The sequence below is a fragment of the Staurois parvus genome, unplaced genomic scaffold (genome assembly GCF_062004578.1).
Source record: "Staurois parvus isolate SC_StPar_1 unplaced genomic scaffold, SC_StPar_1.0 ptg000633l, whole genome shotgun sequence".
Lineage (NCBI taxonomy): Eukaryota > Metazoa > Chordata > Amphibia > Anura > Ranidae > Staurois > Staurois parvus.
In genome coordinates this window covers 1,421-145,599 of record NW_028318429.1, presented here as the reverse complement: position 1 = coordinate 145,599, position 144,179 = coordinate 1,421, and the positions used below count along the sequence as shown (strand labels likewise).

At 48.0% G+C, this 144,179-nt stretch overlaps 2 protein-coding genes across 5 annotated transcripts in view; both read right to left on the bottom strand.

Moving 5' to 3' along the window:
* The window catches only part of LOC149449293 (actin-like protein 6B), a 56,152-nt gene extending 2,429 nt beyond the window's left edge, over positions 1–53,723 (bottom strand). The window contains exons 1-13 of one of the 2 annotated variants that reach the window (XM_089693428.1): positions 53,591–53,723; positions 39,692–39,751; positions 30,212–30,374; positions 15,150–15,250; positions 14,955–15,052; positions 14,764–14,858; positions 11,709–11,815; positions 10,513–10,602; positions 6,844–6,905; positions 6,181–6,295; positions 5,076–5,156; positions 4,299–4,394; positions 1,779–1,865 (exon numbers count right to left, since the gene is read on the bottom strand). In XM_089693428.1, coding sequence (XP_089549554.1) covers positions 1,779–1,865; positions 4,299–4,394; positions 5,076–5,156; positions 6,181–6,295; positions 6,844–6,905; positions 10,513–10,602; positions 11,709–11,815; positions 14,764–14,858; positions 14,955–15,052; positions 15,150–15,250; positions 30,212–30,374; positions 39,692–39,751 — 1,155 coding nt within the window. In that variant the 5' untranslated portion in view covers positions 53,591–53,723. Of the gene's footprint in view, positions 1–1,778; positions 1,866–4,298; positions 4,395–5,075; positions 5,157–6,180; positions 6,296–6,843; positions 6,906–10,512; positions 10,603–11,708; positions 11,816–14,763; positions 14,859–14,954; positions 15,053–15,149; positions 15,251–30,211; positions 30,375–39,674; positions 39,752–53,590 lie in introns of both variants that reach the window. The other variant, XM_089693427.1, reaches the window with a different exon arrangement.
* Positions 53,724–80,025: 26,302 nt separating this feature from the next.
* GIGYF1 (GRB10 interacting GYF protein 1) lies at positions 80,026–143,362 on the bottom strand. 3 transcript variants are annotated; one of them, XM_089693423.1, is made up of 25 exons: positions 143,297–143,362; positions 133,642–133,771; positions 128,263–128,358; positions 126,088–126,199; positions 125,890–125,998; positions 119,789–119,829; positions 112,924–112,986; positions 112,652–112,828; positions 112,354–112,571; positions 110,785–110,890; positions 108,119–108,310; positions 107,906–108,039; positions 107,213–107,363; positions 106,936–107,102; positions 103,588–103,679; positions 101,225–101,320; positions 99,229–99,329; positions 98,649–98,731; positions 97,760–97,891; positions 94,604–94,777; positions 92,114–92,277; positions 90,021–90,169; positions 89,783–89,937; positions 84,905–85,037; positions 80,026–84,352 (listed from the first exon to the last, which is right to left on the bottom strand). In XM_089693423.1, the coding sequence occupies exons 2-25, from the start codon at positions 133,714–133,716 to the stop codon at positions 84,300–84,302; spliced, it is 2,973 nt and encodes a 990-aa protein (XP_089549549.1). In that variant the 5' UTR covers positions 133,717–133,771; positions 143,297–143,362; the 3' UTR covers positions 80,026–84,299. The 3 variants fall into 3 exon arrangements, with proteins under 3 accessions (XP_089549549.1, XP_089549550.1, XP_089549552.1); XM_089693424.1 differs by having other exon boundaries at positions 84,905–85,034; XM_089693426.1 differs by lacking the exon at positions 112,924–112,986.
* Positions 143,363–144,179: the final 817 nt, after the last annotated feature.

Below are 144,179 nucleotides of genomic sequence, written 5' to 3'. Positions count from 1 at the left end.
TTGATTCTGACTGCTCTTGCCTGCCACCTGCCGTCTGCTACCTTGATTCTGACTGCTCTTGCCTACCACCCGCTTGGACACTGAGTACTCTTGCCTGCTCCCTGTTTCAATCTCTGCCTTGAACCTGAGTACTCTTGCCTGCTGCCTGCCTCCACCTTTGCCTGGACACTGACTACTCTTGCCTGCTACCTGACTCAACCTGTGCCTGGACATGGACTACTCTTGCCTGCCGCCCACCCCAACTTCTGTCTGGACACTGACTACGCTTGCCTGCCACTTTCCTCCACCTCTGCATGGATGCTGACTATTCTTCCTGCTGCCTGCCTCAACTTTGCCTGGACACTGACTACTCCCACCTGCTACTTGACTAAGAATGTGCCTGGACATTGACTGCTGTTGCTTACCGTCTGCTTTGACCTCTGCCCGGGCCTGACTTCTTTTGCCTGACACCTGCCTCAACCTCTGCCTGGAAACTGACTGTTCTTGTTTGCAATCCACCCCAACCTCTGCCTGGACACTGATTACTCTTGCCTGCTGCCTGCTTCAACCTTTGCTGAGACACTGACCACTCTTACTGATGGCTGTCTAGACCTTTGCCTGGACACTGACTCCTCTTACCTACCACCTGCCTTGACCTCTGTCTGGACACTGCATACTCTTGTCTGCCACCTGCTTTGACCTAAACCTGAACCTCAGCCAGGTACTCACCGGCCACTTTATTAAGTCCACCTTGCTAGTGCCAAGAAAATCTCCCCCACACCATGACACCACCACCACCAGCCTGAACCATTGATACAAGGCAGGATGGATCCCCCACACCATGACACCACCACCACCAGCCTGAACCATTGATACAAGGCAGGATGGATCCCCCACACCATAACACCACCACCACCAGACTGAACCATTGATACAAAGCAGGATGGATCCACCACACCATAACACCACCACCACCAGACTGAACCATTGATACAAAGCAGGATGGATCCACCACACCATAACACCACCACCACCAGCCTGAACCGTTGATACAAGGCAGGATGGATCCATGCTTTCATGTTGTTTATGACAAATTCTGACCCTACCATCTGCCCATTCTCCTCTGACATCAACAAGGCATTTTCCTCCACACAACTGCCACTCACTGGATATTTTCTTTTTTTTGGACCATTCTCGGTAAACCCTAGAGATGGTTGTGCGTGAAAACCCCAACAGATCAGCAATTTTTTGAATACTCACACTAGCCCGTCTGGCACCAGCAACCATGCCACGTTCGAAGTCACTTAAATCCCCTTTTTCCCCGTTCTTATCTTCACCACGTTTAGATGCCTAAATGCATTGAGTTGCTGCCATGTGATTGACTGATTAGCAATTTGTGCTACCAAGCAATTGAACAGGTGGACCTAATAAAGTGGTTGATGGGAAGTGTAGTTTCCTGAGAGGAGAGGATATAATCTAATCTTGGCTCTTACACCTCCTCTTTGGCAGAGCAGATGCTGAATTACAGAGATGACTTCCTGAAAATTCAGTTGGACCTTTCTCTTCAATGGTAAGGAATTCCACAAATGTATTAAGTGTTCAGTGTTTGGTGTCGGGGAGTGTACTAATGGGCAATTATTTTTGTCTATCCTGGAGTTCTTGAAAGCTGAACTCCAGGCAGATATAAAAGACAAAAATTAATTCAGTTCTATAATCACTAATAGATCATTAAAATGTCTGACTTCTGAATGGGATGCCCCCACCATGACCAAGAAGGGTTTATAAATAGATTTGCATACCAGAGAGGCGAGTATGGAGCCTCCGATCCAAGAGCTGAAGCGGCGTTCAATGGAGCTGTTGCTGGCGATGAGCTTGAGGCGCATGCTCTGCGGGACAGACAACAATTGGAGGAGATATCCCACTAACGTATGAACTATATACACAACACATTCATTTAATCCTCTTCACTTCTCGATTGATCACTTCTTGGATTAATCCTTACACGCCTGAACTATATGTCAATTCAGTTCTCCTGCTAAGGTTTCATGAAGCTACTACTGCCAAAGGCAAAGCAAGCTGACCTGTATATACAATCATTTCATCCTGACCTATACACATGTCCATTATTACCTCTTGTATTTCCCAATTAATCCCAGCATTGAGGTGAGAGCTCTCCCCTTCACCCCACCACACCTAATCTGTCCGAATAAGAAGACTTCATCCATAAATTCATTAGAACAATATTGTTACAATGTATTTCCCTGCAGTGCTGGTGGGAGGTCAGTTCCTAATTAATCCAAACTTTTTTACTCTAGCTGTTCAGAAATCTCTTTCTTTCTTTCTTTCTTTCTTTCTTTCTTTCTTTCTTTCTTGCTTTCTCTCTCTCTCTCTCTCTCTCTCTCTCTCTCTCTCTCTCTCTCTCTCTCTCTCTCTCTTTCTCTCTCTCTCTTTTTTCTTTCTTCTCTCTCTCTCTCTCTCTCTCTCTCTTCTCTCTCTCTCTCTCTCTCTCTCTTTTTTTCTTTCTTTCTTTCTTTCTTTCTCTCTTTTTTTTCTTTCTTTCTTTCTTTCTTTCTTTCTCTCTCTCTCTCTCTTTTTTCTTTCTTTCTTTCTCTCTCTCTCTTTTTCTTTCTTTCTTTCTGTCTCCTGGTCCGATTGACAGAGCAAAGTGAGCCCCAGGACAGAGGAAGGTCCATACACTGAGGTAATTCACCTGGATCAGGGCTGTTCTGAGGGCGCAGTAGGGAGAGATGGACTACAGAGGGAGGAGGACTGACATAGTAGGGAGATGAGACTGTAGAAGTACAACATGGGATGGAAGAGGAGGAGGACATGGGATGCGGGAGATAAGACTAGAAAAGAAGGACATGGGATGGAGGAGATGAGACTGGAGGAGGAGGAGATGGGATGGGGGAGATGAGAGTGAAAGAAGAGGACATTGAATGGAAGAGATGGGACTGAAGGAGAAGGACATGGGATGGGGCAGATGAGACTGAAGGAGAAGGACATGGGATGGGGCAGATGAGACTGGAGGAGGATGACATGAGATGGAGGAGGACATAGGATGGGGGAGATGACACTGGAAGAGGAGGACATGGGATTGAAGAGATTAAACTGGAGGAGGATGACATGGGATGGAGGAGAACCTGGGATGGGGGAGGTAAGACTGGAAGAAGAGGACTTGGGATGGAGGAGATGGGACTGGAGGAGGAGGAGGACATGGGATGAGGGAGATGAGACTGGAAGAGGAGGACATTGGATGGAGGAGATGGGACTGAAGGAGGAGGACATGGAATGGGGGAGATGAGACTGAAGGAGGAGGACATGGGATGGAGGAGATGAGACTGGAGGAGGAGGAGGACATGGGAAGGAGGAGATGGGACTGGAGGAGGAGGAGGACATCGGATGGAGGAGATGAGACTGGAAGACGAGGATATTGGATGGAGGAGATGGGACTGAAGGAGGAGGACATGCGATGGGGAGACGAGACTGGAGGAGATGGAGGAAATGGGATGGGGGAGATAAGACTGGAAGTGGAGGACTTGGGATGCAGGAGATGGGACTGGAGGAGGACATGGGATGGAGGAGATGGGACTGGAAGAGGAGGACATGGGATGAAGGAGATGGGAATGGCAGAGGAGGACATGGGATAAAAGAGATGGGACTGGAGGAGGAGGACATGAGCTGGGGGAGATGAGACTGGAGGAGGAGGAGGAAATGGGATGGGGAAGGTGAGACTGGAAGAGGAGGACATGCGATGGAGGAGGTGGGACTGGAGGAAGGGGACAGGGACATGGGATGGGGGAGATGAGACTAGAGGAGGACGTGGAATGGGGGAGATGAGACTGGAGGCGGAGGATGTGGGATGGGGGAGATGAGACTGGAAGAGGAAGACATGGTATGGAAGAGATGGGACTGGAGGAGGAGGACAAGGGTTGGAGGAGATGAGACTGGAAGAGGAGGGCAAGGGAAGGGGGAGAAGAAGGACATGGGATGGAGAAGGACATGGTGTGGGACTTGGTGGGATGGCCAGCGGGTGGGTTCTGGGGAATGTTGATGGTCACGCTCGGAGGGGCCCAGGCCTAAAGCTGTGTAAGGGGCCCCAAAATTTCTGATGGCTGCCCTGGCTGGGGTCCACAGTCCTGCTGCCTGGTCCATTCTTCTGCAGAGTAGAGCAGAATGAACCTGGGGGAGTTGCATCCTGGAGTCTTTTAATATTTAGTATAACCCAATAAACTGTCATATCTATCCACCATCATCAAACTGTGCGTGAAGATATTGGATTTTCTGGAAAAAAGGAATGGCGGTCTCCAGCCTCTTACCGGTGGCGTTTTCTGTGACAGTTCGCGGTTCAGCCTGTCGTTAAAGCCTTGGAGGAGTGTGTTACCTCCGGTGACAATGACACTGCCGTACAGACCCTGCCAACACAGACATTCACATTACATATAATACATTGATCATGTGTCTGGGGTTTTATCAATGTCTATGTCCCTATTGGGGAGATTTACCTTCACTTCTTGCCCCGGTGACCCAAGTTTAGAGTTCTTGGTTCATGGGGGGTGAGTTAATAGTACTGATTGAAAATGAGATCTGGATAACCAACTTTTACTTCTTAGGGGAAACTAACATTGCGAGACAATTGATCAATTGATGGGTATAAATACTCCCACCCTGCTCCAACTCTTCACCTCTATGATTAAGCCCCAAGCTGGGGTGAAACGCGTCAGTGGTGACAGAGTATGGGTCTGATGGAGGGAAATGTGCTTGGACTTGTTGTGAACTCATTCATGGTACAATAAAGTTTTTTTTAATGGAATAGAAAAATACTGGCGGAGACATGGACATTTGGCATTTGCCTCAGGCCCACCAGGAGCTTCATAAGTGGTGACCCTTGGATTATGAAGCTGTGGAAGACTCCATATCTCAGTTCCCTGGCCAACCCAGTGACCCCCTTCCTGAGAACAGTCCTGGGGTGGGGGAGCAGAGGACCCAGATGTGGGGTTTCCAAAAAATCCTGTAAACCTGCCACAAGAGGGCACCCCATGCATCCAGGCAGATGGCACATGACTAAGGTCAAGCCCCCCATTATATGTTCTCACCGGTCTTATATCGATGTCACACATCCCGATACTGCTGGTCACTACGTGTCCCACCCCCAGCATGGTGTTACCAGAGAGACCCTAAAAAGAGAAGAAAATTTACAAAAGTGCCCCCTACAGGATATCATTTCTATTTAGTATACTGCCTGCTGTGATGTGCTGGATTTTGGACCCGTTTTAGGTGCGTTTGGTATGCAGGGAACTCATTAGATATCATCATTTTATCAGTGTATACATTTAACAGGACAGAAAAGCCAGTACTCCCAATACTGGGGGGGGTATTGGTACTCCCATTACTGGGAGGGGTATTGGTACTCCCATTACTGGGAGGGGTAATAGTACTCCCATTCCTGGGAGGAGTATTAGTAGTTCCATTACTGGGTGGGGTATTAGTACTCCAAATTCAGGGAAGGGTATTGGTACTCCCATGCCTGTGAAGGGTATTAGTACTCCCATTACTGGGAGGTTTATTAGTACCCCCATTACTGGGAGGGATATTAGTATTTCCATTAATGGGAAGGGTATTAGTACTCTCATTGCTGGGAGAAGTATTAGTGCTCCCATTGCCAGTGGGATATTAATACTCCCATTGCTAGTATTACCAGTCCCATAGCTGGCTGAGGTACTGCTAGTCCCATAACTGGGAGGGGTATTAGTGTTCCCATTGCTGGGAGGCGTATTAGTAGTGCTGGGAGGAATAGTAGTGCTCCAATTACTGGGAGGAATATTAGTACCCCCATTACTGGTAGGGGTATTAGTGCTTCCATTAATGGGAGGGGAGCTGGTACGCTCATTGCTGGGAGTGGTATTAGTACCTCCATTAGTGGGAGGGGTATTAGTAATTAATTTACTGGAAGGGTTATTAGTACCCCCATTACTGGTAGGGGTATTAGTACTCCCATTAATGGGAGGGGTATTAGTACTTCCATTCCATGGAGGATCAGTACTCCCATTGCTTGGAGGGGTATTACTATTTTCCTAGCTAGGAGGGGTATTGCTAGTCCCATAGCTGGGAGGGGTATTAGTACTCCTATTGCTGCTATAGCCTTCCATCCTGGGGAGGTGGGTGTGGTCCTACAGGTACAGATGGATTGCTATGTGTCACCTTCACATTGGACGGGTCGAAGAGCCCCTCGGGTATACGCAGCCTCTCCGCACCATAGTCTGTGTTGTAGCCATTGGGCATCTCATAATGGACGGTGGGCATCTGAGCGGCCACCCTGCACAGAGGGGAAAATATCAGTCCATGCTCTGCGACATTAAATCACACTTTTATATCTTTGTTATTATTGTTATATATTTATACACACAGTGCTTGTTCATCAGCCAATAGAGTTCAGGGGCGGACTGACAACTAACTCATGGGGCCCCCAGGTAATAGGGGATCATGGGGCCCCTGTGTCCTCACCCTCACTCAAACCACACTCAAAAACCCTATGAAAGGTACCAGGGGCATCTCATGGGGGCCCCCTACTGACCCTGATGATTTCCAAATGGTCAGTCCGCCCCTGATGGGGTTTCATCTAAATATAACTATATACTGTATATATATATATATATAAATATATGTATTTTTTTATGAAAACATATTATTATTATTATTATACAGGATTTATATGGCGCCAACAGTTTACACAGCACTTTACAAAATAAAGGGTTCCAGTTCAGTTACAATGCCATTCAATACAAGAGGATGAGGAGAGCCCTGACCATGAGAGCTTACAATCTATACTGTCTGTCATGGAGGCCGTTTCATGCTGGCACTTACTGTTCATCATACGGAGAGTCTGACACTTGTAGGACGGAGGCCTGGAAATCCTGGATGACCTCCTGGTGGAGATGGAGGGACAGTTACATATGATATACAGTATACGATATATTCATTCCTAGACCAGAAACTGGCTTCATGTGTGACAAATGGTACATCTACAGGGGTTGGACAAAAAAAATAGAAACACTCCCATGATTTGCAGGCGTGAAAGTGACGATGTGTTTGGCGTTGGAAGTGCTGTAACATTCTTTTGCTTCCGCTGTGTGATGAGACACCTAGCTAACAGGTGGGAAGCCCCACTTTCCTCATTCGCTGCGTGCGCTGCTAGTCATACCAAGTCATGTCCGAGCGTACAGAAGGTCAAATTGTTGGTGTCACTTAGCTGGTTCCTCTGCTACTGAAAGTTTCGATACATTGCCGCATCGCGAGGTACAGTATCAAAGGTTATGACGGCATCAACAGTTTCCAGGAAAATGGCGTATGATAATCATAAGCGCGGTCCACATGGTCAACTGACCGAAAAAAGACAAACGGACATTGCACAGGATTGTGACCCGTAAGTAGACAACTGCTGAAAAAGTGACTGCAGAGCTCAATCTCAGTCTTCATAAGCCCATGCCCACAAAACATGGGCTCAGCAGAGAAGATTCCAAGGGTGAGCATCATTTGCCAAACCGTCAGTGATTGATATTAATGCTGAGAAGAGGAGAGAGTGGTGCAACACCCATAAATCGATCGATGGAAGACTGTAATGTGGTCCGATTAATCGAGTTTCACACTGTTCCCAACCACCGGACGTGTTTACGTGAGCCAAACACCGCCCCAAGCTAATGACCAGGACCGGCCAACGGTAAAGCATGGTGGCGGCACAATCATGGTCTGGGCAGCTATATCTTGGTATTTTGCAGGCCCCATCATCACCTTGAAAGGTAGAGTCACTGCCAGTGACTATGTATAAATTTTGGCCGACAATGTGCTCCCAATGGTACAGACATTGTTTCCTGGAGACAGCGCCATTTACTAAGGTGATAATGCTCCAATGCACACAGCTGGTGTTGTCATATTGTAGTTTGACGAGCATGCAGGCGAAGTCTTACACCTTCCCTGAGCGTCACAGTCACCGGACCTCAATATCATAGAGCCACTATGGTCAATTTTGTAGGACAAGGTTCAATGGTGGAGAAAGATCCGGGGGGGGTCAATGGTGGAGAAGGATCTGAGGGAAACACCACCAGGAGCATCGGTCAACTTTACTATGAAGAGCCTCATGCTTTGACTTCTTGTAAGTGGATTTGTAGCTTTGTATGTGAATAAAATTGCCAATACAATACTAAACGCCTATAATGCATTTGAGTGGTGTTACCGCTCCGCAAACGCGGCGCAACCGCGTCGCAAACGCCGGCCGGGCGTTTGCGGAGCGGCACCATAGATGAGAATAGGAGGCTTCAAAGCCTCCTGACTCGACCAGAGGCGTCCGTTTTGCCGCGACGCAACGCGACGCGACGCAAACGCTCCTGTTAGAACAGCACCATGTGCTGTAATGTGCAGAATTGGCAGAGGCGTTTGGGAAGCGGTAAAAACGCTTCCCAAACGCCTCTCTGCCGCCTGCACACAAGGCTAGTGTGAACGTAGCCTTAGAGGCGCCTTCTTTCCATGATTTTCCATCATTTTGTCCAACCCCTATATGACGCTATAAATTAGGCACAGTACTTTTCTTCACAGAAAGTTTCACTAGCCATGGAATTTACAAATTATAAGACGCCCTAAAAGTTAAATTACCCACCAAAACAAATAATGTTTATCTTATAAAATGTACGTATCTCTATTCCTGACTCCGCCTCCTGAATCAAAGTGATCCAATTTCTTGCTCAAACAAACCAAAGAGTCAGGTTCACATGAATTCCACCCCCTTTACTATCTCACCCCTCTAGATTGAATAAAAGAAGACCTGATGAAGCTCAAAGCCAACACTTTAGAGCTTACACAGGGCTAAGAGCTCTCCCTCTACCCCCAAGTGATGGCGTTGAGCCAATCATCGAGCACCAGCATTGACACCTTGGAGAAAGGGAATCAAGTCTCATATTCCTCCATATCCAGGTAATTTCTTCATGATTGGTGACTGAATGGAACAGCAGAGAAGCAACGCAAAAGTGAGTATTTGCTGCTGCAGAGGGGTACATTGTATTAACCTGAAGCTTTACCCTGCTTGGGAGGAGTACAAGGTCACTTTAAGCTAACCAAACTAAGGATGTAGCACAATCTCTTAGGCCCAGGGGTGTTAAACTGGCGGCCCTCCAGCTGTTGTGAAACTACAAGTCCCATCATTCCTCTGCCTTTGGGAGTCATACTTGTAACTGTCAATCTTGCAATACTTCATGGGACTTGTAGTTTGGCAACAGCTGGAGGGCCACCAGTTTGACACCCGCCTAACTCTAAAACCTGACCCCTACCCTAAACTTGACCCAGCTCTTAAACCTGACGCTAAACCATGATGCCAAAGCCTGACCCTTGGAACCCCTTTACACCCATGTATTCCATAGGACCATGTGGCATTTTGTACAATGTCTTGGGGTCACAATCACTGAGAATAACACGCAAGTGCATTGGGTGGCAATGGACCATGCCTTAAAAAAATTGCTGCCGGCCCGTTTTTTTTTTTTTCACCCGTTGCTGTGTGTAGCAAGCTCCTTGTAAATGAATGGGCCATCTTACCCAATGGAGGCACATAATACATCATGTTAATATGACCGCTGATATGTAATGCAGTGGGCCAGAAAAGCGTGAAGATGACCCACTGCATTACATAACTTGACCCAGCTCTTAAACCTGACCCTAAACCATGACGCCAAGACCTGATCCTTGATACCCCTTTACACCCATGTATTCCATGGGAGCATGTGGCCTTTTGTGCAGTGTCTTGGGGTCGCAATTATTGAGAATAACACGCAAGTGCATTGGGTGCCAATGGACCATGCCTTAAAAAAATTGCTGCCTGCCTGGTTTTTTTTTTGCCCATTGCTGTGTGTAGCAAGCTCCTTGAAAATGAATGGGCCATCTTACCCAATGGAGGCACATAATACGTCAAGTTAACATGACCCCGAATATGTAATGCAGTGGGCCACAAAAGCGTGAAGGTGACCCACTGCATTACATAACTTGACCCAGCTCTTAAACCTGACCCTAAACCATGATGCCAAAACCTGACCCTTGGAACCCCTCTACACCCATGTATTCCATGGGAGCATGTGGCATTTTGTGCGGTGTCTTGGGGTCGCAATCACTGAGATCAACACACAAGTGGATTGGGTGCCAAGGGACCATGCCTTAAAAAAATTGCCACCTGCCTGTTTTTTTTTTTTTCCCATTGCTGTAGGTAGTCAGCTCCTTGCCAATGAATGGGCCATCTTACCCAATGGAGCCGCATAATACCTCATGTTAACGTGGGCCATGTAATGCAGTGGGCCACAAAAATGTGACGGTGATTCTTAAATTTCAATCCTCCACTTTGCTCTGTGGCACTTTCACTTTACTAACATCTTATGGAAAGGGAGAGGGGTGCACTTTGTCATCTTTCCCATTGGTCCAGGAGGACTTTGTCCCCCATAGGTTGGGTCCACCATGTATCTCCTGCACACGCTAACAAAGCCGGTGCTAACAAGCACTCACATTGCTCATGTAGTTCTGCCAGGATTTGGCGACGGTGGGCAGCTTGTCCTTCTTCCTCCAGTTGGGGGATGACCCTTCCCGTACTGGCTCCTGGAGAAGACATAAAACCAGAGGGAGCAATGCCGCTTATCAGGACCTCAAAACTAAGAGGCTTATAGGCAAGGTTTAGTTTCTTTTGTTTTTTTTGTATTTTGTTTTTTTATTACATTAAAGAGTTCAGCTTTTTGAAAAAGCAAATCTAATCCATGTATGTTCATTAAAAAAAAATCAATGTATAGTGTGACTACTCACTGGCTTCACTTTTCTGCTGCTTTTCACAATACAAGTCTATAAGTTGGCCAACCCACTGAAAACAATGCACTCCCCGTGTGGCTGAAGTTTTATCGCAGCAGCTGTTAAAAAAGGGGGCTGAGTGATGTTCAGTCGAATACAGAGCCCTCTACTGGCCAGTCTACAAATCTCTCTATTTATTACTTTACTGCTACGCTTTAGCTCTCATGCACACTGGGGGGGCGTTTTGATAACGCTGATAACGTTAGCTGTGCAAAGTCACGTTAAAAATTTGACTTTTTTAGCGTTTTTGCATTAGCGTTTAGTGGCGTTTTGCTGCGTTTAGCAGCGTTTTCCCACGTTTCTCTACGTTTGCATTTTTTAGCGTCTTTTTACCCCAAAAAAAATTTTTTTCATCAAAAAAAGTCCAAAAACACTGTTTTGCAGAGTTTTACCACATTTTACTGCATTTTGCTGCATTTTTTAGTGTTAGAGCGTTTTTACAGGTAAAAAACTCATCTAGAACCCCACTAGTCCTGAGTTTTTTTTCCAGCCAAAAAACGTCCCAGCCAAAAAACATTGATTACAGTCTCTGTGTGTATGGACACCGAGGATAACATGCTGGGGGGGTTTACTGGCTGTAGAAAAAAAACGTCAAAAGCCAAAAACAGCCGCCGTAAAAACATCCCGTGTGCATCAGGGCTTATTCCTACATCTTCCTTTTATATCTTTGTGTGCGTTCAACAAGCTATTCTCATTTTTTTAATTATTTCATTAAAAACATCAGAGAAAATAAACCAGCCAACATTGTGTGTATAAAGACGAGCGAACGTTGCAACATTTTTTTTTTGCCTGTGCCAGATGAGCAAAGATGGAAATCCGAATACACCAATCCACAATTGTCCGGTTTTATTGGAATTATTCACCTTGGATGCGATCATGTATGGCGGGATAATCTCCACCCCCATCTCCTGGAATAATTCACGGCATTGCATGGTAATAAAATCACCGGCCAGGGGCGACTTAACGATCCCTGAAAGACAGACGTAGAGTCACCAGTGACCCAATGGACCACCTAAATTTGTTATGGCAGGACTTCCCAGCACTTTTTTTTGTTGTAGAATCGTTACTTTTCCATTATAGTGATCTAACATATAGGTGACATCATTGGATAAAAATTAATTATTATAAAACAGGATTTATATATTATTATTATTATACAGGATTTATATATTATTATTATTATACAGGATTTATATATTATTATTATACAGGATTTATATATTATTATTATTATACAGGATTTATATATTATTATTATTATTATTATTATACAGGATTTATATATTATTATTATTATACAGGATTTATATATTATTATTATACAGGATTTATATATTATTATTATTATTATTATACAGGATTTATATATTATTATACAGGATTTATATATTATTATTATTATTATTATACAGGATTTATATATTATTATTATTATACAGGATTTATATATTATTATACAGGATTTATATATTATTATTATTATTATTATACAGGATTTATATATAATTATTATTATACAGGATTTATATATTATTATACAGGATTTATATATTATTATTATTATTATTATTATTATACAGGATTTATATATTATTATTATACAGGATTTATATATTATTATTATACAGGATTTATATATTATTATTATTATTATACAGGATTTATATATTATTATTATACAGGCTTTATATATTAATATTTTTATTATTATACAGGCTTTATATATTATTATTTTTATTATTATACAGGATTTATATATTATTATTATACAGGATTTATATATTATTATTATTATAATACAGGATTTATGTATTATTATTATTATACAGGATTTATATATTATTATTATACAGGATTTATGTATTATTATTATTATTATAATACAGGATTTATGTATTATTATACAGGATTTATGTATTATTATACAGGATTTATGTATTATTATTATTATACAGGATTTATATATTATTATACAGGATTTATATATTATTATTATTATTATTATTATTATACAGGATTTATATATTATTATTATACAGGATTTATATATTATTATTATACAGGATTTATATATTATTATTATTATTATACAGGATTTATATATTATTATTATACAGGCTTTATATATTAATATTTTTATTATTATACAGGCTTTATATATTATTATTTTTATTATTATACAGGATTTATATATTATTATTATACAGGATTTATATATTATTATTATACAGGATTTATATATTATTATTATACAGGATTTATGTATTATTATTATTATTATAATACAGGATTTATGTATTATTATACAGGATTTATGTATTATTATTATTATACAGGATTTATATATTATTATTATTATTATACAGGATTTATGTATTATTATTATTATACAGGATTTATATATTATTATTATTATTATACAGGATTTATATATTATTATAATACAGGATTTATGTATTATTATTATTATACAGGATTTATATATTATTATTATACAGGATTTATGTATTATTATTATTATTATACAGGATTTATGTATTATTATTATTATACAGGATTTATATATTATTATTATTATTATACAGGATTTATATATTATTATTATACAGGATTTATGTATTATTATTATTATACAGGATTTATATATTATTATTATACAGGATTTATGTATTATTATTATTATACAGGATTTATATATTATTATTATTATTATACAGGATTTATATAGCACCAAAAGGTTTGTTCAGCGCTGTACATTATAGTGGGGGACAGAAGATGAGACAATACAGTAACAAAACAAAACACGAGGGGTTTGAGGGCCCTGCTCTATTATTATTATTATTATACAGGATTTATATGACACCAACAGTTTGCGCAGCACTTTACAATATAAGGGAGGCAGTACAATTACAATACATTTCAGTACAGAAGGAATATGAAGGCCCGGCTCGTGGAGAATGAATGGCATGTAATTGGCTTTTGCAACATTCAACACCCCCCCCCCCCCATAGAGTACAGGGGGAAGCGACACTTAGGTTGCGTTCGCATCTATGCGCCGAGAGCTTGCTGTGCCATTAATTCACACCTAGCGTCTTTGAACTGTGCGTTTTTCATGCAATGCACATTCTCCCCTTGCAATCAAAGGGCTGCTCTACACACGACAAGTGATGCAAGGAAGCTCATGGAGCTTTTTGCCACGCTCCAGTTCGCATATTTTTATGCTGTACGTTCTTGCGTGGAGGGCAAAAGCGCACATCTGCTCGCTGAGTTTGGGGTGCCATTAAAGACTAACTTATTATTCAATTCTATGAATTAACTAAAATTAAATTGTCTTATTATTATTTTTATATTTTATTTTAATATTTAATTTATTTTATTATTTTTGTTTAATTTTTTAAAAAATGTTATTATTTATTTATTTATTTATATTAAAGTTTAAATTATATAACTTGTATTTAATGTTTTTCACACGTTTTGGAAACGCCCTTTGACTTCAATGGACTGCCCTAGGCATGGCAAAGTAACCTATGGAGCACATTTGGTTGGCACATTTCTGAGTGTTGCAAAGCATGCATCTTCTTGTCGCGTTTGGGCGCCATTAACGTTTAATAGCACGAACATTTTTAACATATTGCGGGGAGCGCGCACAGAAAGACACGTTTCCATGCCTGGTCCTGGAACTCGCAGATGTGAATGGAGCCAAGGCTGTTCCCACCGAGTGTATTTGAAACGCATTTATTTTGTGTTTTTATTTGTGCGCAACATTCATAGGGTATCCCAATGATTTCAATGGCAAAGTGCTCCTGCAGCTTTTTCCCGTGTTCCAGTTGGTATGTTTTACTGCATTGGTTTCAAATTTTTGTACATAGCTGCTTTCCACATTTTGGGTGCCATTAACAATTCGCCAGTGTCACTCACCCTGCTGTAGGACGTAGCCATCATGGACGGGAAGGGCGGTGGTGTGGGTGGATCCGCTGTCCAGGACCAGGCCTGTGGAACGGCCATTTGCAAATCTGCAGAGAGCAAGGGGTTAAGGGAAAATGTCTGGTCAGAGGATACACTGAGAATGAACACTGCATGACGTCATCCCGTATTACGGGGAAACATACGCGGTGAGGACAGCCGTCTTGCACAAAAAGAAGGCGGGGATGTTATAATGTTCAAACATCAACTCGGTGAGCTTCTCTCTCTTGGCTCTGGCATTCCACTGAAAGATACAAAGATGGAGAAATAAGACCCGCCCCTTGCAGGGTAACAACATGTGTCCCTCCTCCTACAGGGTGACACACAGAGGTAATACTCACAGGTGCCTCTGACATGAGAACGGGGTGTAGGGCCGGGTCAGACTTCAGGTGCTTGTTGAACGTGTGGTCCAGAATGGCTTGGAAGGCCTCCCAATCTTCAACTATTAAAAGACAAGATCCATTGATGATTAAAGAGTGAAAGGTGTAGGGATGGAATATATGATGAAGGGGTCAGTGGGGTCCACGGTGACTGTGGTTAATGGTGAGTGGGGTATACTGGGAGTAGGTACATGGCGAGTGGGATATACTGGGAGTAGGTACATGGGGAGTGGGGTATACTGGGAGTAGGTACACGGGGAGTGGGGTATACTGGGAGTAGGTACATGGTGAGTGGGATATACTGGGAGTAGGTACATGGGGAGTGGGGTATACTGGGAGTAGGTACACGGGGAGTGGGGTATACTGGGAGTAGGTACACGGTGAGTGGGGTATACTGGGAGTAGGTACACGATGAGTGGGGTATACTGGGAGTAGGTACACGATGAGTGGGATATACTGGGAGTAGGTACATGGTGAGTGGGGTATACTGGGAGTAGGTACACGGTGAGTGGGGTATACTGGGAGTAGGTACACGATGAGTGGGTTATACTGGGAGTAGGTACACGGTGAGTGGGGTATACTGGGAGTAGGTACACGATGAGTGGGTTATACTGGGAGTAGGTACACGGTGAGTGGGGTATACTGGGAGTAGGTACACGGTGAGTGGGGTATACTGGGAGTAGGTACACGGTGAGTGGGGTATACTGGGAGTAGGTACACGGTGAGTGGGGTATACTGGGAGTAGGTACACGGTGAGTGGGTTATACTGGGAGTAGGTACACGGTGAGTGGGGTATACTGGGAGTAGGTACACGGTGAGTGGGGTATACTGGGAGTAGGTACACGGTGAGTGGGGTATACTGGGAGTAGGTACACGGTGAGTGGGGTATACTGGGAGTAGGTACACGGTGAGTGGGATATACTGGGAGTAGGTGCATGGTGAGTGGGGTATACTGGGAGTAGGTACACGGTGAGTGGGATATACTGGGAGTAGGTGCATGGTGAGTGGGGTATACTGGGAGTAGGTACACGGTGAGTGGGGTATACTGGGAGTAGGTACACGGTGAGTGGGGTATACTGGGAGTAGGTACATGGTGAGTGGGGTATACTGGGAGTAGGTACACGGTGAGTGGGGTATACTGGGAGTAGGTACACGGTGAGTGGGATATACTGGGAGTAGGTGCATGGGGAGTGGGATATACCGGGAGTAGGTACACGGTGAGTGGGGTATACCGGGAGTAGGTACACGGTGAGTGGGGTATACTGGGAGTAGGTACACGGTGAGTGGGGTATACCGGGAGTAGGTACACGGTGAGTGGGGTATACTGGGAGTAGGTATATGGTGAGTGGGGTATACTGGGAGTAGGTATATGGTGAGTGGGGTATACTGGGAGTAGGTACACGGTGAGTGGGATATACTGGGAGTAGGTACACGGTGAGTGGGATATACTGGGAGTAGGTACACGGTGAGTGGGGTATACCGGGAGTAGGTACACGGTGAGTGGGGTATACCGGGAGTAGGTACATGGAAGTGGCGTATAAGAATTGAGCTCTGTCATTTCACAGCCATTGTTTCTCATTTCTAGGGACTCTTTAATGACTGGCATAGTACCACTGGATTGGCGTAAGGCCAATGTGGGGCCAATATTTAAAAAGGGGTCAAAATTTTTCCCAAGTAATTATAGACCTGTTAGTGTAACTTCTATAGTTGGGAAGATAATGGAGAGTTTAATAAAAGACACAGAGAGGAGTTCTTGCTGGAAACAAATATTTTAAGCCACAGACAGCATGGATTCATGAAAGACAGAAGTTGTCACACAAATCTGATTTCTTTTTATGAGGAGGGGAGCAAAACATTGGACAGAGGGGTGGCTGTGGACGTGGTATAATTGGACAGAGGGGTGGTGGTGGACGTGGTATACTTGGATTTTGCTAAAGTGTTTGACACAGTTCCCCACACACAGCTAATGTGTAAGGTAGTGTACAGGCTGGAAAAATCTGTATATACAGTGGGGCAAAAAAGTATTTAGTCCCCACCAATTGTACAAGTTCTCCCACTTACAAAGATCAGAGAGGCCTGTAATTGGCATCATAGGGAGACCTCAACTATGAGAGACAAAATGAGAAAACAAATCCAGACAATCACATTGGCTGATCTGGAAAGAATTTATTTGCAAATTATGGTGGAAAATAAGTATTTGGTCAATATGAAAAGTTCATGTCAATACTTTGTTATATATCCTTTGTTGGCAATGACAGAGGTCAGACGTTTCCTGGAAGTCTTCACAAGGTTGGCACACACTGTTGCTGGTATGTTGGCCCATCCTCCATGCAGATCTCCTCTAGAGCAGTGATATTTTGGGGCTGTCGCTGGGCAACACGGACTTTCAACTCCCTCTAAAGGTTTTCTATGGGGCTGAGATCTGGAGACTGGCTAGGCCACTCCAGGACCTTGAAATGCTTCTTACGAAGCCACTCCTTCGTTGCCCGGGCGGTATGTTTGGGATCATTGTCATGTTGGAAGACCCAGCCACGTTTCATCTTCAATGCCCTTGCTGATGGAAGGAGGTTTGCACTCACAATCTCACGATATATGGCCCCATTCATTCTGTCCTGTACATGGATCAGTCGTCCTGGTCCCTTTGCGGAGAAACAGCCCCAAAGCATGATGTTGCCACCCCCATGCTTCACAGTAGGTACAGTTGTGGCCAAAATTATTCAACCCCCACTGAAATTGAGTGTTTTGGCCAGTTTGACATTGCTTTTGATCATTCAGTCATCTTGCTTACATTTACATTAAAGAGGCACTTGTAGGTCAGACAAATATAACATAACAGTTATAATGAAATAACCACAAATGTCTTTTCTGTGCTCACAGCATTATCAGTTTTATTCAACCCCCAAGTGACATTCAATCTTAGTACTTAGTACAGCATCCTTTTACAGTTATAACAGCTTTTAAACGTGAAGCATAGCTTGACACAAGTGTCTTGCAGCGATCTACGGGTATCTTCGCCCATTCTTCATGGGCAAAGGCCTCCAGTTCAGTCACATTCTTAGGCTTGCGCACTGCAACTGCTTTCTTTAAGTCCCACCAGAGGTTCTCAATCGGATTTAAGTCTGGTGACTGCGATGGCCACTCCAAAATGTTCCAGCCTTTCCTCTGCAACCATGCTCTAGTGGACTTGGAGGTATGCTTGGGATCATTGTCCTGTTGAAAGGTCCAACGTCTCCCAAGCCTCAGGTGTGTGACGGACTGCATCACGTTTCCATCCAATATCTCCTGGTACTGAAGAGAATTCATGGTACCTTGCACACGCTGAAGCTTCCCTGTACCTGCAGAAGCAAAACAGCCCCAAAGCATGATTGACCCTCCACCATGCTTCACAGTAGGCAAGGTGTTCTTTTCATCATAGGCCTTGTTCTTCCTCCTCCAAACATAGCGTTGATCCATGGGCCCAAACAGTTCTAATTTTGTTTCATCAGTCCACAGAACACTATCCCACAACTTTTGTGGTTTGTCCACATGGCTTTTGGCATACTGCAGTCGACTCTTCTTATTCTTTGGAGACAGCAAGGGGGTACGCCTGGGAGTTCTGGCACGGAGGCCTTCATTACGCAGTGTGCGTCTTATTGTCTGGGCTGAAACTTCTGTACCCACATCTGACAAATCTTTTCTCAGTTCCTCAGCAGTCACACGGGGACTTCTCTCCACTCTACGCTTCAGGTAGCGCACAGCAGTCGAAGTCAGCATCTTCTTTCTGCCACGACCAGGTAGCGTTTCAACAGTGCCCTTTGCCTTGAATTTGCGAATGATGCTTCCTAAGGTGTCTCTTGGTATGTTTAACATCTTTGCAATCTTCTTATAGCCATTGCCCTTCCTGTGAAGAGAAATCACCTCTTCTCTTGTCTTCCTGGACCATTCTCTTGCCTTCACCATGTTTGTAACCACACCAGTAAATGTCTAGAAGGAGCTGAGTATCACAGTCATTTTAAAGCTGCCTAATTGGTGCTTATTATGCTTGATTGCTGCTCGGTGACATCCACAGGTGTTTTCAATACCTGATGGAAAGCACCTGTATGAACCTCTGTTCTTCAGAGTGGTAGTCTTTAAGGGGTTGAATAATTGTGGCAATGAAGAAACCACATAAGAACCATTTACTACTGTATTACATAAACAATTGATGTCATTTTAGTTGCATTTGGGTAGTTACAACGTCCTTGTAGGATTTGATTCTGAATACAATTCCAAATGTACACTATAGTCCCTAAACCCCTTTACAGCATTGGGGGTTGAATAATTTTGGCCACAACTGTATGGTGTTCTTTGGATGCAACTCAGCATTCTCTCTCCTCCAAACACGACGAGTTGTGTTTCTACCAAACAGTTCTATTTGGGTTTCATCTGACCATATGACATTCTCCCAATCCTCTTCTGGATCATCCAAATGCTCTCTAGCAAACTTCAGACGGGCCCCGGACATGTACTGGCTTAAGCAGGGGGACACGTCTGGCACTGCAGGATCTGAGTCCCTGGCGGCGTAGTGTGTTACTGATGGTAGCCTTTGTTACGTTGGTCCCAGCTCTCTGCAGGTCATTCACTAGGTCCCCCCGTGTGGTCCTGGGATTTTTGCTCACCGTTCTTGTGATCATTTTGACCCCACGGGGTGAGATCTTGCGTGGAGCCCCAGATCGAGGGAGATTATCAATGGTCTTGTATGTCTTCCATTTTCTAATTATTGCTCCCACAGTTGATTTGTTCACACCAAGCTGCTTGCCTATTGCAGATTCAGTCTTCCCAGCCTGGTGCAGGTCTACAATTTTGTTTCTGGTGTCCTTCGACAGCTCTTTGGTCTTCACCATAGTGGAGTTTGGAGTGTGACTGTTTGAGGTTGTGGACAGGTGTCTTTTATACTGATAACAAGTTCAAACAGGTGCCATTGATACAGGTAATGAGTGCAGGACAGAGGAGCCTCTTAAAGAAGAAGGTCCAGGTCTGTGAGAGCCAGAAATCTTGCTTGTTTGTAGGTGACCAAATACTTATTTTCCACCATAATTTGCAAATAAATTCTTTCCAGATCAGCCAATGTGATTGTCTGGATTTGTTTTCTCATTTTGTCTCTCATAGTTGAGGTCTCCCTATGATGCCAATTACAGGCCTCTCTCATCTTTGTAAGTGGGAGAACTTGCACAATTGGTGGCGACTAAATACGTTTTTGCCCCACTGTAAATGGATAGAAAACTGGCTACAAGATGGTATGCAGAGAGTAGTGGTTAATGATTCATACTCTGAATGGTCTGGGGGTGTCAGTGGGGTACCCCAGGGTTCAGTGTTAGGACCCTTACTTTTTAACCTCTTCATGCACAGTACACAAATATGCAGCCTCTCTGTGGCTGGGCCCTGGTGCCGAGCGGTCACATATTTGCGTCCCATTTGTAAACAAACGTGCTGAGAGCGCACGCCCTGCGCACTCCCAGCACATGTGTCAGCGTCCCATGGAAAGGTCCTGATCTCTCCATGCAATTGGGACCTTTCCAATCGTGACTGCTGTGACAGCCAAAAACCACATGGAGTCCCCCCCCCCATCCATACCAAGGCCTTCGGGTCTGGTATGGATTTTGAGGGGAACCCCCACGCCAAAACTGATGAGGCCACATGCCCTCAATATGGAGGCAGGGGGGTGATTTGGGGACTAGGGGGCTCCCCCCTCCAAAAGCACCTTGTCCCCATGCTGTTGGGTACAAAGGCTTCTTCCCCATAAACCTGGACTGTGGTTGTGGGGGTCTGCGGGTGGGGGCTTATCGGAATCTGGAAGCCCCCTTTAACAACGGGGTCACCATATCCCAGCCCCCTCCCCCATGTGAGTGAGTAGGGGGTACATGGTACTGCTATCCATTCACTAAAAAAGGTGCAGTGTAGAAACGACAGGAGACGGTCTCCGACAAGTCCTTTAGTAAACATAAAAATTGAAAAAAGTCCCCCAAAGTAGATCCAACGTCAATCACGATGCCCGCTCCTCTCGCAACGCTGGATCCCGCCCCCTGACAGCTGTGCAGCGATGACAGTTCTTAAATACTGTCATGACGTCACAAGAGGGCGGAGTTCACTCCGTCACCCTTGTGACGTCACCCTGTGCTGTAATGGGCCAAAGCATTGCACCTGACCTGTGGTCACCTGTGGTCAGGTGCATTGCTTTGACCAATTAGAATGCACTGTCAGGGTGCAGTGCATTGTGGGGCGCAGCTGGCGAGCAGCCTGCCGAACGCACGTATCGTTGACGTGTTCAGAAAACATACGAACGACCAATGTTCGAGTCAAACTTTACGTCTGGAGGAAAAGAAATGTAATCTCCAAACACAGAAAGGTTTCTTCACAGTAAGAGCTGTGAGAATGTGGAATAGACTCCCTCAGGAGTTGGTTGTGGCCAGCTCAGTGGATTGCTGTAGGAAAGTCCTGGATTCTTTCTTGGATACACAGAATATAACTGGATATAACATTTATAGGTAAGGTAGATCCAGGGAATATCCGATTGCCTCTCGGGGGGTAAGGAAGGAATTTTTTCCCTGCAGGAGTAGATTGGATCATGCTTTATAGGAGTTTTTTGCATTCCTCTGGATCAACTGTGGATGTAGGATTGTGTATATATTTTTTTTCCTTTTTATTAGCTGAACTAGATGGAATTGTGTCTTTTCTCAACCAGACAAACTATGGAACTATGTATATTGGGAGTAGGTATATGGTGAGTGGTGTATACTGGGAGTAGGTATATGGTGAGTGGTGTATACTGGGAGTAGGTATATGGTAAGTGGTGTATACTGGGAGTAGGTATATGGTGAGTGGTGTATACTGGGAGTAGGTATATGGTGAGTGGGGTATACTGGGAGTAGGTATATCGTGAGTGGTGTATACTGGGAGTAGGTACACGGTAAGTGGGGTATACTGGGAGTAGGTACACGGTAAGTGGGGTATACTGGGAGTAGGTATATGGTGAGTGGGGTATACTGGGAGTAGGTACACGGTAAGTGGGGTATACTGGGAGTAGGTATATGGTGAGTGGGGTATACTGGGAGTAGGTATATGGTGAGTGGGGTATACTGGGAGTAGGTATATCGTGAGTGGTGTATACTGGGAGTAGGTACACGGTAAGTGGGGTATACTGGGAGTAGGTACACGGTAAGTGGGGTATACTGGGAGTAGGTATATGGTGAGTGGGGTATACTGGGAGTAGGTACACGGTGAGTGGGGTATACTGGGAGTAGGTACATGGTGAATGGTGTATACTGGGAGTAGGTATATGGTGAGTGGTGTATACTGGGAGTAGGTATATGGTGAGTGGTGTATACTGGGAGTAGGTATATGGTGAGTGGTGTATACTGGGAGTAATTATATGGTGAGTGGGGTATACTGGGAGTAGGTACACGGTAAGTGGGGTATACTGGGAGTAGGTATATGGTGAGTGGGGTATACTGGGAGTAGGTACACGGTGAGTGGGGTATACTGGGAGTAGGTACATGGTGAATGGTGTATACTGGGAGTAGGAATATGGTGAGTGGTGTATACTGGGAGTAGGTATATGGTGAGTGGTGTATACTGGGAGTAGGTATATGGTGAGTGGTGTATACTGGGAGTAATTATATGGTGAGTGGGGTATACTGGGAGTAGGTACACGGTGAGTGGGGTATACTGGGAGTAGGTATATGGTGAGTGGTGTATACTGGGAGTAGGTATATGGTGAGTGGGGTATACTGGGAGTAGGTACACGGTGACTGGGGTATACTGGGAGTAGGTATATGGTGAGTGGGGTATACTGGGAGTAGGTACATGGTGAGTGGGATATACTGGGAGTAGGTATATGGTGAGTGGTGTATACTGGGAGTAATTATATGGTGAGTGGGGTATACTGGGAGTAGGTACACGGTGAGTGGGTTATACTGGGAGTAATTATATGGTGAGTGGTGTATACTGGGAGTAGGTATATGGTGAGTGGTGTATACTGGGAGTAGGTATATGGTGAGTGGGGTATACTGGGAGTAGGTATATCGTGAGTGGTGTATACTGGGAGTAGGTACACGGTAAGTGGGGTATACTGGGAGTAGGTATATGGTGAGTGGGGTATACTGGGAGTAGGTATATCGTGAGTGGTGTATACTGGGAGTAGGTACACGGTAAGTGGGGTATACTGGGAGTAGGTACACGGTAAGTGGGGTATACTGGGAGTAGGTATATGGTGAGTGGTGTATACTGGGAGTAGGTATATGGTGAGTGGGGTATACTGGGAGTAGGTATATGGTGAGTGGTGTATACTGGGAGTAGGTATATGGTGAGTGGTGTATACTGGGAGTAGGTATATGGTGAGTGGGGTATACTGGGAGTAGGTATATGGTGAGTGGGGTATACTGGGAGTAGGTATATGGTGAGTGGTGTATACTGGGAGTAGGTATATGGTGAGTGGGGTATACTGGGAGTAGGTATATCGTGAGTGGTGTATACTGGGAGTAGGTACACGGTAAGTGGGGTATACTGGGAGTAGGTATATGGTGAGTGGGGTATACTGGGAGTAGGTATATCGTGAGTGGTGTATACTGGGAGTAGGTACACGGTAAGTGGGGTATACTGGGAGTAGGTACACGGTAAGTGGGGTATACTGGGAGTAGGTATATGGTGAGTGGGGTATACTGGGAGTAGGTATATGGTGAGTGGTGTATACTGGGAGTAGGTATATGGTGAGTGGTGTATACTGGGAGTAGGTATATGGTGAGTGGTGTATACTGGGAGTAGGTATATGGTGAGTGGTGTATACTGGGAGTAGGTATATGGTGAGTGGTGTATACTGGGAGTAGGTATATGGTGAGTGGGGTATACTGGGAGTAGGTACACGGTGAGTGGGATATACTGGGAGTAGGTATATGGTGAGTGGGGTATACTGGGAGTAGGTATATGGTGAGTGGGGTATACTGGGAGTAGGTACACGGTGACTGGGGTATACTGGGAGTAGGTACATGGTGAGTGGGATATACTGGGAGTAGGTATATGGTGAGTGGTGTATACTGGGAGTAGGTATATGGTGAGTGGGGTATACTGGGAGTAGGTACACGGTGAGTGGGGTATACTGGGAGTAGGTATATGGTGAGTGGGGTATACTGGGAGTAGGTACACGGTGACTGGGGTATACTGGGAGTAGGTACACGGTGAGTGGGATATACTGGGAGTAGGTATATGGTAAGTGGGGTATACTGGGAGTAGGTATATGGTGAGTGGGGTATACTGGGAGTAGGTATATGGTGAGTGGGGTATACTGGGAGTAGGTACACGGTGACTGGGGTATACTGGGAGTAGGTATATGGTGAGTGGGGTATACTGGGAGTAGGTATATGGTGAGTGGTGTATACTGGGAGTAATTATATGGTGAGTGGGGTATACTGGGAGTAGGTATATGGTGAGTGGTGTATACTGGGAGTAGGTACACGGTGAGTGGGGTATACTGGGAGTAGGTACACGGTGACTGGGGTATACTGGGAGTAGGTACACGGTGAGTGGGATATACTGGGAGTAGGTACACGGTGAGTGGGATATACTGGGAGTAGGTACATGGTGAGTGGGGTATACCGGGAGTAGGTACACGGTGAGTGGGGTATACCGGGAGTAGGTACACGGTGAGTGGGGTATACTGGGAGTAGGTATATGGTGAGTGGGGTATACTGGGAGTAGGTACACGGTGAGTGGGGTATACTGGGAGTAGGTACATGGTGAATGGTGTATACTGGGAGTAGGTATATGGTGAGTGGTGTATACTGGGAGTAGGTATATGGTGAGTGGTGTATACTGGGAGTAGGTATATGGTGAGTGGTGTATACTGGGAGTAATTATATGGTGAGTGGGGTATACTGGGAGTAGGTACACGGTGAGTGGGGTATACTGGGAGTAGGTATATGGTGAGTGGTGTATACTGGGAGTAGGTATATGGTGAGTGGGGTATACTGGGAGTAGGTACACGGTGACTGGGGTATACTGGGAGTAGGTATATGGTGAGTGGGGTATACTGGGAGTAGGTACACGGTGAGTGGGGTATACTGGGAGTAGGTATATGGTGAGTGGTGTATACTGGGAGTAATTATATGGTGAGTGGGGTATACTGGGAGTAGGTACACGGTGAGTGGGTTATACTGGGAGTAATTATATGGTGAGTGGTGTATACTGGGAGTAGGTATATGGTGAGTGGTGTATACTGGGAGTAGGTACACGGTGAGTGGGGTATACTGGGAGTAGGTATATGGTGAGTGGTGTATACTGGGAGTAGGTATATGGTGAGTGGGGTATACTGGGAGTAGGTATATCGTGAGTGGTGTATACTGGGAGTAGGTACACGGTAAGTGGGGTATACTGGGAGTAGGTATATGGTGAGTGGGGTATACTGGGAGTAGGTATATCGTGAGTGGTGTATACTGGGAGTAGGTACACGGTAAGTGGGGTATACTGGGAGTAGGTACACGGTAAGTGGGGTATACTGGGAGTAGGTATATGGTGAGTGGGGTATACTGGGAGTAGGTATATGGTGAGTGGTGTATACTGGGAGTAGGTATATGGTGAGTGGTGTATACTGGGAGTAGGTATATGGTGAGTGGTGTATACTGGGAGTAGGTATATGGTGAGTGGTGTATACTGGGAGTAGGTATATGGTGAGTGGGGTATACTGGGAGTAGGTATATGGTGAGTGGTGTATACTGGGAGTAGGTATATGGTGAGTGGGGTATACTGGGAGTAGGTATATGGTGAGTGGGGTATACTGGGAGTAGGTACACGGTGACTGGGGTATACTGGGAGTAGGTACATGGTGAGTGGGATATACTGGGAGTAGGTATATGGTGAGTGGTGTATACTGGGAGTAGGTATATGGTGAGTGGGGTATACTGGGAGTAGGTACACGGTGAGTGGGGTATACTGGGAGTAGGTATATGGTGAGTGGGGTATACTGGGAGTAGGTACACGGTGACTGGGGTATACTGGGAGTAGGTATATGGTGAGTGGGGTATACTGGGAGTAGGTATATGGTGAGTGGTGTATACTGGGAGTAATTATATGGTGAGTGGGGTATACTGGGAGTAGGTATATGGTGAGTGGTGTATACTGGGAGTAGGTACACGGTGAGTGGGGTATACTGGGAGTAGGTACACGGTGACTGGGGTATACTGGGAGTAGGTACACGGTGACTGGGGTATACTGCGAGTAGGTACACGGTGAGTGGGATATACTGGGAGTAGGTACACGGTGAGTGGGATATACTGGGAGTAGGTACACGGTGAGTGGGGTATACCGGGAGTAGGTACACGGTGAGTGGGGTATACCGGGAGTAGGTACACGGTGAGTGGGGTATACCGGGAGTAGGTACACGGTGAGTGGGGTATACCGGGAGTAGGTACACGGTGAGTGGGGTATACCGGGAGTAGGTACACGGTGAGTGGGGTATACCGGGAGTAGGTACATGGTGAGTAGAGTATACTGTGAGTTGGTTATATAATCTGTCAGATACATGAGGAGTTAAATAGTTAGTGGGGAACAAGGTAAATAAGTACAGTGGGTTATACAGTGAAGGAAATGTGTATTTGCTCCCCGGCTGATGTTGAATGTTCGCCCCTCACACAGAAATGATCGGTCTAACAATGGAATGTTCGCCCCTCACACAGAAATGATCGGTCTAACAATGGAATGTTCGCCCCTCACACAGAAATGATCGGTCTAACAATGGAATGTTCGGTGGAACACTGAGAGACAGAATACAACAACAAATTCAGCAGAAATGCGTCTAACAAATGATGACGGATCTGCAGGTTCATGAGGGAAAGAAGGATTTGATCCCCTATCATTCAGCAGGATTTCTGGCTCCCAGGTGTCTTTCATACAGGTAACAAGCTGAGATTAGAACCAGTCTCTTAAAGGGAGTGCTGCTAATCTCATTGTGTTACCTGTATAAAAGACACCTGTCCACAGGAGCCATCAAACCATCAGATTCCAAACTCTCTACCATGGCAAAGACCAAAGAGCTGTCCAAGGATGTCAGGGACAAGATGGTAGACCTACACAAGGCTGGACTGGGCTACCAAACTATGGCCAAGCAGCTTGGTGAGAAGGTGACAACAGTTGGTGCAATCATTCACAAATGGAAGAAACACAAAACAAGTGTCAGTCTCCCTAGGTCTGGTGCACCATGCAAGATCTCCCCTCGTGGAGTGTCAATGATCATGAGAACAGTGAGGAATCATCCCAGAACTACACGTGAGGATCTTGTCAATGATCTCCAGGCAGCTGGGACCACAGTCACCAAGAAAACAATTGGTAACACACTACGCCGACAAGGACTGAAATCCTGCAGTGCCTGCAAGGTCCCTCTGCTCAAGAAAGCACATGTCCAGACCCGTCTGAAGTCTGCCACTGAACATCTGAATGATGCCGAGGAGGACTGGTGGGAAGTGTTGTGGTCAGATGAGACCAAAATCCAGCTCTTTGGCATCAACTCGCCGTGTTTGGAGGAGGAGGAATGCTGCCTATGACCCCAAGAACACCATCCCAACTGTCAAACATAGTGGTGGAAACATTCTGCTTTGGGGATGTTTGTCTGCTAAGGGGACAGGACAACTGCACCGCATCAAAGGGACGATGGACGGGGCAATGTACCCTCAAATCTTGGGTGAGAACCTTTTTCCCTCAGCCAGGGCATTGAAAATGGGTCGTGGATGGGTGTTCCAGCATGACAATGACCCAAAACACACAGCTAAGGCAACAAAGGAGCGGCTCAAGAAGAAGCACATTAAGGTCCTGGAGTGGCCTAGCCAGTCTCCAGACCTTCATCCGATTGAAAGTCTGTGGAGGGAGCTGAAAGTTCGAGTTGCCAAACGTCAGCCACCAAACCTTAATGACTTGGAGAGGATCTGCCAAGAGGAGTGGGCCAAAATCCCTCCTGAGATGTGTGCAAACCTGGAGGCCAACTCCAGGAAACGTCTGATCTCTGTGATTGCCAACAAGGGATTTGCCACCAAGTACTAAGTCATGTTTTGTGAAGGGGATCAAATCCTTCTTTCCCTCATGAACATGCAGATCAGTCATCATTGGTTAGACGCATTTCTGCTGAATTTGTTGTTGTATTCTGTCTCTCAGTGTTACACCGAACATTCGATTTTTAGACCGATCATTTCTTTGTGAGGGGCGAACATTCAACATCAGGCGGGGAGCAAATACGCATTTCCTTCACTGTATGTTGAGTGGAGTACATGAAGTATGGGATGCGTGGTGAGTGAGTACACATGGTGAGTGGGGAGTATGGTTATTGCGGTACATGGAAAGTGAGGACACAGCAAAGGGGGTACATGGTGAGTTAATGGATAAGAGAGGCAGCCAAGGATGATCTTTATCATGTGCAGAAATTTAATTTTCATTGTCCCCCCCCCCCCACAGTCACACACTATTATTATTATTATACATTTATATAGGTCTGACATATACCGCAGTGCTGTACAGAGAACACTGAGCCAGTCAATATCAGTCTCTGTACCAGAGGAGCTTACACTCTAATGTCCCTAATGAAGATCTACAGTTGTTTCTTCCAGCTGTTATGGCGGAACAGTCTGAACCTCACTAAGAGGTCTATAACTTACCTTCCCAGGCGGATGGGTGGCCTAGGTATGGTCAACCCAGAGGCTTTCTTTTCTCTGATGTTTTTTAAACATAATTTTGGTAACATGCTGGCAGAGGAACTGCCTGGGTGGGTTGGTATTTTTCAGTCCTGGATTAGGCCTTTTCTGAGGAGCTGGGAGAATGGTGGGCCAGTGAAAAGCCTGAGGGTCCAACATGGTAAGCTCCCAACTTATGTCTCTTCCTAGGAAGGCCCTGGAGAAGAGGGTTGCTGAATCTCTCTTTAGCGAACCATTGGCCTCGAGGGATTGCCCAGGCCCCGTTATGCGGGAGGGTCTGCGTTTAATTTATCTGGATAGAATCCCTTTAAAGTTTTGGGATTTGGCCTGGCTCTCCTTCCATGGCAGACTCTATGTGAAGGGCAACCTGAAGCATCGCTCGGCAGAGAACCGTGGTTGTCTAAGAGTGGAGTGCGGTGGGGTGGAGGAGACAATAGAACATTTCTTGCTTCAGTGCCCCTTCAATATAGAAATGTACAAGCGGGTGGGTGGGGCTCTGGGTATCCCTTTCCTTTCTCACTTGAGTTACAAGGAGTGGTCTTATGGAGCCTTTCAAACTCACGGGGACTTTGATTTCGAGACACTTTTTCTAGTTAGCTTAGAAGTCCATTACTACACGTGGAATGCACGGTGTCAGGTTTCCATTCGCAAAAAAAGTCCTTCCTGTCGAGGTGGTGGTACACAACATTCTGGGTGAGGTTGGGAAGATTCAGGGTCTTGAGAAGGACGGGTGGTGGCCGGGAGCCTGGACAAAGGCGTGGAGGAATGTCAGGTCCCCGTAGCTGTTGTCTGTCTCTGGGGGCGTGGCTTCTCTTTCTGTCCTCTCACATGCTCCATGCATAGGATCAATGTTTCATCGTTTCCTAGCCTGAGGGGGGGGTTTAGGTGACAGTTAGGGTTTGAGGTGTATTATAATGATAATAATAATATTAAATATGTTTTGTTTTGTGTATTTAGTTCTGTTTATGATGTTACTAGGGAAAAAAGCTGTTTCCTGTTTTCTATTCTGAAGTAAGCTATTTTTGTTTTTATATATATATATATATTTGTATTTATTTTGTATATATGTAAATATGTTTTTATTATGCTGTTTGTAAGAAATTTAATAAACAAAAATTTACGCCCTAATGCCCCCCCACAGTCACACAACCACAGATCATTTTGGCCAGAATCCAGAATTTTGGCCCCGTCTAGCACACAGCAGATGGTCTCACCCATGACAATGGAGGATTATGGGTAATGACGGCAGCCGAGGCTGGTAAGCACAGGATGGCACAGAGCGGGCAGACAGCCGGTACAGAACAGACATGGTTTGGTGGAGAGTTGACACGTCAGGCTCACTCATTCCGTTCTTCAGCGGAGAGGTGACCTCGGTGTGAGGCCGCGGCACGTGTAGACAGGTGGTGTCTATGTAGTACACCCGGCTCAGCTTGCGGTCTTTCTCCGGGTCAGATGAGACGGACTCATCCGGTGAAAAGACACCCAGGGTGGTCGGGAAGTCAGCCTGATGGGAGAGAAAAGACAGAAGAGGGAGCTTACATTTACAGTGCAAATCCAATCACTAATATCTCATAGAAGCTTTAAAGGATAAGTTCACTTTTTGACCAAAAATAATAAATGCTAATTTTTTTGCAGGTATAAAAATTAGCATTTATTATTTTTGGTTGCAGGAACCTGTAAAGCTTTGCACCAGCGATCATTAGATCTTTGGTGCCAGGCAGCTTTCCTACAGACCTATCAGTATTTCTGCTTGCCCGTACAAGATGCACGGGATGTATGAGATGTATGGAATGTATGAGACGTTCGGGATGCATGGGATGTACGAGATGTATGGGGTGCACAGGATGCATGAGATGTATGAGATGTATGGGGTGCATGGGATGTATGAGATGTACAGGATGTATGGGGTGTATAGGGTGTTCGGGATGTACAGGATGTTTGGGATGTACAGGATGTATGAGATGTACGGGATGCATGGGATGTACGAGATGTATGGGATGCACAGGATGCACGGGATGCACGAGATGTATGGGGTGCACGGGATGTATGAGATATATGGGGTGCATGGGATGTATGAGATGTATGGGATGCACAGGATGTATGAGATGTACAGGATGTATGGGGTGTTCGGGATGTACAGGATATTTGGGATGTACAGGATGTATGAGATGTACGGGATGCATGGGATGTATGAGATGTATGGGGTGCACGGGATGTATGAGATATACAGGATGTATGGGGTGCACGGGATGTATGAGATATACAGGATGTATGGGGTGTACAGGATGTACAAAATGCATGGGATGTATGGAATGCATGGGATGTACGAGATGTACGGGGTGCACTGGATGCATGGGATGTATGGGATGTATGGGGTGTACGGAATGTACGGGGTGCACGGGATGTATGAGATGTACAGGATGTATGGGGTGTACGGAATGTACGGGGTGCACGGGATGTATGAGATGTACAGGATGTATGGGGTGTACAAGGTGCATGGGATGTATGAAATGTACAGGATGTATGGGGTGTAGGGGGTGTTCCGGATATACAGGATGTATGAGATGCATGAGATGTATGGGGTGTACGGGATGTACACAAATGAATGTGAAGTGCAGACTTTTAGCTTTAATTCAAGGGGTTGAACATAAATATCAAGTACAAATTTCAGGAACTGCAACCATTTCTATACTCCGTCCCTCCATTTTCAGGGGCTGTAATGTAAATAGACAATTGAATATAATCATAAATAAAATGTTGATTTGTAATATTTTGTTGAGAATCCTTTACTGGCAATGACTGCCTAAAGTCTGGAACCCATGGACATTACCAAAGACTGGGTTTCCTCCTTTCTGATGCTTTGCCTGAAGTCTGAAACCCATGGACATGACCAAATACTGGGTTTCCTCCTTTCTGATGCTTTGCCTGAAGTCTGGGACCCATGGACATGACCAAAGACTGGGTTTCCTCCTTTCTGATGCTTTGCCTAAAGTCTGGAACCCATGGACATGATCGAAGACTGGGTTTCCTCCTTTCTGATGCTTTGCCTGAAGTCTGAAACCCATGGACATTACCAAAGACAGGGTTTCCTCCTTTCTGATGCTTTGCCTGAAGTCTGAAACCCATGGACATGACCAAAGACTGGGTTTCCTCCTTTCTGATGCTTTGCCTGAAGTCTGGGACCCATGGACATGACCAAAGACTGGGTTTCCTCCTTTCTGATGCTTTGCCTAAAGTCTGGAACCCATGGACATTACCAAAGACTGGGTTTCCTCCTTTCTGATGCTTTGCCTGAAGTCTGGGACCCATGGACATGATCGAAGACTGGGTTTCCTCCTTTCTGATGCTTTGCCTGAAGTCTGAAACCCATGGACATTACCAAAGACAGGGTTTCCTCCTTTCTGATGCTTTGCCTGAAGTTTGGAACCCATGGACATGACCAAAGACTGGGTTTCCTCCTTTCTGATGCTTTGCCTGAAGTCTGGGACCCATGGACATTACCAAAGACTGGGTTTCCTCCTTTCTGATGCTTTGCCTGAAGTCTGAAACCCATGGACATGACCAAAGACTGGGTTTCCTCCTTTCTGATGCTTTGCCTGAAGTCTGAAACCCATGGACATGACCAAAGACAGGGTTTCCTCCTTTCTGATGCTTGGCCAGGCTCTAACTGCAGCCATCTTCAGCTGTTCTTTGTGGGTCTTTCTACCTTTAGTTTTGCCTTAAGCAAGTGAAATGAATGCTCAATGGGGTTGAGATCAGGTGATTGACTCGGCCATTGCAGAATATTCCACTTCTTTTCCTTCACAAGCTCCTGGGTTGCTTTTGCAGTGTGTTTTGGATCATTGTCCATCTGTACTGTGAAGATCCTTCCAATCACCTTTGCTGCATTTGGCTGAATCTGGGCTGACAGTATATCTGTAAACACGGCAGAATTCATCTGGCTGCTTCTGTCACATCATCAATAACCACCAATGACCCAGTGCCACTGGAAGCCATGCATGCCCATGTCATCACCCTGCCTCCGCCCATGCCATCACACTGCCTCCGCCCATGCCATCACACTGCCTCCGCCCATGTTTTACAGATGATGTTGTGTGCGTTGGATCATGAGCTGTTCCAAGCCTTCTCCACACTTTGTTCTTCCCATCATTCTGGTACAGATTCATCTTAGTTTCATCCATCCAAAGAATGCTTTTCCAGAACTGGTCCATCTTTTTTAGATGTTTTTTGGCAAAGTCTAATCTGGCTTTTCTATTCTTCAGGCTTATGAATGGTTTGCACCTTGTGGTGACCCCTCTGTATTTGCACCTTGTGGTGACCCCTCTGTATTTGCACCTTGTGGGGAACCCTCTGTATTTGCACCTTGTGGTGACCCCTCTGTATTTGCTCTCGTGAAGTCTTCTCTTGATTGTAGACTTTGACAATGATACGCCCACCTCCTGGAGAGTGTCCTTCACTTGTCTGGATGTTGTGAATGGGTTCTTCTTTACCATAGAGAGGATCCTGCAATCATCCACCACTGTTGCCTTCCGTGGACGTCCATGCCTTTTTATGTTGCTGAGCTCACTAGTGAGTTCTTCTTTCCTCAGAATGGACCAAACTGTTGATTTGGCCACTCCTAATGTTGCTGTGATCTCTCTGATGGATTTGTTTTGTTTTTGAAGCCTTACAATGGCCGGTTTCACTTGCATGGACAGCTCCTTTGAACGCATGATGGAGGTTCACAGCAATAGATTCCAAATGCAAATACCACACTTAGAATCAACTCCAGACCTTTTACCTGCTTAATTGATGAAGAAATAATGGAGTAGCCCACACCTGGCCATGAAACAGCTTTTGATTCAATTGTCCAATTACTTTTGGTCTCTTGAAAAAGGGGGGGGTGGCTACTCTTTTGAGCAGTAATTCCTAAACCCTTCCTCCAATTTAGATGTACATACCCTCAAATTACACCTGAGAGTGCGCACTGTCCGCCCAGATCCATTATAGAACTATAGCTTTAATATTTTGGTAAATACCTGAGAAAAACTAAAATTGTGCCTGTGTCCAAATATATATGGACCCAACTGTATATTGACAGGAAGAATCGGTGACCTACCATGGGGCTCCACAGTGCCGAGGTAGTTCATTGAGAACTACAAGTCGATAGCCGCTAAGTCCGTTGGGACTTGTAGTTCATGCATTTCCAGAACACTGTGACTGAATGCAAGGCCAGGACTAGGGGTGGGCACAAGGGGCGGTTGCCCTAGGCGGGGTAGTACCATGTGAAGGGGGAGGGGCACCCCATAAAGAGTTGCTGCTACAATCTGGGCGCTGGGCTCTCTCTGCCCTCCAGGTTCCTCCTCCTATCACTGCCACGCTCCTCGATCCAGACTGTGACATGGGACTGAGCAGGATTTGCTTACCCTCCCCCCTACATTTTGGGCTGGCTAATAGGCTGGTAAAAGCAGCTTCCCCCAGGCTCCTCCTCCTCTTGACACCTCACAGTTCTGGGGGAAGCTGCTTTTACCATCCCACAGACATCTGTGGCAGCATTGTAGGTGAGCTCTGTGTGTGGGGGGGGGGGATTAAACTGGGTACACAACTGGAGGGGGGGGGGAGTAGCATATATTTGTCCTGGAGAGGAAAGTATTTGTGCTAGGAGGGGGAGGGAGGAGTGGATTAGTGGTAGGAGCAGGGGTTCGGTTGGGGGCAATATGTGGTAGGAGGGGGGACTGGGGGGGATTTGTGCAAGAAGAGAGGTAGAGGGGGAAATTTGTGGTAGGAGAGGGGGAGTGGTGAAAAGGATTTATGCAGGGAGGAGGAATTTGGAAGGGGGGGTAAGATTTGTGCTAGAAGAAAAAATGTAAAACATTTTTGGGGGGCATTTGTGCTGTGAGGATTGTGGGGGAGGGGATTTTTGCTGGGAGGTGGGCTTTTTTTTTGGGGGGGGGGGGTATTGAGAGGGGAACATTTGTGCTAGGAGTGGAATGTTTTTGGGGGGGGAAAGCCATACAAAGCAGTGTGCAGAAGCTGTCAGGGCAGAGATCTGTGTTGTTTATACACAGGTCTCTCCCCCGTCAGTGATACTCGGTGATCACCGGGTTGTGGCAGGGAATCACCAGCCAGGACCCAGTGATTGACAGCCAATGGCAGCGCAGGTAGGGCACACGTGCGCCCCCTGCCTGGGGATGCAAAATCACACACACACATATATATATATATATATATGTGTGATTTTGCGCACCCGTGCCACCCTGTAGCAGTATTTGTGCTATAGGGCGGCAAGAAAGCGATTAATCCGCTTCTATTTTTCATCTCCTGGTCCCACCTTCCGCCCCTCATCAACATTCTAATGAAGTGAGAAGAGTGAAGAGGATAAGGGTAAGCAGGAGTAAACAAAGGGTTTAATTAGGAGTCAATAAGGAATTCAAACCTTTTTATACCACATTCAGGTTCTCTGGAATTGCTTGTTATGTGCACGGGAAAGACCTCATCTTTCTCATAGGCACTCAACAAAATACTCAACAAAACACATTGTAACAATCAGAACAATGTAGCAATGGATTGTATTTCTGGATGAAGCCTGTTGGCCGGAGCCATTGTAGGATCTCCTGAAGCACACAATGGAACCCGGCTGTCAAACTGGCGTCCAGACCCCGCAATTACAGCATACGGGACTGGCGGGGCTTGGGGTTTTGCCCGGTGACAACCTTACATAGTCTTCACCCCTAAAAGCTTAACTCTAGCCTAACTTAATTCCAACATTAATTCACCCATCTCAGTATGTGAGCCTCTGACCATCCCCACAGTTAAGGTCTCCGTTTTTTTTTAATAAGCCCCTACAGTGTTAAATGTACACTATATGGTAAACATATGTGGACTCCCCCACCAAATGAATGAGTTGAAGTGTTTCTAGTGAAGGGCACTGTTACTACTACAAGCATACAAAGACAGTTTAGACAATTGCGCTCTTCCAACCTATTGGTAACAGATTGGTGAAGACCCTTTTCTGTTCCAGTATAACTGTCCCCCTGTGTACAAAGCCAACTCCATAAAGACATGGTTTGACCAGTTTGGTGTGGAGGAACTCAAGTGCCCTGCACAGAGCTCTGACCTCAACCCTACTAAACACCTTTGGGATGAACTGTAGTATCAATGGTGAGCCAGGTCTTCTAACCCAACATTAGTACCTGACCTCACAAATACTCTTTTGGTTTTTAATTGCACAAATCTCCACAGACACACTCTAATATTTCCCAAAAGTGTGGAACAAGCTTCATAATGACAAGGCTTGGCCAGTTTGGTGTGGAGGAACTCGAGCGTGCTGTACAGAGTCCTAACTTCAAGTCTACTGAGCACCTGTAACGGACCGCCTGACAGCACCTCTATCAGTCCCCTGATAGAGCCTCCCCAGAGTGCGGAGTCTAAGTACCGGAGCACTTGTTCACCAGGGCCCCTGATGGTGGGGATGGACTTGGAGCGCTCCGGGACCAGGTCGCAGCTGCTAGGTATCTCTACCAGAGGTAGAGGAGTCTGCCAAGGGCTCCAGCGGGTTAAGAGTCTGATGTGAGGGAGCCCAGGGATTCCTGAGGGATGGATGGACGGATGAGCAAAGTCAGAGTAAAACAAGCCGGGTCGGTAACTAGCGGGTCGGTGAGGTACAAGACGATAGGCAAAGGATAGTCGGGTCACACGCAGGGTCAATACCAAAAGATCAGATCTATAAGGGAACATCCAGGAGCAGAGTCAGGCAAGCCAAGGGGTCAGGACAGGAGAAGGCAACAAGGTCAGACAATCCAGATCAGAGTACTCACAACACAGGCAACAGGATACAAAAGACCATTTGGCAACAAGCGTCTGTGCAGGGCTGGTTTAAGTAGCCCGCCCTGCACCTGACAGGTGCCGCCTAGGTCCCAGTGCCTGCCTAGTACTGTCAAGACGACGGGTGCGCCTGGGTCCTAGTGCCCTGCTGCCTGCATGTCTTGACAGACGCCTACGCATGTGTAGACCCATGAGTTGCGATGGTCCCTGACAGCACCTTTGGGATGAAATGGGTTGCAGGCCAAGTCTTCATATCCAGTATCAATATCGGACCTCACAAATACTCTTGATTTTTATTTGCACAAATCCCCACAGACACACTCTAATATTTCTTAGGAAAAAAACTCCCAGAAATGTGGAACAAGCTTCATAATTACATGGTTTGACCAGTTATGTGTGGAGCGTGCTGCACAGAGCTCTGACCTCAATCCTACTGAACACCTTTGGGATGAATTGGAACTCTGATGGTGAGCCAGGTTATTTCATCCAACATTAGACCCTGACCTCACAAATAATCTTTTGGCTGACTGGTTTCAAATTCCCAAAGACACACTCCAACATTTTTTGGAAAGCATTCCAGGATAAGTGAAGACAGCTCCAAAAAGACATGGTCTGGTGTGGTGTGGAGGAACTCAAGAGTCCTGCACAGAGCTCTGACCTCAAGTCTACTGAACACCTTTGGGAGGAATTGGTGCACTGATGGTGAGCCAGGTCCTCTCATCTCACACTCCAAAATATTGTAAGAAGCCTTCCCAGAAGTGTGGAGTCAGTTTAAAAAGGGCATGATTTGATTAGTATGGGGTGGAGGAATTGGGGTGTTCTGCAGAGCCCTGAATTAAATCCCACTCAACACCCTTGGCATGAATTGGAAAACCAACTGCAAGCAATTGGTACTGTGGGAACTCGCATCAAATGTAGAGTTTTGTAAAGCACACAGCCACTCTCTTCTTCTTTTTAATGGCTTTTTTGCCCAATTTTATTTGAAAGAAAGTTCCACAACATGCTTCCCATGCAGGGGTGTTCACCATCAAAACAAATGAAAATATTCAGCCTCCTGGCTCTCTTTATCAGCCCTGCTGGTTAGCAGTACCTCTCTTTATATGGGTCTCCCAGACCACTGGCTAGTCCCAGCACACAGCAGTTGGACTCCTTGTATGGACACAGCCTCCTTCCAAAATATGGCTTTTTTGTACACAGCTCGCAGCCCCCTTGGGTGGAGCCCTCCAACACACACAGCCTTGGAGTCCTTGGACCACACACAGCCTTAAAGTCCTTGGACGCACCCAGCATCAGTCTCACACAGGGACACTCATTTAGAGCCCTGCACACACCTGTACCATTAGTGTGCTGGCTGCTTTCAAACTCTGGACACTGGATTGGAGATTTGTTCCCTCCCAAGGCACTTTGAAATCTCCAAACTACGGAGCCCCATCCAGAAATACCAAAATCTGGAGAAACCTGCAACAGACGTTTTCTCCACTCAAAATCTTTGCTCCGCAGTTCTGCACTCCTCACATGTCCAGACCTTGTGTCCATTACCTGACCACTTCTACCTGCATTTGTCCTGTGTCAGGGCCCTGCACTGTTACAGTAGAAACTCTCACAGACACATTCCAAAATCTTGTGGAAAGCTTTCCTAGAAGAATAGAGTCAGCTCGATAGAGAAATCATTTTAAGAGTATGGCGTGGAGGAACTTGAGTGACCTACACAGACCTCTGCCCTTAACCCTACTGAAAGCCTTTGTGATGATTTTGAACATTGATGGTGAGCCAGATCTTCTACTTGGCTCTTGAAATGTTCTTGAAAAGTTATTTTTGTTGACTGGACACAAATTCCCACAGACACACTCCAAAATACTATGGGAAGTTATCTCAGAAAGTGGAGCCACCTCCATAAAGACATAGTTTGACCAGTTTGGTGTGGGGAAACCTGAGTGGCCTGACCTCAACCCTACTAAACACCTTTGAGTTGAATTTGAATGCTGATTGTGAGCCAGGCCTTCTTCTCCAACATCACTACCTGACCTCACAAATGGGCACAAATTTCCACAGACACCCTCCAATATTTTGTGGAAAGCCTTCCCAGAAGGTTGGAGCATGCTATAGCCACAAAGGGAGCAACTCCATGGTTTTGGACTGGGATGGCCAACAAGCCGTGATGTTCAAATGTCCACAGCCGGGCCGGGGGGGGGGGTTAGGTAGAAGAGGAGACCACCTTGGAAACTTCAGCAGGAGCAGGGGCAAAAAGGGCCAGACCTACAACCTCTGGACCACTGAAGTAGTTCACGGCATATGGGGGGCATACCTTGGCTTTTCCACCTTGGGTACTGTAGGACCTCACCCTGGCAGGTGTCAACAGACTTTTAGCTATATGGTTCAGGCAGACCCTACTTTTACACGACTTGTTAAGTTTTCGGAGGAGTCTGGAAGGGTTAGAACCCTTGTCAGGTTTGTTCTGCAGCTGATGTCCCAATTTGGGAGATTCCTTCTCACTTCCTGCTTATTGGACAGATTACAGACAGAAGAGGAAATCAGGAGAAATTCCCCCAACATGTTACAAAAAATGCATCTTATTTTAAAGCGTGAGTATGGGTCAGAGCCTAGGGTGGAGTTCAGCTTTAACTAAAGGAGAGTTGCCATGTGACCAGTAGCAACACGGGATATCTTTAGCTGTCAGGTTTGTCTTGGTGCGCTGTGATTCTGGGTCAGTCCTCACCATGGAGTTTGCAGACTCGAAACGACTGTCCCGCCTACTCTGCTGATGACATCATCACAGTATAGACACCCACCCTGAGCTCTCTGTTATCCCACATCATCTTACAAGGTTGCAACAAGTCTGATTTCAGCATTCAGCTGGTGTGTAACAACTCGAAATAAAAAGAAGATTTCTGGTCAAGACCGTGGCTGAATTTATATCTGTGTATCAGGATGTCAGAGGATGGACATGGTGGGAGGGGGGAAGGCGTGGGGTAATTGAGGTAGTTAAAAGAAGGGTAGGTACCTTGGGGCAATCTTCACCTGCATAGCCGGCCCGGACCGAGTATGACCCGATATCAAACACCAGAGCACCGACCTCATCTGGAAGACAGAACAGACACTGTGATAAGCCCCGCTACAAAATATTGTACAGAGGGTGTGTCGTATATTATATAGAGGGGGGGGGGTGGTGTGTGTCGTATATTATATAGAGGGTGGGGGGTGGTGTGTCGTATATTATATAGAGGGTGGGGGGTGGTGTGTCGTATATTATATAGAGGGTGGGGGGCATGTTGTATATTATATAGAGGGTGGTGTGTCGTATATTATATAGAGGGTGGGGGGCATGTCGTATATTATATAGAGGGTGGGGGGGCATGTCGTATATTATATAGAGGGTGGGGGGCATGTTGTATATTATATAGAGGGTGGTGTGTCGTATATTATATAGAGGGTGGGGGGCATGTCGTATATTATATAGAGGGTGGGGGGCATGTTGTCTATTATATAGAGGGTGGTGTGTCGTATATTATATAGAGGGTGGGGGGTGGTGTGTCGTATATTATATAGAGGGTGGGGGGCATGTCGTATATTATATAGAGGGTGCGGGGTGGTGTGTCGTATATTATATAGAGGGTGGGGGGTGGTGTGTCGTATATTATATAGAGGGTGCGGGGTGGTGTGTCGTATATTATATAGAGGGTGCGGGGTGGTGTGTCGTATATTATATAGAGGGTGCGGGGTGGTGTGTCGTATATTATATAGAGGGTGCGGGGTGGTGTGTCGTATATTATATAGAGGGTGCGGGGTGGTGTGTCGTATATTATATAGAGGGTGGGGGGTGGTGTGTCGTATATTATATAGAGGGTGCGGGGTGGTGTGTCGTATATTATATAGAGGGTGCGGGGTGGTGTGTCGTATATTATATAGAGGGTGCGGGGTGGTGTGTCGTATATTATATAGAGGGTGCGGGGTGGTGTGTTGTATATTATATAGAGGGTGGGGGGTGGTGTGTCGTATATTATATAGAGGGTGGGGGGTGGTGTGTCGTATATTATATAGAGGGTGGTGTGTCGTATATTATATAGAGGGTGCGGGGTGGTGTGTCGTATATTATATAGAGGGTGGGGGGTGGTGTGTCGTATATTATATAGAGGGTGGGGGGTGGTGTGTCGTATATTATATAGAGGGTGGGGGGTGGTGTGTCGTATATTATATAGAGGGTGGGGGGTGGTGTGTCGTATATTATATAGAGGGTGGGGGGTGGTGTGTCGTATATTATATAGAGGGTGCGGGGTGGTGTGTCGTATATTATATAGAGGGTGCGGGGTGGTGTGTCGTATATTATATAGAGGGTGGGGGGCATGTCGTATATTATATAGAGGGTGGGGGGTGGTGTGTCGTATATTATATAGAGGGTGGGGGGTGGTGTGTCGTATATTATATAGAGGGTGGGGGGTGGTGTGTCGTATATTATATAGAGGGTGGGGGGTGGTGTGTCGTATATTATATAGAGGGTGGGGGGTGGTGTGTCGTATATTATATAGAGGGTGGGGGGTGGTGTGTTGTATATTATATAGAGGGTGGTGTGTCGTATATTATATAGAGGGTGGGGGGCGGTGTGTCGTATATTATATAGAGGGTGGGGGGTGGTGTGTCGTATATTATATAGAGGGTGCGGGGTGGCATGTAACAACAGGAGCACTAGATGGGCAACAATGAGATGACCCCCAAAACAGGAATGGTTTTACAGATCTTTTCTGACTGTTTTTCACTAGTTCTGCATTTGGCTCGGGTCAGTGTCACTACTGGTAGCATGAGGCCATACCTGGACCCTACAGAGGTTGCACAGGCAGTCCAACTCCTCCAGGATGGCACATCAATACCTGCCATTGCCAGAAGGTTTGCTGTGTCTCCCAGCACAGTCTGAAGAGCATGGAGGAGATTCCAGGAGACAAGAGCATGGAGGAGATTCCAGGAGACAAGAGCATGGAGGAGTTTCCAGGAGATCGGCAGTTCTTCTAGGAGAGCTGGACAGGGCCGTAGAAGGTCCTTAACCCATCAGCAGGACCGGTATCTGCTCCTTTGTACAAGGAGGAACAGGATGAGCCCTGCCAGAACCCTACAAAATGACCTCCAGCAGGCCACTGGTGTGAATGTCTTTGACCAAACAATCAGAAACCGACTTCATGAGGGCAGCCTGAGGGCCCGACGCCCTCTAGTGGGCCCTGTGCTCACTGCCCGGCACCAGAGAACTGGATTGGCATTTGCTATTGAACCCCAGAATTGGCAGGTCCACCACTGGCGCCCTGTGCTTTTCACAGATGAGAGCAGGTTCACCCTGAGCACATGTGACAGACGTGAAAGGGTCTGGAGAAGCTGTGGAGAACGTTCTGCTGCCCATAACATGGTTCAACATGACCGTTCTGGTGGTGGGTCAGTGATGGTCTGGGGAAGCATATCCATGGAGGGACGCACAGACCTCTACAGGCTAGACAATGGTACCCTGACTGCCATTAGGTATGGGGATGAAATCCTTGGACCCATTGTCAGACCCTATGCTAGTGCAGTGGGTCCTGGGTTCCTCCTGATGCAGTGGGTCCTGGGTTGCTCCTGGTGCAGTGGGTCCTGGGTTCCTCCTGGTGCGGTGGGTCCTGGGTTCCTCCTGGTGCAGTGGGTCCTGGATTCCTCCTGGTGCAGACAATGCCCGGCCTCATGTGGGCAGAGCATGCAGGCAGGCAGGAAGATGAAAGAATTGATACTATTGAATGGCCCCCACGCTCGCCTGACCTAAATCCAATAGAACCCCTCTGGGATGTCATGTTGCGGTCCATCCGACGCCGCCAGGTTGCATCTCAGACTGTCCAGGAGCTCAGTGATGTCCTGGTCCAGATCTGGGAGGAAATCCCCCAGGACACCATCCATCGTCTCATTAGGACCCTCCCCCGACGTTGTCAGGCATGCATACAAGCACGTGGGGGCCATAGAAACTACTGGGGACCATTCTGAGTTGCTGCAATGAAATTTCAGCAAAATGAACTCGCCTGCAGCATCATTTCTTCACTTTGATTTTCGGGGTGTCTTTGAATTCAGTCCTCTGTAGGTCGATCATTTTCATTTCCATCCAATGATGGGGCGTCCTTACGTTCCTCACACATCCCCCGTCCATGTCAGTATAGAGATCCAGCAGGAGATTCCTCCCCATTGAGATCTGATGGGTTCTCAGTCTTCCTTTCATTTTTTTTAGCAATGTATACATTATATAGAGGGTGAAAGGTGGCATTTCTTTCATATATTATTATTATTATCATTATTATTATTATACAGGATTTATGTAGCGCCATTAGTTTGCTCAGCGCTTTACAATATAATATATATGGGGTGCAGGGTGTAATGTATATTATATATGGGGTGCAGGGTGTCATGTGTATCATATATGGGGTGCAGGGTGTAATGTATATTATATATGGGGTGCAGGGTGTAGAGTATATTATATATGGGGTGCAGGGTGTCATGTATATCATATATGGGGTGCAGGGTGTAGAGTATATTATATATGGGGTGCAGGGTGTAATGTGTATTATATATTTGGTGTATTTATATTTGTGTATATGTTGACCAGTCCTCACCTTCAGCTGCACCCAGTTTACAACTGTGGCCTGGTTCCTAAGAAACATCCCCCCCTTATTCATGTGATCCTTATCAGCTTCTAATTGGGGTGGAGTTGAATGCTCATTTGAGCATCTCCCTATAAATTTAGATTAGCTCATGGGGGGAGATCTCTGATGGGGGGCACAGTCTCTGATGGGGGTGCTGCTTCAGATTGAGTGCAGCTTCAAAAGAGTGCGATGCAGTTAAACACAGCAGTTGAACTAAAGCAGGAGAACTTCAGCAGCAGGAAGACACAACAACAGCAAGAAACTCTACTGCACGCTGGAAGACTGCAAGCAAACACCCCGGGAAACCTCTTACATATCTGAGTCCCACTCCGTGTACCTTTATATAATACACCCCTCTTCTCCTCTTCATATTACTATCCTCTATTCCCAAATCTCATTTCTTTACCCCTCTGCTCCACCCCAAAACTTGTACATCTCCCCCTCATTGCTATCATCTCCCTACTACTGCTCTCATCACCCCCCAAAAATGCCTCTTCCACTCCTCCTTCTCATTTTCCTCTCCTCCATTCCCAAAATCCATTCACTATATCCCTCTGCTCCTCCTAAACAATTGTATATTGTGTCCTCACTGCTTCCTTCACCCCTCTATGGCACCCACCACCTCCTCCTATTACTCCACTCTCCCTCTGACCCCAACACCTCCACTAGTAGTTTCTCACGTTCCTGCACATCCCGCTCCCATGCCACCTTTCTCACCCTTCTCCTCCTCCTAGCCGCAGGGGACATCTCCCCGAATCCTGGCCCTCCACCACCTCCCTCACCTGCACAACACCGTCCCGCCTCCACGTCCTACCGCAACCCCCGCAACCTAGTATCTGTCCCCCTGCTCCCTAAAATCTCCCCCCGTTTTCATGTGCACTCCTGAACGCCCGATCGGTGTGCAACAAGCTTACCGCCATCCACGACCTCTTTGTTTCCCGCTCCCTCAACCTCCTAGCGATCACGGAAACCTGGATCCAGCCCACTGACTCTACCTCCCCTGCTGCACTCTCCTACGGAGGTCTCACCTGGACCCACTCACCCAAACCCAACGGTCGTAAAGGTGGTGGGGTTGGTCTGCTCCTGTCACCACAGAGCACCTTCCGAGTCCTCCCAAACCCCCCCTCTCTATCCTTCTCCTCCTTCGAGGCCCACTGCGTCCGACTATTCTCCCCAACCCCCCTGAAGATTGCTGTGATATACCGGCCTCCTGGATCCATACCCCGCTTCCTGGATGACGTTTCCTCCTGGCTACCCTTCTTCCTCTCCTCTGAGCTACCCACCATCATCCTTGGGGATTTCAACATCCCTGTCAACCTCGTCAACCCGGACACATCCCATCTCCTCCACTTAACCTCCTCCTTTGCACTTGCACAGTGCATACAATCCACCACCCACTCCGACGGTAATATCCTTGATCTTGTCTTCTCCAACCGCTGCGCTCCCCACAACCTCACTAACACCCCCTTTCCTCTCTCTGACCACAACCTGATTACCTTCTCTATCTCCTCGTCCTCCAACGCCTACCCCTCCAAATGTCACACTACTACCAGCCGTAACCTCCGCAACCTTAACCCTTCCCCCTCCACTCTGCAGCTGATCAACTCCACGACCGCATCCTCCCCCTGTCCTGCCCCGACTTGGCTATGACCGCCTACAACAATGCGCTCTCAACAGCCCTTGACTCACTAGCGCCTTTAACCACACGCAACATCAGACCCTGACCGCTTCTGCCCTGGCACACTGATCACACCAAAACCCTCAAACGACAAAGTCGTGCCCTGGAGCGACTATGGCGCAAAACCAAATCCCAACAAGCCTTCACCCGCTATAAATCTGCCTTCCACACCTACACCTCCTCCCTCCATGCTGCCAAACAAGCCTACTTCCTGACCCTCATCAAGACCTTCTCCTCCAATCCTTGCCGACTCTTCTCCACCTTCAACTCTCTACTCTCACCACCCCCACCTCCACCCAGCACCTCACTCACCGCCCTTGAGATTGCCAATCACTTCAAAAACAAGATTGACACAATTCGCAAGGACATTGCCGCAACTCGCACGCCCTCTCAACCCGTCCCCTCTCACACAGCTACCCCCTCATCCCCCCTCCCCCTCGACATAACCCGCAGGGACTTCGTCACTGCTCAAACTCCCTCCAACCCCGTTCCCCCTCACTCAGCTACCCCCTCATCACCCCTCTCCCACGGCCCCACCACTGCTCTGACCTCCTCTCCCACCCCACCCTACATTCCTCATACTGAAGCTCTCCCAACACTCCACACCTTTGACCTTTCTACCATCGAGGAAGTCTCCAAGATCCTCTCTGATGCCCGCCTCACCACCTGCCCCCTCGACCCTATCCCCTCACAATTCCTACGACCTCCCTCCCCCTCCATCCTACGCTCCCTCACCCACATCTTTAATCTCTCCCTCTCCTCCGGCACTTTCCCCTCCCCACTGAAGCATGCACACATCACCCCCATACTTAAAAAGCCCTCCCTGGACCCCAATGACCCGAACAACCTCAGACCCATCTCCCTGCTCCCACTTACATCTAAACTCCTCGAGCGCCTCGTCTACACCCGCCTATGCTCTCACCTCAACGACAACAACCTCCTCGATCCCCTACAGTCTGGCTTCCATCCCCTACACTCCACCGAAACCGCCTTACTCACACTCTCCAACGACCTGCTAACCGCCAAAGCTAATGGCCACTATTCAGTGCTCCTACTCCTTGACCTCTCTGCGGCCTTCGACACAGTCGACCACCCCCTCCTCCTCAAAATACTACACTCCCTCGGCCTCAGAGATTCTGCTCTCTCCTGGCTCTCATCCTACCTGTCACAACGCTCTTTCAGCGTTACCTATAATGCTACCACCTCCCCCTCACTCCCCCTCTCTGTTGGGGTCCCGCAAGGCTCTGTCCTTGGGCCCCTTCTCTTCTCCATCTATACCTCCTCCCTTGGCCAACTCATACACTCTCACGGCTTCAACTACCACCTCTATGCCGACGACACACAAGTCTATCTCTCAACCCCCCACCTCACCCCCTCAGTCTCTGCCCGAATCACACACCTACTGAGCAACATATCAGATTGGATGTCGCTCCACTTACTTAAACTGAATCTCTCCAAAACCGAGTTTCTTGTCTTCCCCCCAGCCCGGACCCCACCCCCCATTGATTTCTCCATCACATCCAACAACGCCAATATCAAACCCGCCCTGCAGGCCAGAGTACTTGGTGTCATTCTGGACTCCAACCTATCCTTCCAGCCCCAAGTCCAATCTTTAACAAACTCATGCAGACTCCACCTCCGCAACCTCGACAAAATCCGCACGTTCCTAACCCCAGAAACTACTAAACAGCTCATCCACTCCCTCATCATATCACGACTCGACTACTGCAACTCCCTCCTCACTGGCCTGGCTCGCCGCTGGCTATCCCCGCTTCAGTCCATCCTGAATACGGCTGCCAGACTCATTCACCTTTCCAACCACTCCGTTTCCGCCACCCCCCTCTGCCAATCCCTCCACTGGCTTCCGATTGCGCAACGGATCAAATTTAAAATCCTAACACTGACGTACAAAGCCGTCCACCATACTGCCCCGAACTACATCACTGACCTAATATCCAAGTACCGCCCAGCACGCACACTCTGCTCCTCACAAGACCTCCTTCTCTCTAGTTCCCTGGTCTCCTCCTCCCATGCCCGCCTCCAGGACTTCTCCAGGGTGTCACCCATCCTCTGGAACTCCCTTCCCCAACCCATCAGACTATCACCTACTCTCCTCTCCTTTAGGCGCACCCTGAAAACCCACCTCTTCAGGGAAGCCTACCCCACCCCCTGCTAACTTGACCGACCTCCTCCACTCTTCCTACCACTCCATCCCCCACAGCTATCTCCTCCTGTGCCACCATCCCCTCCCTCCTAGATTGTAAGCTCGAAAGAGCAGGGCCCTCGATCCCCTCATGTTTTGCATTGTATTGGTATTGTTCTGTCACATGTTCTGTCCCCCTTTGTAATGTACATCGCTGAGTGAACTATCGGCGCTTTATAAATACTGTATAATAATAATAATAATACATGGGGCGCAGGGTGTAATGTATATTATATATGGGGCGCAGGGTGTAATTTGTATCATATATGGGGCGCAGGGTGTAATGTGTATTATATATGGGGCGCAGGGTGTAATGTATATTATACAGTGGGGCAAAAAAATATTTAGTCACCACCAATTGTACAAGTTCTCCCACTTACAGAGATGAGAGAGGCCTGTAATTGGCATCATAGGGAGACCTCAACTATGAGAGACAAAATGAGAAAACAAATCCAGACAATCACATTGGCTGATCTGGAAAGAATTTATTTGCAAATTATGGTGGACAATAAGTATTTGGTGAATATGAAAAGTTCATGTCAATACTTTGTTATATATCCTTTGTTGGCAATGACAGAGGTCAGACGTTTCCTGGAAGTCTTCACAAGGTTGGCACACACTGTTGCTGGTATGTTGGCCCATCCTCCATGCAGATCTCCTCTAGAGCAGTGATGTTTTGGGGCTGTCGCTGGGCAACACAGACTTTCAACTCCCTCCAAAGGTTTTCTATGGGGTTGAGATCTGGAGACTGGCTAGGCCACTCCAGGACCTTGAAATGCTTCTTACGAAGTCACTCCTTTGTTGCCCGGGCAGTATGATTGGGATCATTGTCATGTCGGAAGACCCAGCCACGTTTCATCTTCAATGCCCTTGCTGATGGAAGGAGGTTTGCACTCAAAATCTCACGATACATGGTCCCATTCATTCTGTCCTGTACATGGATCAGTCGTCCTGGTCCCTTTGCGGAGAAACAGCCCCAAAGCATGATGTTGCCACCACCATGCTTCACAGTAGGTATGGTGTTCTTTGGATGCAACTCAGCATTCTCTCTCCTCCAAACACGACGAGTTGTGTTTCTACCAAACAGTTCTATTTTGGTTTCATCTGACCATATGACATTCTCCCAATCCTCTTCTGGATCATCCAAATGCTCTCTAGCAAACTTCAGACGGGCCCCGACATGTACTGGCTTAAGCAGGGGGACACGTCTGGCACTGCAGGATCTGAGTCCCTGGCGGCGTAGTGGGTTACTGATGGTAGCCTTTGTTACGTTGGTCCCAGCTCTCTGCAGGTCATTCACTAGGTCCCCCCGTGTGGTCCTGGGATTTTTGCTCATCGTTCTTGTGATCATTTTGACCCCACGGGGTGAGATCTTGCATGGAGCCCCAGATCAAGGGAGATTATCAATGGTCTTGTATGTCTTCCATTTTCTAATTATTGCTCCCACAGTTGATTTGCTCACACCAAGCTGCTTGCCTATTGCAGATTCAGTCTTCCCAGCCTGGTGCAGGTCTACAATTTTGTTTCTGGTGTCCTTTGACAGCTCTTTGGTCTTCACCATAGTGGAGTTTGGAGTGTGACTGTTTGAGGTTGTGGACAGGTGTCTTTTATACTGATAACAAGTTCAAACAGGTGCCATTGATACAGGTAATGAGTGCAGGACAGAGGAGCCTCTTAAAGAAGAAGGTCCAGGTCTGTGAGAGCCAGAAATCTTGCTTGTTTGTAGGTGACCAAATACTTATTTTCCACCATAATTTGCATATAATTCTTTCCAGATCAGCCAATGTGATTGTCTGGATTTTGTTTCTCATTTTGTCTCTCATAGTTGAGGTCTCCCTATGATGCCAATTACAGGCCTCTCTCATCTCTGTAAGTGGGAGAACTTGCACAATTGGTGGCGACTAAATACTTTTTTGCCCCACTGTATATAGGGTGCAGGGTGTAATGTATATCATATATGGGGCGCAGGGTGTAATGTGTATCATATATGGGGCGCAGGGTGTAACGTATATTATATATGGGGTGCAGGGTGTAATGTATATCATATATGGGGTGCAGGGTGTAGAGTATATTATATATGGGGTGCAGGGTGTAATGTATATCATATATGGGGTGTAGAGTATATTATATATGGGGTGCAGGGTGTAATGTATATCATATATGGGGTGCAGGGTGTAATGTATATTATATATGGGGTGCAGGGTGTAATGTATATTATATATGGGGCGCAGGGTGTAATGTATATCATATATGGGGTGTAGAGTATATTATATATGGGGTGCAGGGTGTAATGTATATCATATATGGGGTGTAGAGTATATTATATATGGGGTGCAGGGTGTAATGTATATCATATATGGGGTGCAGGGTGTCATGTATATCATATATGGGGTGCAGGGTGTAGAGTATATTATATATGGGGTGCAGGGTGTAATGTATATTATATATGGGGCGCAGGGTGTAATGTATATCATATATGGGGCGCAGGGTGTAATGTATATTATATATGGGGTGCAGGGTGTAATGTATATTATATATGGGGTGCAGGGTGTAATGTATATTATATATGGGGCGCAGGGTGTAATGTGTATTATATATGGGGTGCAGGGTGTAATGTATATTATATATGGGGCGCAGGGTGTAATGTATATCATATATGGGGTGCAGGGTGTAATGTATATCATATATGGGGCGCAGGGTGTAATGTATATTATATATGGGGTGCAGGGTGTACTGTATATTATATATGGGGTGCAGGGTGTAATGTATATTATATATGGGGCGCAGGGTGCAATGTATATCATATATGGGGCGCAGGGTGCAATGTATATCATATATGGGGTGCAGGGTGTAATGTATATCATATATGGGGCGCAGGGTGTAATGTATATTATATATGGGGTGCAGGGTGTAGAGTATATTATATATGGGGTGCAGGGTGTAATGTATATCATATATGGGGTGCAGGGTGTAGAGTATATTATATATGGGGTGCAGGGTGTAATGTATATCATATATGGGGCGCAGGGTGTAATGTGTATTATATATGGGGTGCAGGGTGTAATGTATATCATATATGGGGCGCAGGGAGTAATGTATATTATATATGGGGTGCAGGGTGTAATGTATATTATATATGGGGTGCAGGGTGTAATGTATATCATATATGGGGTGCAGGGTATATTATATATAAGGTGCAGGGTGTAATGTATATCATATATGGGGGGCAGGGTGTAATGTGTATTATATATGGGGTGCAGGGTGCAATGTATATTACATATGGGGTGCAGGGTGTAATGTGTATTATATATGGGGTGCAGGGTGTAGAGTATATCATATATGGGGTGCAGGATGTAATTTCTATCATATATGGGGCGTAGGGTGTAATGTATATCATATATGGGGTGCAGGGTGTAATGTATATTATATATGGGGTGCAGGGTGTCATGTATATCATATACGGGGTGCAGGGTGTCATGTATATCATATACGGGGTGCAGGGTGTCATGTATATTATATATGGGGTGCAGGGTGTAATGTATATTACATATGGGGTGCAGGGTGTAATGTGTATTATATATGGGGTGCAGGGTGTAGAGTATATCATATATGGGGTGCAGGATGTAATTTCTATCATATATGGGGCGTAGGGTGTAATGTATATTATATATGGGGTGCAGGGTGTCATGTATATCATATACGGGGTGCAGGGTGTCATGTATATCATATACGGGGTGCAGGGTGTCATGTATATTATATATGGGGTGCAGGGTGTAATGTGTATCATATATGGGGTGCAGGGTGCAATGTATATCATATATGGGGTGCAGGGTGTAATGTATATCATATACGGGGTGCAGGGTGCAATGTATATCATATATGGGGTGCAGGATGTAATTTCTATCATATATGGGGCGTAGGGTGTAATGTATATCATATATGGGGTGCAGGGTGTAATGTATATTATATATGGGGTGCAGGGTGCAATGTATATTATATATGGGGTGCAGGGTGTCATGTATATCATATACGGGGTACAGGGTGTCATGTATATTATATATGGGGTGCAGGGTGTCATGTATATTATATATGGGGTGCAGGGTGCAATGTATATCATATACGGGGTGCAGGGTGTCATGTATATCATATACGGGGTGCAGGGTGTCATGTATATTATATATGGGGTGCAGGGTGTCATGTATATTATATATGGGGTGCAGGGTGTAATGTATATTATATATGGGGCGCAGGGTGTAGAGTATATTATATATGGGGTGCAGGGTGTAATGTATATCATATATGTGGTGCAGGGTGTCATGTATATTATATATGGGGCGCAGGGTGTAATGTATATCATATATGGGGTGCAGGGTGTAATGTATATTATATATGGGGTGCAGGGTGTCATGTATATCATATACGGGGTGCAGGGTGTCATGTATATCATATACGGGGTGCAGGGTGTCATGTATATTATATATGGGGTGCAGGGTGTAATGTGTATCATATATGGGGTGCAGGGTGCAATGTATATCATATATGGGGTGCAGGATGTAATTTCTATCATATATGGGGCGTAGGGTGTAATGTATATCATATATGGGGTGCAGGGTGTAATGTATATTATATATGGGGTGCAGGGTGCAATGTATATTATATATGGGGTGCAGGGTGTCATGTATATCATATACGGGGTACAGGGTGTCATGTATATTATATATGGGGTGCAGGGTGTCATGTATATTATATATGGGGTGCAGGGTGCAATGTATATCATATACGGGGTGCAGGGTGTCATGTATATCATATACGGGGTGCAGGGTGTCATGTATATTATATATGGGGTGCAGGGTGTCATGTATATTATATATGGGGTGCAGGGTGTAATGTATATTATATATGGGGCGCAGGGTGTAGAGTATATTATATATGGGGTGCAGGGTGTAATGTATATCATATATGTGGTGCAGGGTGTCATGTATATTATATATGGGGCGCAGGGTGTAATGTATATTATATATGGGGTGCAGGGTGTCATGTATATCATATACGGGGTGCAGGGTGTCATGTATATCATATACGGGGTGCAGGGTGTCATGTATATTATATATGGGGTGCAGGGTGTCATGTATATCATATATGGGGTGCAGGATGTAATTTCTATCATATATGGGGTGCAGGGTGTAATGTATATCATATATGGGGTGCAGGATGTAATTTCTATCATATATGGGGTGCAGGGTGTAATGTATATTATATATGGGGTGCAGGGTGTCATGTATATCATATACGGGGTACAGGGTGTCATGTATATTATATATGGGGTGCAGGGTGCAATGTATATTATATATGGGGTGCAGGGTGTCATGTATATCATATACGGGGTGCAGGGTGTCATGTATATTATATATGGGGTGCAGGGTGTCATGTATATTATATATGGGGTGCAGGGTGTCATGTATATCATATACGGGGTGCAGGGTGTCATGTATATCATATACGGGGTGCAGGGTGTCATGTATATTATATATGGGGTGCAGGGTGTAATGTGTATCATATATGGGGCGCAGGGTGTAGAGTATATTATATATGGGGTGCAGGGTGTCATGTATATCATATACGGGGTGCAGGGTGTCATGTATATCATATACGGGGTGCAGGGTATATTATATATGGGGTGCAGGGTGCAATGTATATTATATATGGGGCGCAGGGTGCAATGTATATTATATATGGGGCGCAGGGTGTCATGTATATTATATATGGGGTGCAGGGTGCAATGTATATCATATACGGGGTGCAGGGTGTCATGTATATTATATATGGGGTGCAGGGTGCAATGTATATCATATACGGGGTGCAGGGTGTCATGTATATTATATATGGGGTGCAGGGTGTATTATATATGGGGTGCAGGGTGTAATGTATATTATATATGGGGTGCAGGGTGTAATGTATATCATATACGGGGTGCAGGGTGTCATGTATATTATATATGGGGTGCAGGGTGTAATGTATATCATATATGGGGTGCAGGGTATATTATATATGGGGTGCAGGGTGTAATGTATATTATATATGGGGTGCAGGGTGTCATGTATATTATATATGGGGTGCAGGGTGCAATGTATATTATATATGGGGTGCAGGGTGTCATGTATATCATATACGGGGTGCAGGGTGTCATGTATATCATATACGGGGTGCAGGGTGTCATGTATATCATATACGGGGTGCAGGGTGTCATGTATATCATATACGGGGTGCAGGGTGTATTATATATGGGGCGCAGGGTGTCATGTATATTGTATATGGGGTGCAGGGTGTCATGTATATTATATATGGGGTGCAGGGTGCAATGTATATTATATATGGGGGGCAGGGTGGTTTGCAGCACTCACCTCCCCCGTACACCCCTCCGCTCATCCTGCACAGACACCTGAAGACCCCCAACCTGGCCACATCTGATCCCCAGAACCAGAAACCGTCTGAGCAGTCTGACCCCACCGACCAATAACAGCCCAGCATTCCCAGACACGGCTTCCCTGATTGGCTGAGGAGGATGTCATTATAACCAGCTTGTCTGTCGCCTGATGGAAGAAATGGAGAGCCAGAGAGGATTCTTAAAGGGGCAGCGCACATAATCACACTGCACCATAGAACAGAGTACAGAGCGATAACGATCGCACCGCGCTGGCATCGAACAACCGCGCCATTCCGGATTTCTGAGGTTTTATTCACAGAAGACAAATCCTTTCTTTATTCATTGTAGAAATGAGATAATCCATCCTATAGGAAGAGAGCGAAGTATTGGAATCATTTATAGTGCTGATGGATCACTACTGTGGGTTCAGCTTCAAGCGGAGAGTTTGCGGAGAGGTAATCCTCACTCCAAAGTGTTTTTAAACATTCAAGCTCAGGAAGTTTTAAACCCCTTCATGACCAGACCATTTTTTTTTTTGTTTTTGCTATTCATCACTGCGCTACTTTAACCGGTAATTGTGCGGTCATGCAACACTGTACCCAAATGAAATTTATAGTATTTTTTTCACACAAATAGAGCTTTCTTTTGGTGGTGTTTCATCACCGCTTGCTTTTTTGTTTTTAGGATATAAATGAATGAAAACCGAAAATTTGTGGAAAAAAAGCCCCCAATATTTTCTCTTATGAAACATATCCAATCAATAATTTTTTTTTTCATACATTTAGGCCAACATGTATTCTGCTACATGCCTTTGGTAGCAAAAAAAAAAAGCAAAAAACTAACCAATAAGTGTATATTGGTTGGTTTGTGTGAAAGTTCCAGCATCTACAAACTGGGATATATACTGGAATTTACACAGCTATGATGCCATGCTGGTAGTGGCAGTGATCAATGACTGCTAGTGGGAATGTGATAGTGTGGCGGACAATCTGGCGCTAGCTGATGTTGCCTGGGAGGGACACTGACACTAATCAACATCAACAGTAACACAGTGATCAGTGCTAATACTATACACTCTCACCGTACTAATGACACTGGCTGGGAAGGGGTTAGCATCTAGGGCAGGGGTGGGCAAACTTTTTGACTTGAGGGCCGCAATGGGTTCATATATTGGACCCGGGGGCCGGACCAAGAGTAGATGAATGATGTGTATGTGTCATCCATAGTAAGTATAGTAATATTCCCCCAAAGTAAGCATAGTAATTCATCCCCCCTATAGTAATTCATCCCCCATAGTAATTCATCCCCCATATAGTAATTCATCCCCCATAGTAATTCATCCCCCCTATAGTAATTCATCCCCCATAGTAATTCATCCCCCACATAGTAATTCATCCCCCATATAGTAATTCATCCCCCATAGTAATTCATCCCCCCTATAGTAATTCATCCCCCATAGTAATTCATCCCCCACATAGTAATTCATCCCCCATATAGTAATTCATCCCCCATATAGTAATTCATCCCCCATAGTAATTCATCCCCCATATAGTAATTCATCCCCCATATAGTAATTCATCCCCCATATAGTAATTAATCCCCCCCATAGTAATTCATCCCCCATATAGTAATTTATTCCCCATATTAATTCATCCCCCATATGAAGTCCCCAAGTCCCCCATATAGTAATTCATCCCCCATATAGTAATTCATCCCCCATATAGTAATTCATCCCCCCTATAGTAATTCATCCCCCCTATAGTAATTCATCCCCACTATAGTAATTCATCCCCCATATAGTAATTAATCCCCCCTATAGTAATTCATCCCCCATATAGTAATTAATCCCCCCTATAGTAATTCATCCCCACTATAGTAATTCATCCCCCATAGTAATTCATCCCCACTATAGTAATTCATCCCCCATAGTAATTCATCCCCCCTATAGTAATTCATCCCCCATATAGTAATTCATCCCCCCAATAGTAATTCATCCCCCCTATATTAATTCATCCCCCATATTAAGTCCCCAAGTCCCCCCTGTGTCAATTCACTTACCTTTGCTCCGCGCGTTCCTCTCGCCGTGTTCCCGCGCCGTTCCGGTGTAGCATGAAAATCTGTCTCCTATGAGGATCTGTCCCGCTCGAAGTATCTGCGCATGTGCCAGTTTCAGGCATTAGCAGCCGATCGGCGATATTCGGCACATGCGCAGATACGTCGAGGGGGGACAGATCCTCATAGGAGACAGATTTTCATGCTACGCCGGTCTTCAGGGCGGACTGTGAGAGGAGCCTAGCTCCCCTCACGTTCGTCACGCTGCCCCGCCTACACACATCCTGACAGCCATGCTGACAGTATCACGCTCCGCGGGCCGGATTAAAAGGTCAGCCGGGCCGTAGTTTGCCCATTGCTGATCTAGGGGCAATCAAAGGGTTAATTGTGCGCCTAAAGATGTGTGTAATGTGCGCTGCATTTACTTGCAGATCTGGCTTTTTTTTCTCCTTGATTTTAAGGGAGCAGAAACAGCAAGATTGCGCTTCTGTCAACATAGGACACTGGGCTGTGATTGGACACAGCCAAATCAGCAGGTGTCAGCCAAAATCATGCTGTGTCCAATCACAGTGTTGTTCAGCAGGGGGCGTGCATGGTCATGGTCAGAGACCCGAAGAAAGCCAGCCACAGATATACACTATATTGCCAAAAGTATTGGACCATGTGATTCAGGTGTTCCAATCCCCTCCATATCATGTGATTCAGGTGTTCCAATCCCCTCCATATCATGTGATTCAGGTGTTCCAATCCCCTCCATGGACACAGGTGTATAAAATCAAGCCCCTAGGCATGCACAGGGGTGTATTTACCACAAGGCAAACAAGGCACTTGCCTAGGGCAGCATTTTTCAGGGGGGCAGCACCTCCCCCCAGAAGAAGGGATGACAGAAGGGACACGTGCACCATGGGAACCAGGTGGAATCCAAGAGAGGTTGCGGGCTGCTTGATGGTGTATGTAGAGCCTGACTCTCGCTCCCAGGGATGTTTGGAGCTGTGAAGTTGGGTGTCTCACCCGGGGGGGGGGGGGGGGGGGAGTGGAAGGCTCTCCTGCGTGGGGGGCAGGGGTGTTGTTGGTCAATGTCATTCTCTCTCCGCTGGAGGGGGAAGGGGGGGTTGTGTTGGTCGGTGTCCATGGGGGGGCAGGCGTTTTTGTGTTGCCTAGGGCAGCACAAAACCTAAATACACCACTGGGCATGCAGACGGCTTCTACAAACATTGGTGAAAGAATGGGTCGCTCTCAGGAGCTCAGTGACTCCAAGCGTGGTCCCGTGATAGGTGGCCACCTGGGCAATAAGTTCATCCGTGACATTTCCTGGCTACTAAATATTCCACGCTCAACTGTTAGTGGGATTATAACAAAGTGGAAGCAACTGGGAACAACAGTCACTCAGCCACCAAGTGGTAGGCCACGTCACATGACAGGGCGGGGTCAGCGCATGCTGAAGTGCACAGTGCGCAGAAGTCACCAACTGTCTGCAGAGTCAAAAGCTAAAGACCTCCAAACTTGGTGTGGCCTTCAGATGAGCCCATCAACAGTGTGTAGAGAGCTTCATGGAATGGGTTTCCATGGCCGAGCAGCTGCATCCAAGCCTTCCATCACCCAGTGCAATGCAAAGCGTCGGATGCCGTGGTGTAAAGTACGCCGCCACTGGACACTATAGCAGTGGATACATGTTCTCTGGAGTGACTAATCATGCTTCTCTGCCTGACAATCCAATGGACGTGTCTGGGTTTAGCGGTTGCCTGGAGAACAGTACTTACCTGACTACATTGTGCCAAGTGTAAAGTTTGATGGAGGGAGGATTATGGTGTGGGGTTGTTTTTCAGGGGTTGGGCTTGGCCCCCTAGTTCCACTCAAGGGAACTCTTAAAGTGACATTTTGGACAATTTCATGCTCCCAACTTTGTGGGAAGAGTTTGGGGATGGCCCCTTCCTGTTCTAACATGACTGCGCATCAGTGCACAAAGCAAGGTCCATAAAGACATGGAGGAGCCAGTTTGGGGTGGAGGAACTTGACTGTCCTGCACAGAGTCCTGACCTCAACCCCATAGAACACCTTTGGGATGAATTAGAGTGGAGACTGCGAGCCAGGCCTCCTCCCCCGACATCAGTGCCTGACCTGACAAATGTGCTTCTGGAAGAATGGTCCAACCTTCCCATAGACACCCTCCTAAACCTTGTGGACGGCCTTCCCAGAAGAGTTGCAGCTGTTATAGCTGCAAAGGGCGGGGCCAACTCAATATTGAACCCTACGGACTAAGACTGGGGGGCTATTATAGGTCATGTGCGTGGAAAGGGCGGGGCCAACTCAATATGGAACCCTGCGGACTAAGACTGGAAGGCCATTAAAGGTCATGTGCGTGGAAAGGGCGGGGTCAACTCAATATTGAACCCTATGGACTAAGACTGGGAGGCCATTAAAGGTCATGTGCGTGGAAAGGGCGGGGCCAACTCAATATTGAACCCTACGGACTAAGACTGGGAGGCCATTAAAGTTCATGTGCGTGGAAAGGGCGGGGCCAACTCAGTATTGAACCCTATGGACTAAGACTGGGAGGCCATTAAAGGTCATGTGCGTGGAAAGGGCGGGGCCAACTCAGTATTGAACCCTATGGACTAAGACAGGGGGGCCATTAAAGGTCATGTGCGTGGAAAGGGCGGGGCCAACTCAATATTGAACCCTATGGACTAAGACTGGGAGGCCATTAAAGGTCATGTGTGTGGAAAGGCCGGCGGCCCAATACTTGGGGCAATGTAGTGTATGCATGTCTGAGCCTGGCAGTGTGGTCCCCCGGCAGTAAATCTACAACAGGGCAGCAAGCGGTGAAGGGGTTCCTACCAGAGTCTACTACCCATACCCCAGAACAGACAGAAGTAATCACCACAGTCCAAAATACAACAGAGGTTATTCCTGTTCCTGGCTTGTATTGAGTCCGCACTGAGTCTGCTCTGACCTGCAGAAATGTTCTATCACAGCCGGCTTGCATCCTTTTCCAATAACCCTCATCATCCAAGGGGAAAGGCAGATTATACCCCGGGTGGGGGACAAGGTGTACCCAGTGCCTAACCACCTGTATACTGCTACAGACCTATCACTGCCACCAGAGCTGCAGTTAGACACCACAGGGCCCCATCCGGCCAAAATGACAGGGCCCCTTTAAAGAAAAAAAAAACAAAACAGTTTACTATGCTTCAGCACTGATCATTCATTGTGTTCATTCAGGAAAGGAAGGGCCCGGTTAACGTGACATATTTATTGGACCCTTCCCCCACTCTCCATCCTGAAAGATCCTATTGTGTGCTAGCAGCTGCCGGTGGGAAGGAGAGAAGGGAAGCCGGCACTGTGGGGGCCCAGGCAGCTGGGTGAGTCAGATGTGCACAGGGAGGGTGATCGGCCTAATGGGTGGGTGGGTGGGTGGGCGGGGGGTGGGGCAATCACCGGAACTGATCCCCTGTATGACTCTCTCTGCAGCAGCTGGAAACCAAAGGGAGGGAGAGGAGAATCCAGCTTTCAGATGCTGCAGAGAGCCATACAGAGGATCGGTTCCAGTATTTGCCGCCCCCCACCCCCACAGTGCCGATCACCCTCCCCTGCACACATCTGATTCACCCAGTTGCCTAGGCCCCCCTGCTGAACGGGACCCCTTACAAGAGGGCTGGTGGTACCCCCTTATCCACGGCCCGGACTGCCACCACTATACATAGAAACACCAAAACCTATGTGACAGGTACAGTCCATCCACAACTCTTCCCTGGAAGGACATGCTTATTGGCAAACTGGAATTGCTACATCTTCCCGCCAAGCTGGCCACTGGTTCTGCCCTGCTTTTTCTTCAGACAGGGTACACACCTACCTGTGTAGGCAGGTGCTTGGCTAGGAGTGTAGAATGAGAGAAACACTGGCTGTAGCTGCTCCCTGCATCTGCTGCTCTGCAGTGCTAAACCGGTCAACAGCAAGAGGAGGGATCTGCTGAGCAGGAGGAGCTGAATAGACAGTCAGGCAGCACTGCCCTGGGGGTAGTCCAGAGGAGAGAGACTCTATGGTGATCAAGAGCTTTTGAACTGTATTTCCCAGGATTGCCGGGAGGCAGGTTGTAAAGGACACAGGCTCTTCTTGCCATGAGGGAGATTGGAGGGTGCAGATCACGGTCCAGCCTGCACCATCACTGCTGCACAATGGCAGCTGGAGTGGCATCTCTAGGTGGGTGCGGGGGGTTGTGTGCCGCACCGGGTGACAGAAATTATATTTGGCTCGGACCCGCTCCACGTGATTTTGCAAGGCAGTGGTGCCAAATTCTGGATTGATCATTCGTTTCAAACGAATAATAAGCGCCGAGATTAAGGTACAGGAAGGGTCTGGCAGCTCCGAACTGCGCATGTGATCACGTGATCAAATCGAACGTCGTCGGAGCCAATCAGCTTCACTGAAGTCAGAACTTCGACCTCGAACAAGCGCGTGCCGCGTGACCACTGGTATTATTGTGGTGTGTCGCATATTTTCATTTATTTACAAATTTATTCATTTTTTTTTTTTTATCGGTCAGCAAGCGTTTATCATCCCACATGGAGTGCATAAATCAAAGAGGCCAAGTGGATCGGATCTGCCGATTGGGGAGCATAATGGATCGGAGTCCCATCCATTATGCTCCCCAATCCGCAGATCCGATCCATCTTGTGGGGATCGTCGGCTTGCAACCTATATGGGGTTAACTGATCTTGCAACACCGGTCTGGGGGGTGCGACGGGGACACAGGGAGGAGAAGAGCCATCAAGGCTGTGTGCGCACAACAGGGACCGCCCACCTCTGGAGGAGTGTTACCACACCGGGTGACACCAACCCTAGGGACGCCCCTGCTGGAGTGGGATCCAGAATGCTGACAACTCGAGTCACCTGTGTGCAGAGCAGAGAGTGGACTAATCACTGTGTGAGACTGGATGGTGAGCTGCAATATTGCTGGGACTGTTGAACTGCTGCTGTTGAATTTACTCTCCTCTGCTAGAGAGACCTTTAGGACCTGATCATACAGCCATCTAGTATCCTTACTGCTGCCTGCAAGCTTGGCTGGGATTACTCTCTGGTGCACCAACAGTACAAGTAGGTCCCAATGCTAGCTGGCTGAAGAATTAGGACTACAACCTGTCCCTTTATAGCTGCTACAGCATATTGCTCATGGTAAGAGGTGCCTCTCAGGGGAAATTGCACCACATTCTAGCCATTCTCCTAGACTAGCTCTAGTATTATTATTCACAGTTCATGCTTTCATTCTGTTCATGCTGGCTTGGCTGATTCATGAGTTAATCCCAGTTTACTGGTCCGTGACTCTATTCTAAGACACTGTCGGGGATTGGCTCGGCGCAGTGCACCGCCCTGTGCAGGGACGCGGGTGCTGGGACCTGGCCGACCGCGGCAATCGAGTTCGCGCATGCGCAGTAGAGACCGCGGGCGCGTGCCTGGCACCAATGACAGCGCAGGGCGAGATATTTAAATGGCCCTGAGCTGTCATTCAGTGCCTTCTGGTCTCCTTGTATCCTGTGAACCTGTTTCTAGTGAGTTGCTGACCCGGATTGTGCCCTGACCTTGCTGCTTTCTCCTGTTTTGACCCTTGCTTGCCTGACCTTGCACTTGCTCAGCCATCCATCCCTCTCAACGGGGTCTCCAGACCTCCTCATACCTGGCTCTCTCCCGTGGGAGCCCCTGGCGAATACCCTACCCCTGACGGGTATCCTCAGTAGTCACGACCTGGTCCCGGGGTACTCCAAGTCCATTCCCACCATCAGGGGCTCTGGTGAACAAGTAGTTTGGGGCTTAGACTCCGTACGCTGAGGACGACTGATCAGTGCAGTGCTAGTGGTACCGCCGGGCGGTCCCTTACAGACACCTTGGCATTGCGATTATACTGTCGAGCCGACTGTCTGAACCGACCTTCTGCATGTTCATTTATACTCAAACTACCATTTATTCTAACCCGCACCAATACATTGAGTTTGTTTACCACTAGACAGTCTTGTGTCGATTTCCTGATACAAGCGTATGTTTCCCTCCATAAGATGTACTCGACCCCTCCCCTTAAAGAAAAAAAAGGGGGAAATGTCTGTGCGTCTTATGGAGCGAATATGGAGCCCCCGTCCCCGCTGTGTTACAATACCGGGTCGGCCGCTTGGCTCTTCTGTGCAGAAGAACCTGTTCCTCGGTCCAGCAGTGTCCTCATCACCTCATCATCATCAGTGGTGGCACCCGGCTGGAACAGCTTGCGGCTTCACAGCTGGGTGCCAACTGCGCATGTGCGAGAGGTGCTGCGCTTTGTGAATGAAACTGTAATCTCCTGAGACCTGTCACGTGTCCCAGAAGCCTATGGTGTGAGAGGCGATCACAGCGGAAGTGAGAGTGGGTACCTATCAAATAGAGGTACCCACCGCCCCTGCTCCCCGAAGGTCCGCAGTCTCTGGTCATCTCCTGTACCGTGTCCGCAGTCTCCGGTCATCTCCTGTACCATGTCCGCAGTCTCTGATCATTCCCTGTACTGTGTCTGCAGTCTCCGGTCATCTCCTGTACTATGTCCGCAGTCTCCGATCATTCCCTGTACTGTGTCTGCAGTCTCTGGTCATCTCCTGTACTGTGTCCGCAGTCTCTCGTCATCTCCTGTACTGTGTCCGCAGTCTCTGATCATTCCCTGTACTGTGTCTGCAGTCTCTGGTCATCTCCTGTACTGTGTCCGCAGTCTCTGGTCATCCCCTGTACTGTGTCCGCAGTCTCTCGTCATCTCCTGTACTGTGTCTGCAGTCTCTGATCATTCCCTGTACTGTGTCTGCAGTCTCCGGTCATCCCCTGCACCGTGTCCGCAGTCTCCGGTCATCCCCTGTACTGTCTGCAGTCTCCGGTCATCTCCTGTACTGCGTCCGCAGTCTCTGGTCATCCCCTGTACTGCGTCCGCAGTCTCTGGTCATCCCCTGTACTGCGTCCGCAGTCTCTGGTCATCTCCTGTACTGCGTCCGCAGTCTCCGGTCATCTCCTGTACTGTCCGCAGTCTCCGGTCATCTCCTGTACTGTCCGCAGTCTCTGGTCATCTCCTGTACTGCGTCCGCAGTCTCCGGTCATCTCCTGTACTGTCCGCAGTCTCCGGTCATCTCCTGTACTCTCCGCAGTCTCCGGTCATCTCCTGTACTGTCCGCAGTCTCTGGTCATCTCCTGTACTGCGTCTGCAGTCCATTGGTTCAGAATATCTTTTTTTTTTTTTTTCTCCAAAACCTAGGTGCGTCTTATGGAGCACAAAATACAGTAATTCATAGCCTAACGGTATCTATACTTGTGTTCTTATAAGTGTTTGCAGTAACTTTCACTGAAGCGGGTGTGTCGGAGGTGCTGGGGGGGGGGGGTGTTCTTGGAGCTGAGAACAAATTGCCAAGTGCCTTCCGTGGGGTTCGAGCTGCACATGTAAATAGGAGAAACGCTATATTATATCTCACCTACTCCTAGGCTGAAGCCCACTGTCACGGAGCTGGTCCTTCCTTCCCCATCCTCCAGGTTTGCCGGCTGCCACCCTTCTGTCCCATCCATGCTGGGACTTCTAGTCCTCTTTGTCCCTGACACAGGCAGACCTCAGCAGCCCCTCACCCCCCTGGCTTGCAGTCTGGCCTCCTGCTGAAGGAATCCACAAACAGGCCATCTCCTCCCTTCCCCCTCATGCACAAATTCCTGGGCAGGTCTGGAGACAGGGCCTATTGCCATGGTAACCTGACAGGAAGTATCCGGTTACCAGCTCAATACTTGAGAGAGAGCAAGGAAACCCCCTCAGTGTGTTCTCCTGGCTGTGTGTGTGAGGGAAGGCTGTACTGAGGGCCAGCTTCTCTCCTCCGATCAGCCCCCGTCCTCCTCCTCATCTCCTGGACTGTCTGTGCTGCCTGGATCCTTTCCTGTGTGGGGTGAACTCTCTGCTGTCTGGATATCTTCCCCGCCTGGACTTACCTCTTGTTCCCTGCTGTCTGGATATCTTCCCTGCCTGGACTTACCTCTTGTTCCCTGCTGTCTGGATATCTTCCCCGCCTGGACTTACCTCTTGTTCCCTGCTGTCTGGATATCTTCCCCGCCTGGACTTACCTCTTGTTCCCTGCAGGCTGGATATCTTCCCCGCCTGGATTGAACTCTTTGTTGCCCGTGATCCGAACGGACTTAATCCTTCCCTGCCTGGAGCTGCCTGTGTGGACTATAACCCTCTGTGCCCAGCTCTCCGCATCCAGTAAGTGGACTAACCCCGTGCTGCCCAAAGGATTGAACCCTGTGGATTACCATACCCCTGTTGTTCCATATTGCCTTCCAGAGAACTGTGCTGTGTTGCTGTGTCTGGTGTGGATCTGTGGACTAAAGGAACTGTTGTTTGTGCCCCAAAAACCTCCCCAATAAAAGCACGTTGGGTTCCGTGCAATCTGTCTCTGTGTGCTCTCTGGTTCTCTTGACAACTGGTTGGCAGCAGCGGGACAAGAGCACTCGAGATGGCAGATGAGAGTCTGCATACAATGGAAACAATGGCCCCGGAATATCAGCACTGGATGGTAACCAGCTTACAAGAAAAGGCCAGAACTTTGGGCCTCAACTACAAGGGACTTACCAAAGATCAGCTGGTCCGGATGCTGGAGGAAGCCAGCCAACAGCAACGGAAAGATTCGGGCACAGACAGGAGCCAAGCGGTCCTGAGAGGTGATGGACCAGAGCTTCAAAGCACAAGTGGCAAGAGCCCTTGGGTCATCTGGTACGAGGAAGAGATGGCCATTCTGGGGAAGGATGCCACCCTAGAGAGAAAGCTGGCGGCCATGGAAAAGGCTCAAAAGAGACAAGCAGTGTGGGAAGCTGCAAAGAATCAAGCAGCTGCTCCTGTGGCTGTGAGAATATCCAGGAAGGACTTTAAGCCCTACCAAGAGCACACTGGAGATGTGGATGGGTTCTTCCAGGACTTTGAATACCAGTTTGAACTTGTGGAGGTCCCACCCACAGACTGGACTCGCCATGTGGTAGGGCTGCTTGACGGAGGGGCTGCTGAAGCCTACCGAATGATGGAGATAAAAAGGGCCGTACTGGACTACTACGCGGTCTCATCGGAGTCATATCGGGCCCAGTTCCGGACTATCCCCCGCCTCCCAGAGGCCTCCTTCAAAATGTTTGCACACAAGTTGTCGGTAGCCTGCCGCCGGTGGCTGGAAGGGGAGAAGGCAACCTCCCCTGAACAGATCATCCAGGCCATCCTGAAGGAACAATTCCTTTTCAAGTGCCCCCCTGAGCTCCGACAGTGGGTGCGTGAGCGGAAACCTGCCACCCTAGAAGAAGCTGCAGCCTTAGCAGATGAAGCTCTCCTCATTAACCCGCAATGGAAGAAGCCTGCGACTGAGGCACCCCAAGTGGCCAGGATGCCCCATCCTACACCGGTGCCCTACACGCCTCCCCATCGCCGGATGGCCCCACAAACAGCGCCAGTGCTACGGCCCTTACTACCACCTCGTTCAGCCACCTCACAACGGGGCCCCAGACCGGCCTTAGATAGACGGTGCTTTGGCTGTGGACAGATTGGTCACTACCAGGCCAGCTGCCCTGCCAAAAAACAGACTCTCGGGCCTAGCTTGCCCCGGCCAGTGAATTCTGTGGATCTGTACCAAGCTTCCGAGGACTTGCCACCACCCCCTTCAGACTGGGAGCTTGCTCCTGCAGACAGACACCCCCCAGGAGTCTTTGGCCTTCAGCCGGGGGGGGCCCCTACCCAGAGCCTCCAAGGAAAGCACTTGCAAGAGGTCACTGTGGATGGACAAAAGGCAGTGGGCTTCTGAGACTCAGGGGCCTTCCTCACCATTGTGGACCCCCGAGTGGTGCACCTTGATGCTGTACAGCCTGGCCCTGGGATAGTGATTCAACTAGCAGGGGGCACCAAACGCTTCATCCCTCTTGCTACCGTCAATCTGGACTATGGCTTGGGGCCTAAACACTGCAACGTGGGTGTAATGGGAGGACTGCCTGCAGATGTGCTTCTTGGGAATGATGTGGGCGATCTTCAATGCCACTTTGTAGGAGCCGTCACACGAAGTCAGGCCTGCCAGGAAACCGCTGAGAGGAAGGAGTCACCCCAGCATGTGGACGGACCTCCGCTGCCCGCGGTGAGTGACTCAACTCTGACTGACAATGCTGGGGTGACATGGGACCAGGACAAGTTTCAAGGGGACTTAGCCACCGACCCTACTCTGACAAGTTTCTGGGCCCGAGCAAGGCTGAGTGGTCCGGGGACCGGCGAAAGGATAGTGCAGGAAAATGGGTTGCTGTACCGAGTGGTGGAGACCGATGCCGACTGGGGGCCCCAGACCGTGGCTAAACAGCTGATCGTTCCCCAACAATTCCGGACCCAACTGCTACACCTTGCTCACGATATTCCCATGGCTGGGCATCAGGGAAAGCTACGGACCGAAAGGAGATGGGCCAAGGCCTTCTATTGGCCTGGGATGTCCCAATCGGTAGCTCGCTACTGCCGCACCTGCGATGCCTGTCAGCGGCATGGAAGAACAGGTGGCCTGCGGGCCCCCCTACAGCCCTTACCCATTATTGAGGAGCCATTTCAACGAGCAGCTATTGACATTCTGGGCCCCTTAGCTCGCCCCAGCAAATCTGGAAAGCGGTACATCCTGACCATCGTGGACTATGCTACTCGTTATCACAAAGCAGTCGCCCTGTCCAGCATCACAGCTCCCAAAGTTGCAGAAGCCATTTTTTAATATCTAGGAATTTTTTTTTTTTTTTGAAGCTCCCTTGTACCAAACCATTGACATTGATCTAACCACTTGTCCTCCAGAGGATTTACCCCCCCGACCAGGCCATTGGTTACTTTAACTGACAATTGCGTGGTCATGCATCCTTTTCTTCCAACAAATAGAGCTTTCTTGCAGTGGTATTTGATCACCTGTGCGGTTTTTACTTTTTGCACTATAAACAAGACAACTTTGGGGGAAAAAAACTCCAAACAATATTTTTGACTTTTTGCTATAAAGCATATCTAGTACAAAAAAACAAAAACAGATTTCATCAAATTTAGGCCAAAATGTATTCTGCTCCATGCCTTTGCTAATAAAATAAAAATCCCAATACATGTAAATTAATTCATTTACGTGAAAGTTATAGCGTCTACAAATGGCGGTATATATACTGGAATTTAATATTTTTTTTAATACTATTGATGGCAAAAATCAGCAACTTAGAGTGGGACTGCGGCGGGCATACTGACACTGGGTGGGAACTGCCACTGACACCAATACAATGATCAGTGCTAATAGGAAGAAAAAAAAAGCCCTGACACGGTATTAATGACACTGGCCAGGAAGGAACATCTGTGGTGATCAAAGGGTTAACTGTGCAGTTTCACATTAAGTGCGGTGTGTGTTTTACTAGGGAAGCAAGCTGCTTTGTATTTCTCTGGTGTGCAGAGCAATACAAAGCAGCCTGTTGGTGCTGACAGGAGAGAGATCTGTGTTTACACACAGTCCTTTCCCCTTTCACTGTTCCTCGGTAATCTCCGGCCCAGACCCGGTGATCAACAGCTGCACAGGTAGGGCGACATGCGCCCTCTACTCGCAAAATCACATATATACGTGATTTTGCGCATCAATGCCACCCTGTAGCAGTTCTGCTATAGGACAGTGGGGAAGCAGTTAAAGCACCTGTGCAAGGTAACAAATCCAGAAAGCATGACCTGTTGGGTGTACTTGAGGACAATGGCTGGGAACCCATGCTCTAGAACAGGGGTCCCCATACTTTTCAAAGGGCCAGTTTATGGTCCTTCAGACTTTAAGAGGGCTGGAGTGTGGTCATTGGGAGGTATAAAATGTTCCAGGCCCAGCATCAGTAAGAATAAACATGGCCTCGGGGATGGTGGTCAGTAGGCGTAGTGCCCATCATTGGTATTATTGGGAGGAATTGTACCACATAAGTGTTAGCAGTGGAATAAATAGTGGCCCATTGTTGGTATCAGTGAGAGGAATACTACTTCATATCATTGAGAGGAAGGGGCCCGATAAAGGCTAGCAAAGGGCCACATCCAGTCCTCGGACCGCAGTTTTGGAGACCCCTGCTCTAGAACATTGGTTCTCAAGCACCAGACCTCAGCCTCCTGGACGTACAATGGGGAGAAGCATACAGGTTCACCCTTTCGGAACCATACCAGGCCACATGCTCTCAACATGGGGGGACATACCTTGTCAGGGGGACCCCTCTGATGAAGCATCTTTTCACCATGTGGATGAGGACATGGATCTCCTCACAACCTTGGCAAGGTGGCTGTGGAGGTCTGTGGGCAGGGGGCTTATTAGAATCTGGAAGCCCCCTTTAACAAAGGGACCTGCCTACTGACAGAACAAAAGCCTGCCTCCATGTCTGATCTGAACAAATGTTTGCTTCCAATTGCCTAGGCGGTCAGAGTGGAGTTCCATGGTCACAGGCAGAGGTTCTCCACCTACAGTCTTCTGGGACATGTGACAGGTCCCAGAAGACTCCAGGAACATTCAGTGTGCAGCAGCGCTCGTGCATGCACAGTAGGCACCCAGCTGTGAATCTGCAAGGTGTTACAGCCGGATATCCATAAGAAAGGAGAGAGAGAACACAAACTGAAAGCTGCTGGGCCGAGCACAGAGCTGTATCCTGGACAGCCAAGTGGCTGTTTATTAAAAGTCAACAGCTAGTTTCTGTACCCACTTCTCATTTTTACACGAGACTGGAGCTCCGCTTTAAGTCTGAGTTAAACAGCAGAAGACATTGCAAATCCTCCAAAACAGTCTTTGCAATGAGGCCGGGGTAACCAAGAATCCAAGTAAGAATTTGCACCGGAGGTGGGGGGGGGGCGCCATAGACTCTATGAAGAGAGGCATGGTAGTACAATTAGGACCTCTGCGGTCAGAAACAGCAAAGAACTGGGTGGATTTAGCCACAAAATCTTGGGTGACTATAGAGGAGGCTCCCAGTTGATAAGGCAAGGAGCTAGGTCTCCCCCAGGGGAGCCAAGGAGAACTGCTATGTTGAAGCAGACCCTGTAACAATAGGGTAACAGGATTGCAGAAGTCTCTGTCCAGATATAAACATGTGTTGACTAGTAATGATGCAAGTGAGCTTAGGGTAGAAGGCAGGGCGTTGGCGCACTCACAACCCAAACAGCTGAGGAGGGGTGGATGATTGCTTGGCTGCAGTGACCTTGGTCACCTACAACGAAAACAGATTGGCGATCAGAGTTCCACATGGCTCCTTGCAAAGCAGAAACAGCAGTGAGAAGATACTTTGTTGATGCTGAATGCCAAGAATCTGAACAGAGCAAGCGTGCCCATCACTCCAGCCTGTGGATGACATCAGAACTTAGTTCCTCAGGTTTGACCCTTCCACAGTAGAAGCTGGGCCAAGGGGTGTCTTCAAAATTCCCACTTTCAATCACGGAGGTAGCACCTGGGGCTCAGCCTAATTGGCCCAACTACAGAGATAGTCCTCAGAGTCAAGGCAAGCACTGAGGCTATATCAGTGGCGCTGGAGATGGAAAGTGCTCCATGGCCAACTTGTTACCATAAAGGGGGTCTGGAAAGATCCCCATGAGGAGTCCAGTGGCCAAAGACCACCAGGTTAGCCCCGTAATATCCAGTCCAGAGAGCTCCAGGTACGGCAGCCCAAAGTTATTCTGCTATTGCAGACAAAAGCTCAAGCATCAACATAGCAAAGTGCCTTTGATGAGGGAGGCAAGTCTGAAAGAAAGAAAAGAAAAAAAAAAAGTGGTAGCAAAATAATTTAGACTTCTCTCAGTAGAGTTGAAAAAAAAACCCAAAAAACTTCACACTGGTGGCTGGGAGATGGCAACAGATGACGGAGCCATGGTTTTACCACCCCCCCAATCCTAATGTTCCAGTCTGGCAGGGCTGTACACATGTCATGGCAATATTAACTCAAGCAGAGCAGCAGACTTTGACAAGTTGCACCGACTGACAAACGTGCCCATTGAGATCAATGGTGTGGTACCAGAACTGTGAGCCAAAGACTTGGCACTCCGTTAAGGCATGGTCCCTCAATTAAAAAAAACAAAAGCAGGCGTCTGTAAAGCCTCATGAGCACCTGTCAGCCCCAGCCTGCCTGAAAGACTTTTTATCTTCTTAGGATACCAGGAGGAAAAAGACAAAAAAAAACCCCACATTCCAGTTGTAGAAGCGGGTTATTCTTAGCTGGCTTACAACCCTTTTCTTTGCCATTGTCCAATGCCCCTGTAGGCGGCAGTGTAACTATAGTTAAGGACTTACATGTGCCCCTCAATGCATGAGAAAGAAAAGGCCTTGTATAAAGAGCTTTTATGTTAGAAATCTACTGGGTTTGCCTTATCTCTCGGTTTATTTTTATTGCTTTGAAGCAGCGGTCCCCAGCACCTTCCTCATGGAAAACGCCTCCTCCACAAGGGATAGCGGTGGCCTTTTACTTGAAGTCAGCTCAGTATGAAGGACCCCAGGATAAGGTGGTCTCGGTCTCCTATAGACTAGTACAGGTCTCACCAGTGCTCTGTGACTATCCTGTCCTACCTCTCCCCTTCACTCTTCCTCTGCTCCCCTTTCCCAGCACCACTACTCCCTTCCCTCTTTGTGGTCACTTTGGCGATATGGAGAAGACACCCTCTGGTGGTTGGAGGGTGACCGTGCAGGTTGTGCTGGCTCACAAGCCTCCAGCACCGGTCTAGGAATTGGAGACTCCTGCTTTAAAGGAAATAAGCAAAACTACCGTGCAAATCCATCTTTACTGTGGTTTGCTTGATACGGTTTCCTATGAAGTCAATGGAAACCCATCAAAGGACACATTAAAGCTGAACTCTAGCCTTACCCTTACGTCTTGCACAACCATACATGTTCTTCTACTGTATGAAAATGACCATCTGATTTCACTGCACAGTGTGAGCTTCTCAAAGTGTGCAATAGAAACTGTGGCAAGTCAGTGAGGGCCCTGGGTGCCTCATCTAAGCCCTATCCTCCACAGCCTTGCTCTGGCAACCCCTCCCATGAGGCCTGTATTGCATGGAAAAAGCAGAGGCCCACTGAGGATGTCACTGGGTCTAAAATAAAGTATGTCATGAAACCAGAAAGGTTACAGATGTTTCGTTAGCACGATGTAGCACAGTCTCTCCACCTTTACAACTCAGAGGAACCCTTGAAGTAACTTTCTGGTCTCAGGGAACCTCTGCTAAAATATGACTGTATGTACAACTCATGATACGTTGGTGTGATGGTCAGTGGGAAGAACACTCCTTACACTTGCGGTCGGTGGGAAGGACGCTCCTTACACTTGCGGTCGGTGGGAAGGACGCTCCTTACACTTGCGGTCGGTGGGAAGGACGCTCCTTACACTTGCGGTCGGTGGGAAGGACGCTCCTTACACTTGCGGTCGGTGGGAAGGACGCTCCTTACACTTGCGGTCGGTGGGAAGGACGCTCCTTACACTTGCGGTCGGTGGGTAGAACGCTCCTTACACTAGCGGTCGGTGGGAAGATCGCTCCTTACACTAGCGGTCGGTGGGAAGATCGCTCCTTACACTAGCGGTCGGTGGGAAGATCGCTCCTTACACTAGCGGTCGGTGGGAAGATCGCTCCTTACACTTGCGGTCGGTGGGAAGGACGCTCCTTACACTTGCGGTCGGTGGGAAGGACGCTCCTTACACTTGCGGTCGGTGGGAAGGACGCTCCTTACACTTGCGGTCGGTGGGAAGGACGCTCCTTACACTTGCGGTCGGTGGGAAGGACGCTCCTTACACTTGCGGTCGGTGGGAAGGACGCTCCTTACACTTGCGGTCGGTGGGAAGGACGCTCCTTACACTTGCGGTCGGTGGGAAGGACGCTCCTTACACTTGCGGTCGGTGGGAAGGACGCTCCTTACACTTGCGGTCGGTGGGAAGGACGCTCCTTACACTTGCGGTCGGTGGGAAGGACGCTCCTTACACTTGCGGTCGGTGGGTAGAACGCTCCTTACACTAGCGGTCGGTGGGAAGATCGCTCCTTACACTTGCGGTCGGTGGGAAGGACGCTCCTTACACTTGCGGTCGGTGGGAAGGACGCTCCTTACACTTGCGGTCGGTGGGAAGGACGCTCCTTACACTTGCGGTCGGTGGGAAGGACGCTCCTTACACTTGCGGTCGGTGGGAAGGACGCTCCTTACACTTGCGGTCGGTGGGAAGGACGCTCCTTACACTTGCGGTCGGTGGGAAGGACGCTCCTTACACTTGCGGTCGGTGGGAAGGACGCTCCTTACACTTGCGGTCGGTGGGAAGGACGCTCCTTACACTTGCGGTCGGTGGGAAGGACGCTCCTTACACTTGCGGTCGGTGGGTAGAACGCTCCTTACACTAGCGGTCGGTGGGAAGATCGCGCCTTACACTTGCGGTCGGTGGGAAGATCGCTCCTTACACTTGCGGTCGGTGGGAAGGACGCTCCTTACACTTGCGGTCGGTGGGAAGGACGCTCCTTACACTTGCGGTCGGTGGGAAGGACGCTCCTTACACTTGCGGTCGGTGGGAAGGACGCTCCTTACACTTGCGGTCGGTGGGAAGGACGCTCCTTACACTTGCGGTCGGTGGGAAGGACGCTCCTTACACTTGCGGTCGGTGGGAAGGACGCTCCTTACACTTGCGGTCGGTGGGAAGGACGCTCCTTACACTTGCGGTCGGTGGGAAGGACGCTCCTTACACTTGCGGTCGGTGGGAAGGACGCTCCTTACACTTGCGGTCGGTGGGAAGGACGCTCCTTACACTTGCGGTCGGTGGGAAGGACGCTCCTTACACTTGCGGTCGGTGGGAAGGACGCTCCTTACACTTGCGGTCGGTGGGAAGGACGCTCCTTACACTTGCGGTCGGTGGGAAGGACGCTCCTTACACTTGCGGTCGGTGGGAAGGACGCTCCTTACACTTGCGGTCGGTGGGAAGGACGCTCCTTACACTTGCGGTCGGTGGGAAGAACGCTCGTTACACTAGCGGTCGGTGGGTAGAACGCTCCTTACACTAGCGGTCGGTGGGAAGATCGCTCCTTACACTTGCGGTCGGTGGGAAGGACGCTCCTTACACTTGCGGTCGGTGGGAAGGACGCTCCTTACACTTGCGGTCGGTGGGAAGGACGCTCCTTACACTTGCGGTCGGTGGGAAGGACGCTCCTTACACTTGCGGTCGGTGGGAAGGACGCTCCTTACACTTGCGGTCGGTGGGAAGGACGCTCCTTACACTTGTGGTCATTGGGAAGGACGCTCCTTACACTTGTGGTCATTGGGTAGAATTACCCCCTTACAGAGAGCTAAAACGATCAATGGTTAACTTATCTGAGAACCAGAAATTGCTCATTACTCAAGGAACCCCAAGCAACCTCTGGAGGACCCCTAATTGAGAAACCCTGTTGTAGCATAATGAGGGGGGAAAGAAGCCACTACTACATCTTTGTGATGCATGTCAACTCATCACGGCAGGCTGATATTCAATACAAAATACAAAGACGTTCAGATCAATGAGTTTCCATTGAGCTCAATGTAAAATGCATCATAATGACCATCACCTAAGTGTGAATGAGCCAGTAAAGATGTTCTCTTGACCCAGCTGTTGAAGACATTGCAATCAAGATCCCAAGACAATCAGATAACCATTTCCATTACAGGCGTACCTCGGTTTACGAATTAGTTTGCGGGACTTTTCGTATTGCGAAACATTTGTAAACCGAAGTGCAGTTTTGTTAGGAATGCAATAAAAACCAATTACCGTATTTTCCGGCGTATAAGACGACTTTTCAGCCCCTGAAAATCTTCTGAAAAGTCGGGGGTCGTCTTATACGCCGGTGCGAGCCGGTGTCAGGGCGGCGCGGTGCCGCCCCCCCTCCTCCTCCGACGGACACCAAGTACAGGGGTGGGCAGAGGGGCTGCTGTACCTTACCTGGCTCCGGTCCCACGACGATCCGGTCCAGGAAGCGCGGCTGCTCCTTCTTTCAGTTCGGCCGCTCCATGGTCACGCGGCCGCTCGGCTCCGCCTCCTCACCGGTGATTGGGCGCCAGCTTTGGAAAGGCACCCAGGCGACCAATCACCGGCGAGGAGGCGGAGCCGAGCGGCCGAACTGGAAGAAGGAGCAGCCGCTCCTCTCCCCCACTGACACCAACGATGGGGCACTATTTTCTCCTCCACACTGACACCAACGATGAGGCACTGTTCTCCCCACTGACACCAACGATGAGGCACTGTTCTCCCCACTGACACCAACGATGGGGCACGATTCCTCCCACTGACACCAACGATGGGGCACGATTCCTCCCACTGACACCAGCGATGGGGCACGATTCCTCCCACTGACACCAACGATGGGGCACGATTCCTCCCACTGACACAAACGATGGGGCACGATTCCTCCCACTGACACCAACGATGGGGCACGATTCCTCCCACTGACACCAACGATGGGGCACGATTCCTCCCACTGACACCAACGATGGGGCACTATTCCTCCCACTGACACCAACGATGGGGCACTATTCCTCCCAGTGATACCAATGATGGGGCACGATTCTTCCCACTGACACCAATGATGGGGCACTGTTCCTCCCACTGACTAATGATGGGGCACTATTCCTCACACACTGACACTAATGATGGGGTACCATCATTGGTGTCAGTGGGAGGAATAGTGTCCCATCATTGGTATCAGTGGGAGGAATAGTGCCCCATCATTGGTGTCAGTGGATGAAATAGTGCCCCATCATTGGTGTCAGTGGGAGGAGTAGTGCCTCATCATTGGTGTCAGTGGATGAAATAGTGCCCCATCATTGGTATCACTGGGAGGAATAGTGCCCCATCATTGGTGTCAGTGGGAGGAATAGTGCCCCATCGTTGGTGTCAGTGGGAGGAATAGCGTCCCATCATTGGTATCAGTGGGAGGAATAGCGTCCCATCATTGGTATCAGTGGGAGGAATAGTGCCCCATCTTTGGTGTCAGTGGATGAAATAGTGCCCCATCATTGGTGTCAGTGGGAGTAGTGCCTCATTGGTGTCAGTGGGAGGAATAGTGCCCCATCATTGGTGTCAGTGGGAGGAATAGCACCCCATCATTGGAATACCATACTGAAATACCATACCATATTGAAATCAAATCTGATGTTTTTTCATTTTTATTTGGTGTGCGTTGGAAGAGGGGTAGTCTTATATGGCGAATATAGCTCAAACCCTGTATTTTAACAGGAAAAGTAGGGGGTCGTCTTATACGCCGGAAAATACGGTAATCTGTTCTGGAGGTCAGGAAAAAAAAAAAAAAAAAGAAAAAAAAAGTCTATCAGTTCAAAACTCTTTATAAAGTGCACTTTACGGGCATAAATACTGTACAGGGACATGATTAAACATTAATACAGTTGTGTCCAAAATTATTCAACCCCCACTGAAATTGAGTGTTTTGGCCAGTTTGACATTGCTTTTGATCATTCAGTCATCTTGCTTACATTTACATTAAAGAGGCACTTGTAGGTCAGACAAATATAACATAACAGTTATAATGAAATAACCACAAATGTCTTTTCTGTGCTCACAGCATTATCAGTTTTATTCAACCCCCAAGTGACATTCAATCTTAGTACTTAGTACAGCATCCTTTTACAGTTATAACAGCTTTTAAACGTGAAGCATAGCTTGACACAAGTGTCTTGCAGCGATCTACGGGTATCTTCGCCCATTCTTCATGGGCAAAGGCCTCCAGTTCAGTCACATTCTTAGGCTTGCGCACTGCAACTGCTTTCTTTAAGTCCCACCAGAGGTTCTCAATCGGATTTAAGTCTGGTGACTGCGATGGCCACTCCAAAATGTTCCAGCCTTTCCTCTGCAACCATGCTCTAGTGGACTTGGAGGTATGCTTGGGATCATTGTCCTGTTGAAAGGTCCAACGTCTCCCAAGCCTCAGGTGTGTGACGGACTGCATCACGTTTCCATCCAATATCTCCTGGTACTGAAGAGAATTCATGGTACCTTGCACACGCTGAAGCTTCCCTGTACCTGCAGAAGCAAAACAGCCCCAAAGCATGATTGACCCTCCACCATGCTTCACAGTAGGCAAGGTGTTCTTTTCATCATAGGCCTTGTTCTTCCTCCTCCAAACATAGCGTTGATCCATGGGCCCAAACAGTTCTAATTTTGTTTCATCAGTCCACAGAACACTATCCCACAACTTTTGTGGTTTGTCCACATGGCTTTTGGCATACTGCAGTCGACTCTTCTTATTCTTTGGAGACAGCAAGGGGGTACGCCTGGGAGTTCTGGCACGGAGGCCTTCATTACGCAGTGTGCGTCTTATTGTCTGGGCTGAAACTTCTGTACCCACATCTGACAAATCTTTTCTCAGTTCCTCAGCAGTCACACGGGGACTTCTCTCCACTCTACGCTTCAGGTAGCGCACAGCAGTCGAAGTCAGCATCTTCTTTCTGCCACGACCAGGTAGCGTTTCAACAGTGCCCTTTGCCTTGAATTTGCGAATGATGCTTCCTAAGGTGTCTCTTGGTATGTTTAACATCTTTGCAATCTTCTTATAGCCATTGCCCTTCCTGTGAAGAGAAATCACCTCTTCTCTTGTCTTCCTGGACCATTCTCTTGCCTTCACCATGTTTGTAACCACACCAGTAAATGTCTAGAAGGAGCTGAGTATCACAGTCATTTTAAAGCTGCCTAATTGGTGCTTATTATGCTTGATTGCTGCTCGGTGACATCCACAGGTGTTTTCAATACCTGATGGAAAGCACCTGTATGAACCTCTGTTCTTCAGAGTGGTAGTCTTTAAGGGGTTGAATAATTGTGGCAATGAAGAAACCACATAAGAACCATTTACTACTGTATTACATAAACAATTGATGTCATTTTAGTTGCATTTGGGTAGTTACAACGTCCTTGTAGGATTTGATTCTGAATACAATTCCAAATGTACACTATAGTCCCTAAACCCCTTTACAGCATTGGGGGTTGAATAATTTTGGACACAACTGTACGTAAATGCATTGAAAACTAATCCGTTTCAGAGGTCAGAAAAAAGTAAAAAAAAAAGTTCTGTTCAAAACTCTTTATACAGTGCACTTTAAAAGGCATAAAGGGACATGGTGAAAAAAAAAAAAAAAATGTAAATGCATTGAAAACCAATTAATTCATTCCGGAGGTCAGAAAAAAGTAAAAAAGAAAAGTCTTATCCGTTCAAAATTCTTTATAAAGTGCACAGTACTGTACAGGGACATGATTAAAAAAAATTGTTAATGCATTGAAAACCAATTAATCCGTTCATATTTGGCAGTTTCAATGGATTTTCATTCGTAAACCTAAAATTACGTTAACCGAGGCGTTGGTAAACCGAGGTACGCCTGTGTATACACCTATCAGCCATAACACTGACCACTGACAAGTAAAAGTGAAAACGTTTGACATCTCGCTCAATTAGCATCTGAAAGAGGGTGGTATATATTCAGCAGCAAATGAACATGTTGTCTCTGAAGTTGATACATTGAAAATAGAAAGAAATGTCCACGCATAAGGATTTGAGGGACTTCAACAAGGGCTAAACTGTAACGTCTAGACGACTGGGTCAAACTTCCAAACTGCAGCTCTTGTGGGATGTTCCTGGTCTGCAGTGGTCATGACCTATCAAAAGTGGTCCTAAAAAATAAAAAATTGGCTACAAGGCCAATGGTTGGCCAAGGCCCATTGATAGAGGTGGGGAGGGAAGGCTGGCTTGTGTAGTCCAGTCCAATAGAAGAGCTGCTAGAGCTCAAATTGCTGAAAATATTAATATATGGGTAATGATAGAAAAGAGTCAGAGCACACAGAGCTTCGCAGTTTGTTCTGTGGCTACACAGCCCCATACACCACAGTCAGGGTGTCCATGCTGACCTATCCACAGCCAACAGCGCCCTACAATGGGCACGTGAGCATCAAAACAGGACCGCGAAGCAATAGAAGGTGGTGGCCTGGTCTAATGAGTTCAGGAATGGTTTGAAGAACACAAGGTCAAAGAGTTGACCTCAAAACTCTCCAGATCTCAATTCAATTGAGCATTTGTGGGATGTGCTAGCAAGGCATGTCCGATCCATGGAGGCCCCACCTCACAACTTACCGGACTTAAAAGGATCTTCTACGGACGGCTGGGTGCCAGATACCACAGCATACTTTCAGAGGTCTAGTGGGGGTCCGTGCCTAGATGGGTGGTCATAATGGTATGGCTGATCGGTATACATGTGTACGCCTACTCCTAAGACATTGAGGTAATGGTTAATGGCCACGAGATGTCCAAATAGGTATGTGAGAGAAAATGATCCATTCTATGAAACGGTCATGTGATGCACTTCACTAATTGATAATAAATGTGTCAGTCTGAGCAAGAATTTGGGCCTGGTCTACCATCTTGTTGGGTTACCAGGACAGACAGCGCTATACCAGCGCTGAGCGAACTATTGGCGCTTTATAAATACTGTATAATAATAATAATCAGAGGCCCGAAATACTTCAACATTGTAGTAAAGAATTAACTTCTACATCCCTACCCTATGCAGGGCTTGGTACTCATTAAGGGGCCCCAATACCATCATAGGCGAGAGGGGCACAGCTGTCAATGGCAATGTACAATCTGGTCCCTTAGTGTTCTTGGGGCCAGCAGTTACAGTGAAGGAAATGCGTATTTGATCCCCAGCTGATTTTGAATGTTTGCCCACTCACACAGAAATGATCGGTCTAACAATGGAATGTTCGCCCCTCACACAGAAATGATCGGTCTAACAATGGAATGTTTGGTGTAACACAGAGACAGAATACAACAACAAATTCAGCAGAAATGCGTCTAACAAATGATGACCGATCTGCATGTTCATGAGGGAAATAAGGATTTGATCCCCTATCATTCAGCAGGATTTCTGGCTCCCAGGTGTCTTTCATACAGGTAACAAGCTGAGATTAGAAGCAGTCTCTTAAAGGGAGTGCTGCTAATCTCATTGTGTTACCTGTATAAAAGACACCTGTCCACAGGAGCCATCAAACCATCAGATTCCAAACTCTCCACCATGGCAAAGACCAAAGAGCTGTCCAAGGATGTCAGGGACAAGATGGTAGACCTACACAAGGCTGGACTGGGCTACCAAACTATGGCCAAGCAGCTTGGTGAGAAGGTGACAACAGTTGGTGCAATCATTCACAAATGGAAGAAACACAAAACAAGTGTCAGTCTCCCTAGGTCTGGTGCACCATGCAAGATCTCACCTCGTGGAGTGTCAATGATCATGAGAACAGTGAGGAATCATCCCAGAACAACACGTGAGAATCTTGTCAATGATCTCCAGGCAGCTGGGACCACAGTCACCAAGAAAACAATTGGTAACACACTACGCCGACAAGGACTGAAATCCTGCAGTGCCCGCAAGGTCCCTCTGCTCAAGAAAGCACATGTCCAGGCCCGTCTGAAATCTGCCACTGAACATCTGAATGATGCAGAGGAGGACTGGTGGGAAGTGTTGTGGTCAGATGAGACCAAAATCCAGCTCTTTGGCATCAACTCAACTCACCGTGTTTGGAGGAGGAATGCTGCCTATGACCCCAAGAACACCATCCCAACTGTGAAATGTGGTGGAAACATTCTGCTTTGGGGGTGTTTTTCTGCTAAGGAGACAGGACAACTGCACCGCATCAAAGGGACGATGGACGGGGCAATGTACCCTCAAATCTTGGGTGAGAACCTTCTTCCCTCAGCCAGGGCATTGAAAATGGGTCATGGATGGGTGTTCCAGCATGACAATGACCCAAAACACACGGCCAAGGCAACAAAGGAGTGGCTCAAGAAGAAGCACATTAAGGTCCTGGAGTGGCCTAGCCAGTCTCCAGACCTTCATCCGATTCTGTAGAGGGAGCTGAAAGTTCGAGTTGCCAAACATCAGCTACCAAACCTTAATGACTTGGATAGGATCTGCCAAGAGGAGTGAGCAAAAATCCCTCCTGAGATGTGTGCAAACCTGGGGGCCAACTACAGGAAAATGATGACCTCTGTGATTGCCAACAAGGGATTTGCCACCAAGTACTAAGTCATGTTTTGTGAAGGGGATCAAATCCTTCTGTCCCTCATGAACATGCAAATCAGTCATCATTTGTTAGACGCATTTCTGCTGAATTTGTTGTTTCTATTCTGTCTTTCAGTGTTACACCGAACATTCGATTAGACCGATCATTTCTTTGTGAGGGGCAAACATTTAAAATCAGCAGGAGAGCAAATACACATTTCCTTCACTGTATCCCCGTTTAATGCAGAATCCCCCAAAACAGCTGTCGTCTATTTCTTTTCCCCCCATGAAACCGATAAGGCGATATTCACTCCAATTTCAGTCAAGATGTGTTAAGTTTTATTATAACTCACAGAAGACAAGAGAATGCCTTGTGGGTGACGGACATGTTTGAGCAGGTAAAACAAAACTGTGTTCACTTCAACCTTTTAATACTGAAAATAAGGCAAAATATCACAGAATAGAGAAAACTGAAGGATTTATCAGGCAAAACATAGTGTGATGGCATATGTACGTGAAGATACATACGCCACTGTATGCGCAGGGCTGTCTGAATTACAGGCAAAGCTTCTTGCGCATAATACAGACATGGCGCGGGGCATGTACACAGATATATTTATATGTATAGCTGAGCGGTATATAAACATATCTGCATTTTTCGTATACACGTGTGCAGGATGGTGGTGGGACATGGTGCAGGGAAAGGTGAACCGAGTTATCAGTCACAGAGTGCTGTGGGATCAGGCACTAACCCAGAAGCGGGAACTGCAATGGGGACCAGGCGCTAACCCAGAGGCGGGAACTGCAATGGGGACCAGGCGCTAACCCAGAGGCGGGAACTGCAATGGGGACCAGGCGCTAACCCAGAGGCGGGAACTGCAATGGGGACCAGGCGCTAACCCAGAGGCGGGAACTGCAATGGGGACCAGGCGCTAACCCAGAGGCGGGAACTGCAATGGGGACCAGGCGCTAACCCAGAGGCGGGAACTGCAATGGGGACCAGGCGCTAACCCAGAGGCGGGAACTGCAATGGGGACCAGGCGCTAACCCAGAGGCGGGAACTGCAATGGGGACCAGGCGCTAACCCAGAGGCAAAAACTGCAATGGGGACCAGGCGCTAACCCAGAGGCAAAAACTGCAATGGGGACCAGGCGCTAACCCAGAGGCAAAAACTGCAATGGGGACCAGGCGCTAACCCAAAGGCGGGAACTGCAATGGGGACCAGGCGCTAACCCAAAGGCGGGAACTGCAATGGGGACCAGGCGCTAACCCAAAGGCGGGAACTGCAATGGGGACCAGGCGCTAACCCAAAGGCGGGAACTGCAATGGGGACCAGGCGCTAACCCAAAGGCGGGAACTGCAATGGGGACCAGGCGCTAACCCAAAGGCGGGAACTGCAATGGGGACCAGGCGCTAACCCAAAGGCGGGAACTGCAATGGGGACCAGGCACTAACCCAGAGGCGGAAACTGCAATGGGGACCAGGCGCTAACCCAAAGGCAAAAACTGCAATGGGACCAGGTGCTAAGCCAGAGGCGGAAACTGCAATGGGGACCAAGCACTAACCCAGAGGCGGGAACTGCAATGAGGACCAGGCACTAACCCAGAGGCGGGAACTGCAATGAGGACCAGGCACTAACCCAGAGGCGGGAACTGCAATGGGGACCAGGCACTAACCCAGAGGCGGGAACTGCAATGGGGACCAGGCGCTAACCCAGAGGCGGGAACTGCAATGGGGACCAGGCGCTAACCCAGAGGCGGGAACTGCAATGGGGACCAGGCACTAACCCAGAGGCGGGAACTGCAATGGGGACCAGGCGCTAACCCAAAGGCAAAAACTGCAATGGAACCAGGCGTTAACCCAGAGGCGGAAACTGCAATGGGGATCAGGCTCTTACCCACATGCAGGAACTGCAATGGGCATCAGGCGCTAACCCACATGCAGGATCTGCAGTGCAGATCAGGTGCTAACCCACATGGGGGAACTGCAGTGGGGATCAGTCGCTAACCCAGAAGCTGGAACTGCAGTGGGGATCATGCGCTAACCCAGTAGTGGGAACTGCAGTGGGGGATCATGAGCCAACTGAGAAGGGGGGGGAACTACAATGGGGACCATGAGCCAACCGAGAAGGGGGGAACTGCAATGGGGACCATGAGCCATCCGAGAAGGGGGGGGAACTGCAATGGGGACCATGAGCCAACCCAAAAAAGACTGCAATGGGTGCCAACTGTACCCCTTCACGGTCCACATCAAATCAGTAGGAGGTTTTATTACCGATAGTGGAAATATCCTGCACACACGTATAGATACATATTATATGTACACCTTATACATTCAGCACAATATACGTTTAAGCCATAAGTAGTATACCCCTCCTCCCTCCCCCCCCCCCGTATTATATACATACAGTGAGCAACAGTCATCACTGTAATCTCTCCCAAACAAGGGCACCGACTATATACACTTCCTCAGCGCTAGACAGCGCTGGGGCTGGAAGGGGCAACACGGGAGCTGGATGCCAGCCTCTGCCCTAATACATTCTTGTGGTGAAGATACATGTGATATCCACGGCAACAACTTAAGTGTCTCTTGTTTTAGGCAAAAAAAAAATTAGTATTTTGTTTCCCATTGCAGTTTCTATGTACACAGTATAGTTCCACAAAGTCCAGAGCAGACCCTGCGTCCGCTCCAACAGGCAGACCTCCGACAACGTCCAGATGCCCGGAACTGCCTTAAACACTGCTATAGCTTGAGAACTCCACAAAGGGTGATCCTTGTCCGATGTAAAGCTCTTCACAATCCAAACAAAACACCCCCTTTTTTTTCAGGAGATGGTAACTCCCATTAGTTTTTTTTTTTTTTTTTTTTAAGCGGGACTGCAGCCATTTTGAAAGACGGTCCCCCCTCCCCCTTTAGTCTCTTCTGCAGAGGAAGCCGTCAAGAGTGGGCTCACAGCGCTGGTCCCAAACTGTCTTTGCAGGAGGATAACGCGTGGGCGATGTAGAGCTGAGGTGTCAACATTAAGGCAACTGCACCATACACAGCCTCACAGTCCTCTCTATTTTTTTTTTTTTTTTTTTTATTTTGTACTCCAGACACTCAAACATCTGGTTCCTCCTTGTAGTAAGTCCAACGGATCTCTACTGTTCCATCCTCTTTAACCACCTGTCCACCTAAGGACGCTTGTAAACAAAATCAGAGTAAAAACATTAACCGAGGGCAAAAAAGGGAAAAAACAAAACAAACCCTATTCTACACTTCCAAGAAAATAGGGTTAAATAAGAACAGGTACCATGTCCCAAAAAGAGAAAAAAAACAAAAAAAAAAAACACAAACATGAAGGCAGGGTGCGAACCTCCATAAAATTGAACACTGACTGAAAAGGCCCAAAACTGACGTGAATCCAATGTGGTTAGATGGCTGAATGCCGAGAAGTCCTGGCACTCAATAATGCTCAAGAAATTCAACTCCAGAACGCGATCCTTCATGGGATTAATTTTTTTTTTTTTTTTCTGGGCCACAGGCCGCTTATATTAAGAGAAGCAAGTGCATCCTTTATAAATGGAGAGGGAGGGGGGTGGGCACGTGAAAAAGAAAAAATATATATATATAGTCCTAGAGGGAATTTCTTTTTTCTGCAATTTTAGTAACAAAAAAATGCAAGCTTTTTTTTTAAATTTTTTTTTTTTTTCTTTAAACTGTGCAAAAAACATAACCATTAAAAAAATGCAGATTTTTCCCCCCCTCCCCGAATTGCTAAGTGCATTCTTCAAGTTTTGATGGATGATATCTCCTCCTTGACCCTCCCCCAGACAACAGGGAACTCAAAGCTGAGCATCTTAACTTTGCAAAAGCGCTGAAAAACTTTTTTTTTTTGTCTTTTTTTGTACTTTTTATAAATTTTTTTGTCTTTTTTTTTTATACTTTTTTCTTTTTCTAAACAAAATAGATTTTGGAAAAAAAATATCTGAAGAAAAAGTGTTTTTTTGGCTGTATTTTTTCCAAAATAATTTTTCTTTTTCTTAAGAGAGATCCGCTGTCGGAATACTTAACTTTTTGATACAAAAAAACAAAAAAAACCCCCAAAAAACCAAAAATGTTCAGAAACTGTCAAGTTAAAAAAAAAAAAGAAAAGAAAAAAGAAGAAATTGAAAGAAAACAATGCCAAAAACACGATGTTCAACTAGTAGCAAACAGTCAAAGTCAACAAATCCAGTTTTTTTTCCCCTCCTTTTTTGGGATTTTTTTTTTTTATTTCTCTTAGTTAAAAAAAATAATGAATGAACTAAAGAAAACAAGGAATTCAGATTTTTGATCAGTTTCTGTAAAGTGCATTGTTTAAGGTGCTTTAAAATGAGTGCATTATGTTTTTTATTTTTTTTGGGGAGTGGGGGGAGGGAACAAGGGCGTTGCTCCCCCCTTTCTCCCTGGCTCTGGCTGGGGTAAAGATCCACCCCCTCCTCTCCCAGTCTCTGCCCTCCCCCCCTCGCTTAAAAAGGGGGAGGCATAAAGTTTGCAGTGCAGTAAAACCGCAAAAAAAATGCGGCGGGTGAAGAAAAAAAGATGGCGTCGAGAGGGAAGAGACACGCCTCAGTAGTCATCTATAGCCTCCATCTCGTTTGGGGAGCCGTGAAGAGAGTAACCTGAAGGAAAATCAAAATAAAATATTAAAAAATAAACTCAGAACATTTGGAGACATCAGATACACAAAAAAAAAAGGAATAAACACCCCCTCCCCCCCCAAAAAACAAAAATAAAAAAAAAACGGAGCTGAAACAAATATCTGCAAAGGTGTTCAGGGACAATGAACGTTTACCTGTATGTGCTGCTCTGTTCAGCCATGGGCAACAAATATGGAGGAGTGAGTGCCTCCCTCCCCTTCCTACCAGTGCTATGACAGGGAAGCCAACAAGCCAATCAGAATTACTTCCTGTTGGCTGACAACACCGCCTCTGCTGCACTGAAATCCCTAGCCGCACTGACAGCTTTGCACAGTTGTCCCCTGCTGGGCTACAGAACTCTGCTCCTCTGTACACAGATTTCTGTCCCAACGAAGTGCTGCTGCCTTGACTCCCGAGAGCCCCGGCCTACAATGTGTGATGGGAAAAGGCTTCAGGGAGATGTAGTTCTGGGGGAACAACTAAACAAATGTTATAAGGCCTTGCAGGGAGGGGAGCAGGCGCCGTAGTACCCACCCAGGATGCTGGGATCCGAGTGTAACATGTGTATCCGCCTCTTCATCTTGCTGCTCTGTACGTCGTATCCGCTGCCTGGCTTGGAATTTTGGGTTGCTGGAAACATGGGAGGAGCCATCCAGGCAGCTTCCTGCTGCAAAACGAGAAAATGATGGCGTTAGTGAGACGGAATCCTTACATGGGTCACTTGGCTTCCCTGTCCATTTGCAGGATGGCACTGAACACTTGGAAGAGAAAAGAATTGGTTTGAGATTTCCCCCCCCCCCCTTTTTTTAACACCTCCCATCATACAACGGGAACTGTAGCCACCAATGGGGGTGAATTTGTGGCCGACCCTAAGTGGGCTGGGCAGACCAAGGGGGGCCGAGATGCCAGAGTCGTCCTACTATGGCCAGTAGCCTAACAGTTTGGTTTCCTTTAGAACAGGGGTCTCCGTGCTTCCTACACAAAGGGCCAGCTTACTGGCTTTAAGACTTGGGGTGGGGGGGCAGACTGGCCTTTGGGAGTAGAAATTGTCCTTCATTGGGAGTAAACAATGCATCGCTGGCATTAGGGGAGGAACAGGGCCCCTTGGTGTCAATGGGAGGAACAGTGCCCCATCCTTGGTGTCAATGGGAGGAACAGTGCCCCATCCTTGGTGTCAATGGGAGGAACAGTGCCCCATCCTTGGTGTCAATGGGAGGAACAGTGCCCCATCCTTGGTGTCAATGGGAGGAACAGTGCCCCATCCTTGGTGTCAATGGGAGGAACAGTGCCCCATCCTTGGTGTCTATGGGAGGAACAGTGCCCCATCCTTGGTGTCTATGGGAGGAACAGTGCCCCATCCTTGGTGTCTATGGGAGGAACAGTGCCCCATCCTTGGTGTCAATGGGAGGAACAGTGCCCCATCCTTGGTGTCAATGGGAGGAACAGTGCCCCATCCTTGGTGTCAATGGGAGGAACAGTGCCCCATCCTTGGTGTCAATGGGAGGAACAGTGCCCCATCCTTGGTGTCAATGGGAGGAACAGTGCCCCATCCTTGGTGTCAATGGGAGGAACAGTGCCCCATCCTTGGTGTCAATGGGAGGAACAGTGCCCCATCCTTGGTGTCAATGGGAGGAACAGTGCCCCATCCTTGGTGTCAATGGGAGGAACAGTGCCCCATCCTTGGTGTCAATGGGAGGAACAGTGCCCCATCCTTGGTGTCAATGGGAGGAACAGTGCCTCATCGCTGGTGTCAATGGGAGGAACAGTGACTGTTGGTGATGTCAGTAGCAGGAATTATGCCCCCTTGTTGGTGTCAGTGGGAGGAATAGTGTCTTTTATCAGTGGGGGGAAAGTGCCCCAAGTGCAGGATAAGGGCAAGTAAAGGGCCTCATCTGGCCCCAGCCCATAGTTTGGAGACCACTGGTTTAGAACAAGCGCCCCCACCATGTATCCCAGGCCCTGCATGGTGGGTGCTGTTAGGTAGCCCCTGTTCTCATCCCCCTTCTTCCTGGCATGTAAAAGTAACTTCTGGGTCCCCCTTTCATCTTTCCCGGCCAGCATGGCCTGGAAGGAATCTCATGCAGTGTGATCTGCACTACATTAGAATCACTGGAGCCCAGGGCTGACCCATTAAAAAGAAAAACTGTCACCAAAAAAACATCACATTTGTGTCCCCTATGTGATGGAAAGGAAAGTTTTTAAAAATTTAAAGAAAGTTTACTCCCAAGTACATAAATTACCCCAAGACAATTTTTGAGGCCCCCACCCACACATATAAAACCGCACACGTCGGGGGTGCCTACGTATGAAAAAGTCAACTGATGCATGTTCAATGTTGCTGCACACGTCGACCTGAGAGCAATCATTCTACCACCGGCACTTCTGTGTAACTGACGACCTGTAGGGGGCTTTCTAAGTGTCGCCTATGGAAAACCGAGTACTGAAGCTTGCTGCCATTTCACAGGCGCAGTTTTACCCCCCCTGGTTCACATCTGTGCAGGTGGTGCAGCCACGGATCCGCACGAAAATCCACCCGCAGAGAAATGCGGACCCACGGGCGAGTGCCATTCGTTATAATGGCAGGCTACCCGCACTGGGAACCTCGGCTGCGTTTTCGGAAGAAGTGTGGGGACTTCTTTCCCTGCGTGTCCCGGGGCACTGGAGTCCATTCAAATGAATGGGTTCTCGTGCCGTGCAAAACGCGGCCCGCACGGCCGCATAGATGTGAACCGGGGGTAAGATTTGACATGTTGGGTATCTATTTACTCGGTACAACCTCCTCTTTAATATTTTACCAAAGACTGGATCATTTATTGCATTAGTTCGCCCTAACATTAACTTTAATGTATTTTTTTTTTTTTGTACTACGATTTTGCATTTCCTAAACTTTTACGGTAATTATTGGTAGTTTCAATTTTTTTTTAGGTTACACGCTTTTTCTTGTTCAAATGTTTATGGATTGTCCCATTCCTATGTTTCCATGCTTTGAAAACTAATAAATTGAACAGAGAAATTTGTGAAAACAGGTATGGTGTCCATATGAGGGTGGGGAGAAAAGCACCAAAATACAAAATGCAGCAGGTTGGATGACCGAAAGGCAGAGCTGTATGTAGGCATATTGACACACATGTAGGCATAGTACATGGTAGTTACAGGGGTGCTCTCCCCAAGTTCACATGGGGGTGCTAGGGAAAGAAAAAAGAAAAAACTAGCGTGCGGGGAGGTTACACGCTTTTTATTCTCCAGGGTGCCTGCTATCGGGGTTTTATGTAATCTTCAGACCTAAAATGATTATTTTTTGTACATAAAAAAGAAAAAAAAAAAACTGTTCTAGCAGTGAAAGGGTTAAAGTGTTAGTAAACCCCCAACAATCAAACCTGGTTCACACTGATGCGGTGCGGCATTCAAAGCATTTTCTGTGCGCATTCCGCGCAGCATCAGAATCGCTCCCAGTTCATGCGAACAACTGCGGGTGTGTATGTTAACGACACCCCGAAAGCGGTCTGTAAAACGCGGTGCGACGTGCGGAATCGGATCGTATAGGTGTGAGTACCCATGCGATCCAATTCTAATGCGGCCCAAAAAAAGGGTCCTGCACCTTTTTGCCACAGTGCGATTAGAGCCATAAAAAATGTACGGCTCCAATCCCATCGCACACAAATCGCATGTGATTTGCCCAGGAATGCTGTGTGGTTCCTGTGCAAATTACATGCGATGTGCTGCACTGCACCACTGTGAACCCGGGCTGAAATCAGTCTGTAGATGCAGTAAAGCATGCTTGATAAAACAAAGTGGGGATCAAACTTTTTTTACACAATTCAAATGTCCATGTCTTATCGCCTGATAAGACAGACTGAATCTGTAGCCACGTGCACATGCTCAGTTTTGTGTGTATTGCTAGAGAGGTTGTTTTTTCCTTTCTTGGGAGTGAATGTGATCAGCACAGGGCCAGTCAGCACTGTCCAGACAGAGGGTCAGGGGGTTTGCATCCTCCTAGAGCAGAAAGAAAACTCCTCCTACAAGCTTTAACCACTTGCCTACCAGGCACTTATACCCCCTCTTCCTGCCAAGGCCAAATTTCAGCTTTTAGCGCTGTTGCACGTTGAATGACAGTTGTGCGGTCATGCAACATTGTACCCATGTGAAATGTTTATCATTTTTTTCACACAAAGAGAGCTTTCTTTTGGTGACATTTACTTGCCACTGGGTGTTTTATTTCTTGCACTAACAAAAAAAGAGCAATCAAAAAAACAAAACAAAAAAAAAACCAAAAAAAAACCATAGGCAGCACTGATGAGGTGGCACAGATAGGCAGCACTGATGGGCCCTGATGAGGTGACACAGATAGGCGGCACAGATGGGCAGCACTGATGGGCCCTGATGAGGTGACACAGATAGGCGGCACAGATAAGTGGCACAGATAGGCAGCACTGATGAGGTGGCACAGATAGGCAGCACTGATGGGCACAGATAGGCAGCACTGATGAGGTGGCACAGATAGGCAGCACTGATGGGCACTGATTAGGTGATACAGATAGGAAGCACTGATGAGGTGGCACAGATAGGCAGCACTGATGAGGTGGCACAGATAGGCAGCACTGATGAGGTGGCACAGATAGGCAGCACTGATGAGGTGGCACAGATAGGCAGCACTGATGGGCACTGATTAGGTGATACAGATAGGCAGCACTGATGAGGTGGCACAGATAAGTGATACAGATATGCAGCACAGATGAGGTGGCACAGATCATCAGTGCCGATCCCTTCGCTGACAATTGCCGGTTATCGGCAGTTCTTTCCTCATGCTGTGACAGTGTGAGGAAAGTGAAGCCAATAACCGCCAACTGTATTTACCGGTGATCAGCTGATCATGTGGTAAAAGGCCGCCGTGATTGTCCGTTTACCATACCACATGATCAGCTGTATCCACAGGACACATCGATCACCGGTGGCTTGCAGGGGGGCGTGTTCTGGAATGACGTCCCAGGATTACACAACCACGCTGTAGCCCTCCTCCGGCTATAGGGCGGTTGGGAAGTGGTTAAACAAAGATCGGACAGGCTACTGAATTCTGTAGTGTGACTCTTAAAACAATGGAGTCGAGAAGAATACGGAAAGGAATAAAAATGCCACTTGCTGGTACGAGGGCCCCGTGGATGATGAACAAACATATCCCCAATACCGGATAAGTGGGGGGGAGGAAATCTGATGGAAAGAATATTGCTGTACATTTCTCCTATGCTGTGCGGCATGCACAAAGGACACATGTACACTGACACCAATCCAATGTACTAAACCGCCACGCATTCTATTTACAAATCTGAAACCTGGGACCCCTACACATCCCCTTCTACATATCAGGCCCTGGCTACAGTTGTGTCCCCGCGCTGGTTCTCTACAATGGCCGCTCACCTGCTGTCGCTGGCTGGCTTTGTACTTCGCTCTTCGTTCTAAAAACTGTTTAGCAAATTCTTTGGCTTCAAGCGTTTCCCCAAGACAGGAGCGGATGTAGTCGTGAACATCGTACGGAGACTCCAGCTCCTTCAGAAAGGCCACCAGCGTAGGAACTGTTGGGGACAATAAAAGAAGGATGTCAGGGGCCCTTATGGTGAAAGGGAGATCCCGGGACATTCATCGGCAGAAGGCTCACCGTCCAAATTGTTGGATGTATTGATCATATGTAGCATCTGCTCACACCACTGAGTGAAGCCATCCGACGGTTTGATTCCCTGAAGGAGTTTTAAGAGCTTTTCTTCCTCATCCGTCTTCTTGCGGCGAGCACTGACCGCATACGAGTCCCTGATGGGCCGGAGAGAAGGACGACAATCAGCAGGGAGGACTGCAGGCAGTGTTTCCTATTAACCACTTCCTGTCCGGACACTTCCCCCCCCCCCCCTTCCAGTCCGGACGCTTTCCCCCCCCCCCTTCCAGTCCGGACGCTTTCCCCCCCCCCCCCTTCCAGTCCGGACGCTTTCCCCCCCCCCTTCCAGTCCGGACGCTTTCCCCCCCCCCCTTCCAGTCCGGACGCTTTCCCCCCCCCCCCTTCCAGTCCGGACGCTTTCCCCCCCCCCCCCTTCCAGTCCGGACGCTTTCCCCCCCCCCCTTCCAGTCCGGACGCTTTCCCCCCCCCCCTTCCAGTCCGGACGCTTTCCCCCCCCCCCCTTCCAGTCCGGACGCTTTCCCCCCCCCCTTCCAGTCCGGACGCTTTCCCCCCCCCCCCTTCCAGTCCGGACGCTCCCCCCCCCCCCCCCTTCCAGTCCGGACGCTTTCCCCCCCCCCCCTTCCAGTCCGGACGCTTTCCCCCCCCCCCTTCCAGTCCGGACGCTTTCCCCCCCCCTTCCAGTCCGGACGCTTTCCCCCCCCCCCTTCCAGTCCGGACGCTTTCCCCCCCCCCCCCTTCCAGTCCGGACGCTTCCCCCCCCCCTTCCAGTCCGGACGCTTTCCCCCCCCCCCCTTCCAGTCCGGACGCTTTCCCCCCCCTTCCAGTCCGGACGCTTTCCCCCCCCTTCCAGTCCGGACGCTTTCCCCCCCCTTCCAGTCCGGACGCTTTCCCCCCCTTCCAGTCCGGACGCTTTCCCCCCCCTTCCAGTCCGGACGCTTTCCCCCCCCTTCCAGTCCGGACACTTTCCCCCCTTCCAGTCCGGACACTTTCCCCCCCTTCCAGTCCGGACACTTTCCCCCCCTTCCAGTCCGGACACTTTCCCCCCCTTCCAGTCCGGACGCTTTCCCCCCCTTCCAGTGGTCATGCAACAGCGTACCCATATGAATTTTTTAGCATTTATTTGAGACAGAAAAACTTTATTTTGGTGGTATTTATTCACCGCTGGGATTTAAATTTTTTTTTGCTATATAAATGAAAGTCCAAAAATTAAAAAAAAAAAAAAAAAAAAAAGTTTCTTATAAAATTTTGCAAATAAATAATCCTTTCTTCATAAATCTTGCCCAAAATTTATTCAGTTGTCTTTAGTAAAAAATAAAATTAGTTTATAACCAAAAATTATAATTTTTCAATACATTTTTTTTTACATTTTTATTTTATTTTTATATTTTTTTTTACATACTGTCACCCTAGCAGTACAGTGTCACCATGGTGACACTGTACTACTTGGCGGTGATGAAGAATTTTTTTTTTTTTTTACACTGAGTGCTTTAACCCCAATAAAGGCTGTAAAAGCAATCATTTCTCCTCCTCTCTGTCTGCATTCTTGCAGCCATTGAGAAATACTGTGTGAGCTTTGATTGGTCACACCTTGTCACATGGTACATGACTGTTGTGAATAGCTTTGTACCATGTGATCTCTGTGATCATTCACAGATTTCACACATAGTAAGCAATGATGTCAGAAGTGACATCTTGCTTACTACTGTTCATGTGATCATTGATTGGCCAATCAGTGATCACATGAACAGGGACCTCACACAGAGGTCCCGTAAAGCGATCGGTGTTTCGCTGTGTCCTGAGGACACATTAGGCACCGGATAGCGGTGCTGCGCGCTCCCAGGAAGCGCACACAATCCAAAATGGCGGGCGCTGTTTATGCACTGCCACCGTCCGGCAGTTTATATACAACGGCTGGACGGCAAGTGGTTAAAAGAATAAAGAGCTGACTTCGGGGCTCCCTCTACAGCCCCCCAATATAGGAAACACTGTGTAGGTTGCCCAGAGATGAGCTTCACTTTTACATTGCTGAGTGGGGGGGCGGAGCAGGAAAAAGCTGGAGAAGGAAAGTGTTGAACACTCACGTCAGTGATGGGCTACTCCTACTGTTCCTCAGACCTCTGGCACTTGCTCCACTTTTCACACTCTCCTCCCAAGGGCTCTTCTCCAGACCTCCCCACAGAGAGCCTGAGTCAGACCCCCATTGGGAAGGAATGACAGAGGCACCACTCATCCCCAGACCTCCATGCTGAAAAAGAAAAAAACAATACACTTGCCAGACAATGGCTTGGGTGGGGCTTTTTAACCCCAAACCTTTTCTAAATCCAGAACACCAATCCCGACCCATTTCAAATCTGTTCCCCACACTATCCACCATCCCCCAACACTCCTCCACCATTGCCAGCGCTCTCCATTCTATTCAGCATACCCAACACCCCCAGCACTCCTCCCCTCCATTCGCCATCCCCAGCAATCCTCCCCTCCACTCGCCATCCCCAGCACTCCTCCCCTCCACTCGCCATCCCCAGCACTCCTCCCCTCCACGCCATTCCCAGCACTCCTCCCCTCCACGCCATCCCCAGCACTCCTCCCCTCCCCGCCATCCCCAGCACTCCTCCCCTCCCCGCCATCCCCAGCACTCCTCCCCTCCCCGCCATCCCCAGCACTCCTCCCCTCCACGCCATCCCCAGCACTCCTCCCCTCCAAGCCATCCCCAGCACTCCTCCCCACCATGCAATTCGCCATCCCCAGCACTCCTCCCCCCCTCCACGCGATTCGCCATCTCCAGCACTCCTCCCCTCCACGCCATCCCCAGCACTCCTCCCCTCCAAGCCATCCCCAGCACTCCTCCCCACCATGCAATTCGCCATCCCCAGCACTCCTCCCCTCCACTCGCCATCCCCAGCACTCCTCCCCTCCACGCCATCCCCAGCACTCCTCCCCTCCCCGCCATCCCCAGCACTCCTCCCCTCCCCGCCATCCCCAGCACTCCTCCCCTCCCCGCCATCCCCAGCACTCCTCCCCTCCACGCCATCCCCAGCACTCCTCCCCTCCAAGCCATCCCCAGCACTCCTCCCCACCATGCAATTCGCCATCCCCAGCACTCCTCCCCCCCTCCACGCGATTCGCCATCTCCAGCACGCCTCCTCCATGCGATTCACCATCCCCAGCACGCCTCCTCCATGCAATTCGCCATCCCCAGCATGCCTCTCCTCCATTCAATTCGTCATCTCCAGCACGCCTCCTCCATGCAATTCACCATTACCAGAACATCTTCCTCCATGCAATTTACCATTACCAGCACTCCTCCTCTGTGCTATCCACCATACCTAGCACTATCCCTCCATGCTATTCACCATCCCCAGTGATCCTCCATGCCACCAGATGTCCCACGTACTGCTCCTTCCATGTTACCTACCATCTCCACCACTCCTCTATGCTATCCCAACATTCCCAGGGCTGCTCCTCTCTACTGTCCACCATCCCCAGCACTCTTCCTCCATGCTACCCGCCATTCCCAGTGCTACTTCCCCATGCTAGCCACCATCCCCAGCACTCTTCCTCCATGCTACCCGCCATTCCCAGTGCTACTTCCCCATGCTAGCCACCATCCCCAGCACTCTTCCTCCATGCTACCCGCCATTCCCAGTGCTACTTCCCCATGCTAGCCACCATCCCCAGCACTCTTCCTCCATGCTAGCCACCATCCCCAGCACTCTTCCTCCATGCTAGCCACCATCCCCAGCACTCTTCCTCCATGCTAGCCACCATCCCCAGCACTCTTCCTCCATGCTAGCCACCATCCCCAGCACTCTTCCTCCATGCTAGCCACCATCCCCAGCACTCTTCCTCCATGCTAGCCACCATCCCCAGCACTCTTCCTCCATGCTAGCCACCATCCCCAGCACTCTTCCTCCATGCTAGCCACCATCCCCAGCACTCTTCCTCCATGCTAGCCACCATCCCCAGCACTCTTCCTCCATGCTAGCCACCATCCCCAGCACTCTTCCTCCATGCTAGCCACCATCCCCAGCACTCTTCCTCCATGCTAGCCACCATCCCCAGCACTCTTCCTCCATGCTAGCCACCATCCCCAGCACTCTTCCTCCATGCTAGCCACCATCCCCAGCACTCTTCCTCCATGCTAGCCACCATCCCCAGCACTCTTCCTCCATGCTAGCCACCATCCCCAGCACTCTTCCTCCATGCTAGCCACCATCCCCAGCACTCTTCCTCCATGCTAGCCACCATCTCCAGCTCTCTTCCTCCATGCAATTCAACCATTCCCAGGGCTCCTCCTTCTTGCTGTCCACCAATCCCAGAACTCCTCATCCATGCAACCCACCATCCCCAGTGCTACTCTCTTTATTACATCCTCACTGAATTTCTCTATATTGCCACACCATCTCCAGCCAGCAGTTCTTTCATTCCCATTACCCTTCATCTCCAGCCATCAGTGCAATCCTCATACAATTTAACTCTGGGTAATGGGTTTTGTTTTCTTTACACTACCGGCATCAATCTCACAGAGGAAGCCAATCTTTCCCGGACACTAGGTGCACCCAGTATCTCACCACATTGCGGGACGTCTGTCCTCTTTGTTTTAGAAGCTGCCCCTCTCTCTCCTGCATCTCCAACATGGCTTTCAGGGAGAGCCCCTTGTTATGAGCTGCCCACACTTGAGGAGATGGAGCTTGTTGTCCGCTCTGCTGGATGAGTTTCAGAAGCAATTCCTGTTGCTGGCGGCACTGAAAAAGAAATGAATAAAACCGTTAAGCATCTGAGATTGGTTTGCTAAAGCCTAATGCACACTGAGCTATGCATGTACGCCGTGATCTGACTCCCATGTGGAGACTGAAGGGCCAAACCCAGAAGGAAGGCCAGGTAACGATGGAAGTGTCCAAGACCTGCAGAGCTGGTGACAACGCAATGCTGGAGGGCACATTATGAGTGTATCTGTGTGCTAGCACATTATGGCATAACCCAACTGGGGGCTCATGCAGTAAAAATGAAAGAGAAAAAAAAAAATAATCTCTCTTGAAATAGTTCAGACAACAACAGGTGATCTTGTTGGGCGCACTGTATTACCTGTATACAGCCTCAGCTATATGCGATGGGCTCCTGCAGCAAGACAGGGACCTCCCACCCCACTGCTGGAACAAAATAGTGTCGGGGTGAGTACCGCCCGACCAGAGGAAACTTCCTTTGATTGACTGATGTGGGCAGATAATGTCACAATCGCCGCTTCAGCCAATCAGAGAAAGCTTTGTATTCATAGAATGCACAGCTTCCTACAAATGGCTAAGCAGCGCTCGGCCTGACCATTGTGTTCTGGGAGTGGGACAGAAAGTCCCCATCCCACTGACAGAACACACCGTTGTATGCTGCATAAACAGACTACATACAGGTAATGCAGCGTGCCCAGCAAGCTCGCCTGTTAGTGCAGTAAATCATTTTTTGGGCAGCCTGGCCTGAACTTTTTAAAAAGGGATGTTAAATGTGGAGTTTTACTTAACCACTTTACCCCCCCCCCCCCTTCCCCCCCCCCTTCCTGACCAGGCCATTTTTTTCAATATGGCGTTGCATTATTTTAACTGACAATTGCGCAGTTATGCAACGCTATACATAAGTTACATTTATGACCTTTTGTTGCCCCACAAATAGAGCTTTCTTTCGGCTGTATTTGATCACCTCTGCATTTTTTATTTTTTGCGCTATAAACAAAAAAAGACCGACAATTTTGAGGGGAAAAAAAAAAAAAAAAAGAAGAGATCGCTCTCTCTATATAGATGTGTGTGCATCTATCTATCTATATATATATATATATACATACACACACCTCTCTCTATATCACTCTATATATATATATACACACACATCTCCCCCTCTCTCTATACATCTCCCCCTCTCCCTATATACATCTCCCCCTCTCCCTATATACATCTCCCCCTCTCTCTATACATCTCCCCCTCTCTCTATACATCTCCCTCTCTATATACATCTCCCTCTCTATATACATCTCCCTCTCTATATACATCTCCCTCTCTATATACATCTCCCTCTCCCTATATACATCTCCCTCTCTATATGTCTCTCTCTCTATATACATCTCCCCCTCTCCCTATATACATCTCCCCCTCTCCCTATATACATCTCCCCCTCTCTCTATACATCTCCCCCTCTCTCTATACATCTCCCTCTCTATATACATCTCCCTCTCTATATACATCTCCCTCTCTATATACATCTCCCTCTCTATATACATCTCCCTCTCCCTATATACATCTCCCTCTCTATATGTCTCCCTCTCTATATACATCTCCCTCTCTATATACATCTCCCTCTCCCTATATACATCTCCCTCTCTATATGTCTCTCTCTCTATATACATCTCCCTCTCCCTATATCTCTCTCTTTTTTTTTTTACTTTTTGCTAAGAAAAACAAACTCAAAAATTAAAAAAAAAAAAAAATGTATTCATAAATTTAGGCCTAAATATATACCGCTACATGTCTCTGCTAAAGAAAAAAAAATCCCAATATGTGTAAATTAATTGTTTTACGTAAAAAAACATAGGGTCTACAAATGGCCGTATATAGACTGGAATTTACATTTCTTTTATATTAGTAATGATCAGTGACTTATATTGGGACTGCGGCGGGCATTCTGACACTGGGTGGGAACTGACTGCCACTGACATCCCCAGTGACACCAATACAGTGATCAGTGCTAATAAAAAGCCCTGACACTGTACTCATGGCACTGGGCAGGAAGGGGTTAACATCTGGGATGATCAAAGGGTTAACTGTGTGCTGTGTTTTACTAGGCAGACATGCTGTGCAGAGAGATACAAATCAGCTTGTCAATGCTGACAGAGGAGAGAGACCTGTGTTGTTTACACAGGTCTCTCCCCTGTCAGCTTTTTTCGATGATCGCTGTGTGCCAGTTGGGAATCGCCGGCCGAGACCCAGTGATTGACATCCCTAGCCGCCGCCAATAGCAGCACGGGTAGGGCAGCACGCGTGCCCCCGAATCAGAAATGCATATTGTGACGGGAGTGACTTTTGGGGGTGGGGGGACCGCTTGGTCAGCTCATGTCCCCCTCATAATGTTTAACCCACCCTGTGCCTGTTAAGGGGTACAGGGTGTGAATGTCCCAGTATTGTGTATAGTGTGTGTTCCTTTGTCCCTGCCATGTGCTCCCCCCCATGGTGCTGTGTCTTCCTGCCCAGCCAACTATTATGGGATGTACTGTTTGTGTATTGGTGTGGGGGTTGGTCAATGTCCTTTGCCACATGGTTGCATCCCATTGTTCTGTGTCTGGTTGGATGGGGAGGGGTGATGAGGTGTTTCCTGCCTATACTGTAGCCCTTCCCACTGAGAGGGTGGGCTGATGATGTATGTCCTGTTCCTGGATGTGTTTCCCCGCCCTCTGTATAAAACATGTTGTTTGTGAAAAATAAAGTTGTTGGCTTCCTGTTTTAGTAAGAGCTGGGTATTGTCTATTTTCCTGAGGGATTCCAAGGGCGTGGTCCGTGGATGGTGTTCGGACAGGGGAAGCTGCAGTATAACGGAATATACCCAAGTGCGCTCGGGTACCGGTTCCGTTACACATATCACGTATATATATATGATTTTGTGCAGCCATGCCGCCCTGCAGCAGTACTTCTGCTATAGGATGGAGGGCAAGCAGTTAAGGCAAGAGCTAGGAACAACAGAAATAAAGTCACCTGCTTCCTTCTGTACATCTCCTCCTCCTGGTCTCTCCTCTTCTGTTCTTCTTGTCTCCTTTTCTCTTCCCTCCTCTTCCTCTCCTCCTCCTCACGCTTAGCCCTGAGTTCTGCGTCTCTGCGCTCCTGCAACTGGAACACAACAACATTTCTGTGCAGCGTTTCCCAACACAAAGACAAGGTACCTTACTGACAATGCCAGTGTCCAAGGAGAGCAGGAGCAGACAGGACGCAGCTCGTCCACACTCCCCATAGAAGGCTGAATCACACAGATGACACAAAATATTGATCTGGATGTGCACATTGCATGGTTTCCTCCTAGAGACGGGATCTGTTAACGTTTCTTCATCTAAGCCCATCATAGGGTACAAAAAGGGAACAACAACATTTTATGACTCCCTTGTCTCCTCCTCCCATGCTCGTCTCCAGGGCTTCCCCCATCCTCTGGAACTCACCACCCCAATTTATCAGACTATCGCCTACTCTGCTCACTTTTAGGCGATCTCTGAAAACCGATCTCTTCGGGGAAGCCTATCCTGCCCTCAGCCAATAATGGAATCTTCTATTCTTCCAACCAGTCCATTCCCCACAGTTATTACCTTTTGTACCACCAGCCCCTCCCTCCTAGATTGTAAGCTCCCTCCTAACCCTGTATTGAACTGTATTGTAAAGCACTGAGCAAACTGTTGGCGCTATATAAATCCGGTATAATAATAAAATGAAAACGCTGACATCAATGGCCGCTCTTTTGCAATTCAGTCTTCTACGAGGAGTGTGGAACAGCTCCAACCTGCTCTCCTAGGACTCCTGGATGCTACGTAATCTTTGCAATGGCGATTTCCACTGTCCTACTATTGTGGTCACTGTATCTGGATTTTTAGGACATTACCTTCTGTTGCAGTTGCAGCTGCTCCAATATTGGCCCCTGAGATACAGCTGTGACTGGCAGGTCCCACAGATTGGGGTCCGCACCTTTGAAGAAGGAACAAACTGTGAGGTGATGGGACACACTGGTGACAAAGTGTAAGATACATTGGTAAGTCAAACAGCTACCATGCTTGCCATGGCATGAAAGCCACTTTTTGCCCTTCTTGGGATACCTGAGCTCACAGGTTCCCCTTTAGCCCTGGGTCACATGTATGCAGCCATGCGGACCGCGTTTTGTGCGGGCACAGGAGCTCATTCATTGAATGGACTCCCGTGCCACGTGACACGCAGAGAAGTCATCCCTGCACTTCTGAAAATGCACCTCGGTTCCCAGTACGGTTGCGTTTTCCAGCACGGGCGGCGTGCCATTAGAACGAATGGCACCCGCCGACGGGTCCACAATTCTCTATGCAGGTGGTGCGGCTGCACGGATTTTCGTGCGGTTCCGCAGCGGCACCACCCGCAGAGATGTGACCCGAGCCTAACTGCTGCAATAACAAGGCTTTGCTGTTGGAACAGAAAGAATTATTTACAGCACTTACCTGCAGTCGTTGTGTTTGAGGTATTCAGATCCCATAGGGATCCAGTGTCTGGCACAGAGAGAGATCTGTTCATAGAGGGAAGGAGGGCAGCATCGGAACCTCTGCGGGAGAGACGGGGAGTTGTGAGATCACCGGAAAAAATGACAGCAAGATAAATATTCGATTCTATTCCCTCCACATGGTGACATGCAACCTCACATCAGCACATCTCTCCGGTATTGTCAAATGCTGATGTCACTGAACTTGTCACCACCAGTTGTTCGTGGCCCAGTACTAGCAGTCGCTGACTGAGAAACACAACATGCAAGATCCAAATTCCACGTCACAGTGCTGGCATCGACAGATTCGCTAAGAGGTTGACTGCTGTCGCCCTCGTTTGCAGAAATGCCGCAGTATGTCATTTGCCAGAAGGAAAGCGGCAACAGCACAATGTCATAACCTGCAGTTTGCTACAGTTTTCACTTAACCGCTCCCTGTCTGCCCTATACAGAAATACAGCTACAGGGCGGCACGTGCGTGCAAAATCACGTGTTTTTGCATTACCGGGTAGGGGGGGGTGCACATGGCTGCCATTCGTGGCTGTCAATTACCGTGCCCCGGCCGGTAATCACTCGCCAGCGCCTGGTGATTTCCTACAAATCACCCACGAGGAGGACGACTGTTTACTAATAGTCCTCCTCCCTGTCAGCTTGGGCACACTGCACAGCACAGCCATCCAGAGTAGTCCAGTTGCCATCCAAACTACTAACACAGACATGCAAAGCCATTCATAATGCTGCCCCAAACTCCCTCACCGACCTGATACCCAAATACCACCCAACCCGTAATCTTCGCTCCTCACAAGACCTCCTACTCTCTAGCTCCCTGGTCTCCACCTCCCACACCCGACTGCAGGACTTCTCCCATCCTCTGGAACTCACTACCCCAATCCATCAGACTGTCACCTACCCTACTCACCTTCAGGCGCACCCTGAAAAGCCATCTCTTCAGTCAAGCCTACCCCAACCTCACCTAACAGCCGATCTCCTCCACTCCTCCCACCACTCCATCCCCCACAGCCACTTCCTCCTGTACCACCATCCCCTCCCTCCTGGATTGTAAGCTCCAAGGAGCAGGGCCCTTGACCCGCTCATGTTTTGTTACTGTATTGTCTCATGTTCCGTCCCCCACTATAATGTACAGCGCTGAGCAAACCTTTTAGCACTATATAAATACTGTATAATAATAAGTGTGATCACAGTGAATCACACACATCCCGCCCCCCTAGTAAAAACACTCCCAGCACACAGTTAACCCTTTGATCGCCCCTCATTGTTAACCTCTTCCTACCCAGCGCCATTAGTACAGTGTCAGTGCTTTTTAAAAGCACTGATCACTGTACTGGTGTCACTGGGGATGTCGATGACACCAAGTCAGTTCCCCCCCAGTGTCAGAATGTCTGCCGCAGTACCGCAATAAGTCGCCGATTGCCATTACTAGAAAAATAAAATAAAAAAACCCAGTATCTATACCGCCATAACTTTCACGTAAACCAATTTACACGTATTGGGATTGTTTTTAGCAAAGACATGGAGCAGAAAACATTTGCTTAAATTTATGACGAAATTTGATTTTTTAAATTCACTGGACATGTTTAATAGCAAAAAGTCAAAAATATTTTCTCAAAATTGTCAGGTTGTTTTTTATAGCACAAAAATAATTAAAAAAAAAACGCACAGGCGATCAAATACCACCAAAATAAAGCTCAATTCTTCTGAAAAATTTGTTTTAGGTGCAGCATTGCACGACCGCGCAATTGTCAGTTAACGTAACATAGCGCCGTAACGCAAAAAATGGCCTGGTCAGGAAGGGTAAATTACCCTCACAAGGGTAAGTGGTTAAAAAAAAATATGTATTTGTAAGAAGAAAAACAGAAAACAAAACTGTGCTATGGTATACTACACCATCTCCCCCTTCCCATGACCTGAAGTCTTTTACCCCCCAGCAGTGTGGATACCTGGACTTTGAAGGGTTCAGTTGCTGGAGGAACAGTGTCAATTGCTGCTGCTGCTGCGGAGTCAGATCTCCGGATTTCTGCTGGGAGTACTGCTGTCTGTAAGCAGGAAACATGACAGTGTGAGATTATACAGCAATGGTCATTCTACCGGAGGGCCACTGAGCTCGCTCCCAGGATTGGGTGGAGAGAGAAAGTGGGAGATGAGGCAGGGGGGGGGCAAGAGAGAGACAGGCGAAGGAAGGGCGGGGGGCAGAGAGGGAGACAGGCGAAGGAAGGACGGGGGGCCGGAGGGAGACAGGAGCAGGAAGGGCGGGGGGCCGAGAGGGAGACAGGCGAAGGAAGGGCGGGGCCGAGAGGGAGACAGGCGAAGGAAGGGCGGGGGGCCGAGAGGGAGACAGGCGAAGGAAGGGCGGGGGGCCGAGAGGGAGACAGGCGAAGGAAGGGCGGGGGGCCGAGAGGGAGACAGGCGAAGGAAGGGCGGGGGGCCGAGAGGGAGACAGGCGAAGGAAGGGCGGGGGGCCGAGAGGGAGACAGGCGAAGGAAGGGCGGGGGCCAAGAGGGAGACAGGCGAAGGAAGGCGGGGGGCCGAGAGGGAGACAGGCGAAGGAAGGGCGGGGGGCCGAGAGGGAGACAGGCAAAGGAAGGGCGGGGCCGAGAGAGAGACAGGCGAAGGAAGGGCGGGGGGCCGAGAGAGAGACAGGCGAAGGAAGGGCGGGGGGCCGAGAGAGAGACAGGCGAAGGAAGGGCGGGGGGCCGAGAGAGAGACAGGCGAAGGAAGGGCGGGGGCCGAGAGAGAGACAGGCGAAAGGAAGGGCGGGGGCCGAGAGAGAGACAGGCGAAGGAAGGGCGGGGGGCCGAGAGAGAGACAGGCGAAGGAAGGGCGGGGGGCCGAGAGAGAGACAGGCGAAGGAAGGGCGGGGGGCCGAGAGAGAGACAGGCGAAGGAAGGGCGGGGGGCCGAGAGAGAGACAGGCGAAGGAAGGGCGGGGGGCCGAGAGAGAGACAGGCGAGGAAGGGCGGGGGGCCGAGAGAGAGACAGGCGAAGGAAGGGCGGGGGCCGAGAGAGAGACAGGCGAAGGAAGGGCGGGGGGCCGAGAGAGAGACAGGCGAAGGAAGGGCGGGGGGCCGAGAGAGAGACAGGCGAAGGAAGGGCGGGGGGCCGAGAGAGAGACAGGCGAAGGAAGGGCGGGGGCCGAGAGAGAGACAGGCGAAGGAAGGGCGGGGGGCCGAGAGACAGGCGAAGGAAGGGCGGGGGGCCGAGAGACAGGCGAAGGAAGGGCGGGGGGCCGAGAGACAGGCGAAGGAAGGGCGGGGGCCGAGAGAGAGACAGGCGAAGGAAGGGCGGGGGCCGAGAGAGAGACAGGCGAAGGAAGGCCGGGGGCCGAGAGAGAGACAGGCGAAGGAAGGGCGGGGGCCGAGAGAGAGACAGGCGAAGGAAGGGCGGGGGGCCGAGAGAGAGACAGGCGAAGGAAGGGCGGGGGGCCGAGAGAGAGACAGGCGAAGGAAGGGCGGGGGGCCGAGAGAGAGACAGGCGAAGGAAGGGCGGGGGGCCGAGAGACAGGCGAAGGAAGGGCGGGGGGCCGAGAGACAGGCGAAGGAAGGGCGGGGGCCGAGAGACAGGCGAAGGAAGGGCGGGGGGCCGAGAGACAGGCGAAGGAGGGCGGGGGGCCGAGAGACAGGCGAAGGAAGGGCGGCCGAGAGACAGGCGAAGGAAGGGCGGGGGGCCGAGAGACAGGCGAAGGAAGGGCGGGGGGCCGAGAGACAGGCGAAGGAAGGGCGGGGGGCCGAGAGACAGGCGAAGGAAGGGCGGGGGGCCGAGAGACAGGCGAAGGAAGGGCGGGGGCCGAGAGACAGGCGAAGGAAGGGCGGGGGCCGAGAGACAGGCGAAGGAAGGGCCGAGAGAGAGAGAGAGACGGGTGAAGGAAGGGCGGGGGCCGAGAGAGAGAGAGAGACGGGCGAAGGAGGGGCGGGGGGCCGAGAGAGAGACGGGCGAAGGAGGGGCGGGGGGCCGAGAGAGAGACGGGCGAAGGAGGGGCGGGGGGCCGAGAGAGAGACGGGCGAAGGAGGGGCGGGGGGCCGAGAGAGAGACGGGCGAAGGAGGGGCGGGGGGCCGAGAGAGAGACGGGCGAAGGAGGGCGGGGGGCCGAGAGAGAGACGGGCGAAGGAGGGGCGGGGGGCCGAGAGAGAGACGGGCGAAGGAAGGGGCGGGGAGCCGAGAGAGAGACGGGCGAAGGAGGGGCGGGGAGCCGAGAGAGAGACGGGCGAAAGAGGGCGGGGAGCCGAGAGACAGGCAAAAGAGGGGCGGGGAGCCGAGAGAGAGACAGGCGAAAGAGGGGCGGGGAGCCGAGAGAGAGACAGTTCTACCTGCTAAGCAGTTGCAGCAGATACTGGTGTTGCAGCTGTTGGTAGAGGGCGAGCTCCTGCTGTTTCTTCAGGCACTGCTGATCAATGTTACCCTACAGGAGACAGAGCAGACACTTCAGAAACAGAATGGGGAGCACCAGTGTGACCGCAGAAGACCCATCATAACTTGTCCATTGAAAAAGAAACGAATTGAAAAGTGAAACAAAAAAGAAAGTGCACCAACCTTGCGCATTACCTCAGTAAACCATAATTGTATTACATTCAGAATGATACAAACAACGAAGTAAATGAAGCATGTCAGTCCTCAAAGGAAGTTTGAAATGTGAAGCCTGTGAAGAAGGGCTGCCCTTCGAAACGCGTCAGCCATACTCCGTCTACTCCTACGATGGGACTCGCACAGGCTTCACATTTCTACAGTTCCTTTGAGGACTTACATGCTTGATTTACTTCGTTGTTTGTATCATTCTGAATGTAATACAATTATGGTTTACTGAGGTAATGCGCAAGGTTGATGCGCTCTTTTTGTTTCACTTTGCAGTACTGGTCGGGCATCCCCAGCCTTGTTTACAGCTGCACAACCCTATATGCATTGGTGGTCCAATTTTTTCAAGTTGTGGTTCCATCCATCTTTATTCTGGGTCATAGAGACAGGAGAGGTCATTTCTGCTCCTACAAACTAATGGAAGCCATACTTCATATAAAGGGAAATTGTATTTGCTTGCTGGGCCATATTCGGATTATTGCTGCGTTGGACAATGTCCGCAATGTATTTGGATCACAAATTCCCATGAAAATAAACCCATTACATTTGTAAGCATATAAAAACAGAATCTTAACCGGGTCTTTATGTCAGGGGGAGGCGGGAAGGATCGGCCGATCACATGACCACTGATTGGCAGTACCAGTGGTCACATTATACAAATTCCCTTTAACCCTTTTGTTGCTGACATAAGGCTTACATTGGTGGCAGCAAAGGCCTCGCCTGCGGTCGGGGGTTGTGCACATGCAGGGGCTTCATCCCAACTGACTTCAATGGGGCTGCCTGCATGGGGTGCATGGAACACCTGTACATCCCTGTGCAAGTAAGCACAGCCATAGTATGCCGGTGTGAATGACGCCTCAAACACGCTTCTTTGGCTGACTGCTTTTCACTGCAAGGGACCACCTCCATACACATGTAGCCATTTCCCACCTGCCCCAGCGTCCCTTTAAAAATTTCTGAACGGCAGGGGGGTGGGAAAAGATCAGCTGATCACGTGACCATTTTTAGTGGTCACATGATCGGTTGTCGTTCCCGCCAACTATCCATTAATGGGGACCAGGAGCGGTCCTTCAAAGCTCCGTCTCTGTGCTGGGAGAGTGCAGTAAACATGCTCTTAGCACAGAAACATTGACCGCCCAGCGCTGCCCATAGTGTGTGGGCTTTACAACGTACACTTCTGACACCCTACATGTGTTAGGGGTTGTTTTAAAGACTATTTGTAATATATACATGTGGACAGCCATACTGACTCTTCAGGCCTCTGGACTGGAAAAAAAAAAAAAAAAAAAAAAAAACACGCTGCTTTTAAGGTCGCTTGGTGTTTTGTTTTTCAGCCTGTAAAAGCATCTCTTTGTACGACATGTGGCCATACACACACAGGCATTTACAGGAGTATTAGAAAAGAGAAATGTACAAACTGAAAACAAAACAAAAGCTGTGTTCAGGAAAGAAGCTAAAAAACAGATAAAACACTAGACGTTCCTGAACACGCTTCGTGTTGGACCATCGACTCCAATGGCCAAAATGAATATTCTGACCAATGGAATGCATTAACGCTCAAAAGCCACATGAGCCTAAACGCATGTGAAATATGCAGCTTTAGGCATTTTACCTGAAAAAAACAAAAAAAACAAACTGTAGCTGCTGACTTTTAAAATACAGACACTTACCTGTCCCTCGGTTCAGCGGTGTCCCCACCATGGCTGCTTTCACCGGCATAGTCAGTGTGGTGGCTTGTGGCTTCAAAGCCGGGGGGGGCCCCACTGCGCATGTGTGAGAAGCTCTGCGCTTTGTGAATGGCCCCGTAGTCTTCTGGAACCTGTCACATGTCCCAGAAGACTATGGGGAGGGGGAGGACAACTTCCACTTCCAATCACCTAGGCAATCGCAGCGTAAGTGGGAGCAGGTCCCTGTCACATGTCCCAGAAGACTAGGGGGAGGGGGGAGGACAACTTCCACTTCCAATCACCTAGGCAATCGCAGCGGAAGTGGGAGCAGGTCCCTGTCACATGTCCCAGAAGACTAGGGGGAGGGGGGAGGACAACTTCCACTTCCAATCACCTAGGCAATCGCAGCGGAAGTGGGAGCAGGTCCCTGTCACATGTCCCAGAAGACTAGGGGGAGGGGGGAGGACAACTTCCACTTCCAATCACCTAGGCAGCGGAACTGGGAGCAGGTACCTGTCAAATTCGGGTACCTGCCCCCTACTGGGCAGCGGGGGACAAAGGCTTAAATCTGAACTTCCCTTTTGGGTGGAGCTTCGCTTTAAGGATTTTTTTTTCATCCCCCAGGACTTCTGGTGTTCAGAGTGGATTAACAGACCCCCCCATGTGCATGAGGACTTGGATACATGAGATCTTCCTGGTTTGCAGCACCCTCTCGAATGCAAGTCTATGAGTCAGTTGCACCCTTAGGCATAGTCAATGTAGTGAATAGTCTTCTAGTGGTTATCTACGAACATTTACAATCAATACAATAAAAACATTGGAGGCCACGGCAAAGAATTACCTTGAAGAGTGTTTCCACCTCTGCAGTCAAAATTTGACGTTTTAAGGTATGCTATGGGAAGGGAATGTGTAACAAATATAAAGTCAGTGTTATCCCAAATTCCCAACTTCTGCTTCCAATCGCCTTAGATGATTTGACAAGTACCCGCTCCCCCCTCCTCCCCGAAAGATGCCAATCCTTAACTGGGAGCGGGGCACAAAGCCTTACAGTGCAACTTCCCTTTTTGGGCGGAGCTCCACTTTAAGCGATTACAGCATTATCATAAAACATGTGATATTTGAAAACACGGTACTCTTGATATAACAGAGCCAGCAGTATTTACCCCCGGTTCACATATATGCGACTGTGCAGGCCGCGTTTTGTGCAGGCACGAGAGCCCATTCATTTGAAGAAGTCCCTGCACTTCTGAAAACGCAGCGCGCACGGGAACCTCAGTACCCAGTACGGTTGCGTTTCCAGAAGTAATGGCACCCGCCAACGGGTCCACATTCCTCTGTGTGGATTCGCAGCCACACCACCCGCACATAGGTGAACCTAGCCTTCGTGTCCTTATTGTTACAGAATGCAATGCATCTCACCAGTAAGGGTGGTGGGGAGGGCCCAGGAGCGAAGGGAACCCGTCCCCACATCTTGATGACCTCACCCAGGGGCTGGAAGCCTTCGTCACATCCTCTCTTCACTAACAGTGACATGGTAAAGTACCCAGCTTGGCACCATTCAGCCATTTCCTGCGTACTGAATGGACCTGTATGGAGGAGAAGGCGAGTTAAGAGGTAAGCAAGCTGTAAGTGGAGACCACCCGCCCATTCAGCATATACCCCCACCTAAGAAATTTGTAGGCAACACATGACCTACCTTGGATCTCCCCCTGAGGGTCCTTGTAGAACCATTTCATGGCAGCCTCGTGGCTGAGGGGCAGAGCAGCAGCACTGTGAGAGCGGGTGGAAGAGAAGCCATCTTCCTCCAGGGAAGAATCCTGCAGAGAAGCCACCAACTTCTCCGCTTCCTGTCACATGAGAAAGCAGAGTCAGGTATGAGCACAAGTCTGGAAGGGGGGGGGGGGCACAGAACACAGTCAGGTACATGCACAGAGGACAGCGGCAGGGTATTAAATATTTAAATAAGAGGAGGGTGGAGACAAACATATCGAGGGCGTCGCCTGAGGGTGGAGCCAAACATATAGAGGGCGTCGCCTGAGGGTGGAGACAAACATATAGAGGGCGTCGCCTGAGGGTGGAGACAAACATATAGAGGGCGTCGCCTGAGGGTGGAGACAAACATATAGAGGGCGTCGCCTGAGGGTGGAGACAAACATATAGAGGGCGTCGCCTGAGGGTGGAGACAAACATATAGGGGGCGTCGCCTGAGGGTGGAGACAAACATAGGGGGCGTCGCCTGAGGGTGGAATCAAACATATAGGGGGCGTCGCCTGAGGGTGGAGACAAACATATAGAGGGCGTCGCCTGAGGGTGGAGACAAACAGAGGGCGAATTAGAATTGGAAACACTAAAGGAGGTCAGAGAGTTAAATCTGTTCAGAATGACTTACCTGCTGGAGATGCTTCATGCCTTCGTCCTCCTCTGGATCCCCCACAGAGAATTCAGTAGCAGCAATGGGGGGACTAGAGGAAGGAGGCGGCAAAGAGGACAGGGGGGAGGGAATAAAGGGTCCAGAATCTCCACCTAAAAAGTAAGGAGCACCAATTAAAATAGTTGAGCAAACGCCAAAAACAGCAGCACTAGTAACTACACGTCTTCTCACCATCGTCAGCTGGGAGCGGAGTCTGCTCGCCGGGAATTGCACCTTCTGCTTCAGGGGTGGAGGAAATCTCCGGGCATCGATCGCTCTCCAACTCCCCGAACATCCCCGATGACCACAGGGGATTGGCTGAGTCAGGAGAGGAAGAGGAAGGCTCCTGGGAGATTTCTTCAGAGGGGACCGACAGATCTTCTCCTGTAGGTGCACAGTGATACAATTTGTGTTAACCTTCATTATAAAAGACAGGAAAGGATTTTCTTTTCCTCCTCCCAATGAAAACATACGAAGCATTCACTTAAATAGAGTGTCGAAAACTCAGTAAATCCCGGGTCATCCTTTTATAGGAAGCCCCTTATGACCACGAGAAGTACAAAAGCAGGTCCATGCTAAACGTGGTCAGTTTTCATCCCTGCTTCCCATATGGAAGCAGGGATGAAATTTTTTTTAAAAACATTCTTCCCTTTTAAGCGGTGGAACCCCATTGGGTCTACTGTGAGGTAACGATCCTTCCATCAACCCTTGAATAGGAATTGGGATATAGATGTATCCATACGGTAAAACTCTAGATTAGACTCTAGATTTCCTATACTGCACGTGGATGAGCGGAGGAGGTTTGACTCTCGGAGTTCACTTCGAAGGCGGCTAGTTTTTGTTTTTGTCAAATTGTTAAAATTTATTTTGATTTTGTAACTCATGTTATTTTAATTTCCTTCTGTTTTTTCCCCAGACTATTTTGAATGACAGGAAACCGCTCCCACTTCCGGTGTGATCAGCTAAGGCATCTGGAAGCGAAAGTAGTCCTCCCCACTCCCTCCCCGTAGTCTTCTGGGACACGTGACAGGTCCCAGAAGACTACAGGACCATTCACAAAGCGCAGCGCTTCTCGCACATGTGCAGTGGGCCCCCGCAAGCTATCACAGCCTTGAAGATGTCGGCGCCGGGGAGAGACAACGGCCGGTGAAAGACGAGGGCCAGCCTCTGCACCACCATCTGATGAATCTAAACTATGTAACCTTTATTCAAATATATAAAGAAATGTAAGCTCAGCTGTGATTAAAGCGGAACTCCACCCAAAAGGGGAAGTTATGCTTTAAGGACTGCTCCCCATTAAGGACTGGCACCTTTGGGGGGTGGGAAGGGGGGGAAGCGGGTACCCGAATTTGACAGGTACCTGCTTCCACTTCCGGTCCGATCGCCTAGGTGACCGGAAGGGGAAGGTGTCCTAACTCCCTCCCTCCCTGTAGTCTTTTGGGATGCATGACAGGTCCCAGAAGACTACAGGACCATTCATGAAGTGCAGCACTACTCACAAATGTGCAATGGGTACCCGGCTGTAACGCCACAAGCTATCACAGCCGGGTGCCCACACTGAAGATGCCGGCCTCCTGGAATACAGGACGGCCAGTGAAACAGGCTGCGGGGGACACACCGCGGGACCGAGGGACAGGTGTCTGTATTTTTAAAAGTCAGCATCAACAGTTTTTGTAGCTGCTGACTTCCCCCCCCCCCCCCTTCAATTCAACTGGAACGCTGCTTTAAAGTGAACCCGCGTTGTCAATGCAGAGTAAGAGTGTGATCTTAGATTGTAAGCTCCAGGGATCAGGGCCCTCCTAACCCTCTTGTGTTGAACTGTATTGTCTCCTGTTATATTGTAAAGCGCTGAGCACACTGTTGGCGCCATAAATCCTGTATTGTAATATAAAAGGTGGCCCCAGCAGCAGGAATTAAAGAAAATACCTGGAATTTCCAGGTATGGACGTTTATGTGGCTCACTCTGTGACAATGCTGGTGCTTGCCCCCTGATACACCTCAGCCACGTGTGCCCTCCCCGCCGCAGGATGTAAGGAAAGCAGCTGCTGTAGCAAGTATTAGGCTCCATGTACACGGGGCGTTTGGAAAAAACACTTTCTGAACGATGGAAACAGACTGCTGGAAAACGTAGGTTAAAAAACGTCTGTTTTTTAACCTACGTTTTTGTTTAGAAGAGTTTAGAGGTAACCTCAGAACTTCCAAAACGCCCAGAATGCACTAAAAAATACAGTAAAAAATGAACTATTTCAGACATTTTGAGAGAAAGAGAGAGAGCAGAAGCAGAGAAAGCAGTATGTGTTGAGATTAGCTGGTTTTTATTTTTTGTGGCGTTTGGATGCGTTTTCTGTGCAGAAATTATTGCAGCAGTCTTAACATTTCTTTTCATGCGAAACCTCAAGGTACGGTGTACCAGGTCCATTTGAGTACCGGGAAAACGATTTGCATGCATTTTTCATGATGAAAAAAAGGCTCTGGACAGCATCTGGAAATGGAAGAGTTAAAAAAGTTTTCCAAACGCAAATAAACGCCGTTAGCCACGTTTACAAGCGTTTGGAATGCTGATAAAATCAACGTCTGAACGCAAGTTTGTAGCGTTCAAAAAAAACGACTAAACTCAACTGCCTGTAAATGAAGATGTGTACACGGACACATAGGAAAACATTAGGGAGAGTTCAGGGGCTGCTGAAAAAAAAAAATGCAGAAAGGCTCCTAAACGTCCGTTTATCAGCTGCAGTGTACATGGAGCCTTAAAAGTCACATTTTTCCTTTACCCTCACGAGGCCAACCTGCACCCCGACACTACATCACAGGGGCAGTGCGGCACTACTTGTGGTTTGCATGCAATATTGGGCACTCACCATTAAGCTTGTCTCCTGTGCTATCCGCCTTCTCTTCCTCTTCTTCTTCATCCACCCCCTGGAACTCCAGCTCCTGCTCCTCCACAATGGTCTCCTTGGGGTTTTTCTAGAACATAAGACATGGTATCATCCATCATATGACATGATAGTCACCCCTCCCATAATGTACCTGCACCATGGACTGTATCCTACATTGTATGCAAAAAATGAGACCCCTATGACAGCCGTTGGTTGAGGATTATATTCAGAAACCTCAAGAGTTGGTTGTGGCCAGCTCAGCGGATTGCTGGAGGAAAGTCCTGGATCCTTTCTTGGATACACAGAATATAACATTTATAGGGAAAGTTGATCCAGGGAATATCCGATTGCCTCTCGGGGGATCAGGAAGGAATTTTTTCCCCTGCAGGAGCAAATTGGATTTTTTTTGCCTTCCTCTGGATTAACTGTGGGTGTAGGATTATAACTTTTTTTTTTAATGGTTGAACTGGATGGACTTTTGTCTTTTACAGCCAAACTAACTATGTAACTAGTTCAGGCTCGTTTTCCGCCTCCGCCATCTCTGCGAGAACAGAAATGATTTTTGCATGAAGATCAGATGCCATTGTCCACCATGCGAGACTTTTTTCCCCCCCAAGACTTAGATTTGTCAATTCCCAGGAGAATTCAGGCCGTCTTGGATGCAAAAGGCAGTCCAACACCATATTGGATAACGACATTTCGTTCTTTTACCTGGTGTTTCCATAATTTTGTGGGTAGTCCATTGGATGGTTGAACTGGATGGACTTTTGTCTTTTTTCAGCCAGAATATGTAACTATATATAACCTTTATATTATAGTTATATAATTTTGTCACATCTTCATAATATTTATAATTGGATAATTATCACCCAATTATAAATATTATAAAGATGTGACAAAATTATATAATTGGGTGATAATTATCACCCAATTATAAATATTATGAAGATGTGACAAAATCAAAAATCAACAAACCCCAAAGTTTAAACCACCGCGCCTCTAGATTCCAAATATAACACACAAAATTAAATAATATATTCTTTAATTTTGTGCATTATATTTGGAATCTAGAGGCGCGGTGGTTTAAACCTTGGGGTTTGTTGATAATTAGGAGTCACAAACACCAGTTTATTCATATTTTAAAGATATATATGGGGCAGCACAGTGGCTAAATGGTTAGCACTTCCACCTGGCAGAACTCAGGTCGCTGGTTCGAATCCCAGCCACGGCACCTCCTGCCTGGAGTTTGCATGTTCTCCCTGTGCCTGCGTGGGTTTCTTCCGGGTACTCCGGTTTCCTCCCACACTCCAAAGACATGCTGGTAAGTGAATTGGATCATGTCCAAATTGTCCCCAGTATGTATATGTATGAATGTGAGTTATGGATTGTACGCTCCTCGGGGGCGGAGACTGATGTGAATGTACAATATATATGTAAAGTGCTGCGTAAATTGACGGCGCTATAAAGGTACCTGAAATAAAGAATATATAACCTAACATTCTAGAAAACCGTTTTTTCTCTCTGTTCTCCAAGACATGGTGCTCCCAATACCTTGAAGGATAAGAAGGCCCCAGAGGAGTCGAAGGTTCCCATCTCATCATCCTCATCCTCCATACACCATTCGGGAAGGCCGTCCCTCTCATCCTCCTGTGTGCTATCTGAACCTCTTCCTCCGCGCTGCGTTGAACTGCCTTCCTCCCGCACCATCTCGAAATCGAACTTCCTGCGACGGTCACCGTGATCCCTCCATCCAGCGGAGCGGGGACCCTCTGGAGGGAGATCAGGAGAATCAGTGGGACAACACAAAGTGCAGACATAGGAACAGAGGCAGGAAAGTAGTAGGACATACCTGCTCCCCCTCCGGGGCTGGTAGACCTCCAGCGGTCATCTCTCCGGGACACAGACAGCCTCCAATTCCCATCCTCGTCTTCCTCCTGCCCGTCACGCAACGTGCGCCAGTTATCGCTGTCCGAGCGGGCGAATTCCTTCCGTGAAGAAGGAGCGGCTTCCTCAAACCCGACTCGCACTGGAAAGGAGAAGGGAATGTGTTTGTACTGTGGGCACCTAAACCTTCTCCAATAGATCTGATACAATGTCTGTGTTCATGCTCAAACCGCATACCATTTAATATACTGGAGGGGTATGACCGCAACCCTACACATCCTTCTATTCCTTCCATCTTTGCTGAAAAACAGGGTGTTTGGATGATATTTGGATTATTTTCAGACATTGTTCCAGTTGCATAGTACAGGTCAGTGACCAGTCATGAGTGTACATCTCTATTGTATGGGGAGGTAGATGGGCATGACCACATGAATACAGAATTCTCGTACAACCCTCTGCACACTGCTATACGCCCTTACAACCTTTTTCAAAGGTTTGCACAGGGTGGTGCACCGAAATGAAAATTCTGGGGCCAAAAACAAAAATTCAAAATGCACTTGGCTGAAACGCGCAGTTTTTAAAAATGAATATATATTTTTTGGAAAAAAAATACACTTTGATTAAAAAAAACAAAAAAAAAAACCAATATATACCCCAATTGTTTTGTAAAATATGTAAGGATGTTACGGCGAGTAAATAGATACCCAACATGCCACGCTTTAAAATTGCACACGCTCATGGAATGGCATGAAACTGCGGTACTTAAAGTGGAGCTCCACCCAAAAGGGGAAGTTCTGCTTTAAGGACTGCTCCCCAGCTCCCCATGAAGGATTGCACCTTTGGGGGGTGGGGGGAGCGGGTACCCGAATTTGACAGGTAACCCACTTCCACTTCCGGTCCGATCGCCTAGGCGATTGGAAACGGAAGGTGTCCTCCCTCCCTCTCCCTGTAGTCTTGTGGGACACGTGGCAGGTCCCAGAAGACTACAGGACTATTCATGAAGCGCAGCGCTGTTTGCACATGCGCAGTGGGTACCCGGCTGTGAAACCGCAAGCTGTCACAGCCGGGTGCCCACACTGAAGATGCCGGCCTCCTGGAATACAGGACGGCTGGTGAAACGGGCTGCGGGGGACACGCCGCGGGACCGAGGGACAGGTAAGTGGCTGTTTTTTTAAAAGTCAGCAGCTACAGTTTTTGTAGCTGGTGACTTTGACAGGGTGAGTGGAACTCCGCTTTAAAAATCTCCATGGGTGATGCTTTAAAAATTTCTACAGGTTAGCAGAGTAATGTGACAGAGGAGGTCTAGTGCGAGAATTATTGCTCTTGCTCCGACGTTCGTGGCGGTATCTCACATGTGTGGTTTGAACACCATTTGCAAATGTGGGCGTGGCCTATGTATGCGTTCACCACTACGTGGGGGGACAGGGGCACTTGAAACTTTTTTTAAAAAAAAGGTACTTTTTTTTTTTTTTTTTGCACTGTTCCTTTTAAAAAACTTGTAATCACTTTTATTCTTATCACAAGAAATGCATGCATCCCTTGTAATAGAAATAACTAGTGACAGGTCCTCTTTATGGAGACATCGGGGGTCAATAAGACCCCCCATCTCTCTTCTGCAATGTAAAGCATTGGATCAAAAAAGCATTGATCTAGTGCTTTAAAAAAAAACAAATGGCCGGAACAGGAAGTGACATCGCTCTGGTCCTCCAAGGGCATAGAGATGTGTGGCAGCCATTGTGACGGGAGTGACTGAGTGGGTGGGCCCATGGAACACAGCTCACTTTGGAGAGGTGGGGGGGACCTGTCTCAGCTCCCCATATCCCTCTTATGTGCAAGTCACCCTGTGCCTGTTAGGGGTACAGGGTGGAATGTCCTGATATTGTGTAGACATGTCTAGGTGGGGTGTGGGGGTTGTTCATTGTTTACTGCCATGTGGTGCATCCCATTGTTCTATTGTGTGTCTTGCTTGGGAGCAAACTATTATGGGATGTATGTGTTTGTGTATTGGCTTGGTGGGGGGGGGGGGGGGGTGTCTGCTGATGTGTCTCTGGTTGCTAGATTTGGTTTGCCACGCCCTGTGTCCTTACGCAGGCAGGTAGGTTGTTCCCTTGAATGTTTATATCTTGTGTCTGTGTTAAAATAAAGCAGTCAATTTCCTGAGTGATTTCAAGGGTGGTGTCCGTGGATCTGTGTTCGGACAGGGGAGCGGTGCAGTTGGGGTCCGGTTCCGTTACAGCCATCTTTCCTTCTCTCATCTCTATGCCCAGCGCTGGGATCGATGGTTTCTCAGGTAAGACTGAATCACCGAGCGGCAGATGAGCGGCTTTGAGGGGCGGAGTTTTTTGGGCACCTGTATCGGTGCTTTTTTTTTTCATTTCGGCCGACAGCTGAAAGGGGTGTTTTCGGCAGAAACGTTTCGGCCACTGGAATTTCGGTGCATCCCTAGTCTCTACCTGTCCTCCATCCATCTCCGTTCCCTCCATATTGGCATGCTATGATACGGGTATTTGGTATTTTGCGCTGGAAAGGCCAGACAGGGATCACTGATGCAGCTGGCCAGTCTGACAACATATGGGAACAAGAATCCATCTTCATACAAATGATTGCTAAAAAGTGTATAAGGGGGCATAGCAGTGTGCATAGGGGGTTCATGGAAAATCTGAAACCGAATATAAATCAACATTAACCCCTTCATGCCCAAGACAAAAACAAATCTTAATGCCTAAGCACAAATTTGCAACGTTGACCTGTGTTAGTAAAACTGTACATATCACCAATACCTTGTACATCCGGGTGGATTATACCGCAGTGTTTTCAGGACAAATTGGGCTTTCATTTGGTGGTAAATGGTAATGGATATCTTCTGATTTTTTATTTCTATTATCAAAGGAAATCTGTCCCAAAATAGTAAAAAAAGCCAAAACTTTTTTTTTTTTTTTTATTTAGCTGTGTGTTTCTTGTCACTACCATAACCTACCACCAAAGAACCACCTAAAATACATTTTCCAGCTGTTAATCTCAGCGATACCATCTATGTGTGTTATTTGTTTGTACCTGGAGTACAGCCCAGAAACAATAGTGCACAAGTTGTTTGTTAGTTTTACCTAAAACACACTGACACCAATTTAAAAAAAAAAAAAAAAAAAAAAAAAAAATCCTGACCTTTGACCCTGACCCAAACACATACCCTGGCACTGAACTAGATCAAACCTTGATTTGGGTAATTTTTCTTTGATTTTTAAATATCTATTTTTAACAAACTTTTTTTTTGGTTTCTCTCTCTCTCTATGCTGGGAGTTAGAGATACAATGTATCTCTCGCCTCCATTCAGAAAAAACAAAAACAAGGGGGGCGGGCTATACAGTGACTGATCACTGTGATAGCCAATCAGAGGCTATCACAACAATCATGTGACCTGGAGTCGCGAGTCCCGTGTCCCGATCGTTAGAACGGGACCTGGTGCTCTCAGTGACACCCCGGTCTTTGTGCTGGGAACGCGCTGTACGGCACACTCCCAGCAGAAAGACAGGTATGCAAATATGCGGCCCCACGGAAAACAGCCCAGGTCTGTGAGGCCGCATATTTGTGTGACGTCCAGGCGAAGGGGTTAATCACTTGCTTATGAACGGGTAAATGCTTAGTCCACACTTTTTGGCAGGGAAAAAAAAAAAAAAAAAAACCACACAGGGTGTCCCAAAAATCTGGACCCAGGCAAAAATGCGCATATCTGTCTATCTATCTATCTATAAATCTATCTATAAATCTATCATCTATAAATCTATCTATAAATCTATCATCTATAAATCTATCTATCTATAAATCTATCTATCTATAATCTATCTATCTATAATCTATCTATCTATAATCTATCTATCTATAATCTATCTATCTATTATCTATCTATTATCTATCTATCTATTATCTATCTATTATCTATCTATCTATTATCTATCTATCTATTATCTATCTATTATCTATCTATCTATTATCTATCTATTATCTATCTATCTATCTATCTATCTATTATCTATCTATCTATCTATCTATCTATCTATTATCTATCTATTATCTATCTATCTATCTATCTATCTATCTATCTATCTATCTATCTATCTATTATCTATCTATCTATCTATCTATCTATCTATCTATCTATTATCTATCTATCTATCTATTATCTATCTATCTATCTATCTATTATCTATCTATTATCTATCTATTATCTATCTATCTATCTATTATCTATCTATCTATCTATTATCTATCTATCTATCTATCTATTATCTATCTATCTATCTATCTATTATCTATCTATCTATCTATCTATCTATTATCTATCTATCTATCTATTATCTATCTATCTATCTATCTATCTATCTATCTATCATCTATCTATCTATCATCTATCTATCTATCATCTATCTATCTATCATCTATCTATCTATCATCTATCTATCATCTATCTATCATCTATCTATCATCTATCTATCATCTATCTATCATCTATCTATCATCTATCTATCATCTATCTATCTATCTATCTATCTATCTATCTATCTATCTATCTATCTATCTATCTATCTCCAATAAATATCAATAACATTTTCAACATTTTATTTCATTGGAATATTAACACTTTCCCACCCGGCCTATAGCAGACTGACAGCTGGGCGGGACACTTCTCGTTGTGACTGGGTGTCATATGACGTCCTGTCAAAACGAGCCACTGGGGCGGCGCCATCTGTCACCGGCTGTGTCCTGTGGATAACATATCACTAAACCGACCCATTGCCAGTGTCACGTGACTGCTGTGACCAATCACAGCAGATCATGTCAATTGTATACAATGGATGGCTTCCTGTCATGCCATCCATTGTATACAATTATGTTAGCTGTGACTGGTCAAGTCACATGATACAGACAGGGCCAATCACAGCCCATCTGTACCATGTTATCAGCTTTGCCCAATCACAGCTAATCACAAGAAAAGACAGAATGAATGAGTTTCATTCAGTAACAATTATTGCAAATATCAATGAAATACATCGGTATTAGCAATCATAATGTGTTAAAAAAAAATTTAAAATCCTGATCACCTGTCCAGAGTAGTTCAAGGTTACTATGGTAACATTTATTTTTCGGCACACTGTGACCAAAGCAATACAAATAGTAAAAGCAAGAAAAAAAAAAAAGTTACATAAAATAGAAACATTTGAAGAAGAAAAAAAATAAAAAAAAATTCAATTATTATTTTCACCAAAGAAATGTAGAAGAATACATTTTGACCTAAATTTATGAAGAAATGTTATTTATTTGCAACATTTTATAACAGAAACAAAGAAAAGTGCATTTTTTTTCAAAAATTTGTGTTTTTTGTTTTATTTAGCAAAAAATAAACTCAGTGGTGATTAAATACCAGCAAAAGAAAGCTCTATTTGTGTGAAAAAAATTATAAATGTCATATGGGTGCAGTGTTGCATGACCGCGCAATTATTCAAAGTGCGACAGCGCTGACAGCTGAAAACTGGCCTGGGCAGGAAGGGGGTATAAGTGCCCAGTATTGAAGGGGTTAATCAATAACGTCTTCAGTGTGAATTCCACCATTTATGATGCAAAGTTCCATGCGCTTTGCAAGATTCACATGAACCCGATGCAGTGAACACCACATTAGCGTCAGCTTGAGCACATTTGTTCACGATGCGTCCCTTCAGGTGATTCACCTTTTCCTTCAGCATACTCCAAAATGAGAAGTCAAGGGGGGGGGGGGTCAAGATCTGGTGGGCCTATATAGCAATAAACAGTCCGTCTAAAAGATGAACGGTCCGATATCTCAACAGCAACATGGGCCAGGTCCATGCACATGGCTATGCAGAGACATATCGAGACGCACCACCTAGTGTGGAGTACACGTGACCATCAGGCAGGGGAGGACTGACCATTTGGAAACTCGGGTACTGCTCGAGGGCCCGGGGCCAGTAGGGGGCCCCATGAGATGCCCCTGGTACCTTTTTCATAGGTTTTTTTGAGTTTGGGCAAGGACACAGGGGCCCCATGATCCTCTATTGCCCGGGGGCCCCATGAGTTGTCAGTAAGCCCCTGCCAGTAGGGTAAAGCTGCTGCGTTGTGAACAGCAAGTTCTGCCACAAATTGGTAAAAACAGCGATGGAAATGCATGAAATGTTGATGCAAATGTACGGGACACGGAAGCCATGAGCACAAAATGCGGTTCAAACGCTTTTACGACGGGACTGAGGACGAGCCACGTTCCGGTTGGCCATCGACAAGCAGAACCCCAGATGTGATGAAGCGAGTGCAACAAATGCTGGCGCAAGATTCAAATATGAACGATGGCGGAAGAATTGGGGGGAAAAAAAAAAGCACTGACTGGGCAGGAAGGGGTTAATATGAAGGGCAATCGAAGGGTTAACTGTGTGCTGGGAGTGTATTATCAGGGGCCGGTGTGTTGGTGCTTCACTGTAAGCACACTGCTCTGAATGGCTGTGCAGAGCACTTCGCCCGAGCTGAGAGGGAGGAGAACTGTTTGTAAACAAAACAGTCCTCCGCCCAGTCGGAGAAGCTCGGTAATCACTGGTGCAGGCAGGTAATCATTGGCCAATCAAAGGGTTAACTGTGTGCTGGGGGTGTATCAGGGGCCGGTGTGTTGGTGCTTCACTGCAAGCACACTGCACTGAATGGCTGTGCAGCCATCCAGAGCAGTGTGCCCGAGCTGACAGGGAGAACTGTTTGTAAACAAAACAGTCCTCCTCCCCGTCGGAGATGCTCGGTAATCACTGGCGCAGGCAGGTAATCGTTGGCCAGGGGGCCGGTGATTGACAGCAGCGGCTGCGAATGGCGGCATGGGTAACCTGCGCGTGACTCACGCACGCCTCCTACCCGGAAGTGCAAAATCACGTATATATACACCCCTGCCAGCCTGTAGCAATATATCTAATATAGGGCGGTCGGGAAGTGGCTAAAAAAAAAAAAGTAAGTCACATCATACCAAATCCAAGTGTTTCAGTATGTGTCGCCGTATCATTTACAAAGGGCAGAACATGAGAAGAGCGGTTTTGTCTGACCACGAGGAGGGATGAACGCTTACCAGCTTCTCTCCGGATGGGCTTCTCAAATCTTCTGTCCCCTCTGAAATGAGAAATCGAGATTAGAGCCACAGTCACAGCCAAGGACAGAGCCTCATTAAGAGGGAAAAAAAACAAAAAAATCATAAGTCATAGTATCCATTTTACATAAAATTTTTATTTTTGCTAATTTTTTTTTTTTGTTTTTTAACTGCTTTGCACTTTATATATCTCCTGTCTGGACTCTGGGGGTTGGGGTGGGGTAGGGTCCTTGGAGTGTGGCTCCCCCAGCACTGTGAGAGTTAACTCGTTTGATCTAGGGTGAGCATAAAGAGCAACTATACTAGCGGTACTCCTCCTTCCTACCCGGCAGGCAGTGCTATCCTCTTATTATTATTATACAGTATTTATAAAGCGCCAATAGTTGGCTCAGCGCTGTACATTACAAAGGGAGACAGAACATGTGACAGAACAATACCAATACAATGCAAAACATGAGGGGATTGAGGGCCCTGCTCCTTGGAGCTTACAATCTAGGAGGGAGGGGATGGTGGCACAGGAGGAGATAGCTGTGGGGGATGGAGTGGTAGGAGGAGTGGAGGAGGTCAGCAAGTTAGCAGGGGGTGGGGTAGGCTTCCCTGAAGAGGTGGGTTTTCAGGGTGCGCCTAAAGGAGAGGAGAGTAGGTGATAATCTGATGGGTTGGGGCAGGGAGTTCCAGAGGATGGGTGACACCCTGGAGAAGTCCTGGAGGCGGGCATGGGAGGAGGAGACCAGGGAACTAGAGAGAAGGAGGTCTTGTGAGGAGCGGAGTGTGCGTGCTGGGCGGTACTTGGATATTAGGTTAGTGATGTAGTTCGGGGCAGTATGGTGGACGGCTTTGTACGTCAGTGTTAGGATTTTGAATTTGATCCGTTGCGCAATCGGAAGCCAGTGGAGGGATTGGCAGAGGGGGGTGGAGGACACTGAGTGGAGGCCAGTGGAGGGATTGGCAGAGAGGGGTGGAGGACACTGAGTGGAGGCCAGTGGAGGGATTGGCAGAGAGGGGTGGAGGACACTGAGTGGAGGCCAGTGGAGGGATTGGCAGAGAGGGGTGGAGGACACTGAATGGAGGCCAGTGGAGGGATTGGCAGAGAGGGGTGGAGGACACTGAATGGAAGCCAGTGGAGGGATTGGCAGAGGGGGGTGGAGGACACTGAGTGGAGGCCAGTGGAGGGATTGGCAGAGGGGGGTGGTGGAGATGGAGCGGTTGGAAAGGTGAATGAGTCTGGCAGCCGTATTCAGGATGGACTGAAGCGGGGATAGCCAGCGGCGAGGCAGGCCAGTGAGGAGGGAGTTGCAGTAGTTGAGTCGTGATACGATGAGGGAGTGGATGAGTTGATTAGTGGTTTCTGGGGTTAGGAACGTGCGGATTTTGGCGGTCCAGGTCATGGGCGGGCCCCCAGTGTCCTCACTCACAATATAGGACTGCTGGTCCTGCATCGACATCAGAGGGCCTGTGACCAAAGGAGTGGCAATGAGAAACCGCCTCAGGGGACTGGATGTGCAGCTGGAAGGAAGCCTACTGGAATGAGTGATAAGTGAAGTATAGTTGCTTCTTAAGACCCTAAAGCCGGCCATACGCGGGTTTAATTCCGAAAGAATTTTCTTCAGAAAATCTTTTCTAAGAATTTTCATTCAAATTTCGCACCATTAGTGGGTCACAGAAACGGACAATTTTCATGTAACCATCAAATCTGAGTGATCGGGCAAGTTGGACATCTTTTGAAAAACAGACGAATTTCGAATCAATGATGGGAGAATCGTTTAAGAGTCATAAATGAAAAAAAAAATAAAATAAGCCTGAGTGGTGACCTGGAAAGAAAAGAAAATTCTTGGCCACGAAAACGCTTTTCTGTAGCAACATGAGGAGAAATTGAAGGGTTGGTTGGTTGAATTTGGAAATCAATGGTGGCGCCATCGGATTACAAAATGCACGAAAATTCCGATTTTCTAAAGAAAGTTCATTCGGAATTCGACCCATGCACGGCCGGCATTAGACCCCCCACAGCAAGGGTCAATTGTTTGTCAATAATGCTGAACCCATGGATAAAAAAACAAAAAAAAACAAAGGAGAGCAATATGCAGGGAAATAGTAATTCGTTTGCCCGTTATGTTTTTGTAGTAAGCACCTACAGTGTTAGAAGTATACTGTATGACCAAAAGTATGTGGCCTGTCCAAATGATGGCAATGAAGGGTACAGGTAATACATCATCATACAAAGACACAGTAGACAATTGTGCTCTTCTAACCTTGTGGTAACAGATTGGTGAAGACCCTTTTCTGCTCCACCATGACTGTGCCCCTGTGCACAAAGCCAGCTCTAGAAAGACATGGTTTGACCAGTTTGGTGTGGAGCAACTCAAGAGTCCTGACCTCAAATCTACTGAACATCTTTGGGATGAATTGGAACCTTGGTAGTCTTCTCATCCAACATCAGTACCTGACCTCACAAATCGGCACATATTCCACAGAATCCTTCCAAATCCGAGTGGAATTCCTTCCCAGAAGAGTGAAGCCAGCTGCATAAAGGTTTGACCAGTTTGGTGTGGAGGAACTGGAGTGTCCTGCACAGAGCCCTGACCTCAACTCTACTGAGCACCTTTGGGACGAATTGGAATGGGCCAGGTCTTCGCAACCATTATCTCCATAATGACATGGTTTAACCAGTTTGGTGCGGAGGAACTGGCGTGTCCTGCAGAGAGCCCAGACCTCAACCCTACTGAACATGGGATGAACTGGAATGGGCCAGGTCTTCTCAACCATTATCTCCATAAAGACATGGTTTGACCAGTTTGGTGTGGAGGAACTGGAGTGTCCTGCACAGATCCCTGACCTCAACCCTACTGAGCACCTTTGGGACGAATTGGAATTGGGCCAGGTCTTCTCAACCATTATTTCCATAAAGACATGGTTTGACCAGTTTGGTGTGGAAGAACTAGAGTGGTCTTCAGAGCCCTGACCTCAACCCTACTGAGCACCTTTGGGATGAATTGGAATGGCGATTGTGAATTAGGTCTTCTCACCCAACACCAGTATCTGACCTCATAAATAGCCACATATTCCCAAAGACACCCTCCAAAATCTTCACAGAAAACTGGAGGCTATTAAAGCCATGAAGAAGGCAACCCCACATTCATGGTTTATAAACACTTCCCAACTAGGCCATAGACAAAAGACGTCCTCGACTGGGAGTGGAATACCAGGGTTATGGCTGCAGCAATGTGCCACAACCCCAGTATTGTCATTTTTCAATCGGCGATTCACTTTTAGCCAAGAGTGGTCTGAGTGGCAGATTGGCCACTATATCACTTTAGAAGCTGCGGGAGGGGATGCCGCGCCATGCCGCACAACCCCCCCACTCCCCTTGGCTTTCGGTAGTTCTCAGGCTTACCTGGAGCATCGGTGAGCCCCAGAAACCCATCTGAGGATCGTGGCAGCTTGGCCTAGAGATGAGTGAAGGGAAGATGGCATCCACTCATCTCTATGGCCTAGGAGGACCAGAGCGATGTCATTATGTCACTGCCGGCCTAATGTAAACAAGGCCTTTTTTTTTTTCTTATAGAAAGCATTAGATTGTTTTTTTTTTTTTTTTTAAATATAATGTTTTAAATTGTAGAGGAGTGAATTGGGGTCTTATTGACCCCAGATCTCTCCATAAAGAGGACCTGTCACTGCTTATTTCTATCACAAGGGATGTTTGCATCCCATGTGATAGGAATAACAGTGATTAAAATGAGATCAAAATGAGATGAGAATTCTAAATGAGATCAAAGAGGAACTGAGGATAATGGGAAGAGGAACTCCCTCTTGGTTAGGACGAATAAATCTGATAAAAATGATAATTGTACCCAAAGTCTTGTATAAATTTCAGATGATCCCAATAAGTCTCCCAGAGGCCTTTTTTAAAGAAATTAAAAAGATAACAAAATTTATATGGAAAAATAAAAAACCTAGAATATCCTATGACCTGATGAGTAGAGGTAAAGAGAGAGGGGGTTTGGGAGTGCCAGATTTTAAGAGATACTATAACGCTGTAGTTTTAACAAGAATTTATGACTGGACACACAATAAAAAGGGAAAAAGGTGGGTTAAGATAGAGAACGAACTGAGTGGAGTTGACCTGAGTAGAAGTATATGGGCACCAATACAATATAGAGGTTTAAAAAATACCACGAGTGTATATACACTGAATGTTCTAAAGGTTTGGGATAATTTACATAAACGTATGAAGTGGGATTTTAATTCACAATTAATGTCACTAAGAAATATGGAATATTTTCCACCAGGTATAGAGGGGATTATGGGAAAATGGATTAAAAAGGAAGACATTCAATTAAGGGATATTATGGATGGACAAAAATTAAAAACAATAAAAGATTTAAAGAAAGGTGGAGGGGAACTTTTTATTAAGATCGATGAGTGGAAATACCACCAATTAAAACACTTTGTTGAGAGCCTTCCGAAACCTATGAGAGGGAGAAAGGATTGGAATTTATTTGAGAAGTTGTTGGAATCACGGGGAGAGGGGAAACTGGGCACGGCAAAAATATATAAAATTCTCACTGAATTAGTCACAGAGGTAAAACCAATGTATATAGAAAAATGGGAAAAGGACTTGGGGACAGAGATAGATGAGGATAAACAGAGGAAAATATATAGACTCACACATGAAAATATCAGCATGAGAGAAGTGGAGGTAAACTATAAAAGTTTGGTAAGATGGCACATCACACCAAAGGTAGAACATAAAATGGGTATAGAGAGAACACAAGAGTGTTGGCGTGGGTGTGGAGGGATTGGTACGTGGTTTCATATTTGGTGGGAATGCCCAAGGATTCAAAGTTTTTGGGAGAAAATGGTCAACTTAATAGAGAAAATCTCAGGGATAAAGATAGGATTAGATCCAGAAGTGTGTCTGTTACATAAGACAGATATACCAGTGAATAAATACAAGGATTCCGGTATATGGTACTATGTAAATGCAGCAAAGGGGTTGATACCTAGATTCTGGCATAGTTTAGAGGTTCCGAGAGAAAGGGACTGGTTTGAGAGAGTAAATCAGATTAGTAAGATGGAGAAACTATACTATATCCAAGAGGGTAAGATGGAGATATATAAAAGGAGATGGGAGAAATGGGAAGATTTTGTACTTCAAACGAATATATATGAAGCAGTAGAAATGAGAAGAGAAGAGGGGTAGGATACGCTTGCTTTAGACAGAAAGTAGGGAAGAACGCAGAGTGGGGGGGTTGTTTGGGGGGGGGGGGAGGAAGGGGGTAATGTTTTTAAGAAGGGAAAAATAAAGGATAAGAAGGAATTGTGTATTTATTATGAAAAAGATGAAAGTGTAATGTTATCTTTATGAAAAATTAATAAATATTTAAATACAAAAAATAACTGATTAAAAAATAATTTTTTTTTTTTAAAAAAAGGGACCGTAAAAAAAAAAAACTATATAAAAAAAAAACATTTAGCGGGTCCCCGTGCCCTCGTGGTCACGCGCAGTGGTGAATGCATATGTAGGTCATGCCCACATATGTAAACTGTGTTCAAACCACACGTGAGGTATCACTGCGAACACCAGAGCGAAAGTAATAATTCCAGCATTAGAACTCCTAACGCTAAACTGGTAACTTTTTAAAGCGTCGCCTCTGGACATTAGTAAGTACCGTAGTCTGGTGCCATTCCACAAGCGTGTGCAATTTTAAAGCATGACACGTTGGGTATCTACTTACTCGGTGTAATGTAATTTTTTTTTTAAAAATTAAAGTGTATTTTTTTCAGAAAAGAAAAAAAAATAAAATCGCTGCAGAAATACCGCAAGGCAAAAAAATTGCAGCGGCTGCTATTTTATCCTCTAGGGCCTCTGCTACAAAAAAATAAAAATAGATTTTTACATACATGAGAGAAATGTGAGAATTGGCCCGGTAAGGAAGTGGCTGAATGAGAAGTACAGCAAGCTCCTCAAGATGTCTGGCCTGGTGTCCACAAATGTCTGGCCATGAAGTGCTGGTTGTAATGAGGTCTTTCCATGTCTGGCAGGGTGGGGTGTGGACAAACCACTTTCTATAGGAAGAGCTCACCTGTCATCCCAGCTCTGACTCCGGTGAATTTCCCGTCCTCCACGGCCAAATCCGGAGTCTCCATCATCTACAGCGCGCTGGTATACACCCGCATCAGCGCGTCCGCGGCCTGCAGAGGAACACGTAAAGGCTAGTGCACCCACAGTCTCCTTTACCATACAATCATCAAAAGGAAGGGAAAAAAAAAAATAATCTCACCCCTTCCACGTGCTGTGCCACGGCCTCTGGATGCTCCTCCACTAGGTGGCACGGCACCCTTTCCCATTAGCCTCAGGACCGGGACACTATTCACCGACATTGAGAAGTTCCTCTGAAGAGAGAGCGAGATGTGACTGATGGATCTCACAACCACAAGGCAAATTAGGTTTCTGCTTGTACCCAAATATGACCTCCCCTGCACCCCCACCCCATCTCAGCAGCAGAAAGGACAGAACTCCTCCTACAGATTCTACAGATACTCTCTGTGCAGCTGCAGCACCCCCTGGTCTCCTCCCTCCCGGTGTCAGTATTCAGCTGACTCTAGACCTACTCTGGTCCTCCTCCACACCCTGCACTTGCTGCTTCAGCTCCACTCCCAGCAGCACAAGGTAAAGGAGGAAGGGGTGCCCTGTGATGTAAGGGAAGGTGGGGGGGACTCTTGACTATTAATGGTGGGTGGGGCTCCTCTGGATATCAAGACTTACAGATACAACTGGCCCTCTGAACCAGAATGCGGACGCGGCGAGCGATGAAAGAGTTTGACACCGCTGATATATTCCATCACAGAGCAGTGCCGATCCAAGCCTGCAGTGTCAAGTCTCCCAGGATGACGCTCTACATTCAGGGGGGCTGGGAGGGGCAGAGAACATCTCACTCCAAAATAGAATATAGCAGCACATTGTATTCAACTCCAATGTAAGGGGGATAAAAACTGGCTTCAGCTCGATCCCAGCACATTGGCCACGCCCCTCTGACACGTTTCGTAGACGATTAAGCCCAGTGTGGGTGAAACAGGTCAGAGGGGCGTGGCCAATGCGCTGGGATCTGAGCTGAAGCCAGTTCTTCATTCACCTTACATTGGAGTTGAATGCAATGAGTGGCGGTACCATACCAGCCTACGTGCCATACCATCCTCTATATCAGTGGTCTCCAAACTGCGGCCCTGGGGCCAGATGTGGCCCTTTGCTTTGCTCCATCTGGCCCTTGGTGTATGTGGGAGCAATAGTGCCTCACCACTGGTGTCAGCTGTAGATGGAATAGTGACCCAATGATGGGGTGCCATTTCTCCCACTAGTATCAGCAACTCTCACTAAAACCAAAGATGGGGCCCCGTTTGCTCCCACTAAAACCAAAGATGGGGCCCTATTTGCTCCCACTAAAACAAAACATGGGGCCCCATTTGCTCCCACTAAAACCAAAGATGGGGCCCCATTTGCTCCCACGGACGCTGAGGCTATTCCCAGTGACCACAGTCTGGTCCCCCTAAAATCTGAAGGACAGTAAGCTGGCTCACGGTTCTACAATGACAGTTTCTTTACAGCCTACTATGAGCCAGGAGTGAACCTGAGCTATACACAGCACCTCCCTCCCCCCATCCTCAGAATGTCCCGAGGCCTATCCATTCCAAGTCCCATTCATGGTCTACACCATCTGAGTGACCAGGCCAGACGCCATGGCTCCCTCCCATCCTCCACATCCCCAGTATGTCCCTAGGCCTATCCATTCCAAGTCTCATTCATCGTCTGCACCATCGGAGTGACCAGGCCAGACGCCATGGCTCCCTCCCATCCTCCACATCCCCAGTATGTCCCATTCATCGTCTGCACCATCTGAGTGACCAGGCCACATGCCATGGCTCCCTCCCATCCTCCACATCCCCAGTATGTCCCTAGGCCTATCCATTCCAAGTCCCATTCATCGTCTGCACCATCTGAGTGACCAGGCCAGACGCCATGGCTCCCTCCCATCCTCCACATCCCCAGTATGTCCCCAGTATGTTCCTAGGCCTATCCATTCCAAGTCCCATTCACGGTCTGCACCATCTGAGTGACCAGGCCAGATGCCATGGCTCCCTCCCATCCTCCACATCCCCAGTATGTCCCATTCATCGTCTGCACCATCTGAGTGACCAGGCCAGACGCCATGGCTCCCTCCCATCCTCCACATCCTCAGTATGTCCCATTCATCGTCTGCACCATCTGAGTGACCAGGCCACACGCCATGGCTCCCTCCCATCCTACATATCCCCAGTATGGCCCATTCATCGTCTGCACCATCTGAGTGACCAGGCCACACGCCATGGCTCCCTCCCATCCTCCACATCCTCAGTATGTCCCATTCATCGTCTGCACCATCTGAGTGACCAGGCCACACGCCATGGCTCCCTCCCATTACCTGCTCATCCTCTGTAAGAGGCAGGAGAGCCAGAGGCTGTAGGGGCTCCTCGTTCAGAATCACAGCAAACTCCTTGTCTTGCATCTCATCTGGAACCTGCAGCGTCACAAAAAACACAAAAAAAGGGTTAGCCATTGGAAGTGTAACCTATCCAAAGAAATGAACAGAGATCTTCGGGAACATGTCCCGGGCACACGTGACTCCCACCAAACATGTACTGTATAAGGAAAATGTGGCCAGGTAGGTGAAGGATTCACAGGTGATACCAGAAGGGTTATAGAAAGTCAAGTGCCATGTACCTTCAATGGTCTACTCCTATGTGAGTGTAATCAAGCAACTGATCTGCAGATTTCACAGCTACGGCACCCAACAAGGTCAGCAGTTGAGCTTTAACACTTTAACTGCCTTTCATCGCACGACCTGATGGTGTGTGTGTTTGTTGGGGGGCTTGCAAACACTCCAGGCAGACACCTGCCTGTCAGGTGGAAGCAGTCTGCTGCGCTGCCGCCCGATTGCTTCTACACACCAGGCTTTCGAGCTCAACATACCCAACTGCAGGCCCGTGGCCAAAATGGCGGGTCTCCTTGCTGTGACCCGGAAAGCGATGTGCATGCCGTCACTTCCGGGTCATCCCATCACTTTCCTGGCTAGAATAGCTGGAGAGCAATGTATTGCAATACATCCAGTGGAGCCCAGAGAAGACATTGGAGGTTTCAGACCCTGCATGTCTCATTAAAGAGAACCTGTCACAGAAAAAGATCAACACATAGGGGAATTTTGAGTCCCCTGTTTGATGAAAGGGGGGGGGGGGGGATAATTAAAAAAAGAAAAAAAAAAGTTAAAGTGGAGCTCCACCCAAAAGCCTTTGTCCCCCGCTCCCCATTAAGGATTGGCACCTTTGAGGAGCGGGTACCCGAATTTGACAGGTACCCGCTCACACGTCCGCTTCGATCACCTAGGCCAGGGGTAGGCAACCTGAGAGCCGCAGGACTACAAGTTCCATCATGCCTCTGCAAGTCATAGCTGTAACTGTCAGTTCTGTAATCTTTGCAATACCTCATGGGAAATGTAGTTCCACAACAGCTAGAGAGCCGCTGGCTGCCTACCCCTGACCTAGGCAGTCAGAAGGGGAAGTTGTCATCCTCCCTCCCTTCTCGTAGTCTTCTGGGACACGTGACAGGTCCCAGAAGATTACAGGACCATTCACAAAGCGCAGCGCTTCTCACACATGCGCAGTGGGTACCCGGCTGTGAAGCCGCAAGCTGTCACAGCCGGGTGCCCACAATGAAGATGGCGGTGCCAGGGAGAGAAGACGGATGGTGAAACCAGTGGTGGTGAGGACACCGCTGGACCGAGGGACAGGTAAGTGGCTGTATTCTAAAAGTCAGCAGCTACAGTTTTTGTAGCCGCTTTTTTTTTTTTTTTTTTTTGGTGGAACTCTGCTTTAAGAATTTTATTTTTTTTGCAAAACGCACGCGTCAGGGCATGTAACACGTTAAAATGTTGATTGCAATACACATTACATGTAGCCGCACGTACCGCAGTGAGAGCAATAATTCTAGCACAAGACCTCCTCCACACTAAACTGATGTCCTGCAGGGGCTTTGGAAGCCCCCCGGGAGCTTTATGCCATCATGTACTGTGATGAACCACATACTGGCTCAATATGGCACTCCCCCCCCCCCCCCCCCAGCACTGTGGTGGCAGCACTCTAGGTTATTGCTGGGGCTTCTTCATCACCACCCCACCCAATCACAGAACGCTTGGCACCCACTGAGAAAACGCATTGTCTGCATGGCACCCGTGCACAGCGGGGGACCTCCTGGGGTTCATAATGCAGCAGGGTAGCCGCTCAGCACAGGACCTGGAAGCTAGTGAGATGACTGACAACAGGGAGTTCCAGGGGCATCGGCTGGGAATGGAACACACATTTACACTGGTCCCGGATGGAGCAGTGCAGAGATAACATGCCATACCTAGAATTCATCTATTTTACCCATTTGTGTGGTAGAAAGAGCGTTCTATCCACTTGCCGACCACAATACGTATATATACGCTGAGGTTAGGAAGTGCTTTACCAGGGTTTTGGATGAAGCCATCGGCCATAACCCCAGCTGGGGACTGGCTCTCTCGTGAAAGTGGTCCTAGCAGCTAATGGCTTTCAGAAACTGCAGGAGGCTACGTTCCCATGTATAGCAGAGCCATACAAAGCAGTGTGCTTACAGTGAAGCCCCCACAGTGAAACCGCACACAGTTAACCCTTTGATCGCCTCAGATGTTAACCTCTTCCTGCCCAGTGCCATTAGTACAGTATCAGTGCTTTTTATTAGCACTGATCACTGTATTGGTGTCACTGGGAATGTCAGTGACACCAAGTCAGTTCCCCCCCAGTATCAGAATGCCCGTGCTTATTGACCCCAGATCTCGCCCAAAAGAGGGCATGTCATCCCATATTTTTATTACAAGGAATGTTTAAATTCCCTGTAATAGGAATAAAAGTGATCAAAAAAAAGAATTAAAAAGGGGCAGTGTAATAATAAAAAAAAAAAAAAAACGCCCCCCCCCCCCAAAAAAAAATGAAACAAAAAAAAAAAAACAAAAACAAAAGTAAAGCGCCCCCATCCCTCCATGTTTTTGTGAAGTGAACGCATATTTAGGCCACGCCCACATAGGTAAGCAGTGTTCAAACCACACACGTGAGGCACCGCTACGAATGTCAGAGCAAAAGCGATAAAATTCTAGCGTTAGACCTCCTCTGTGCCTCCAAACAGGTAACCTGTAAAAACATTTAAAGTGTCGCCTATGGAGATTTTTAAGCATCATAGTTTGTCACCATTCCACAAGCATGTGCAATTTTAAAGCATGACGTGTTAGGCATCTCTTTACTCGGCGTGACATCATCTTTCACATTTAACTGGAAAATTGGGTTATCTATGGTGGTTTTTTATACATTAAAATTAAACTAAATTATATTTTCTCCCCAAAAAAATGCGCCTGAAAAATTACTGTGCAAACAGCGCGATATAAAATATTGCAACGATAGCCATTCTATGCTCTCCACCAAAAAATAAATATATATATATATATATATATATATATGGGCAGCACAGTGGCTTAGTGGAGTGGTTAGCACTTCCGCCTGGCAGTACTAGTGTCGCTTTTAAAAAAGTGGAGCCTGCTCACATACTCAGAGATTTCAGTTGGTTTTTTTGGCCATTTGCATTCAGAATTTTCGGTATTAGCACCATAATTTTCAGTTTGGTGTACCACTAATAAAAATAAAAAATAATAATATATACACACACACACACACACACATATATACACGATCCGATTCTGCACATCGCTCCGCGTTTTGTGGACCGCTTTCGGAATGTTGTCAACTTAACATATACACCTGCAGCAGTTCGCATGAACGGGCTGCGATTCTAATGCTGCGAATTCCGCATCGCATCAGTGTGAATCAGGGCTCAGTCTCCTATAACATGAAAGAGCCACAAAGCTTCTGCTAACAGATCTTGTTCTGGGCTTTAGGCTAGGGAGTCACTTTGGGTGGGGGGCCCATGGAACACAGTTCACTTTGGAGAGGTGGGGAGACCCCTGTCTCAGCTCCCCATATCCCTCTTATGTCTAAGTCACCCTGTGCCTGTTAGGGGTACAGGGTGATCTGTCCTAATATTGGGGTGGGGGGTTGTTGATTGTTTAACGCCATGTGGCAGCATTCCATTGTTCTATGGTGTGTCTTGCTTGGGAGCAAACTATTATGGGATGTATGTGTTTATGGGTATTGGCTTGGTGGGGGGGGGGGGGGGGGTGTCTCCAGCAGCCCTCCCTCCTGATGGGACTGTCTGCTGGTGTGTCTCTTGTTACAAAATGTAGATTGCCCCACCCTGTGTCATTATACAGGAAGGGGGTATTGTCCCCTTGAATGTATATATCTTGTATCGGTGTTAAAATAAAGTAGTCTACCTCCTGGTTTACTTCAAGATTGGTGTCGTCTAGTCTTGTATGGTCGGCTGTGGTGTCTGTTGTCGGTGTTCGGACGGGGAAGCGGTATTGTAACAAAGTACCCAAGTGCAGTCTGGGGTCGTCTAGTCTTGTATGGTCGGCTGTGGTGTCTGTGGTCGGTGTTAGGACGGGGAAGCGGTATTCTAACGAAGTACCCAAGTGCAGTCTGGGGTCGTCTAGTCTTGTATGGTCGGCTGTGGTGTCTGTGGTCGGTGTTAGGACAGGGAAGCGGTATTCTAACGAAGTACCCAAGTGCAGTCTGGGGTCGTCTAGTCTTGTATGGTCGGCTGTGGTGTCTGTGGTCGGTGTTAGGAGAGGGAAGCGGTATTCTAACGAAGTACCCAAGTGCAGTCTGGGGTCGTCTAGTCTTGTATGGTCGGCTGTGGTGTCTGTTGTCGGTGTTCGGACGGGGAAGCGGTATTCTAACAAAGTACCCAAGTGCAGTCTGGGGTCGTCTAGTCTTGTATGGTCGGCTGTGGTGTCTGTTGTTGTTCAGACAAGGAAGCGGTATTCTAACAAAGTACCCAAGTGCAGTCTGGGGTCGTCTAGTCTTGTATGGTCGGCTGTGGTGTCTGTTGTCGGTGTTCGGACGGGGAAGCGGTATTCTAACAAAGTACCCAAGTGCAGTCTGGGGTCGTCTAGTCTTGTATGGTCGGCTGTGGTGTCTGTTGTCGGTGTTCGGACGGGGAAGCGGTATTCTAACAAAGTACCCAAGTGCAGTCTGGGGTCGTCTAGTCTTGTATGGTCGGCTGTGGTGTCTGTTGTTGTTCAGACAAGGAAGCGGTATTCTAACAAAGTACCCAAGTGCAGTCTGGGGTCGGTTCCTTTACAGGCTACATGAAGTTTAAGGGTGTACTCATACTAGGCCCAAGCACATCTGACCCCAAAGAGATGTTCTGGGCCATGGTTCTGTTGGACTTGTGCGAGGTACACAAGTGACGCACACCAGCGTGGCATTCACATGCTGGAGCACGTTAGAGCCATTTGTTCCCACTCACGTAGTAAGGGTACAGATAACGCACGTACGCTCAGATCAGGTACTACACGAGGGCAGGAGGCCAGCAGAAGGACAATCATACCTGGCCCAGTGCAAGGCAACCGTGCCAAGTAAGTGACTTTTAATGACATGCCCACTTTAATACGCGGGGATGTATGGTCTACAATAACAGAAGGGGGTTCTGAAAACAGAAAACTATACCGGATAGATGTGATGTGGACCACCAGACAAGACTGGCTCTGTGGGCTCCATGTGAATGGGTCTCTCTATATGAAGAGCTGTACAGCAGCACTGCCTTTGGCAATCCAAACCTCAAAAGATGTACAAGTGGTAGTCAGCGAGGATTCTACAATCGGGAGGACTGATGCACTCACCTTGTTCTCTTTTATATAAAGTGCCAACATCTCCTCTCTTCCATAGCGATACTCCGCCAGTTTATACTTTGGCATAGCGGGGGAGGGAGGAGGGGAAGCAATGGATCCCCCACTGGATAGTGCACGGAGCCTGGAGAGAGAATGGAGAGAAAAGTTACCACCGACACATATCTAGGATATAGACATTGGGTTACCTGATGGCCTCATCCTACACAAACCACTCCTGACACACAGACATTCTCCTCTGCTGCTACTACATGAGTAAGGCCGGCCATACATGGGCCAAATTGGGACGATTTTTTCGCCAGAAAATCGGACCCATGAATAATCGGACGATTTTCGCCCTGTTAGTGGGTCAATGGCACCAGCCGATTTTTGTGGTTCATCCCCTTTTCGGTGATCGGGCATGTTGGAAAATGCAAGAAAAATGACCGATTTTCCACTCAACAATGGTGAAATCATACAATCGTTTTTCCCAAAAGAATATGAGCGAGCCGTGACCTGGAAGGAACAGAAGTTCCACCTGTTATATGGGGTGAACTTTGTGACTTGGTCGGCCGATTTTCGTGGTTCCTCCCCTTTTCAGTGATCAGGCATGTTGGAAAATTAATGAAAAACAACTGATTTTCGACTCAAATGACGGTCAAATCGTACGATCGTTTTTTTATGTAAAAGAATATGCGCGAGCCATGACCTGGAAGGAACAGACGTTCCGCCTGTTATATGGGGTGAACTTTGTGACTCGGTCGGCGGATTTTCGAAATCATTGATGGCACCGTCGGATAACCGAGTGAACGTTTTTGATTTTCGGGTGAAAAATTGTTCGGAATTAGACCCATGTATGGCTTGCATAAATGTAAAATACGGGAAAGATCCCACCTCCACCCTGCCCCCCCCAAAGGCCACCGACCCACCTCTCCTGAATGTAGATCGATAATAACCATTTCCGTTCCAAGTTATTTCTGGCAATTTGTTTACATTTTAAAAACAGTATATTTTTACACACATTAAATTAGGGGCTTGGGGGGAGGGGTTGGTTGGGGGGGCGGGTCCATCTCCGGTACCGGGGCGGGTCCATCTGAGACCGGGGCGGGTTCACCTCCGGTACCGCCACCAAAAGTCCAGTGATTTACAGCTATATGCCACAACCTGGCCATGTGACTATGAATAATTCCATATTTAATTGAAAAGATGAGATTGCGCCGAATAAATAGATACCAAACATGCCATGCGGTTTTCTTTTTTTGCCCGTGCAAAACGGCAAACATTTTACTCTTCACGGGCGAAGCTTTAAAAGTCTTTACAGGTTACCACTTTAGATTTTCAGAAGGTGGTCAGGCGCTAGAATTACTACCCAGAATTTGACGATCATGACGATACCTCACCTGTGGGACGATCGCGCACGCTCGTGGAAACTGCGGTACCTAAAAAGTGCAAGTTCACCTTCACAGAAAATCTGTATGGTGACCTTACACTGGACGGCCCCTCCCCATCCCCCTTGATCCCACTGTACCAGTGTCCCACGATCCCCCGCTGTCAGGCACTAGGACGCCATTTCAACGGTCCAAGCATTTGAAATCCCCATGGCTTAATCCCCTATCCATACCTCTCAGCATGTACAGACCAGAGGCATTCTAATTGGCCAGCATCATCACATGGACGGTGCTGACCAATCAGAATCTATCTAGCCCATCCTTGTCTGCGAGGAAAGAAAGCCAGGAGGATTTCAGATACTCAGAATGGTGAAGCGGCATCCCGCTGCCAGACAGCAGAGGATCGCAGGATACTGGTACAGCGGGATCAAGGTGGATGGGGCGGGACGTCCCCAGATTTTCTGTAAAGGCGAACTTACAACTTAGAAATCTCCATAGAAGACACTTTAAAAAGCCTTTACAGGTCATCAGTTTAGAGCTACACAGGCAGTCGGGTGCGATAATTATTGCTCTGATATTTCACGTGTGGCGTGATCACCATTTACATATGTGTGCAGGAGTGATGCATGTGTTCACTTTTGTGTGGGATCACAGTGGGAGCAAAATAAAAGTTTTATTGTAATTCAATTGTTTGTTTTTTCTTCTTCTTCTGCACTATTTTTTTTCACTTCTATTGCACTTTTATTGCCATCACAAATTGATGAACAACATAGCGTGTGCTAGCTGGAGCAGTGACAGGTCCTCTTTACTGAGACATCTACTGAGGTCTAATAAACCCCAAATCTCTCCTCTGGCCTGAACATCCAATCTTTTTACAAGCCAGTATTGGTCTGCTTACATTCTGTCCAAACAGGAAGTGACAAAATACTTCTCGTTTTCGGTTTCTTATACCATAGAGATGATTGGGGAAGTTCTGGTCGTCAGTCATCTCTCTGGTCAGCCGACAGAACCGCCAGCTTTAGTCCCAGGCTCCCAAGTGGGCTGGAGAGGCACCAGAGGGCGGGGACGACCCCTCCCACCACATGTAAAAGCAATTCAGTGGCTATTCAAAGTGTTACTAAACCCAGGACTCTGCAATCACTACATCCGCTCTCCCGGGACCCCGCATTCACTATATCCGCTCTCTCCCCGGACCCCGCATTCACTATATCCGCTCTCCCCGGACCCCGCATTCACTATATCCGCTCTCTCCCGGGACCCCGCATTCACTATATCCGCTCTCCCCGGACCCCGCATTCACTATATCCGCTCTCCCCGGACCCCGCATTCACTATATCCGCTCTCCCCGAACCCCGCATTCACTAGATCCGCTCTCCCCGGACCCCGCATTCACTAGATCCGCTCTCCCCGAACCCCGCATTCACTAGATCCGCTCTCCCCGAACCCCGCATTCACTAGATCCGCTCTCCCCGGACCCCGCATTCACTAGATCCGCTCTCCCCGGACCCTGCATTCACTATATCCGCTCTCCCTGGATCCCGCATTCACTATATCCGCTCTCCCCGGACCCCGCATTCACTATATCCGCTCTCCCCGGACCCCGCATTCACTATATCCGCTCTCCCCGGACCCCGCATTCACTATATCCGCTCTCCCCGGACCCTGCACTCACTATATCCGCTCTCCCCGGACCCGCATTCACTATATCCGCTCTCCCCGGACCCCGCATTCACTATATCCGCTCTCCCCGGACCCCGCATTCACTATATCCGCTCTCCCCGGACCCCGCACTCACTATATCCGCTCTCCCCGGACCCCGCACTCACTATATCCGCTCTCCTCGGACCCCGCACTCACTATATCTGCTCTCCCTGGACCCCGCATTCACTATATCCGCTCCCCCCGGACCCCGCATTCACTATATCCGCTCTCCCATAGTACACAGAACATGGAAATGTAAACAGCTAAATACCTTTTCTCATCAGCAGTATATAGCATATTCATGTCCAGCAGCGCACTGGTTAAAGCTTGTAGGAGGAATTTTCATTCTCCTCTGATTGTCCTGAGGCTGCAGGACCCTTGACCCTCTGAACAGTGCTGATCACATGCATTTTCCCAAGAACAGAAAAAAAAACAACTCTAGCAAATACACACTAAACTGAGCATGTGCAGCTTGCCCCTAAGCCTCTGTTCTATCAGCAGATGGATTGAGGTCAGAAGAAGGAGAGGATCAGAGAAGACAGGATCAAACATTCTTTTACACACAATGCGGAGTATTAACCCCTTAGGTCCCGCAGTGAGTATAACCAGCATGATTTACTGCATCTACAGACTGATTGTAGTGTTGGGGGTTTAGTAACACTTTAACCACTAGGACTGCTTTTACATTGGAGAGGATCACCGAGCAAAATATACCGGCATGATGCCTGAAGCTGCAGGCACCGTCCCGGTGTAACCGATTGTGACATGCCGGTATGTGGGGGCGGAGGGTGAAGTCATTAAACATCCAGACAGATATAAGAGACCAACGATTGCAATGATCTACGAACCATCACAGGAGGAAGGTGCCACTCCGGCTGTAATCCCTCACCAGATCCATCCCACGGCTCCCGTTTAGCCTGGACTTGCTGTGTGACAACTCTGACAACTGTCCCACGTAGACTTTAGTGATCGATTTGGATGCAAATGAAGTCGTCTGTCAGGTAATTTGCTTACCTATACTGGAGGAGGGCGAGTCTCTACACCAGTGGTTCTCAACCTTTCTAACGCCGCGACCCCTTAATACAGTTCCTCATGTTGTGGTGACCCCCAACCATAAAATTATTTTCGTTGCTACTTCATAACTGTAATTTTGCAGTGGGAGGAATAGTGCCCCATCATTGGTATCAGTGGGAGGAATAGTGCCCCATCATTGGTGTCAGTGGGAGGAATAGTGCCCCATCATTGGTATCAGTGGGAGGAATAGTGCCCCATCATTGGTGTCAGTGGGGGGAATAGTGCCCCATCATTGGTATCAGTGGGAGGAATAGTATCCCATCATTGGTATCAGTGGGAGGAATAGTGCCCCATCATTGGTATCAGTGGGAGGAATAGTGCCCCATCATTGGTATCAGTGGGAGGAATAGTGCCCCATCATTGGTATCAGTGGGAGGAATAGTGCCTCATCATTGGTGTCAGTGGGAGGAATAGTGTCCCATCATCGGTATCAGTGGGGGGAGGAATAGTGCCCCATCATAGGTGTCAGTGGGGGGAGGAATAGTGCCCCATCATAGGTGTCAGTGGGGGGAGGAATAGTGCCCCATCATAGGTGTCAGTGGGGGGAGGAATAGTGCCCCATCATAGGTGTCAGTGGGGGGAGGAATAGTGCCCCATCATAGGTGTCAGTGGGGGGAGGAATAGTGCCCCATCCTTGGTGTCAGTGGGGGGAGGAATACTGTCCCATCCTTGGTGTCAGTGGGGGGAGGAATACTGTCCCATCCTTGGTGTCAGTGGGGGGAGGAATACTGTCCCATCCTTGGTGTCAGTGGGGGGAGGAATACTGCCCCATCCTTGGTGTCAGTGGGGGGAGGAATACTGCCCCATCCTTGGTGTCAGTGGGGGGAGGAATACTGCCCCATCCTTGGTGTCAGTGGGGGGAGGAATACTGCCCCATCCTTGGTGTCAGTGGGGGGAGGAATACTGCCCCATCCTTGGTGTCAGTGGGGGGAGGAATACTGCCCCATCCTTGGTGTCAGTGGGGGGAGGAATACTGCCCCATCCTTGGTGTCAGTGGGGGGAGGAATACTGCCCCATCCTTGGTGTCAGTGGGGGGAGGAATACTGCCCCATCCTTGGTGTCAGTGGGGGGAGGAATACTGCCCCATCCTTGGTGTCAGTGGGGGGAGGAATACTGCCCCATCCTTGGTGTCAGTGGGGGGAGGAATACTGCCCCATCCTTGGTGTCAGTGGGGGGAGGAATTGTGCCCCATCCTTGGTGTCAGTGGGGGGAGGAATTGTGCCCCATCGTTGGTGTCAGTGGGGGGAGGAATCGTGCCCCATCCTTGGTGTCAGTGGGGGAGGAATAGTGCCCCATCGTTGGTGTCATTTGGGGGAGGAATAGTGCCCCATCGTTGGTGTCAGTGGGAGGAATAGTGCCCCATTATTGGTATTAGTGACACCAATGATGGGGCACTATTCCCACTGACACCAATGATACTTACCTTGCAGACCCCTGCTCCAGCCTGGGCTCGCTCGCTCCCTCCCTCTCCCATGGTACCGACACTTACCCGTCAGCTGTCTTCCTTCTCCGGCCGCTCTCCTCCTCTTCACTCGCTCGATCTTCGCGGTGCCGCTCGGCTCCTCCTCTCCAAGCTCCACCTCCTTGCCAGTGATTGGCCGCCTGTGTGCCTCTCCTGAGCTACAGTGCCGGCGGCCAATCACAGGCGAGGATTGATCTCGAGGTGTGTCCAGATGACAGGGGCGGCATGTCATCCCGCCCACACCTGGAGACGGCGGTGGCGGCGGCGGCGGCGAGGAGCGGTGTCTCGGTTCCTAAGACCATCGGAAATATGTGTTTTCCGATGGTCTTAGGCGACCCCTGTGGAAGCGTCGTTCGACCCCCAAAGGGGTCGCGACCCCCAGGTTGAGAACCGCTGCTCTACACCATCTGGCCAACTGATGAATCTAAAATATGTAACCTCTATTCAAATACATTTTTTTTTTTTTATACATATATATGCTCAGCTGTGATTAAAACAGAACTCCACCCAAAAGGGGAAGTTACGCTTTAACCACTTGCCGTCCGGCCGCTGTATATAAACGGCCAGATGGTGGCAGTCCAGGGCCGGGTTGCCATTCATAAACGGCACCCACCATTGTGGACTGTGCGCGCTCCCGGGGAGCGGGTAGCACCGCGATCCGGTGCCTGCTGTGTCCTCCGGACACAGTGGAACACCGATCGTTGTACGGGACCTCTGTACGAGGTCCCGATCATGTGATCACTGAATGGCCAATCAGTGATCACATGCAGAGAAGTAAGCAAGGTGTCACTTCCTGACATCATTGCTTACTACGTGTGAAATCTGTAAATGATCACAGAGGTCACATGGTACAGGGCCATTCACAACAGCCTTGTACCATGTGATAAGCTGTGACCAATCGCAGCTCTCACAGTATTTCTCAATGGCTGCAAGAATGCAGCCAGAGGGGAGAAATTATTCCTCTTACAGCCTTTATGTGTGTAAAAGCAATCAGTGTAAAAACAAAAAAAATCTTCATCTCCCCCCACAAGTAGTACAGTGTCTGTCACAGTACTGTACTGCTAGGGTGACAGTATGTAGAAAAAAAATATATATAAACAAATAAAATAAAAAACTTAAATTATAATTTTTAGTTATAAACTAATTTGTTTTTTTTTTTTTTTTTACTAAAAAGAGAACTAAATAAATTTTAGACAAGATTTATGATGAAATATTTATTTGCAAAATTTTATAAGAAAAACGATATTTTCAAAATTTTTGGACATTTTCATTTATATAGCAAAAAAAAATAAAAATCCCAGCGGTGAATAAATACCAAATAAAGCTTTATCTGTCTCAAAAAATTGCTAAAAAATTCATATGGGTACAGTGTTGCATGACCGCGCAATTGTCATTCAAAGTGTGATAGCGCTGAAAGCTGAAAATTGGCCTGGGCAGGAAGGGGGTGAAAGTGTCCGGACTGGAAGTGGTTTAGGACTGCTCCCCTGCTCTCCATTAAGGACTGGCACCTTTCGGGAATGGGAAAGGGGGGGGAGCGGGTACACGAATTTGACAGGTACCTCTCCCACTTCCGGTCCGATCACCCAGGCAATCAGAAGCAGAAGGTGTCCTCCCTCCCTGTAGTCTTTTGCGACACATGACAGGTCCCAGAAGACTACAGGACCATTCATGAAGCGCAGTGCTGCTCGCCATGCGCAGTGGGTACCCGGCTATGAAGCCGCAAGCTATCACAGCCGGGTGCCCACACTGAAGAAGCCGGCCTCCAGGAATACAGGACAGCCTGTGAAACGGACTGCGGGGGACACACCATGGGACCGAGGAACAGGTAAGTGGCTGTTTTTTTTTTTTTTTTTTTTTAAAAGTCAGCAGCTACAGTTTTTGAAGCTGCTGACTTTTAATTTTTGACAGCGTGAGTGGAAATGCGCTTTAATGCCTATTGGAGTGGAATGTACGGCGCACAACAATATGACTGGATACCTGTGCGATTATTTACCTTCCATCCAAATGGATGACACCGGACCAAATCAACTACCGTACCGTTTTACATGAAGTGACGGCATACAAAGAGGCCCTGTAGTTTGATCATAAAACCATCAGCTTGAATATATAATCTCTGTTATGGAAATGGAGTTCCCCCCGTGGACAAAACTCACTGGACAGTATCATCTATCTTGCTACAGACATGTAATACGGGTACACTCATTCACGGGCTCAAATGTCAGCCTCTCATGGATAAGCCCCATACATCACCATATCCACCAAAAATAACTCACTGTTTTGAGGAATGCAAAATGATGCCCTGTAAACGGCACTAAAGAACTCTCCAAAAAAAAAGGGGGAGCGAGAGGCGTGAATACCATGTGCATTCAAAAAGTGCTCCCAAAAGAAAGACCCAAAAAAACTACATGTTTTGCTCCAGAAAAGATCTTCGTCAGGAGATAAAGAGTTCACATAATGGCTGGACGTTGTGCTCAGCTGTACATGGAGGTAAATTAATGACTTTGCTTGTTAAATGTTTCTCGATACATCTTTACACCGGTACCTGGACTTGTGCTTTCACCAGTCTACCCCCCCCCCCCCCCCAAGGCTTACAGCAGTGGCAGCAGGGAGATTTACACATGCCCACTGGGAGTGTTTGCACCTTCTACAAGCTGGACTGTTGGCTTTCCAACTAATGCGATCTGGCAGCTGTAAGGCCACCCGATAGCGATCTGTGGCCCCTGGAGCGTGCCCACCCCCGTCACGCTTTTCAGGCTTTCGTTGTCCCACCTGTGGGCCCAGAACCTACCGCTCCCGCTGAGATCGCCTAGGCCAGGGGTAGGCAACCTGCGGCTCTCTAGCTGTTGTGGAACTACATTTCCCATGAGGCATTGCAAAGATTACAAAACTGACAGTTACAGCTATGACTTGCAGAGGCACGATGGGACTTGTAGTCCTGCGGCTCTCAGGTTGCCGATCCCTGGCCTAGGCTATCGGAAGCGGAAGTTGTCTTCCTATTCTCCCTCCCCGTAGTCTTCTGGGACACACAACAGGTCTCAGACTACCGGACCATTCAGAAAGTGCAGGCCTACCCACGGATGTGCAGTGGGCACCCAGCTGTGAAGCCGCAAACGGTCACAGCCGGGTGCCCACACTGAAGATGCCGGCGCCTGGAACACCAGACGGCTGGCGAAAAGGGCTGCGGGGAGGACACCGCGGGATCATGGGACAGGCGAGTGGCTTTTTTGGGTTTTTTTTTAAAAGGCAACAGCTACAGTTTTTGTAACCGCTGACTTATTTTGGAACTCCACTTTAAATGTATTAAAATTTGCAGATAAGAATTGTTGCACAAATATCATGTGACATACACACACAAGGGTGGGAACTGCAAACATCTTATTCTGAAAACATTTTCGGGGGGGGGGGGGGTGTTAAAAATCATTTTAGGTGTGAAGATTAGTTAAAACATACAAAAAACGCACAAAAAATAGCTTTGGCAGTAAAAAGGGTTAAAAAGGCACACACACAAAGAGCACTCAAAAAAAAAAAAAAAAAAAAAACCACACACATACACACAAATAAAAAAAACACACACACAACCCCCCCCCCCCCCCCAAAAAAAAAAAAACCCAAAAGAAAACAAAAAACAAACAAAAACCCACCCACCACCACCCAACACTAATACACCCACACTGATAAAAGAAAAACAAACTGTGCATTTAGTACTGTTTTGCTACCAGAGCATTGCCACAGGATCAGTGCATCCTACGTGCGATGATCATGCTCCTGCAGACTGCTATATGGATACAGATCTAGCGTATTGGGACTGGAGGAAGTAACCAATGGACTCACTACACTGGATTCATGCTCCTTTAAGATCTGTGAGTTCCTCCGCGTGGTGGCAGTTGGGACTTGTAGTCCTTTCATTCGCAGATCACAGGGAATACCTTTTGGTTATTCTTCAGTAAAATCAGAGTTTCCCTTTGATAGGGACTTCTGAGCATGAAGATTTCACAGTAAATATCCGACACTCACACAACCACACACACACGTATGTGATACTCACCATTCCGGCCCAAAATTAGTGTTTCAGCAGCCATGATGTGATCTTCAGGTACCTGGAATAAGAATAAGACAGTCAACACCTCATCCAACATGACGACCCCCACCCCAGTCTGGGCTGTTATCACATTCAACAAGGCCATTTATTGATGAAATAAAATGTGCTTCTCTATAACCTCTCATTTACCCCTTAGGGCTCGTTTACACTTACTGCACTTTTACACATTAATGCGCCTACTGCTGCAATCTGCTTTAGTGATGGAAGCATTAATGAAGCTGGGAAAACGCCATGGTGTGAGTGTTGATTTTAGATTAGAAGGGCCCCAGTAAAACCCCAGCTCAGAAGTCCCCACACTCAGCGATCCCCAGCTCAGACGCCCCCTCACTCAGCCGATCCCCAGCTCAGACGCCTCCTCACTCAGCCGATCCCCAGCTCAGACGCCTCCTCACTCAGCCGATCCCCAGCTCAGACGCCCCCTCACTCAGCCGATCCCCAGCTCAGAAGTCCCCTCACTCAGCCGATCCCCAGCTCAGAAGTCCCTCACTCAGCCGATCCCCAGCTCAGAAGTCCCCTCACTCAGCCGATCCCCAGCTCAGAAGTCCCCTCACTCAGCCGATCCCCAGCTCAGAAGTCCCCTCACTCAGCCGATCCCCAGCTCAGACGTCCCCTCACTCAACCGATCCCCAGCTCAAACGTCTCCTCACTCAGCGATCCCCAGCTCAGAAGTCCCCTCACTCAGCCGATCCCCAGCTCAGACGTCTCCTCACTCAGCCGATCCCCAGCTCAGACGTCTCCTCACTCAGCCGATCCCCAGCTCAGACGTCTCCTCACTCAGCCGATCCCCAGCTCAGACGTCTCCTCAATCAGCCGATCCCCAGCTCAGACG

Coding starts and splice junctions, on each gene's coding strand:
- GIGYF1 (XM_089693423.1), bottom strand. CDS start 133,716: ATGCCAAAGTATAAACTGGCGGAGTATCGCTATGGAAGAGAGGAGATG. Junction 125,999..126,087: donor TGGCACAGCACGTGGAAGGG/GTGAGATTATTT, acceptor GTTCCTCTGCAG/GCCGCGGACGCGCTGATGCG. Junction 108,040..108,118: donor TCCGCTCCCAGCTGACGATG/GTGAGAAGACGT, acceptor CTTACTTTTTAG/GTGGAGATTCTGGACCCTTT.